Source organism: Thermobia domestica, chromosome 10 (assembly GCF_964235325.1).
Source record: "Thermobia domestica chromosome 10, izTheDome1.hap1.1, whole genome shotgun sequence".
Lineage (NCBI taxonomy): Eukaryota > Metazoa > Arthropoda > Insecta > Zygentoma > Lepismatidae > Thermobia > Thermobia domestica.
The window spans coordinates 55511415-55655593 of record NC_137463.1 but is presented as its reverse complement, the minus strand read 5'-3'; positions in this window follow the sequence as shown (position 1 = coordinate 55655593).

Sequence of the window (144179 nt, the reverse complement as noted above, 5' to 3'; positions counted from 1 at the left end):
GTGGGTCAACAAAAGCGTGACCCACGGCTCACAATGACTCACCACCCACCGGGACCCACTGTAACCCACCATGATCCTCTGATCCACCACCCATCATGGACCACTCCAACCCATCATGGACCACTCTCATCCACTGTGACACACTCTGACGCTGACCTACCAAAAAAATCGTCATCAACTCTGATACATTTTTCACGGCCTCTTCTCTACTGACTAAAGACTTTGGTCAGTATCTCCAATAAAATCAGGCTGTGGAATTCTAACTAATCGGATTTTGAGTTTCTATGGTCAATCGCTCAAACACCGCTCTTTTACAATAACAGTGGATCTGGTCTTTACGATATAAAATGGTCGAATGTTTGTCATGGGCCAAATTACGATGAATTTCAATTAAATTATAATTAATTCCTTGTTGAATTATTGATACTTTTCAGTGGAAAAAGGATGAAAATCCCAAATCAAGGTAAGTAGACCAACGTAAAGGAGAAAAAAAGTCAAATTTTCCACATAATTATGCGTACAGTCCAAACTTAAAGTTTTCTTGTAATTAAGCTTACAGTACACATTTAATGACTATCTTTCTCACAACTTTATGGGTTGATTCTGCTGTGCTCTAAGCGTTCCATATAATATACATAAGTTTCAACAATTATTATAATAGAAAGCAATAGATATGTGAAGCGAAGCACTGTAGTTTTTATTTCCCACTTAAATAATTATTTCTGAACTTGTTTCTCAACTAATACCAATCGTTTTCTGTTATTTTTACAAATCATCCCAGTACCAATTTTCCATATATAGAAAGCCCCCCCCCCCATAAAGGAGAATTTGAAAAAAAAATGCTGGAACATGTTCTGTTTATTTTCAATAAAGAGTTAATATACTGACTTTCAGCTCCGTAACGGCAGTTTAACAGCTTCCGAGATACTCACTTTTTTGGCAATAATTCGGATCCCCATTATCAACTTAGGATAGGTATTATAATGAAAGCGATATGATAACATCCCAGTTACGATTAAGGCCTAACTATATATCAAAATAATTTTATTTGTCTTTGCTATTTGGCTGTGATCATCAGAGACACATAGTTACATTCATTTTTTACATAATAATTTATATATTACAGTGATTCAAAAATGTATTTTTTCAGTAGTTAGCTCTTCAAGAAACTGTGGGCCTCGAAGCTAAATAGTAGTATAAGTCCTATTGCCATTATTATAATTAGAATTATCAATATCCACATGTCTCTGAAGTTCTTTTTTCACTGAGATATAATAATCTCAGGTAAGTAAACAGAAACAAATGAAAAAGAAAGGGAAATCGAGGCCTTGAAAGTAAAAAGTACACAAATCCATCAATGTTCAGAAGATGCTATCTACAATCCAGTGAGCAGAGTGAGTCGGAATGGGTCGCAACGGTGAGGGGTTGTAGTGGGTCACGGTGGATGCTGGGTCGCAGTGGGTTACATGCTGTTGACCCAGGACACACTCGGAAAACTTGATCCACCAACTCATTAAACCACTTCATCTCTGGTCCACATTTCATATAGGCTTGGTGCTGAAAGGACCCAAAACACAAACCAAACCAATTCAACAATAAAACAAAATATAAAACAACGGTATTATAGTTGAAAATTTGCCAACGGGTAGGGGTACTTTTACTGAAAACATGCAATATTTCAAGTAATTACATATAATTATTCAGAATGCATTAAATTGTCATAAATATCTACCTAATGTACACATTTCTTAACATCTCACCAAGTTTCTTATTAAGGTTATTTAAATATATAATGCACACAAAACTGTCATACTTAAGTAAAAACACTAAAATACAAGTTAGTAAGTTTTTGTTTTGTTTATTCTGTAAAGAAGAGTTTATATGTACAGAGTGGCAAAACGAGAAACTCATTTCACTTATATACGTATAATTTGCGTACTTTTAATCGTTTTTACAAGAAACTTGGCTTCAATAACATGATGTCTTGCTACCCCATTAACACATCAAAGAGAAAGGAAAGTATATTTACCCTTGAAGTCCTTTTGTGCTTTCTGTCGATGGATAAAAACTTGGATACACGACTATTTTTTAAAAAAATAGTTCTGTTTACTTTCCTCATTAAAAGGAGTGGAACTGAGTGAGATTCAAGAGTGCTTCCCATAAGCTTTTCTATCTAAATGAGAGGCTGAATAGACTGCCTTTGTATACCAATTCCTTCTTCAGTTTGAAGATATACTGTATATACAATTTGTATCTTCGAAATCAAGAAGAAAATGCTTTGTACATAGCCTATTTCATACCTCATAGTGTTGGAATTACAACGATGCAACATATTAAACGTGTTAAATAATTTCCTTAGGCGTCTGTTTCTCGTAGTGTTTGTTGCAAGAAGGGTTTTGCAAGAAGAGCTTTGGGGTTTGGCAACAACATAATTTACAAGAGATATTCATGCAGAATGAAAACCCTTGGTAATTTGCCATATTTCCAAATGTATCAATAACGTTATTTCAGATTTTGCTTGCAACAGAATATTCCCCTGATAATAAGAATTTTCAAACGATTACATCCCTCCGTTCGTCTCGGAGATCTAGAAGGTAATAGTAGGGGATGCAGTCAGAAACCAGACTGCTCACTTATATAATATATATATCATACGTTTGCTATAAACTTTCCTCGGTATTCTCCTGTTTCCTTCCACTTCCTTCATTCCACCATTTCATTCATTTATCATAATCACCGTCTTCTTTAGCCTAGCCGGCAAAACCATGGGACGTAAAACTTAAGATTTCATTTCAAAAATACATAAATAATACTTTCAATTATTTTTCAAAAGACTGGAGGCATAGCTCTCCCGGCAACTTTCTACATCCACCACTGGTTCGTCTCTTGATTGATATCCAAACAAAAACGGTAAAAGATAGTTATAAAACAGTTTTCTGATATAGATTTAACGTCTCAAAAATATATTCCATCTCCGTTTTGATTCCCAGATTCCAAACGCAAGTGGATGAAATCTGCAATTTTCGCGGTTTTAATGTTAACCGCAGTAGAGCAGAAGAGGATTGAAAATGTCGAGAAACAATACCTCAACAATTTCTTCGTTGCTCTTATCACTTCACTATAGTCAAAACTAGTTGAAAAATACTTAAAGTCCGGTTTTAACTTTCAAGAGCCCGTGTAAATGGCAATTATTATGCCTTCTCAACGAATCAGAGAAATAGATGTCTATCCCAATGCACTGGGTTAGATTATATGGATCATCAGTTTTCTCTATTAGTTAATAATAAAAAAGATTGCCGTAGCCTCATTGTTTTACCCGATGTTGAGTTTCTATATTTTCTAAAAATTTAATATCAGTGAAAATACAGCCACGCGAGCGCTCATGTAACTCCAACGAGGGTCTGAAGGTTACCCTTGATCCTCATGGATCGAAAGAGGTAGATAATTTCGATTAACGGGTTCTTCCTGGGAATGTAGTGTCCCAAAAATATGTTAAATATCGGCCGCCGAATATGTTGTATTCGACGTCCCACGTACAGATAGTATCTTATTTTTAAGACTCTACTCAATCAAAAGTTATAAATTTACGACTTCCGTTTTAAATAGGATCTCCAAAAATTCGAAAACGGTAATAGACATTTGAAGCGTTACTGCAGATGAATTTACTATTGCAAAAACAAGTTCAATCCAATCTCTTTAATTCCCCTATTAAACCACAAAGTGATATAAATACATAACTTCTACCCTCTCCACAAGTCTAATGGCTAGCATGTGTGCCTTTTGTGCACCTGGTCCCGCGTTTGATTCCCGGTGGGAAGACACAAACTATTTATTTTTCACAAGCATTCATTTTCATTAATCATCCATCTCCTTTAGCTTTGTGTGCTTTACCATGAGTCAATAAACTTGAAATTTTCATTTCAATTTAAATATTTATTTTACAGGATCAATTTTGTATTTTCAAAGAGCTAAACAGCAAAAGATAGCAGGATATTAATATTTTTTCGAAAATATTCATTATTTCAAGTGTACGCTCCATCTGCCTCGTTATCCGCTTATTGAAATCGGGATTTAAATGCTATTCCTTCTGCAGTGGTGCGCAACCCCCCCTTATGTCCATGACGCTCCCCCCAGTTATCTATCCGTAGGTGTTCTTTTATGAAAAAAATATTCTTTTCGATTAATTTTTACACTCCTTCAAACATATTTATATAGATTTTACCCCCCCAATATTTCAATGACGCAGTTTGCGTCATAGCCCCCCCTTGTGGGCATTGGCGTCTCTGGCATGTAAAATTTTTGGAGAGGGGACATCAAAGGAAATGATCTAACTGTTAGTATCTAAATAAATTAAAATAAAATATTGAATATTTCGCATTTCAAAATATTGCCCCCCCCCCGCCAGAGACGCCCATGCTTGTGGGCACCCCTGCCCTCTGGCTGGCAGAACCCTATAGTTTGGATTCTACTGCAGTCTCACAATTTGAAATGAAATTCACTTTGTTCGTTAAGAACTATAACAATCCAAGTTAGTTATTGATTCAATTCAAGCGACCCGCGACTTCTAAGTATTTTGTGAAGTATAATAATATTTCTAATTGAAGTTAATGTACTATTTCCCAAAATTTAGTACCTGTCTAGATAAAAAATTTAAGTACAAAAAACTTGATGCTGATCCTTCCATCAACAATATTGTTAGAGTTATGATCAAGAACTTAACTAAATTTGATCTAACAAGGGAACATTCCAATTTGGTGAATTCGATTGCTGAAAATGGTTACCAGCACTAGATTCAGCACTAAAAGAAATAGAAAGAGTGGGAGATAAGTGAGGGCAAAGTGCGAAGATAGAACAAAGGAAATGTCTAGAAATGTTGTGCTAATTTTGACAAGAGCACAAGGATTGAGGTCAAATGTTGGATATTAGGAATGCATGTAGATCTCCACTGAATAGATGTAATGTGAATGGTGTTGGATATATGAAAAGTCACCATTTTGGAATTGGCGCAAGAAGTACGGGAAAGGGGCCACGTAGAATATGGCTGTTGTTGCACAACGTCTATTAAAATGAATAGGGGCCAACACAGTTTGAGACATCTGTAACAGGAGGTGTTAAGCGCGTAACACATTACAACACTGTCGTAAAGGTATGTGAATGAGAAAGTATCACAAACGTGAATAAGGATACTTTCCAGCCAATAAACGTCCGATCTATCCAATATTCGTTCATATGCTGCTACCGGTAAAAGTGGAAATATGACCAAGGACAAACTGAATGAGTTCATGACTAACGTTTTCTGGCCTGATATGGAGCAGATAAAACTGCTGCTTCTCGTTGATTCATGTCGAAGCGTATATACAAATGAAGAGTTGGTGCAGAAACCGGACAATGTTGAACTTACCCGACTCCTTATCCCTGATGGTTGCACGTCGCTCATACAACCATTCGATATGGTCTTCTTCCGTCCGTATAAGAATTTAATAAAATATATAACTGACACCGTTTGTCTGTCATCTGACTTCAAAATACAACAACAGGACAACTTCATTAACTTGCAATCGCTTGCCTACTTCCAATTTACAGCATCAAGGTTCCAAGCCATGACTAGATATACTTTCTACAAAACTGGATATTTGCAAACAATGCCTGGCGCATACATCACACTTGTCGACTACTGCTTCAATTACAGTACCGGAGACAGCTGTGACGAGCCCGATTGCCCAGCTTTATTGTTTTTCAAATGTGCCCACTGTTGTCTCCATTTTGTATCAACCATACAATCATTGTTAAGATCCATGACAGTTGCAATTAAATAGAGGTCTGAAACTGTATTGGCCACTACTAATTTCAATAGATGGTGTGCGTCAAGAGCCATATGTCACATGACACCTTTCCCGTATATTCTTGTTGCGCTAATTCCAACATGCTGGCTTTTCAGATGTCCCCCATGGTCCACATTACGTCTATTCAGTGGATCTCTACATCCATTTCTCATGCCCAACATTTGAACCCAATCCCTCTACTCGTTTCAAAATTATCATGGCATTTCTAGACATTTTTTACGTTCTATCTTTGTACTTTGCCCTCACTTATTTCCCACCCTGCACACGGTTTGTCACTAAACATCCTCTGTTTTTTCTCTGTTCCTTTTAATGCTGAACCTAGTGATAGTAATTCTTTTCAGCAATTGAATTCACCAAATCGGAATGCTCCCTTGTAAGAAGTAACTTGATTATGGCACTGAATGTTTAGAAGTTAATTTGAAAGCCATAGTCGCAGGTACTGATGGCTTGATCCTATCCAGCGCTCTCTCACGTTAGATTGTGTGATGGAAGACGACTTATAATATGAAGGTTGGTCTTTCATGATGACATGTGTACTTATCAAATATACTTAATTCAAGTGTCAGTCGACATTTGGAGCCCAAGTTAACAGGAAATGAAGTCCGTCATAACAACGCTTTTCCATAAAGACGCAACACTGCAAAACTCAAGAATTTACAAATCAAATTATATGTTTCAGTTCTTTATACAATTATATTTTAATTTTCATTTCGTCTTCCTCTGCTTCTAGCTTTTATCATGGAAATGGACCACTTCTCCAGACGGCTTTTCGATATTTATTATATTACTGTGTTTATTCTTCGTAAGCCCAAAACGGATATGATAGGACTCGCAATGTACTGACCATCTACTCCTCCATTTTTATCTACACTCACATTATGAACGCCATTTGTCATTGTTAATGTATTCCTTTGTACTCGTCACTGGGGGCTCCAGGATTTTCGAACAAGTCTCTGCTTAGTTTCCTTCGTCGAAGCTTCACAACTTGGTATTTACGCAAATCATTAGAATTGTGCACAACAGTATATACTAAGTAAAGGTGAAGGCATGGAACAATCCTTGCATTGTACAAATAGAACTTGTTACGACTTTTGTTTGTAGGCCTATTCTTAATAGGTCAGCAGCTAAATTACAGTGAATGGTTCAGTAATTCAAATTCTTCTTGAGACTCGGGCATTTGCAATATAAATTCATTAGACGGGTTTGGATTCTGCATTAAACTGTAAATCCATTTCTCGTATAGCTTTTGGTGCTTAAAAACAACGATAAAAAGGAATATAACAAAAAGAATTATGTATGTGTTCATTATAACAAACATTTTCTTACAAGGGACATCACCCAATTGTCCGGCTCCGATTTCAATGAAATTTTTCTAGCTGATAGAGAACATATATGTATTATTTGTGATGACAAACATTTTTGCCATGGTGCATGTTTTCTATTTTTTACAATTTTTAAGAGTTGTGATGTAGTAATTAGAGATTACTGCAAAAGTCTCTTACTAACCTTTGTAAACGAAGCGTTAATGAAAGAACAAGCATGTAGATACATATAAGGCCTAGGGGGAAGTTGTATGGTAGGTATGACCTTGGCCGCAGCCATCTTGAAATCCGCCATTTTGAATTAAGGTCAAGTTTTTTAAATGAGAATAGGGTAATATGATACATAATTTCGGGGAAAGGTTACAGGCATTTAATTGGTCACTTACTACGTGCGGAAGTTCCTTACCTCCGCTTCTAATCCACGTATTAATGACAATAAGTAGAGAAAAGCTTCGGTAATACATATTATGCCTGAGGGATGTGATACGGTAAGGATATCCTTGACGGCAGCCATCTTGGAATCCGCCATTTTGAATTAAAGTGAAGTTTGAAAAATGAAAACCATAGCATGTGACATCTCATTTTAATAGTATTTTTTTTTCCAAAAAGCCAATGGTATGCTTATTTTTGATCTATAATTAACAAGTGTGAATTTAGGACTGCTTCTAATAAGCATCAAACGTCCATTATTCGATCTTTCAAATTGGCAATATTCCTAATTTTCACCGTATGTTTTAGGATTTCAACTGGACTCTGCAATTTTTGCCATGGCTCATGTTTTCAAAATTTATTACATTTTTTAAGAGTTGCGATTTGTCAGTTCGTGAATAGTGTTGGGATAAGCATCCAGCAATCTTTCTGAATTTTATATGACTGTTCCCACAACATTGTTTGTACCATGAACATAATATCAAAACAGGTAAATGGTTTATAAAGAGGTGTAACTTAATTGAGTGCCCGATCAATACTGATTATATATGTTACAATCATGAATCATCGACAACAATCGCTAAAAAACGAATGACTTTTTGTCTGACTAGCTGAAAAATTGATATAGAAAATAAATAAATAAATGTACAATAAAGAAATAAATATAAAACAAAACAAAGATTGATTTACACAACAATCATATTTCGTTTTCCTTTTTGAAGTGAATTTTCATTTGATTTTTCGTCTCATCTACTACACAAACTACGTCTTCGGTATTAACTGAATGCAAAGTTGGAGTTGTTTCATTGTGCGATGATTCATCTCAGTAAACGAGTTTTTGAAAGGCAGGTATAGGAAATAAATAATTACATGGCAAGTCTTCAAAATTCAGAAAGATACTGGATGCTTAATCCAACTATTCATGAACTGACAGATCGCAACTCTTAAAAAAAATGTAATAAATTTAAAAAACATGAGCCATTGCAACAACTGCAAAGTGCCAGTTGGAATCTTAAAACATGCGGTGAAAATTAGGAGTGTTGCCAATTTGAGAGATCGAATAATGGACGTTTGATGCTCATTAGAAGCAGTCCTAAATGCACACTGGTTAATTATAGAACAAAAATAAGCATACCATTGATTTTTTGGAAAAATTTGTGTCACATGCTATTAAAATGAGGTGTCACATGCTATGGTTTTCATTTTTCAAACTTCACTTAAATTCAAAATATCGGATTTCGAGATGGATGCTGTCAAGGATATCCTTACCGTAACACTTCCCTCTAGGCATAATATGTATTACCGAAGCTTTTCTCCACTTATTATCATTAATACGCGGGTTAGAAGCAGAGGTAAGGGACTTCCGCACGTAGTAAGTGAACAATTAAATGCTTGTAACTTTTCCCCAAATGAGTGTATCTCAAAACTAGCTTCACCATTGTCTTTCTGATTAAATTCTAGCCCGAAATTATGTATCATATTACCCTATTCCCATTTAAAAAATCTTGAGCTTAATTCAAAATGGCGGATTTCAAGATGGCTGCCGTCAACCATACAACTTCCCCCTAGGCCTTATATGTATCTTCATGGTTGTTCTTTCATTAACGCTCCGTTTACAAAGGTTAGTAAGGGACTTCTGCAGTAATATCTAATAACTACATCACAACTCTTAAAAATTATAATAAATAGAAAACATGCACCATGGCAAAAATTTCTGTCACCACAAATATACGAGGGCTATCCAGAAAGTAGATTACGTTTTCGTCTGTGTCCGCTAGGGGCGGGGCTAGCGCGGCCATCTTGGGGTCAGAGCGTTGCGCAGCTCAGTCGGCATCTAGCCGTGCTAGTGAGAGGTTCGTGCTGTGCTCCGTTAAGATACTGTGACGGTTTGAAATGTCTGCGTTAATTGAAAATCCCGCGAGCTGCGAGGTGCGTGCAGTAATAAGGTTTCTGACAGCAAAAAACTGTAAACCGATAGAAATCTATCGGCAGCTGTGTGAAGTGTATGGGGACAACATTATCACTGAAGGTGGAGTGCGACAGTGGGTCATAAGATTTAAAAATGGCCGAACCAATGTTCACGACGAAGATCGAAGTGGGAGACCCAGCAAAGTGACTGCCGAACTTGTCGAAAAAGTCGATGTTAAAGTCCGTGAAAATCGAAAGTTCACAATAACGGAACTTTCTTTGAGTTTTCCACAAATTTCGCGAAGTTTGTTGCACGAAATCATCAGCGAAAAGCTTGGTTACCACAAGTTTTGTGCAAGATGGATTCCAAAAATCTTGACAGAGGACCACAAAAATCAGCGAATGGCTGCAGCGTTGCACTTTTTGGACGCCTACAATAAGGATAATGGCTCTTTACTCGATCGCATCGTTACTGGTGACGAAACATGGGTGAAACACGTGAACTGTGAAACGAAATTGCAATCAATGCAGTGGGGGCACACAGGTTCTCCCCAAAAACCCAAGAAATGCATGCAAACAATGTCGGCAAGGAAGATGATGGCGACTGTTTTTTGGGACAGAAAAGGTGTGATTTTGGTGGACTTCCTGGAAAGAGGCACTACAATAAACGCTCAAAGGTATTGCCAAACTCTGCAAAACCTCAGAAGAGCAATTCAAAACAAGCGCAGAGGAATGTTGAGCTCTAAGATCTTGTTGATTCACGACAACGCCCGGCCCCACACGGCAAATGTCACGCGTGAAGTTCTTGAATCTTTTCAGTGGGAGTTGTTTCCTCATCCGCCGTACAGTCCCGACCTGGCACCGAGCGACTTCCACCTATTCCCAGCAATGAAGAAGTGGCTGGCTATGCAGCGTTTTGATGACGACGAACAGCTGCAAGAAGAGGTAACGAAGTGGTTGAAGTCGCAGGCGGCCGAATTTTTCGACGAAGGAATTTCCATGCTCGTACATCGCTACGATAAATGCCTTAATTTGAATGGTGACTATGTCGAAAAGTAGTATTTGTGTGTGGCTTTCATCTGTATATAATAAAATTTGTTTCCTATACTTTGTTGATTTTTTATTCCAAAACGTAATCTACTTTCTGGATAGCCCTCGTATATGTCCTCTATCAGCTAGAAAAATTTCATTGAAATCGGAGCCGGACAATTGGGTGATGTCCCTTGTTAGCTAAAGAGGCTTATCCACTCACATAGGCAAATGCCACTACATTGTAAGCAAGAGTAAGGCCAGTAACCTCAAACATAAACAGCCTACTGACTATATTTCAGATTTATTAACCATAGATTTCAAGATTTCAATGACAACAACTCTTCTGAACTCTTATCCAAAATTAAAGATATTTTGTCTCATTTGAAGGCTAATGTTCCGGTTCATCGTATTGTCTCTCTTAGTGCTACTTCATCGGTAGCTGATTCTCTATGCGACATAATTCGTAATATCAACAACACCAATAATGTTGACTCTTAGATGGACCTTTTAGTTTTCCCTTACCCAGTGCTTTGCATCCCACCGCTTTCTGAGAAAGTATATAATCTCGTCACTTGGATGAAGCTAAGAGTCAGAAATTGGAACAAAGCAGCATCGAGGGACCAACGAACCTCGCAAACAACAAAAATCCAGTTCACTCAACACCAAGAACATCGAACAAAAATTAGCAGATGGTGATATACTTGGCGCTATAAGACTACTGACATCCGATGACACTGTGGCTACGCCAGATACGTCAGTACTACATGCTCCCAGAGAAAAACATCCAGCTCACGCTCACTCATTCATCAGTCCCGAACCACCTAAGGACTCGCCCACATAACTGAAGTCTCTTCCATTGAGTTATTAAAGGCCATAAAATCCTTCCTCTCTGGTTCGGCAGGCGGAATGGTAAATCTCCGTCCCTCAACCTTAAAAGATCTACTTCTAAATCAAGACTTTGATTCAAAGGAAAGCTTAATCACATCCATCTGTGAATTCATCTGCTTCATTATATCTGGAAAAGTGCCGACCATTTTACGACAAATTTTGTTTGGAGCCTCACTTATAGCACTGAAGAAGAAAAGCGGTGGAATTCGCCCGATAGGCCTAGCTGTTGGCAATGTTTAGAGACGCTTATCAGCAAAAATTATCCTCTTCCGGATAAGAGATTCATTAATTAATATATTATCACCACACCAACTGTATACCATTCGGAGCAGAATCAGCCGTACATGCTGCCAGAATGTACTACTCATCTCCCCATACTAAAGTGAAAGTGTTTTTAAAAATTGACTTGAGCATCGCCTTTAATGAATTTAACCACGACTCAATGTTACAACCTGTTAAAATTAACTTTTCAATTTATTATCTTTACATCTACCAATGTTACTCAGGACCATGCAATCTGTTGTAAGTGATAACATAATTTACTCACAACGTAGAGTACAACAAGGAGACCCACTTGGACCAGCACTGTTCGCCCTAACCATCCATCACATTCTTAAGGATATTAACCATCTGGTACTTAGATGACGGTACCTTAGCTGGAAATATCGACGTAGTATTACGCTTTCAATAAAATTCATCTACAAGCTTCATCTATTAGATTTTCTTAACTTTTCCAAATATGAAGTGAGTTTTCTGAGCTTCAGAGACGATGAACTTTATGATTTTTATGAAAAATTTAACGAAGTAGCACCTGGTATCAAACTCTTATCACTATCAATACGGAATTTTTAGGACCTGCCATTTCTTCCGAATCAAAAATCAAAATTTTATTGAACAAGATATCAAAATTAGAATTCTTCTTTCCTCAATTATCAAAAATTTTGCAAACTCCGCTTATTATTTTGTACGAGCTTTACTCTCACTTTCAAGATTACTATATTTCCTCCGTTGCTCCCCTTCCTGGCAGGATGATAAATTACTTGACAAATTCGACCACATGCTTAGAACAGGACTGGCATCCATTCTAAACTGTTCTTTGAGAAGCAGCTCATGATTGCAAGCTTCCTTAACAGTTGACAATGGAGATCTTGGGATTCGTCGAGCCATGGATATCGCCATACCTTCTTTCCTCGCATCATTCTATGACTCACAAGAACTAATTGGATCTCTTCTTCAACAGGAGGTTGACTTAGACTCGATTCGAGATATACAAGAATGCACCGATAAATGGACTAGTCTGGTTGGAATGGATCCCCCACTTAACGACGAAAGACATGTCCAGCCTGTTTGGGATGAAGAACGGAGCATGGCTTCAAGCCCTATCTTCTCACACACTCGACCTACACTTTTCTGATGAGTGCTTTTGTATTACTACAGCTCTGCTCTTAGGTGGTAATATTTGTGAGTCTCATACTGTCTTGCTTGCAACGCATATGTTGATAATAAAGGATTATATAGTTATTATAGTAAACAAAAGTGGGGAAGACAAGCTCGACATCATAATGTAAACGCCATCATTTGTAGAGCCCTCATATCAGCGAGAGTTCCTTCAATAAAAGAACCAAATGGTTGTTGCCGCTGTGACGGTAAAAGGCCTGACGGCATGACCTTAGTACCGTGGAAAAAAGGAAAAGCACTAGCTTGGGATTTTACATGTTCCGATACGTTTGCTCCTTCCAACATACCTCATTCTTCAATTCAGGCAGGTCTCATCACCTCTCACTGAGAATCCGGCAAAAGACTTAATTACACAAATCTATGGACAATTATTTGTTTGTAGGAGTAGCAATAGAAACCAGCGGGTCTTCGGATCACGAAGGATCTAATTTCATTAATGAAGTTGGTTGGTCATCGAATAGCGATCAAAACTGATGATCCTCGAGCTATTGTATTCCTTTTCCAACGTATCAGCATCGCCATCCAACGCGGGAATGTGTCATAGATCTTAGGCACATTGCCTCCTGGTAAAGAATTGGACGAGAATTTTCTTCTTTAACCCGCAATAAGACGGAAGTACAGATATCCTACGAGGCTTACAACCACTTTGATGATGTTCTGAAGAATGTTTTGAATTCAGGAACGGAAAATGCTTGTCAAGAGACAAGCCAAGCCAAATGTTTCAGAATTTTAGTTTAAAATTTGTTGAACTTGAAGATTATAATTATTACCCATATCCTAGGTCATTGTTAGAAAAATCTAGAACTTGTAACCTGATAATTTTAAGTTTACTTATGTCATCGTCGCCATAACGTATTCTGAAGTTGATGGTACTTTTTTCTACGTCTATTTGACGAAAAAAGAACACCACGTACAATTTAACGTGGGAAGATAACCTATGAACTATGTAAGTTATTGTAAACTTTATAACTGAAAATTTTAAATTACACTTTTGACTAAAGAAATCGCCAAAATATATCATCACTAATATATATATGGATAGAGGGACCTCCTCTAGTCCCTCTATCCATATATATTACGTCATCTATCCAAAAATCCATGTTTCAAAATCCTGCGGTACTTCCGCACCTGTTTTTATAGAAGGAGTTTGGCTACAGGTTTACAATTTGAAGTACTCACCAACTACCTCTATAAAAACTGTTGCGGAAGTACTACACAATTCTGAAACATGGATATTTGGATAGGGCACATAGTAGTTCTTAAGTCAAGTCGTAACGCGATTACGGTAGGGTTCATAGTTTTGGGCCTATGGCCCTTTAAAGTTCAATTTTTCATGAATTTGGCAGCCTATAACTCTCGAAAGGAAACATTTGTCCACCCAAGTTGGTCTATACTTTTTGTCTTATCTTGGTGTCAGGAATCACCTCCCAAAAGTTGTCGGTGTTTTTTTTGAAACATCCTGTATATATTCCTTCTGGATCTACCACTGCTCTATTAGTGGATATCTTCGTGGTATTTATAACCATAGTTGGCATTTCTATTTGAATTGTAAACTATTATTTCAATAAAATCATATATTAACATGTTTCTTATGCGTAAAAGCTGATCTAAAAGAAATCCAGCGGAAAACCCAAGAAATAATTTTACCTTTGCTACCATATGAAGAGGAGATCATAATTTACGCCAGATCTGAACGTAACGGAGTTAAGAAATTGTGATATTATCCTCTTCCAAGTTGTTTTGTAATTCACGTGACAAGTGAATCTACTCTATATAAGTAATTTTACATGACTAAAATTATCAATTCTTTCAATTCTTTTCGGTCCAGTGTCACACCAGCCCCGACCGAAGAATTATTGAGACGATCTCGCCTATTGAATTGAATTGAATTGAAAATGCCTTTATTCATGAGGCGAGGTTCAGCCGTAGGCTGCTCTACCACCTAACCTAACAAAAGTACTATTAGGAATGTTACATTAGGAATGTTAAGAACATAATAGTTAATTGTTCAGATACAGTAGGCCTAGTATTTGTCCTCTATATTACAATATGCATACAAAATTGATTTATTTGCTGCAGTCTAAGGCGTAGGTACTCAAGCTAAGTTTCTGTTGTTGTAAAAGATGATCCTTTACCCTATGTTTGAAGCTCAAGAATGTATATATGTCACCAATAAGGAAACAGTCGTCCATAAGGCCACATTGCATATAAGTTTTGTTAATTTAGGTTATTTTGTACTTGCTTTAGACTTTATGGTGATTCTGCAGTCATTCTGATGCGAGATTAGAGCAATACTAAAGAGTTCGACTAACATGTTTCCTGCAGTAGTGAGGCCTTTAGTCTGACGCTAATCATACGTCAAAACGACTCTGCATATGGCCCTATGTATTTTGTCCTTTTGTGGCTAATATGTGGAATTACAAACGAATAGAAAACACAATTTAATTTATTTTATTATTCGGTAGCTAGTATACTTTGAAATTGTTGCCAGAGATCTCGGATTCGATTCCCGATGGCGATACTTGGTCACAAAAGTGTAAAAAGCTTTTTCAGGTCAACTAGCCTGAGTGATGTTTTCCTGGGTTTTCCTCATTCCCACCAGGCAAATACAGGGATTGTACCTAACATACAAGTTTCAGGTCGCTTAATTCCTTCCTCAATCATTTCTTTCTTTCCTTTCCTCGGATAGTGTGGTCGCCGAGGGCTGTCATCCCTCATTTGTATGGAATTAACGAGTTCCTTCTTGGCTAAGCGGTTAGTGTACACGCCTTTGGCGTGGAAGACCCGGGTTCGAATCCTGGCTGGAGCTCATGTGATTCGGATTCCACGTTAATCAGCAGATCTACATCTCATATAGCCTACTTACTGAAAGGGACTTTAAACACAACCCCTCTGTGATGGCTTAATAAGGCCATAGATGCCAATAGATCATAAATCTAATTCATAATTCCTTGAAATTACTATTTAAACTCTTGAGTTGTACAGCGGGGGACACTTCTAAATGGTACACCTTTGCCTTAAATCTCCATATGGCTGTACCATTTAGAAGTGTCCCCCACTGTACATAAACATGCATATTCACTACACAATTCTAGTAATTCTTTCTTTGATTATAAACTCTGATAACATTAAGGTATGTTGGGGAACGCAAAACACTACAAAACAATGAGAAACGTTCATTAAAGTCAGTCCTTTATTTCACAAGTCGATTCTTGATTGTAGTTTGGCAACCAAACGTCATGTGAGGTAATTATAATGCAAAATTAATGTCTGAAACAGACCTCGTAATTAAATGCTGTTACTCTATTACCAAAGCTTTTCAGCAGATGGTGCTGTCTTTCATCAATAATGAAGTAATGTAAAAGATGCAGAATTTATTTCTTTTCTCCCCTTTGTAGCAATAAAGCATTTTGTCAGATGGTAGTTATGAGAAGTAATTAAGTTATAAATGATAATATGTTGAAGATGTTAAAATGAAACATTCTTCTTTAGTATGTACCGCAAATAAAAAAATGGATAGCTCTCTACTTGAGGATTGCTCCTCTACGGAAGGGAATGAAGACTGGTTATTGTTTAAGTAACAGTAGTATCGTATACTTTCTTTTACACCTTACAATGTTCATTTTGTAAGTTCGTTTGTGTTTAGGATGTTTAATGGTTGGTACACATTTTGTAATGAATTTATTAATTCAGGATTCCTTTCAACACCAATGTCAAATGAAACGAAGACTTACAAATTAAGATGGAAGCTCCAGGCCCGCAATCACCCACAGAGGTTTAAGGAGGGCATGGATATGTTAGGGGGTGAAGTCATTAAACAGTCTCTTACCAATAGCTAAATTGTGTTTTCTTGTATTAATAATAGCATTGTGTGTTAAGGTTTGGAAGGGCCACGAAAAGTTTAGCGGGGGCAGGCCCCGCTCTGGTTGCGGGCCTGGGAGAGGCCACGAAAAGTTTAGAGGGCAGATAACCTCTACCCCCCACCTCTGGTTGCGGGCCAGGGAAACTCTCTCCGCGAACAGAACTGAACCCCGTTGCGGATCCAAGAGTGAAGCGACCGTCCTTCGAAACTATACTTTGATATCGAGTGATTTTGCAATACATAGACTCACTATTCTCATGCATCAGGCTAGAAGATTCAGGGCTACAGGTCGTCATGACAACTGAAAACACGATCCTGGCGCCTAGATAATTTAAGACAAAACGTGAAATAAAGAAAATAAAATTAAAAATATTGGGTAAAACTTCTAAGTAGAATTCCCAGAAGCTGAGAATGTTTATGTTATGAATTCCCTCTATAAAAATTCATAAATAATAGGAGTGAGGGCACCAAAGTCGAAAGACAAACAATGCGGACTACATCATGGCAAAGAAGCAGTTACACGGTCGAAGGCTGAAATATTCTGAATAGATCCAACACAGGGGTTAACAATCTAATAGTTTGGTGTAAAGTTCACAACTTAAGAATGAGAAAGTTGCTAGAGCGACACGAATGTATGTAGAAAGGCAGATTCTTCAAGAACAGCATAACGTATTTCAACTGGGACACGAAAACTTTTGTCACATACTGGGGGCCAGTTGCCCCCCGTAACTTGTGAGGAGCAAGGGACAACTGCTCCCAGAGAAGCTCCCCGCCGTTCGAGAGGAGACTATTTTAACACAAAATTGTCTTACTCCATATATGATAAGAACATGAAATTATAAAAGAAGCATCAAACAGGCTCACTAAACAAAATAGCACACAAAAAGGCAAATAAAACAAACATGAGTCGTGAGCCCATTTCAGTAAAAAAGTGTTTAGTATTAGGGGCCCTAGAAATATTATTTATTAGTATAGCTTTGAGATTTATCAATATTGTCCCCTTAATTAATTCGTCATGTACGGGAGGTCTCACAGGTTCCGGGAGCCTATAAAGAATAAGACAAAAATGGGGCCAAGAATTAGAAAAACTACTAGGGGCCCAAATACGCGTGTTAATGCCTTTCCCTCCTCCAGAAGTTATGGCGCTGTATGTGAACATTTCAAAAACTAATGCCATAGCATGCAACACTTATGGCATGTAGACTAATTTTAAGAATGGATGAAACGATGGATTTAAAAAAAAAAATAAAAGTGGAAGGAAACAGAAGAACCTCGAGAAAAACCTTACACATACGGTGCTTGTGTACTGGTAAGCCCAATTGTTGCATGTTGGGTTACAGCCAGGGACTCAATAAACCATTGGTAAACTATCAACCACCGAGCGCCTGCTGAACCTATTTGATAATTAATTTTACAGTGACAAGATAAGGTACAGCGACAACTATATGAAAATATTGTAATGTCATAGCGCTTACGTGTATCTGTACAAAATTTCAGAGGAAAATTAAAGTTGCACGATTTTATTCAAATAACTTCACATGAGAGTAGGAAAGAGAATACATAACAATACTAAAAGAAGAAGAGAAATATGTTAATACATTCTATATTTTGGGGAGAAATTCTGCTTCGGAAACTTGACATTTAATGTAATGGGTGATACTAAATGGGAAGGATGAAAAAAATAATGTGTTATTAAACTTAATATCTTTTAAATCACATGGCCTGATAACGTGATAACAGTGACGAATATTCATAACCAAAGATGGTTGTCACTTTTCTATTTAGCGAGATTCGTGTGATTGTTCAAATCATGTTACTGTTTCACTTCGAAGATAATGTGATTGGCTGATTGATGATGTATTTACATCTGTCTCTCTTTCTTTCCAGTGTTTCTTCATCTATCATTTCTTCATTTAAAATCATTTGCTGTTGTCTGTACTTATTTATGTCTTTCTCCCTCTCTCTCCCATTATCTTCTTTATCCTCCATTTTCTCTTTACATCTTTCTCGGTATTACATCCTCTCTTCTCTTGTCTTTTCTTTCTCTCTCTCTTTTCCCAATACCCTATCCTTGTTTTCCACTCCTTTTTTGACTATTTTCCTTTTCCTTTTTACATTTATTATATTACTGATTTTCCTCTGACTGGTATATGAAATAAAACATGTAAAAACAGATATTATATTTCTAAAAAAAATAATAAAAAATAACAAAAAAATGGCATTTCATAAAGCTAACTGGTTTTGAGTTTCGTTGTCCTAATCAACATTAATTACGCTTCCGTGAATCTTGAGTAATTAACGTCAAAAAGTAAAAAAAAAAAAGAAGAAGAAGAAGAAGAAAAAGAAAGAAGAAAAGGAAAACGTGTAATTTGGAACTTAATTAAGAGATGAAAACTTGAATCATTCTTTTTTTAAAAGAAAAAAAGAACGTATTTTAACGTACAGTTTATATACGTAAGTGCAAACTAAAGCGTAATGAACTAAACTCTATGGTTGTCAGCATTAGAATTTAAGGAAATATTATTATTGCCACCATTATAATGTATTGTATGTATGTATTTGTACTACAGAAGAGTGGGATAGAACCTTGTAAAGCTAAATATTTACATAGGTAAGTCTCTTCCGCCTTTACCCCCCTTTGAATGTTAACATTTACACTTGGTTGGCTGTAAAACAGTTCAACTTCTTTACAAAAAGTGAGGCAAGGAAAATCATACAGAAAAACAAGAAAAGGATAAAGAAGAAGAGATAATTCTTGTTATATATTTTCATACGCAAACTACGAAAATGACATAAAATCTTGTCGATTCAATTATCATACACTAGAAAGTTTCAGCGTCGTCTTTTAAGAAGATTATATACGGTAAGAACCCCGAATATGAGACCCTAAAAGTTAAGATGCTATATACTGGTTAATTATAGCATAAACAAGCCCTCTTCTTAGTTTAATATATTCTGTGCAATGTCTAAATTACGATACAAACTATCGGAATACATAAAAATATAACAATAAAAAATTATATAGAAAAATGTGACCCAAGTTGTTACACTATCATTTTTATGAGGGGTACCTAATAAGAGATCCCGGCTTTTTGTGTAATATTAAAAGATTTCATTTATTAATTTACCATTCAACAGTGTTTTTAACCCAAATCCTGTGATGCACAAACATATAAAACTTTACACTTTCAATCTAAGTCACTTTCGTCAATTTTAGAATATACGTACTGTAAAATTTTACATTTTTTATGCATATAAACTGCAACGATTTTTGATCAGTTTTTTTAATGTTCAGATATATATACCAAATGAGAAGTAATGTGTCCAAAATGACAGTACAATGCCAAAGAAATCACTGACTCTATGTACAGAATTAAGTCTAAGAGACTACTTTGTGAATACAGAAATGTTGATACAAATGAGCTCCTAATATAAGACCCAATATTAATATACGGGTCACATTATAAGACCGGTCTTATATACTGAACCCGTTAAGGGTCTTATAATAAGACATTCGACCGATAAACAAATGACTAACGCCATCTCAAATGTAAGTAAAAGAAAATCGGTAAGTCATTACATGTTGCAATACGCATATTCAGTGGTATAAAAGAAAGTAAAGATAGAATGAATATTAATTTACCTTCTCCATTTTCAGCGCCTGATCTGTGTACGTTAAGAAAACTTTGTTGGCGCGCAATTTCTTCCAGGTTCCACTATACTAACAACTCTCCACATAACGAGCTCACATGATTTCCGGTTCCGTGGTGGGCTATTTCCGTTTGTTTTAGCTCACTTCCACTAGATTGCAGCTCTTGCTTCACAAAATATGTAGGGGTCTCAATTTAGGTGCCTATCCTCATATTAGGGGTTCTTACTCTCTCTATATATAGGATGTCCAAATGAAACCTCCCTGATTACAAATATTAATTGCGTGAAAAGTATTAGCGCCAGAGAACAACGCTTTGTGCATCTTGAAGGGAAACTCAAATAGTTTTTGTTGTTGATTGCTAATTGTTGTTATTTATTGCCGGTTTTCAGTAACAATGTTTATATGAATTTTTTTTATTATTTGCAGGTGTTCATGAACAAAGATGACAATAGCACAAGATAGAGCGCACTGTGTGGTGTGATTGCCTGAAACTAAATCACCACAGCTACTTCCCTTGCAACCACACGTGATATTCCAACAGGATGGTGTCCCACCGCACTGATGTTTAGATGTTCGTAGGGCTTTAGGCCGAACGTTTCCACACCGATGATTGGAAGCGATGGACCGACCCCTTGGTTACCGCGATCTTCTGACATAACCCCTATGGATTTCTTCCTATGGTGCTATGTCAAAGATAAAGTCTACGCACACCTGTACGTGATATTCCTGCTCTTCGTCACAAAATTGAAGAAACCATCAATTTATATCACACCAGACATGCTACACAACACATGTCGGGAGATGGAATATCGACTGGACATTCTAAGAGCTACTAACGGGAACCTTATAGAAGTGCATATAGACAAAGAAAAACTGTTTGAGTTCCTCTTTAAGATGTCGCAAACCGTTATTCTCTGGCACTAATACGCGTAATTCCCACAAGATGCAATTAATATTTGTAATCAGTGAGGTCTTATGTGTAAACCCCATATATATATATATATATATATATATATATATATATATATATATATAAGTGTGTGTGTGTGTGTGTGTGTGTGATGGCCCTATATATGAAGCATTTAAAACTGTTTTTGGAAATATCTGGAAAACTACAAATCGGATTTTAAAAAAGTTGTAACAAAAGTTGTTCATCTCAAAAGGGGAAATCCAATTGTACCACATGCGACCCTCTCCTCCATCCCCCAGGGACGGGAGAGGAGTCAACTTTGAAATCTTAAATTGGAAACCTCAGTTTTTATTGCACATTCGGATTTTCCGGACAAAAATACGTAACTTTTGTATTGAACATTTGTTTCGTTGCGTGATAAATGGCGCTGTAATTGGCAAAAATCAATATGAGTTACACACAGTAGAAAAATGAGTCATTTAAAATTATTTTTGGAAATATCTGGAAAACTACAAATTGGATTTTAAAAACCTTGTACCAAAACTTGTTCGTCTCGAGGGGGAACGTCTAATGATACAACGGTTAACCCCTGCCCCAGCCCGGGTTGAGAGGGGGTCAAGCTTGAAATCTTAAATAGGAACGCGCATGCTTTACTACATATCCGGATTCTCCGGGCAAAAGTTCGTAACTTTGCCTTGAACATTTTTTCGTTACGCTCTAATCGACAAAAATCCGAATGGGTTACGAATAGAGATGCAAGGGCTCGGAAAAAAAAACCGGCTTTTTTGGGAAAAAACTCGGTTTTTTCTGCTTTGCTTTTTTGCTTGGGGAAATTTTGGGCTTTTTTCAAAATACTGCTTTAAATTGATAAAACAGACTTTGTATCGCTTCTCTATAACACAAAAAATCATTCAATTAGTGGTTGATGCTGATAATAATATAAAACATCGAAAATAAACTATGAATTTCGAAAAAATATTTCAAACAATTTTTCTTCAACATATTTACATTATGAATTCCACAGGATTAACCAATGTATATAATAAGAATTTTTTAACCTCCTATATACAAAAGTAAGCAGAGTTGGCAAGAACCGTGGTTGTTTTTGAAAATGCCAAAAACCCGTTTTTGGGGGGATGTTTAAACCAGGTTTTTTGGGTTTAAACCAGGCTTTTTTGACTTAGATTTTTTGCTTTATGTATTTATATTACATATTCACAGAAATAAGTTTGTTTCGCCTTGATGTTATTATGCAACAGCGGGGTTATACCGGAAGAACTCCCATAAGCTTAAAGAAGTGCGGTCAGTAAATTTCTTAAGTTGAGAATCTCCCGCCCTAGCCATTGGGAAAATCCCGTCATTACTTGAAATGTAAGACAATAACGGGAAAATCCTGTTATTGCTTTGCATGTAAAATTTAAAGGTCAACGTACCATAATCAGTACGCTAAAACTGAGGTATTAAATTAGAAATTTAGTACCGGTACGTAGATATCATTGAAAGTCTAATCCAAGCTAATGTTGGAAGCTACGTAGGCAATCGATAAATTTTGCCAATTTCTATCAATATATTTAAGCAATATTGGCTTCTTTATAAAACAACACGCATTTAGGCATGCAGAAATATACAATTTGGTTTGTTTCGTATATTTAGGCTTAACATCCTTATGAAATACCGAGGTTATCAAGGATAAGACTTTCGCTTAAACTGACATCCGAACCGCTACTTGGGTTACGCATGAAAGAAGGTTTGTGGTTCGACCGAGAATTGAACATGGGACACCTTGATTAAAAGGTGAAAGGGAAATAAAACTATTGCAGGTGGTTTGATATCTGGAAACGTTACCATGAAGTTCACACGATTCGCATTTTTCATTCTTTTTATTTTTGTGGTTTAAACCAGTTATTAAAAAAAAAAGTTGGTGTAAATCAGCCAACCATAAAAGTAAACACTTCTTTTTAAAGAATACACAAATAACTAGCAAAATAGTATGTAGTATTTTTACTTCAAAATATTCCATACCCTCTTTTTGAAACAAAATAAAATTAAAATAAAACATAAGAGAAATACTTAGATTTATATGATACACTTAAAGGCTGCACATCTAGAGCTTTTTATTCTGTATATTATTGAAATTCTACAGTTAAGTTTTATAGAACCACCATCACAGTTTACCCAATCCTCAAGTTTTCTGAATTTTTAACAAGAGGGATTCAACATATCATTACGGAACTCCCCCTCCCCAAAAAAAAAACTACGGAATATATTTAAGTTAAGCTAAATACAACTCCACAACAAACATGACTGAGTGATTAGCTTTTGCGCTTCTATCGGGAAGTCCGGGATTCAACCAGCATTCGACCATTCTGACAAAGCTTTTCTTCATTCCATCTCTGAATGTAGAAATAGTGCGTGTACTGTGAGTTGGGCGACTTCCTTTTTTATTGTTTTTAAATCGTTATTATTACTAATTACCAGCAGTGACGGTTTTGTGAAGGTTAGGGAGGCGGTCTTTCGGACTGAAGCCCGTTCCCCAAAGTTACGGAATGTCTGCAACAAACGAAATATCTATTATTTATGCCTTTACTCATAAACTTTAAGCTCCCGTCAAATAAAAATTACGAATGTTTAAAAAAAACTAAACATTAGTAAGAAACCCTTCCCAAAATACTTTTCTAAATCCGCCACTGATTCTCAATATAAAATGATTTTTAAAGTTGTATCCGGAAGATTATTGCTAAACATATAAACGAAACGAAATATTATGCCTGTACTCATAAACTTCAAGCACTTCCCAAATAAAATTAGGACTTTTTAGGAAACGAAACAATCAGAAAAAACCCTCCTAAAGTACTTTTCTAAATCCGCTACTGATTATTTGTATAAATTGGTATTCAAGGTTGTGTCCGGAAAATTATTGCTAAATCACTTCACAGCTACAGTATAACAAAAATATTGAAGTACGGCTTGACGGATATATTGAAAAACGTACGCTTTGACGGATAAATAGAAAAACGGACAAGTTTAACTTTTGCGCTAGAAGCTAGAGTACTAAAAGCTCTTAGAAATGAAACACGGATGACAAACTAGAGAAGAAAAGAGATGTCGATAACTCAAAAGTTAAAATAAAGTTAAATAGCCTCTAAAATTACCCTCAAATACTACATTCTTCATGTTAGCTTTAATTCGTAAAACACGTGCTCCATCTATCTTGATGGTGAATTTCAGAGCGAAATATCACATTCAGGTCATGGAATTCTTATCTAACTATAGAATATACTATAAAAAAGCTATTTAGATAGAAAAATCATGAAGTTGAAAAAAGCCAAAATTTCCAAAATTCTCGTTTTTTTCCCAAAAAAGCCGGCTTTTTATGTGAAAAAAACCATCGATTCAAAAAAGCCGGCTTTTTTGCATCTCTAGTTACGAACGGTTGAAGGATGAGTGATTTAGAACTGTTTTTGGAAACTGTTTTAGAATATCTGGGAAACTACAAATTGAATTTTAAAAAAGTTGTAACAAACCATGTTCGTCTCGAAGGAGGATACCCAATAATACTATACGCGACCTCCTGCTCCAGCCTCCGGGAGCAGGAAGGGGTCAACTTCTAAATCTTAAATAGAAACCAACATTTTTATTGCATATAGGATTTCCCGTGAAGACACGTAACTTTTGTACTGAACATTTTTTTCTTTGCTTGATAGTTGGCGCTATCATCGGTGAAAATGAAAATGGGTTACAAACAGTTCAAAAATAATATCTGGAGAACTACACATCACATTAGGAAAATCAATTTTGTTTTATATCTTCGCCAATGCTATCAAATGGCACCATAGTTGATCCCTACCGGCATCTAAGGAGGTTAGAAAGTTAGTTATTCTAAAAATTTTCAATGGGAAAGAGGTGTTTTATAGCAAAAACACCTGATTCTCCAGAAAATAATACATTATTTTTTCCACATTATCGCTGTAATTTCTGTCACAGTCACTGAAACGGAAACCAGTTGGAAACATTCATGGTTCGGACGTAAACGTAGTCATAGTTAGTTCCCTTCGGGATGCTTTTCTAATTTGAGTCCCCTTGCCTCTCACTATCGTGGTGCTTGTTTTAGGGGAGTCCCCTTACCTCTCACACATCTCCGTTATTTACTGAAATAAATGTTGGAGATGGTGCCAGTTTTCCGCAATACACGTAGCAAGTGTAACACACATAGCAAGAGTCTAACCACGAACTGTGACGCTGAATGGTAAAAAATGTATCACAGAAAGTACTCACCATTTCGAACATTTTCTGATCATTTATCTACGGTGTTTACCCATTTTGATTTTTGTTCTTTACAGTGCTATCTATCACGCAACAAAAATATCCAATACAAAAGTTACATTTTTTTTTCCATGGAGAATCCGAATTTAAACTAACAACATATGACTCCTATTTAAGGTTTCAATGTTGACCCCCTATCATCCCCAGGAGATGGAGAAGGGGCGAGTGTGGTTTATTGAATGTCCTCTTTCGAGACGAACAAGTTTTGCTACAACTTTTTAAAAATCGAATTTTTAGTTTTAAATGTGTTTCCAAAAACCTTTGAAAGACCCAAAAGCCTGAGTTTTAAATGCCTCATTTTTCAACTGTTTGTAACCCATTTTGATTTTTGTCGATTACAGAGCCATCTATCACGCAAGGAAAAAAAGATGTTAAATAAAAAGTTACTTGTTTTTGCCAGGAGAATTTGAATATGCAATAAAAAAATTGGGTTTTACATTTAAGATTTCAAAGTTGACTCCCCTCCCAACCCAGGGGGTGGGACAGGGAGTACAGTGTGGTACCATTGAATGTTCTCTTTCGAGACGAACAAGTTTTATTAGAAGTTTTTATAAAATCCAATTTGTAGGTTTTCACATGTTTCCAAAAAACAATTTCAAATGCCTCATTTTTCCACTATTTGTAACTCATTTTGATTTTTACTGATTACAGTGCAATCTATCGCGCAACGAAAAAATGTTCAACACAAAAGTTACGTATTTTTCTCCGGAGAATCCTAATATGGAATTAAAAAAATGGGGGTTCCCATTTAAGATTTCAAGATAACTTTTGTTACAACTTTTTTTTAATCCAATTTGTAGTTTTCCAGATATTTCCGGAAACATTTTTAAATCCCCACCCTATATATACTCTTACATTTTGAGTTATGATAGAATGATATGGCACTCTTCAAATGAGTTCAAATGTTTAACTGATGAATTTCTGTGTACATTGTGCGTGCAGTGTTGGATAGTCGATTCAGGATTTTAAAAAATAACAATGTTTTCACATATTACCTAAAAAAAAGGTCGGTCGCAAATTGACTGCAGTGTGGTATATGGCCAATCCGAAGCATGGATAGGCAGAGGAGACACGGAGAAACAGAATCAATTTATTGTTCGCATATTGAGGGCAGTCAATACGTAAATTGAGAAAAAAAAAACACATGTGCCGTACATAAAAATATAGGTTACATTTGTAAATTCTATAGTTTTAGTTAACGTACAGCTAACTATAACGACTCACCAAGGGTAGTCGTCAACCTGGTTCGATCGATGATATATGAATCTCGAGTGGTAGTAATAGTTTGCATGTAAAAATATCTTTCATAATTATACATATTATTATTATTCTCACCTTTTCTATCAAAATTATAAAGTCGATGAACGGTATCAAATGGTTTATTAGTTGATACACTTTTATGTATTTTCATTCAAATTGTCATGCACACATACAAGATGATTAGGTATCCATAAACAACAACGTAGCAACTAACTACATAATACTATCCCATAATATATTTTTTTACATATATTAAAAACATTCTTCTTTTGTTATTATTAAATTAACATTCTATTAAGTATAGTGCACATGTATGAGCACTTTCTGCCTAAGGTACAGGTAATTAATAATCTATCCAAAGTATTTCGTTATATAAAATGTCGCCCGACAATTGGACTGAATATAAAAGTCATAAGCGAGCTTGGCTTTTATCTTCAAGAACCACTGGTCCGTTTACAATAATGGTCTTACACTACTTATGCATTTCACATTTTGATCGCCCCTCGTATGTATCTTCATTACATATCATAGATATAGATACATTTATAACAAATCTTTCATTTCATTAATACTTATCTTTTATTACATTTATTATATTTACTTCATTATCATTCATTACATTATTATTATTATTATTAAAACGTCGTCGCCCATTTATTTAATCTTTGAAGGGTGCGAAGTCAAAATCGTAAGAAGCAATTACAGTTAAAACATGAGTTACCATTATCCAGGGCGCATTATATAATAATTATATTGGGTGATATTTTAAAATAAACATTGGATCAATAAGGCATCAAATTATAGAAGAATTTCATTCAAGATAGTCGTTGAATAATTAACTTAATAGAATGAATCTTATACTTAACATAATCTTTGGCAGTTAAGTTTTCAACACAAGTCAATCTAATATAAATAATCTTTGCTTTTAATCAATTATGAATCGAATTATGATTCTTCACATTAACAAGAAAAAAAATAAAAATCATTTGAAAATTAACTTTCCAGTCTATCTAAAACTATATTTAAGCACTTCAAGTATTCATAAGAGTCGTTTTCATTATCAACATTAACTCATAAAATTGAAAATAAAAGTTCACAAGAATCTATAACTGATATGGGTTTAACCTAATTTCATTAACGGTAATCAGCTTACATTCGTACTTGCATATGATTCTAATAAAGTACATTGTACTGCACAATCATGATTAGGTTCAACAATATGTTGTACATGTATTTCATCGTGATTCTGATTTTGATACGAAGTGCCATCTCTTGACCTCCAATTACGTCTATCCATGTAGCTTGTTGTATTCCTGTAATTTCGCCCTATATTCCAATTGTTTTTATGTCTACTTCTGTTGGGTGATTTGACATCAGGATTATCACGATTAATTAGGTTAGGCTGATTCCCTACATAACTTTGCCTATTTCGTTCGTTTTGATTGCTAGAATTTACTCGGCTTAGGTTATGTTCCGTATCGTTCACACTTCTGATATTCAGATTCCGAACAGGTACAAAATGATCTGAATTATTTTTACTTTTACCTACTCCTGCTTGTTGATTCAAAGCATGGTATTGAGTTTCATAGCATTGGACAAGCATTAATAAATGATTGAAACTCATACATTGTGTAGAAAACAAGATCTGTTGTAACTTAAATGGGAGCAAATTTCGAATCGATGCTATTATTCTAGATTCCGATTGCAATGGATTAACGACTTTTAATTCGTTGTATGTATTTACAACAAACTCAACAACAGATTTGTGCAAACGAGGATTGAAATGTTGATTTCTAATGGTGGCATCTCGATTTGCAAGCAAAAAGTCATTTTCACAATTCGCGATCAGTGCTGCCTTAAATTCCTCATATGTATTGATGTGATCACGTACTGCTTTGAACCATAAAGAACATGGTGGGAGTAATACATGAGGGATTAATTTCATATATTGTGATCTATCTATACACATTATATTGCATTCGTCCTGAAATTTTTCCAGGAAAGAAGTAGCGTTTTCATTACATTTACCACTGAATTTACTCATAGCCCGTATTTCACTCATCTTAACACTTAACTTTACCTTCCTTTTATCATTCCATGTACTTATTGGGTGACAATTCCTATCCATGACGTGATTTGTCGTTGCACCATCCCTTTTCCGCCCATCTGTCCTCTTCGGATGAATTTCTTCCAAAATAATATCCTCATCAGACACAGGTGAAGGCGAAGTCATCTCTGGTGAGTGGGGAAAATCCAAGCGATCACTACCCATATTATTGTGGTATGTGTTGTCCTTAACCTGTAGCGTTCTAATTTCTTCCTGTAGAGTAGCTATCAATTGCGTATTTGCACGTATGTTGTTAGAATTATTGATGACCTGAATCTTTTGCTGTTGAACAGAAGATTCTATTGCTTCTAAATCCTTTTTTACACCACTGATTTCTTGGATTTGGTGATTGTGCTTATCCTGACAATCCTCGGATATTCTTTTTAACCTTTCCTCGAACTGCGAGGTGATGTCATTCATCGCTTGGACAATTGACTGTTTCGTTTCATCTGACTTCTGTTCCATTCGTCTACTTAATTCCTCGTATTGCTTGTTGGATTTTTCAGACTTCTGTTCTATCTTCTGTTCTATCGTCTGCTTCAATTCCTCGTATTGCTTATTGGATTCTTCAGACTTATGTTCTATCGTCTGCTTTAACTCCTCGTATTGCTTGTTAGATTCTTCGGACTTTTGTTCTATCGTCTGCTTTAATTCGGTAGACATCTGAATCAATTGTCGCTGTAAGGCTAGCAAGATTCGGTCTTCTGATGTCATTCCTGGTGTTACACTATGTTCACCGTTGTCACTATTATTGGATTCTTTCTCAATTGCCTCACCGTTCATTTTTCTTATAATTATTCTACCACTTCTTAGTCTGGTGAAATTTGTATTCATTAACCTTATTACAAAAGTAAATTCACCCTTACTTTGCTTCGGGATATGAATTTATGAAAAGTCCCGGGTGAGGTAAACCAAAATTTTTAGCTAATCCCGGTGTGAAGGCACCAAAATTTTTATAACGACTCACCAAGGGTAGTCGTCAACCTGGTTCGATCGATGATATATGAATCTCGAGTGGTAGTAATAGTTTGCATGTAAAAATATCTTTAATAATTATACATATTATTATTATTCTCACCTTTTCTATCAAAATTATAAAGTCGATGAACGGTATCAAATGGTTTATTAGTTGATACACTTTTATGTATTTTCATTCAAATTGTCATGCACACATACAAGATGATTAGGTATCCATAAACAACAACGTAGCAACTAACTACATAATACTATCCCATAATATATTTTTTTCCATATATTAAAAACATTTTTCTTTTGTTATTATTAAATTAACATTCTATTAAGTATAGTGCACATGTATGAGCACTTTCTGCCCAAGGTACAGGTAATTAATAATCTATCCAAAGTATTTCGTTATATAACTTATATAGTCATTTGGAGCAATACCGACACTCTAAGGATATTTGCACTACCACAAGATTATAAGGAATTATTAAAGAAACGAATTATTGCCCATGGTTAAGTATACTGTTTTAACTACTTGAAAGATACAATACATGTTACACAAAAGCAATGTGTGTCTGCAAAGCGACAATTGAAAGCAACGAAGAAGAAGTGTCGGACTTACCCAACTCCATGGGGAAGACCGACAGGTTGTTGGGGTAATACCGACACCAACATTAAAACATTACGTACTATGATAATGTCACTAATAATTCCACAACGCACATTACTGTTCATAAAGTAGCTCATGTGATTTAAACAAACACGGGAATCTATAACTTTAGGAACGTAGAATACGAGGATCACTACGAAAGTTTTGAGATACGCATTATTGTGGCACAGTATTTGAATTCCAACAATTGCATTCGGTAGTGGTATCCAGAGCGAAGAAGCGAAGCAAGTTTCAACTCGCCTCGCTTATCGGCGTGGCCGTATCGCCTTCACTTGTTTGTTGATGTGAGCAGTATTCGGCTGTCTAGAATGGAGCTCGAAAGGGAACATTTTCCTGCAATGATCCTTTACGATTTCAAAGGTGGTTTGAACGAGACACAAAGCCTTGACCGTTTGCAGGGGGCATTTGAGGACCTTCTTCCTTCCCGTGCTACAATTTTTCGGTGGTTTGGTGAATTCAGAAGAGGCCGGACATAGCTTAAAGATGAAGAGAGAGCTGGACGTCCGGCAACAGCTGTGTCAGATGAAAACATTGCCGCTGTGGAACAAAAGATTCGAGAAAATCCTTGAAGAACTTTCAAGGACATTGAATCTACAGTGAACATTGGATCGCCAGCAGTAACAAAAATTCTTCATGATCATCTTCGGCTCAGGAAGGTTTCATCTCGTTGGATGCCTCACACTTTGACTGAACAGCAGAAGCGCATGCGTATGGAATGGTGTGAAGAAATGTTTGCAAGATTTGATGGAGGCAATTCTCGACGCGTCTCTGACATTGTTACTGGTGATGAGACTTGGGTCTATCAGTTTGACTCTGAAAATAAACGCCAGTCTACAGTTTGGATCTTTCTAGACGAAAATCCACCCACGAAAGTGAAGCGACCGCGAAGTATGGGGAAGAAGATGGTCGCAACTTTCTTTTCCAAATCTGGCCATGTTGCAACTGTTCCACTTGAAGAACAAAGGACTGTTACTTCTCAGTTGTACACCACTATTTGCCTAACAAAAGTGTTCCAGAAGCTTCGGGAACGGCGTCCAAGAACTGGATTGCGTGGGATCCTGCTTCATCATGACAACGCGTCCGCACACACGGCCAACATCACAATTCAGTTTTTAGAATCTACGGAGGTCAAACTTATGACTCATCCGCTGTATAGCCCTGACCTGGCCCCGTGTGATTTTTTTCTGTTCCCAGGATCAAACATCGTATGTGTGGGAAGAGATTTTGCAGCCCTGAAGAAGCTGTAGTGGCTTACGAGAATGAACTTTCAACACTTGAAGCAGAAGACTGGCAATACTGCTTGCAAAAGTGGTTTTCGTGGATGCAAAAGTGTGTACAGTGTAATGGTGAATACATTGAGAAAATGTAAGTGTTAAATTGATTTTAAGTACGTATTTAAGTTATTTCACATATCAAACCTATCGTAGTGACCCTCGTACCTTTATTTACAGCTACATAAATTTTTTTTAAAATGTCACTGACAAGGAGTTTTACGGAAGTATCACTCACCGATTTGAATGAAACTTTGCACACTTGTAGAACATCAAAAAATAATCGACACGTATTTTTTATTTTGGCAATGGTGAAGATTTAAGGGTGGAAGTCACCCTTTGAACGTTAGAGGTGGTCTCTACGCACAGACCGAAAACAATCATTTAATTTAGAATTGTACATACTGCCATGGGGTGGGGTGGGGGGGTCGGACAACTGATTCAGACTCTGACGTTAAAATTACAAAAATCAAAATGGCGGATCCAATATAGTGATTACAGTTACAAAATGTCTTCTGGTTTGAAATTCTCTGCAGTTAGCCGAGAGCAATTATAGTTGACAGGAAGAAGGTTGCAGACCAATTTGAAACCCCTTTCTGCGCTTATTTTAATGGGATGCTTGATTAAAGTGAGGTTATGCGCTTCTCACTATAGCGTTTACAGAGACACAAACAGTAGAAAGTGTGACACAGTCAATAAATCTCTGACTCATAGTTACACCGTACAGGATTTAATTTCTGAAAATCGTGTTGTTATTACCGTTGTTAATTATTTTGTAGGAAAAGAATGGAACATTTGATCCTATAGTCCAAAACAACCTCTTCATATCTAAATATGTCCTGTATGAAAGCATCAAATTCAAGAAAAGTAACATCAGGTCTTATGAGACCATGGTTTCAAGAGATTTTTCTCCCAATGTTTAATGTAAAGTCCATTTTGTTATTAGATTCGTGGCGTGGTCACAATTTATCAACTTTTCAACCTATTTTACGAACAAAAGAGAACCTCAAAATAGAAACCAATCTGCACTAACAGCTGGTAGGGTACAGCCTCTTGATGTGTTCGTCTTTAGGCGGTGGGAAAACTACTTGATACATTTTACTGATATTGTTCTCTACAACTATAACATAAATTTACATCTCCGTAATAATTTAATTTTGATTCAAACCACTGATTCATAATCAGTTTTCTTCTCCCAGATTTGCAAATCTTATTAAATTTGCGTGATACAAAAACAGTTATTTGGAAGATAATTGTGCTACATTTTGCGATTTTTCACAGTTATTCCTGTAATAAGGTGAGCTTGGTGTAAACAATGTTTAAGCATCACATACTTTTTTTAATGAAATATCATTAGTGTGAAGCGTTTTCTCAATAAATTCATAATTATAACAATCGGGGGTATATGAAGTTCTGACATAATGAGAGGCAAGGGTAATCACTATACATAAGTACCCTGAATAGGGAGAGGTGCAGACTCACTTTAGTAAAGCATTCCGTTAAAATAAAAGGGTTTCAAAACTATAGAATGGGGTTTGAAATCGGTCTGCAACCTTCCCGTAGTAACCACCACCAACTATAATTGTTCTTGGCTAACTGCAGAAAATTTTAAACCAGAAGACATTTTGTAATTGTAATCACTATATTGGGTCCGCCATTTTGACTTTTGTAATTTTGACGTCAGATTCTGAATCAGCTCTTCTACGTAGTTCAGCTCTCCGGCAGTATGTTTTCTTCTATATTAAATGCTTGTTTTCTGTCTATACTTGGGAGCTCCTCCATGGATAAGCGGTTAGCGTACGCACCTTTGGCGTGGGAGACCCGGGTTCGATTCCCAGCGGGAGCTCATCTGGTTCGATTCCCAGCGGGAGCTCATCTGGTTTGGATTCCACGTTAATCAGTAGGTCCCGTCCTAAATAGCCTCGCTGCTGCAAGGGACGTTAAACTCAAAATCAACTATTTATACTTGGAGACCACCCCTAACGTTCAAGGAGTGGTTTCTACCCATAAATCTTCACCACTGCCGAAACAAAAAAAAGTACGTGTCGATTATTTTTCGATGTTCTACAAGTGTGCAAAGTTTCATTCAAATCGGTGAATGACACTTCCGTAAGTCTTCTTGTGAGTTACAAATGAGGGAAGGAATAATAGCAAAATTTGTTCAGTTACAAGAAATATATGAAAGAAATATATGAAACAAGAATTTCTTTTAAAAAATAATATGTTAAATGTGAGCTAGTGCAGAGAGCTCAAAAATTCTGTACTTCATGAAAAAGTAGACCTATTTGTTAATTTATGTTAATCATATGTTATTAAAAGTATGGTTATAGATTAAAATATTAGTGTTAGCTTCATATACAGGAAAGAGAAAACATTATACTGATATATGTCTGAGATTTCACACTGAAGATACACAAAGAAGGGATCGTCTGGATGAAGAAACCAGTTCTTGTTAAACCGCTGAAAATATTTTGTACATCGAACCCAATCAGCGGAATTGTTTTCGCCTTTAAAAAAAATACAAATAGAGCTCCTCTGTGGCTAAGCGGTTAGCGTACGCGCCTTTGGCGTGGGAGACCCGGGTTCGATTCCCGGCGGGAGCTCATGTGGTTCGGATTCCACGTTAATCAGTAGGTCCACGTCTCACATAGCCTCGCTGCTGAACGGGACGCTAAACTAAAATCAACTCAACTCGAAATACAGATAACACAATAATTTTCTTTTTGAGATTTTTATTTTTTGTTACAGGTTTTGCAACATTTTTATGTATCTGTACAAAGTCGCGTAAATAAGAGCCCCGCAGACCCCGCATTGTGGGGGGACCCAAGCCATCAGGGGTCCCCAAATCGTGAAATGGGACATAGAGAAGGGGCTCCACTCCACGCTGTCTGTCTGCACTGTATCTACATAATTTTATGTGTCACTACCTTTTGTTTTTTTCTATTTTACTATTTTTCTGTGCAAATATTAGAAGTTTGACACTATTGTCCTTCGCTTTACATGAACACATCTTATGTTAATGGGTGAACCCATACGCGTCTAATATAATTAACTTTTCTTCTAGTGCATCTTCGTCTTCTTCGCCAAATGTTGTATGTTCACCAAATATTTCTTGCAGTTAACTGTGAATAACCTGTCACATAACGTACCCGAGGAACTTCAAAAGCTCTTGAAGCAGTAGCAAGTAGCACTGCATTCTTTACGGCCTCTATAGGTCCTGACATTTTGTCCAAATTCCAGGAGCATCTCATGCAACTGAAAAAGGATGCAGACATTCTATTATCTATATGTTAATACTAATAAGACTATCCATGGCTTTGGATTGATTATTTTAACAAAAGAAACACTGACCAAAGCTTAGAAAAACACTTTATTTTAAATTATAATAACGGTTTCGGATATCTAACATATCCTTCTTCAGACAATACCGATTTTTTTTTTATTTTTGATATTGTCTGAAGAAGTATATGTTTCTTTTGTTAAAATTAATACTAATGTAGTGTTTTTGATATATAATTATTAAAAATCACAGCGAAAGGGGGAAGAAAGCATCTGTCGAAAGTGCCCCAAATGTGAGTGTCGGAAGTACCCCGAATGCATATGTTGCACTTAAGTATATTTTATGCAAGTTAGAAACACTGCACACTGATGAGCCTACTACCTGTGATTGCACAACTTTCAGCTGTATGCTCTCCACCATGAGTACTGAACAATACAACTTTTACTTCCAAACAAGAGCTTAGCAAAATGTACTCAAATTTTAAAATGACCCTTACTTCTCACACCTAACCTCATAAATTTAGACGTTTCTGGTAAAATTATTCTACTTATTTTTAAACTTTTACAGATATATATTTCATACACCCCACAGGTTTACTTAGTACTGATTAGGTACGTCAACTCTTTTACGTCCAGGTAGAATTGAATTAAAGCTTAGAAGTGTCGGTATTTCCCAACTGTCGGTCATCCTCTGAATGACTAACAGAAGGACTATATTTTATACGTACTTTTCGTATGTGTTCCGTATAAACGTACTTTGTGAACGAACGAAAGGACTGTATGTACGCGGTCAGGATCTCACATATAGATGGACATACCTAACAGATAACTGACGACAGACAGATAACAGATAACAGATACGGAAGACAGTTAGATATCAGCAGGAGCAGCATCATGTGATATAGAAGTGAGAAAGATGACAGTATGTATGTTAAATATGAATAACACATGGTCCGTACTGATTTCTAGAGTAAATATAAGGTTTTCATATATTTGTACAACATAACGCTATCCAAGTAACGGACTTTCTTCAGTGCAATCCAGAAAAAAAAAAATGTCTCGCTTGTAAAGACGGATGATAAACGAAACCGCGGAAAGAAAAGTATTATTTGTTACAAAAGAAAAAAAAAGCCCACAGCAAGCTTGTAGTATAGTTAGGTGTTGATATCATGGTTGCCAACGATATGATAATTTATCGTGATATACTATAATTTAAGCTTTAATACGATATACGATAATGCCCTTGCGTAATAGGTTAATATACGATAAGTTTGGAACGCACACTTTTTTGGCAGTTTTTGAATGTGTAAATAAAATGTAAGCATGCATTAAATAATTATTAAACACATACACTGAGGTTTTTAACAGCCAATCTCGCTAAAATAAGTCAATAACGATTTGAGAATTGGCAAGTGACAACCCTGCAACTATTCTTTAAATTCAATTAGATTTACGTGGAGGTGGGAATATTGTTCTTATTCATGTCGAAAAAACAAGCTCTGTTAGATGTAAAAAAAAAAAAAAAAAAAAAAAAAAAAACAGAGAAATTAGAATCGGTGTGTGAACCTGGCTGTGGAAAGTAAAATTACGCAAAATGTAATTTGTTTTCCTAATTATCTATGTGGACACGTAAAATAGCTATGGAAAGTGATAGAGGTCCTGAAGGGTCGTCCACTTCACAAAAGAAACTAAAAGTACGGGGTGAGTTGAAACTTAAACATTTAATACAAAAATTCAGGAAAAGGTAATTAATTGATGCTGTGTTCAAGGACTGGTTAGATCCTATTAGTGATGATGTATATAAAGCCCGATGCAAAGTTTGTAGAACCGAATTTACCGGTGTCAACACAAATTTTCGTTTGTGCAACAATGAACAATGAACTTGAGGGGAAAAAGTCTCAGCTCTTAAAACGGTAGGCCCACACCTTATCAAAGTTGGTCGAAAATGGTGCCATTCGTTTGTGCATCTTTTGTGTAGAAACGCGCAGCACTAATTTTCGTTTGTACAGAAGTGAGCAACACAAATTTTACGTTCGTTCAACAATAAACAATGAGCTATAAGGAAACGTGAGGGCTGTCTAAACTCTAGCTTTTCATCTTGTCAAAATCAGTCGAAATTGGTGTCAATCGTTTGTGATTAGTTAGTGCTGAAATAAGCTCTCTTTTTCATGTTTGTGCAGTGATACTAACAACCAGGCCCGTAGTTACGGGGGGGCTAGGGCGGGCTCAGCTCCCCCTAATTTTTTTGCAGCCCCCCTAACTAAAATCATAGTTCGAATTAACGGGGGATGCCGGGGAAATTCCCCTTCGGTAAAAATTTATGTCCGGCTCGTATCACAGAAGTAACAAAAATTTTCGCCTTCTACATTTACAGCAACAATACATAAGCATAAGAAAGTTTAATTCGAACACAAACTGAAATGTTGGAAGAAATTGTATTTCCAAATGTATTCAAATTTACTTTTATTATCCTCATTTAAAGTATTGGCCTATTTATGCGCTACACTTCTTTTGAATTGCTAATATTTATTTGAGGGTGAGTCTGTTTATATAAAGGAATTTGCAACTGAAAACATCCTTTTGCTGTGAGTCATTGGCTTTCGGTTAATGTGCGAGAGATTGAAAAGACAGCATCCCTCAACAGGGGGTCGCAACTGCTTGGCTCTAATAATGACACAGGTGTATGGGTCTGTTTTGTGTATATTGGACATGGAGAGAGAGAGAGGAGTGGGGGATTTTGACTACGTTTTATGTCACGTGATAACGGAGTAAGAAAAGTTTCCTTTTCTGAATTGTATTTACTCTTGTTGTATTGTGAGTTGAACATGGTTGTAATTGAAAGTTGGTCGATGCTGGTTTCTGAAGATGCACCGAAGTTCACTTGAAGAATGAGAATTGTAGTGTAGCAGCAAGTTGACTATTTGTTAAATAACTTAGAATAATATATATTTAAACTAAAGATAAGTTCGATTTACTTAATCTTCATCGGGGGTAAATAATTAGATACTTATATTAAAATAATTTAATAATTGTTGCCAATTTTTGGTGCCAGAATCAAATGTTCAAGCAGATCATTAGACGTAAGCCTAATCATGCAAAGTTACTATTTTGTAAATGAATACCTTGCAATCTTCTGGTATCTTAACAAAAAATGCAGCGGACTAAACGGAGGTAGTAGTTGCACTTATAGGAAAAACAGAACGTTCAATTAAAAATTGAACCTTATTAGATGATAATATGTATAATGCTTTATAAATTTGAAATTTCACCTTTGAATTAAAACAGGGTGCGTTGGGGAGTTTAGCGTGTCTCTTCAGCAGGGAGACTATAAAGAAACGGGACCTATAGCTTAAAGTAACATCCAAATCACTATCGGTTTGAATCCGAGGACTCCCAGTACGGTTTGAACCCGAAACCAGACGCGCCGAAGGCGAGCGCTGTACCCATGAGGCTACGGGTTAGCCCACAAAAGTAACAATTTGTTAATATAGTTTCACTTTGAAGAAGAGATATCTTCAATAGAAATAAGTAAATAGCTCTTTAAATAATTAGTTCTTAACTTAAACATTTTAGTACCTACGGGAGCAACTGATCTCGAATTCTTATTTGTACAATGTAAAGAATAATTTCATGTATACTTTGATATGAATTGTACTATACAAAGAAAATTTAATGAACTGTTACTTCTCTTATCAATTTCGTTTCGAGAAAGAAGGTAACTACGCTAGAACAGGGAACTTTTTTGGAGTTATTTCTTATTTGAATGCTCGAGTACCAGATCATAACAGATTATTTTTACTTAAACATGACTTTAGTAGCAATTATCCTAAATGATTGTTGATAGTATGTTCCAAAGAGTCTAGAACAGTGGTTCTCAAACTGGAGTCCGCGGACCCCAGGGGTCCGCGTGACCTGGCTACGGGGTCCACGACGTCTAAAAATTGAAATGTGTTGTGATAAAATAGAACTCAACTGTTATGCAAAAAGTATTTTTTTCAGTTACTAAAAAGAAAGCAATTAGAAATTATAGTTTGTAAATTTGAATATTTTCTTTACTAAATTTCTGCCCTGAAGCCGGTCAACCTTTATATAGAACTACTTCAGGTGAGAGGAATTCCTTCTTTGTTAGGGCATTTTTTCAAAAGGAGTTGTACATTAACTGCACCGTGCCGATCTTGTTTTGCTGAGTTACAAGGACATCACCAGAAACCTCGATTTGGACACAATTGTTTTAAGATTGGCAGCATCCAAAACAAGGAGACTTATACTGTGATAGTGTTGTTAGTGATTGTTCAAATGTACAACTTGTTTCTATTATAGTGTGCCAACATGAGGAGTGTATATATGCGTGTTGTGTTTGTGTTTCCTAATCTTATGAAATTTATAAATTTGTAGATAGCAAAAACCCATAAACATATTATTATTTCGTTCGAACATCACCATAAAAAAAAGATCAAAAAATGTTTAGAAGTACAAGTGTAAAATAAAGCGCGTGATATTTAAAGAAATATAAAGTTTCATATCTAAGGAGATGTAAATAATAATACAGGTAAAATGTTAATTTCACTTTTCCAATATGCATATATTTGTTTAGGCCACATGTATTTGAAAATATTGATTTAAGATTCTGAGACCCTTCTCTGTAGAATCTCTTTGAAGATAGTATTAAATCTCATCACTCTCTAGATGTTTTCAAGTTTCACAAATATTTTTTCAGTCATCAAAAATTAAAAAAACGTATTTCCTGTACTAATTCTTTGGAAATTTTAATGATTGGTTCGTTCGGCCAACTATTTTTTTAACATTTTTTTTTATTTCCTTGAAGATGAGAAAACGGAAGAAATATTTTGTCGCCATAACAAATAAAATAAAAAGGAGACACATAGTATTCTAGCTTTCAGGTACATTTGTACTAACGCTATAGGGGAAAATTTTAATAATAATTCCTTCACGCTGTAGTTTTAGTTTTAAGAGCATAAGAAATTATTCATCATCACACACAGAGACAGACATTATATATATATATATATCTGTGTGTGTGCCCACCCTAATTTACATTTAGCCCCCCCTAAATTTGGAGGCTGGCTACGGGCCTGCTATCAACGTTATTTATATTTCAAAAAATTCCATTGCGTCCCGGCCAAGTTGGCCTTGACATTTTTCTAGTAAGTAAATTTTCATATTCTAATCATTTATGTGACGTTTGTGGAGGAAAGTTCTAATTTGCATTGCTATCGGAGTGAATTAAATGACGTTTCAAATGTCCCGGTCAACTTGGCGTTACTTTTCTCGCAACACTTTCCGAAAACAGTTTTCAATGTCAATCTATTCTTCAATGTTTGTGCTCGAAAGTGCTTGAATTTTGTCGTTTTTGTAGGGAAACTAACGGCGTTATTAGATACATAACGTCAAACAAAATGGTAACATTCATCATCTCAGGTACGTGAACTTGGTCCCAAGACTTGGAGCACAAACGATGAGATTAGTGTCATTGGTTAGTGCTTCGTTTGTGCACGAAAACCCATCGTTTCTGCTCTATTAGTCCCGGAGATATAAGTGAAAAACTGGTATGGGATCAATTTCATGCTGGCCCTCAAATTCAACCACAAACGAGGGAAATACTGTAATTCGTTAGTTAATCATTTAAACTCGTTTGTGTATAAATCCCTGTAGTTTGTGATTTATCAATTCTGGATATTAAAGCGAAATCTAGTAGGGGGTGAACTTCACACTTTATTAATCATTAACTGCATGGCCTAGATTGAAAGATAATAAGAATTAAAACACTCAAAGAAGCCATTTTTATGATGTTTTAATTTTGATAAACTTTGTAAGTAATCTAAAGCTGTACTAAATCTTTTAAACGGTGTGAAAAGACAAGTCACTAACTCCCTAGATTAAAAAGTTATGTTTAGGCATGGTGCATGGGATTCTGAGTTCGATTCATCGTGAGAGACCATTGAAATATTTATGCTGGTTCGGATTTCACCTCCTATGCTCTCGCAGCTGAGAAGAGATGCTAACTTTCAACAAACAAACTAACTATTTCATTGATGCACCCTTTGTGGTTTAGTATCCAGTACATATGACTTTGTAAAATTTGAAAAATGAAAAGAGAAAGATCCCGGTGGTGATCGCTTGTAGCGCCAGGTTTTGTAATAATAAAAAGAAAAAAATGAGATGGCGGGTTTTGGGTTCATATTCCGTCTGTCACTATTTATTCCCTGTGCACCACCGTTAAAGTCTCCGTTCCTCGAACTAAAATGGTTTGTGACTCGATAAGGATTGATCTCACGGTTAGGAAATCCTATCTCCCCGCGGTGTCCCAGGGCTTTAGGGAAATAAGATCCCTCTAAAACCGTGTAAGCAAATGAAACTTGATATTATTCGCATACGTATCCTGAATTCACATGCTGCAACGCTGAAAGAGAATTTTGCTCTAATGTTTGGTTTGTGTGAACGAACTAGACTGACTCTCACTTTCCAAGTGGACTGAACAATAATAGTAGTAATAAGAATAAAACCAGAAAATAAACGAATATCTAGAATTTAGAATTTAGTTGAAAATTCTGAAAATCAGTCTAATCCCCACCATAGTCGAGAAATGCTAATATTGCCTAATTTGCCTAACAGATCCTTTGGAAACCAATGATATGCTTGAGGTTTGGGATACAACTTGTTTATGAAAGAAAAAGCTTACGAATCTGATTAACAATGTAATAAAAGTTTTAATGAGCAAATGAAAACAATAACAAAAAAATGTTTTCTAAAAAAAAATTAAGCAAGCTGAAGGTTAATATTGAATTTTGGGTTTTCTGACAACAAATGTTCAGAATAAGGCATAAGGCCTTAACACAAAAAAAAATCAATTTAAGTAAATTACATTGAACTATGTAGTGAATGAATTGTTATCATTAACCTGATAATAATAAACAATCTGTGGAATTGATGTTTATAACCAGTGCTAGATGCAATCTTACATTGTTTACATTTTATATAGAGCTTTCCTGATTTACATAGATATCATACCAAACTGGTTAAATTACAATTTTGCATTTGAAAAATACCTAATTATTTGACATCATATGCTAAGTATATAGTTTACGTTGATCAGCTGATATGTTTTGACTATAACCTTTTTAATATTTACGAGATTAAGATATTACATAGCTAGACGGAATTTTGAATATAATAACCTGTATTTTATTCGGGTGAAAACTAAGTATTGAAATGATTTAAAATGAGTTAAACTAGTTGAAGTAAGTGGAAATGAGTTGAAGTAACTTGAACTAAAATAAAATAAATTGAGAAACAAGTCATGACTTTGATTTGAGATTTGTAGGAAGTATGAAAGAAACATAGAATGATCCAAAGGAGTTAAATAAACCTACTGCCTGACTGCTAACCATTTCTAATTATTTAAATTAATAACTGAGAATGAGAATAAGTGCACTAAATATGCACTTTGACATTTTACCTAACAAGCATACACTATCAAATACATAAAATCAATGAGCGTAGCATTACCATTTCGTTATGCATAAAGGCTACATATATATACTCATATTAACACAAGTAGAAAATCAATAGACACAAACATATATAGATATATATATATATATATAAAATCATAAGTAAATACATGCATACATACATAAAAATCAAGTAACATATGAATATTAATAATAAATGTCAAGACGTCTCTCGAGATTTTTAATCTGAATATATTGAGTTTTTCGTGATTTTTCTCTTTATCATTAATAGGATTGGTATACGGCCGGACATTTTCATGTATTCCTCTAGTTTGTTCGTCTAGTTTATGCGCATAAACGTCTGATCGCTCGATTGTTAGAGAATCAGACTGACGTAATAATTGCGGCTTTACTTAGCCTACTTCGTATTTTTCATCCGTATTCTACCTGACTGTACTAATGTCGGTTCCGCTTTATTTATGGATTACGTATCTCCAACCAAGAAAATGATTAATTGCGAGACTAGTCGCATATACATCATAGTTACTAATTAATCCTTTAGCTCTCTTACGTAACATACATTTGATGACTCATTACAATATTATTTATTAGAGTTTTACTAGTATATAGATCGAAATAGACTCATTTAGTACGTTCACTTCTATGCAAAATTACTTTACAAACACTATAATCTCTGGACAATTAAAGCAATGTCTTGAATATATTTTCTAGGAATATCTATTATGTCTTGTTCAAAATTATCTTAAAGTTCTCATATTACATGTACATAGCGCAGATGATGCATTTTTACTTCATACAAATTTCCATATGTTAAAGGAAATACTTCTTTCATCGTTAAAGGTCTACAACCTGCCATTCGATCTACTTTTAAATTAACTTTCTTTATATGTTATCAAAAAAAAATCTAAGCGACAAATAGAGAAATGACCTAAACTACTATCTCCTTAATAAAAACAACGACATATTCACTAAAGTCACAGAATATATATATATATAGAAGTATCATTTTAAAAAGTATCTCTATTTTTAATAAGCCTTGCTCAAAAAGAAAGAAAAAAAAAGAGTTCTAATTGTTTAGCAATTACAGTTCGAGTTGGAAAATCTTTTCTCCACGCGGTGTAAATACATTAACAGTTTTCAAATAGTTCCGACTTTATATCGCGAACGTCTTGCATTTTATTCAATGACGAAAATTTCCCTTTTGGAATCAACAAAAAATAATTTGGATGGGTCCTACCTTTCGTCGTACACACTGCTCTCACCACCAAGCTCACAACACACATACAGATGTCCCTGCGTTTACTGGCTTCCTTCTTTCGTGAGAAGTGTCCTGGATTCGGAGTTCCTCTCTTCGATTCCCGCTGCGTCCTCCTCTCAAACTGGAAGGGGCGTCGCTCTTGGGCGTCTCCTGATCCATCAAGGTGGGGCTTCTGTTGGTCCATTTCTGATAGGATGCACTCTCACTAAAAGCACTTTCAGACGTCACACTGCACCAACATCACTCTCGGTGTTAAAAGTGTAGTGTTACACGGATAAACAGTGTTTATTGTTTTTAAGCATTGTGTATAATACTTCAAAAACTGATTATGTATGATTAAAACTAGTTCAAGTGCTTTCGGTGCGTATGTAGGTTATTCTAATTGTCTGTAATAGCTCGTGATTACGTTTATAAGTACGAAACTCTGTCACTCAAAAACAATGTTTGTAGGCGTTTCGCGATCTATATATATATATATATATATATATATATTAGCAGCGTTACAAAGTTTATATATATATATGTTTATATATAAATATATTTTGAAGAAGATCAATGTGTAGGTTACTATGCTAAGGAAAGATTGTAATATCGTACACTCGGCTTCGGTAAGTTTAGCCGCACATTGTTATTGTGAACTTAACTTTTGATTATGAATGTAGTGTGTGTGTAAGTTCCGGGTATGTTTTTGGGTTGCGGTGGTACGCTGTTTCCCGGTGAAGAATTATTTTACGACTGACTTGGAGTTTTGAATTTTTAACCTCCCGAACTTTTTGGATACGCCTCTAACGGTGTCTTCGATTTCGTCTCTGCTCTCTTATTCGTTAACTTATTTTGGTGTCCTAAATTTTGATTCTCTTGGTCTCCGCCTATTTACGGTTTTCGGGCGTCGTTTCTCTAACGTACGTGCTTCCTTCAAATTTCACATGTTATATCGAAAATTTTTATGAGAGTTGATTTGGCTCCTAGTCGTCTCGTGCATGGTTTTGGACCATTTCACAGTTCTATGTTAAAATTTTATCTTGGTTCTGAGTGGCGACATATGGTCTATGCTGTGATTTTGACAAATTCGCAGAGATTATATTTCTACTTGGATTCTATTCAACGTGTTAGGACTTTATTATTTTTCTCAATTTCACAAAAAGATGCTAAAAGCTGTTTTGTTCTCCTTTCTTGCGTTCACGCCGGGAACTCTGCTGTGTGTGGTCTACGTATGTGGCTTAGGCAGTGGTATTGAGAGACAATGGAAGGGTCTTTCAACTGTCCTCGCCGCACGGACAGGTATACAGAAAAAAAATAAAACATCTTACTTCTCGGATAGTAAGGGAAAATAAAGAGAATGTTCTTTGGCTCTTTAAACAAACAAAAATGAAAATGAAAATTATATGCACTAATGTTCATAATTATACGCAAAATTGGGTTTAAAAGATTTATTTAAAAATTAAATAAAAATGGTAATGATGCAACTGTCACAGTTATCCCCCTCCTAAGATGGAGCAGATGATGCAACTTAGTTGAAGCAGATCTCCATCCTAAGAGAAACTTTGTAATTGACATTGCATCATGAATTCTAAGTACAAATTGAGCATTACATAAAAATCCGAACCCTAGTCAGAAATTTCAAAGTTCACAAAAATATTCTGAAGTACATGAAAATTCTATCCCTAATTTTGAAGTTCATAGAAAAGTTGAAGTACATAAAAATCCGAACCCTAATGGTTTTTACCTCGTGTGCTCTGATCTGCTAGTGGATGATAGGTCTCAGGTGTCGAGTTTGTGGTCAGTTCAAGCTGCTGGACACAAGCTTATGAGGCATGTTTTAAGTAATATGACTTTTATCTTAATTGTCTCTTGGAGTTCTTCTTTAATTTTCTTCCTTCTGGTCTGCATCATCGCAGGTGTAATACTTGGAACTCTTCGTTATTTTATCTGCGCGGGATACGACTTCTTATTTTTCTTCCAAAGTGCTGGCTGCCCTAGGTAACAAAACAACAAAACAATAATATTATATCATCTTCAGCGTCTGGGATCATCGGGAAAGAGAGCATTGGTTACAGAGGGTGGCATGGAGCTTCAATTCCTCCATGTGCGAGGGCAAAGCCACTGCTCGCACTTCTGCTTTTATCCTTCGGCCATGATTCTTCTTCAGTAACACAACTTTAAAATATAAGGAGAGTAAAATAATTAAAGCAAAGTTCCATGTCGCGAACATCCAATTGTGGGAACTTGCAAACATCTTGGTGGAATTGTCATCTGCTCGCAGCTCGTAGCTCACTATTCTTTGGCTCGGCGCGTTTTCGCTGGTATCATCACCAAGGGGAAGGGGTGCGTTGAGTCTCTGCTCTAAACGCAAAACTCCACTTCAGAGAGCTCAAATCGGGAATTCTTCTCTACCGATTGCTCTGTATATAGGCACTTCTTCGTGCATAACAAAAATTATATCTCCTGGGCCGGTTTTAATGCTGGGTTGCGCACATTGGTGAACGTCTTTTTCCAATCTTCCTCTGTAATTTTTATTGCCTCACATCCGGTATCTGAAATAAAGTTAAAGTAAATACGCTGGTAAACAATTTCACTTCTGGGCATTATGCGTCCATATAATTCATCTTCTTATTCTTTATGTTTATCTTCTAGGGTTAGCCACTTGGATAAGAGATGCAGGTATATTCAACTGAGCTGTGCAATAGACAAAATTCTCTTATATTTCTTTCATTATTTTCCTGCTAAGTTTTCTCCTCCGCGCTGATGTTTCAGTTTTCAATTCTTCTTTTCTTGCATTAACTTCTTGCAATTCTTCTTCTTTACTTCTTGCATGCAATCCTTGTATTTCTGGGCTTCCATTTCTTTTCATGCCATTGTGTATTTGAGGTTGTTTTCCAGCAAGCTGTTACGTAACCTTGACTCGAACCTGGACCGTTGCAAGTCAATTTTTAGTAAACAAATGTCATAGCCGGGCGAATGGTAACAATGCAGATACCATTCTTGTCATTTTCGGGGTTTTCCTCTTTATCTCCTGGGTACCTCCAATTGTCATTACTCACTTCTTGAGTTCTCACCACTTTGATAGGGACAATCATTGTATCGTCTCGGCCATCTTTACATCGTGCGTCTAACTTGTGTTCTCCTCTCCTGGTACCTTCATCCTGAGCGGTAATACATGGCGGATTTGCTTCATTCTCCCAGTTATCATCGCTCATCTCTTGTGTTTCATTTGGTCTGACTTGACTGTGAATCTCTTGTCGGTCACATGGACTTCTCTGGCCGTTGTAATTTATCCATGAATCTTGGTCTTCGACTTCAAGTATTCCTTTTCCTTCTACATTTCTGGAGTCTTCTGCCCATTTTCTCCATGGCTTCTGGTGATTATTCCTCCTGCAAAAGGTATGGCGGCGTTGCCATCCTGGACGTTTGTCGTGGAAACATTTCATTCTTGCATCCTTGTGCCGTATTGGCTGTATCCTTGTCTTCCCAGGGACCATTCTTCCACGCAGTTTGCGTTTAATCTTAAATTTCGGAGTGTTCAAAGCGTTGGAAACGCTTGTGCTTATCTCTGCAGGTGGGTCAGTCTGTTTGGCCTCCTGGTGTGTATCTTGCACAATTTCTTCTGATGGAAGTTCCTTCAGTATAGCTTCTTCCATCTGGCTCTTTTCTACTATTTGACTGTGCTGTTCTGGTTCCGGAATAACCTCAGCGTCTTGCATATTTTCCTCGTGAAGTGGTTCTTCTCGAATCTCATCTGTCTCCTGCTTCCCTCTGCGCTCTTCTCGTTCTCTTCTCATTTCTTGGATGTTTTCGTCAAGCTTCTTGTTTACTTCTTTTATTTCTTCTCGTAGTTTTCTTGATTCTTTTCTTCGTTCTTCTTTTTGTTCATTTAACGTCTTTTTGAGTTCTTCTTTTTGTTGATCTAACTTCTTGTTAATATCTTCTTTGTATACATCTAACTTCTTGTTCTGCTCGTCCAACTTCTTGTTGATGTCTTCTTTGAGTACATCTAACTTCTTGTTCTGCTCGTCCAACTTCTTGTTGATGTCTTCTTTTATTTCTTCCCGTAGTTTTCTTGATTCTTCCTTTTGGTCTTTTATCATCGTCTGCAATATGGCAAATATATCGGCAGTTGTGGGACTTCTGTTAGAGTCGTCTGGCTGCTCTTTCCTTGGTGTTTCTTCTGATGCCTGAAATCGCCTTTCCTCGGGCGATACCACTGGTGCGTGTAGGACGCCGCAGGTGACACATTCCAGATTGGAAGATGATGGGGTTATTTCTTGCTCCCAGACATCTCTGCCGCACTGGGCAAATCTGTTGCTCTCCCGTCAGCATCTTGGTCCTTATTTCTTCTGTCTGTGCCCGCAGTCTTGGCATCTGAAACTAAAAATATACGGCTTTGGTGCCAAATTATTTTTGCACATACACAAAATGTATTTAATAATTGCTAACTTAATTTTTAAAAACAGTATTCTTGCAGTATACTAATGAAATGTTAAGTTTCGTCGTTTATAATTGTTCACACACACAACACGTTTTACGTTATTTATTTATTTATTCATGAAATAAGCCTGAGTGTACGATCTTTTGCAATAATTCCAAAGCATAGTAATTCACACCTTAAATCATCTTCTCTTAAAATTTACTAAATGCTATACTTAACCTACATTGGTGTTGATACATTTCTAGCTTAATCCTATACATACTGAAAATTCAAATGATAAGCGAATATATGCACACTTTAAATATAAACTAATAAAAGAAAAGTTATTCCTATATAAATATATGAATGGATATCTTACAAATACATGAATGGTAGCAGGTTCGAATTGATTTTAGCAACTTGTAGTTATTATCCTTTCTCTATTTTCCTCACCTGGTTACCTTATTTTTCTTCTTTTTCTTCTTTTCCTTGTTCAATCACCCATTTTCAATACAAAGAAATTCTGCAAACTGAATATTCTCTATTGCTAGCTCAACGTAAACATAACTTACATTCTTCTGGCTGAAAAAGAAATGAAATTGGAGGGGAAAGGAACGTTGATCGTTCCTGGAAGTACTGTTCAACTTCCGTTGAATTTAGTTCGATTCCAAGGCTCATTATGTAGCTGATGATAATCTTAGCAAGTAGTTACTTTTTTTTTTTTATAATGAGTTCTTAAAAATAATGGAGTTCTTTGAAGCGTATTCGTCGAGACTGTAAAGTAATTATCGAGTAATTATCGTGCCTGAAAATAAATTGTCGAGTTCGAAAATTAATTATCGAGTCTGAAAAAATTAACTATCGAGTTTAAAAAAATTAACTATCGAGTCTAAAAATTAACTATCGAGTTCCTGTTCGGATGCGCCATATTTGTAAAATTTGAAAAATGAAAAGAGAAAGATCCCGGTGGTGATCGCTCGTAGCGCCAGGTTTTGTAATAATAAAAAGAAAAAAATGAGATGGCGGGTTTTGGGTTCATATTCCGTCTGTCACTATTTATTCCCTGTGCACCACCGTTAAAGTCTCCGTTCCTCGAACTAAAATGGTTTGTGACTCGATAAGGATTGATCTCACGGTTAGGAAATCCTATCTCCCCGCGGTGTCCCAGGGCTTTAGGGAAATAAGATCCCTCTAAAACCGTGTAAGCAAATGAAACTTGATATTATTCGCATACGTATCCTGAATTCACATGCTGCAACGCTGAAAGAGAATTTTGCTCTAATGTTTGGTTTGTGTGAACGAACTAGACTGACTCTCACTTTCCAAGTGGACTGAACAATAATAGTAGTAATAAGAATAAAACCAGAAAATAAACGAATATCTAGAATTTAGAATTTAGTTGAAAATTCTGAAAATCAGTCTAATCCCCACCATAGTCGAGAAATGCTAATATTGCCTAATTTGCCTAACAGATCCTTTGGAAACCAATGATATGCTTGAGGTTTGGGATACAACTTGTTTATGAAAGAAAAAGCTTACGAATCTGATTAACAATGTAATAAAAGTTTTAATGAGCAAATGAAAACAATAACAAAAAAATGTTTTCTAAAAAAAAATTAAGCAAGCTGAAGGTTAATATTGAATTTTGGGTTTTCTGACAACAAATGTTCAGAATAAGGCATAAGGCCTTAACACAAAAAAAAATCAATTTAAGTAAATTACATTGAACTATGTAGTGAATGAATTGTTATCATTAACCTGATAATAATAAACAATCTGTGGAATTGATGTTTATAACCAGTGCTAGATGCAATCTTACATTGTTTACATTTTATATAGAGCTTTCCTGATTTACATAGATATCATACCAAACTGGTTAAATTACAATTTTGCATTTGAAAAATACCTAATTATTTGACATCATATGCTAAGTATATAGTTTACGTTGATCAGCTGATATGTTTTGACTATAACCTTTTTAATATTTACGAGATTAAGATATTACATAGCTAGACGGAATTTTGAATATAATAACCTGTATTTTATTCGGGTGAAAACTAAGTATTGAAATGATTTAAAATGAGTTAAACTAGTTGAAGTAAGTGGAAATGAGTTGAAGTAACTTGAACTAAAATAAAATAAATTGAGAAACAAGTCATGACTTTGATTTGAGATTTGTAGGAAGTATGAAAGAAACATAGAATGATCCAAAGGAGTTAAATAAACCTACTGCCTGACTGCTAACCATTTCTAATTATTTAAATTAATAACTGAGAATGAGAATAAGTGCACTAAATATGCACTTTGACATTTTACCTAACAAGCATACACTATCAAATACATAAAATCAATGAGCGTAGCATTACCATTTCGTTATGCATAAAGGCTACATATATATACTCATATTAACACAAGTAGAAAATCAATAGACACAAACATATATAGATATATATATATATATATATAAAATCATAAGTAAATACATGCATACATACATAAAAATCAAGTAACATATGAATATTAATAATAAATGTCAAGACGTCTCTCGAGATTTTTAATCTGAATATATTGAGTTTTTCGTGATTTTTCTCTTTATCATTAATAGGATTGGTATACGGCCGGACATTTTCATGTATTCCTCTAGTTTGTTCGTCTAGTTTATGCGCATAAACGTCTGATCGCTCGATTGTTAGAGGATCAGACTGACGTAATAATTGCGGCTTTACTTAGCCTACTTCGTATTTTTCATCCGTATTCTACCTGACTGTACTAATGTCGGTTCCGCTTTATTTATGGATTACGTATCTCCAACCAAGAAAATGATTAATTGCGAGACTAGTCGCATATACATCATAGTTACTAATTAATCCTTTAGCTCTCTTACGTAACATACATTTGATGACTCATTACAATATTATTTATTAGAGTTTTACTAGTATATAGATCGAAATAGACTCATTTAGTACGTTCACTTCTATGCAAAATTACTTTACAAACACTATAATCTCTGGACAATTAAAGCAATGTCTTGAATATATTTTCTAGGAATATCTATTATGTCTTGTTCAAAATTATCTTAAAGTTCTCATATTACATGTACATAGCGCAGATGATGCATTTTTACTTCATACAAATTTCCATATGTTAAAGGAAATACTTCTTTCATCGTTAAAGGTCTACAACCTGCCATTCGATCTACTTTTAAATTAACTTTCTTTATATGTTATCAAAAAAAAATCTAAGCGACAAATAGAGAAATGACCTAAACTACTATCTCCTTAATAAAAACAACGACATATTCACTAAAGTCACAGAATATATATATATATAGAAGTATCATTTTAAAAAGTATCTCTATTTTTAATAAGCCTTGCTCAAAAAGAAAGAAAAAAAAAGAGTTCTAATTGTTTAGCAATTACAGTTCGAGTTGGAAAATCTTTTCTCCACGCGGTGTAAATACATTAACAGTTTTCAAATAGTTCCGACTTTATATCGCGAACGTCTTGCATTTTATTCAATGACGAAAATTTCCCTTTTGGAATCAACAAAAAATAATTTGGATGGGTCCTACCTTTCGTCGTACACACTGCTCTCACCACCAAGCTCACAACACACATACAGATGTCCCTGCGTTTACTGGCTTCCTTCTTTCGTGAGAAGTGTCCTGGATTCGGAGTTCCTCTCTTCGATTCCCGCTGCGTCCTCCTCTCAAACTGGAAGGGGCGTCGCTCTTGGGCGTCTCCTGATCCATCAAGGTGGGGCTTCTGTTGGTCCATTTCTGATAGGATGCACTCTCACTAAAAGCACTTTCAGACGTCACACTGCACCAACATCACTCTCGGTGTTAAAAGTGTAGTGTTACACGGATAAACAGTGTTTATTGTTTTTAAGCATTGTGTATAATACTTCAAAAACTGATTATGTATGATTAAAACTAGTTCAAGTGCTTTCGGTGCGTATGTAGGTTATTCTAATTGTCTGTAATAGCTCGTGATTACGTTTATAAGTACGAAACTCTGTCACTCAAAAACAATGTTTGTAGGCGTTTCGCGATCTATATATATATATATATATATATTAGCAGCGTTACAAAGTTTATATATATATATGTTTATATATAAATATATTTTGAAGAAGATCAATGTGTAGGTTACTATGCTAAGGAAAGATTGTAATATCGTACACTCGGCTTCGGTAAGTTTAGCCGCACATTGTTATTGTGAACTTAACTTTTGATTATGAATGTAGTGTGTGTGTAAGTTCCGGGTATGTTTTTGGGTTGCGGTGGTACGCTGTTTCCCGGTGAAGAATTATTTTACGACTGACTTGGAGTTTTGAATTTTTAACCTCCCGAACTTTTTGGATACGCCTCTAACGGTGTCTTCGATTTCGTCTCTGCTCTCTTATTCGTTAACTTATTTTGGTGTCCTAAATTTTGATTCTCTTGGTCTCCGCCTATTTACAGTTTTCGGGCGTCGTTTCTCTAACGTACGTGCTTCCTTCAAATTTCACATGTTATATCGAAAATTTTTATGAGAGTTGATTTGGCTCCTAGTCGTCTCGTGCATGGTTTTGGACCATTTCACAGTTCTATGTTAAAATTTTATCTTGGTTCTGAGTGGCGACATATGGTCTATGCTGTGATTTTGACAAATTCGCAGAGATTATATTTCTACTTGGATTCTATTCAACGTGTTAGGACTTTATTATTTTTCTCAATTTCACAAAAAGATGCTAAAAGCTGTTTTGTTCTCCTTTCTTGCGTTCACGCCGGGAACTCTGCTGTGTGTGGTCTACGTATGTGGCTTAGGCAGTGGTATTGAGAGACAATGGAAGGGTCTTTCAACTGTCCTCGCCGCACGGACAGGTATACAGAAAAAAAAATAAAACATCTTACTTCTCGGATAGTAAGGGAAAATAAAGAGAATGTTCTTTGGCTCTTTAAACAAACAAAAATGAAAATGAAAATTATATGCACTAATGTTCATAATTATACGCAAAATTGGGTTTAAAAGATTTATTTAAAAATTAAATAAAAATGGTAATGATGCAACTGTCACAACTTTGATGCAGGAGACCTTGACATCGATTCTCAGTGAGAGAGTATTGGACACGAGGCAGTGGTTTAGATTCCACTAACTGCAGATCTCGTCGTATATAGCACTGGTGGTGACAAAGAACCTAATATATAAAAGAATCCATCGTATGAACTATTTAATCGGCATGTTAAATTGCAAATGCGTCAGTAATTGAGTGCTCCAGTGATGGAATGAGTCACGAAAACCCGGTGACCCCGAAAACAATGCTCCAGAATGAACCAGCCTGATTCGTATTTACCTGGTTTAACTCGGGGATGAAATGTCATTCACATGAGAAGCATGTATGATGCTACTAAAGCAATTCTAACAAATTTGATTCTCTTCTTCAAGACTGCTTTTTTTTAACAAAATATAATTTTCTTTCTCTTTTGTTGTTTATGTCTTTAAGAATAAAACATTGCACTGAAGGATGACTACGGACTGTAAAATTTGTCAGAATCACAGAAAACATAAACTGCATATGAGGGATCGTCAAAGTTAATCGACCTGTAAAACTTGTCATTTAGACCATCAAAATGTAGCTAAATCCAAACAGTGCTGTGTAAATTCTTTCTGTTTAGGCTTTGTTCAAAATTCACGTATGGGGGAACGAATAAGCATAAAATTATACTTGGAACAATATAAAATATTCAAAACATGATAAATGGATTAAGAAATATCAAAGAAATGTACGCCATCAATCAACTATAAAATTTTGCGGTAATGCTATTCGGCTTATTCTAGGTCATTGGGTATGTCTGGTACTTTGGATTTGTTCGGATCAATAAGTCTATCTGACTGGGTAGCCGGGTATGTCTGGATCATAGGATCAAACTGGATCTGAGAAAGGAAATCAAGACAAAAGTCGTGACCCAACTGACCCGCTTACACAAGATCTATTCTTTCACTGAAGTGCCCCATGGTTCGATCCCAGCCTCCACCAAATGGGATTTGTAGTAGACAAACATCACGTGAGTTTCCTAGGGTTTTTTCCCCTTTCATCCTACTTTCATCCTGACTAATACTATTGTCATCAGTCTTATCATCACGGTCTCCTTTAATCTCGGTGGATAACCATGAGACGTTAAACTCAAAAAATCTAGGGGGCACGATGTCGAAGTAGTAGAGCGCTTACGGTCCCTGGTTTAATCCCGGGCCAAGTAAATTTGTTGTGGGCAATATCGTATTCGTGGTGTTTACTCAGGGTACTCCCATTTCCTCCCACATTTCATTCCACCAATTATTCCATCATCGTTCACTTGCTTTGATCACCGTCTCCCTTTGCATAAAGGACATAGAACGTTAATTTCAAAGATTTTCAAAAAAATCTTATATTGATTAAGATAACGTGATAAAATTAAAAAAGAAAGCTAGGTGAACTGCACACACTGTTTCGTAGTTTTTCTTAAAAAAAAATAAAGCAATATCTACATCATAACGACAAGATCAGAAAAAAATATATCGAGACGCACAAACGTAAGTGACGTTCACTATTAATAGTGTAAGACATTCTTATACGTACGTTGATGACATTCATTAACGTAATGCCTTCTTGTATGGGAGCCAAAAAGTATATCTTGTTATAGTCTCTAAAGAGTTTAAAAGCCATCCTTGGATACAGCAGAGGCAGTGGTGATTTTCAAGAGGATCTTTTCGCTGCTAATTGATGTTTTATTTCCTATTAAGGAAAGGAGACTCTACTGCCAATAAGGCTTAAACATGTATTTTTGATGTCTTTCGACAACTTCCTCATCGTCGAGGCATAACACAAGACCAAGTAAAGCGACATTTTCCTCCATGTGCTTGATTTTTCTACCCATCTTTGGCATCGAAAAGGAGAGCAAAGGCTTGTTCCCTTGTAACATCAGAGGAAGACTGCTTTGCTCTTTCATTATAGACGGTATTACATGACAGAGAAACAACGCTAATGAGTTTAGGTTTGTAGGGTAATGGCGGAAGTGGGTACGATCCAAAATAAACTGCCTCCTAAATAGTGGGCGGGGAGAAACATTTTCTAACGGAAGGAAACGCGAAACAAGTAGTAAAGCGGAATTTTCTGAAAACCCATCTCCTCTGTATGTTATCAGATATATCAAACACAACCCAGCAAAACTGCATACCTCTTTAAATATTAATTAACCTATAATTTATTGAAGTGAAGGGTATACGATTGATCAGTGGAATACTTTCTCATGGCCCAGTCTCACGTTCAAATTTTTGTACTCTTAGTATGGGGGTCTGGGCTACTTGCCTTATATACAAGGACGGGGAAGAAAGGAAAGGATGGGCAAGAAAAAAAAGCGACCTGGGATTTGTATGTTAGGCAATCTTCCCATCATTTGTTTCGTGTGAATGAGGAAAATCCAGGAATAACCTTACTGGCCTGAAAAAGATGTTAAATAACTTTCGTATCAATTCTACAAACCGAATATCGAATTCGGTACCGCTTGCACCAAAGAGCCATAGCTTGGGAACGGATGTCAGTTGGAAATCAAGTAAAAAAAAAATCGTAATGCTTTTTTGGAACATGAATTCGATTAACGTACGAGTGGTTATGGAACTGGGGCGGGAAAAGGTTAACCTCCAGAAATGAAAATTAATTAATCAGGAATTAATTGATCTGCCATGCATTGAACATCCACTAGCACATTAATTGGATCTAGGCGTACAATAACTATTTAAATAGCTTCACAGCAGATGACGCAGAATTTTCCTGTTTCTCTCTCTGCTACTTTTAATTCGTCTTCATAACGATGTAACTTTCATTTCTGATCACAATACTCATTTTAAAATATTTTTCCGATACTCTAGAAAGTCTAGTCCCGTGTTTCTTTCTTTCTTTCTTTCTTTCTTTCTTTCTTTCTTTCTTTCTTTCTTTTTCTTTTCTTTTTTTTTTTTTTTTTTCATTTTGTGTTCAGCTGTCAACAAACATGATATCAAGCGATAACCTAACTGTCAACTTTCCGAAAGCCTAACTTTGGAGTTACTTTTTACACTGCACTATCTCTTGTAGCAAATACTGCTGGAAATGTATCTATTCTATAGCAAATTCTTTCCATGTTGCGTTGCGTGGAATTACTTCGTAGGTGACCGCTCCGAAGCTGATCTTTGATATTCGTATTTTTATCTTTAAAATAATTTACCTACTTTTTAACAGTGCTAATACCAGTTCAAAAACTGTAATCTATTATGAATTTCAGCAGTAGGAATATCCTCTTTAACACGGAATTCAATCATAGCACGTTGTCAAAACGAGAAAATCACTGTCAACCATTTTGAAACAACTGCCAACGTTTATGTGATCGAAGCTGATGACATCATACGATTTTTACGCCTTCAGTGAAGCCTGTAATTTGCTTTTATTTTATATGTTTGTGTATATTTATAAATTAAGATATTTTACGTTACTCGTTCTTTCAGTGTTTCCCTGGTATTTTATGCTTTCTTGTAGTGTGTAAACTGATGTACTGAAATGTAAGATAAATTACTGGGGGATTACTGGGGGATAAATTACTGCTGTACGTTGGCAGGCTTCCTTGGAGGCAAACATATTGAGGAAAACCGAATAGTGTAGATCCGTGTGTTATGTAGTCTCGGTGCTGAAAATATAATAAAATGCATCCAAATCAATGTCCAAATCACAACACAAAACAAGACAGTTACCAAATCTTTTGTTTTTATTTATCATCATTTCTAAATTAAACATATACATATAAAGAGTTTACATTCCCGCAGAAGAACAATGCCTATTGTAATTTTTAAGGAAGTGGATGACACCATAGATATTTTCTGGAAATGGGGGAAATGCGTCCCCATGCGTTCCCCTTCTTTTTATCCCCTGCATTTATGCGAGACAATATTGTAAATGGCAGAAATTAAGTTAATGCCATCGTAATTTTACGTTTTCATAAGGTTAATAACTTTAAAGTTGTTGTATCATCAGAGATTTTTTTAAAAAAATCGTATATATTAAAATACAGAATTTTAAGCGCAATATGATTATTTTTTTTTCTATGGAGACAAAATTTAATCTTTAATTTCTCCTTTCACACACAAAAGTGGAAATGATCTGGTTTGGCTCTCAACATGATATATATAGTAGTAGTATTTTAAGTTGAAACATAAGTTTTATCATGCAGAACATACAAGAAAAATAACCAAAAAGTTTCTTTTTTTCTTTTTTCTTTTTTTTTTTTTTTTAAGGCCTACTATAAAATGTCGTATCGTATAAAACAGCACTAGACGCAAACATTATCTTCATTTCGTTCACACTCTTGCACTTCTCTGATGAAAGAAAAAAAGTTCAGAAGACTTTTGTGCGTTCGTCTTGTACGTTAAAAACAATAAGATCCATGTACAGACCTTGGCCTTCTCTTAAAATTCAATTCCACTGGTTCAATTCGCCGTTATCACCGTCGTTTTGTCGTCCAGCTTTTACATTTAAAGTCGTCATGCTTTCGCTGTTTATCGCTTCGTAACAAATACAGCTGACAGAGAAATGAGAACGAACGGAGGGGGAAGAGGAAAGGAAGAAAAAGAGGGTATGTGTGTGTAGGAAGGAGAAACAAGAAAATGAGATAGGAAGGTACCCCGGTAAGTTTCGAAAGAGAGGGAAGAACAAGAAGTAAAGGAAAAAAAAAATAATAATAAAACTAGTACGACGAGTGGTGAAGGAGGGAGAGGGAGACAGCGAAGAACAAAATGGCGTTTCCTTCAGGATGAAGATAGGCGGAAATAAGAAATACAAGAGAAGAGAAGTTTGAGTCTCAAGTTGAACTTATGCTAATGAGTCTGTTACATCCAATTTGCATTAATTTGAGTAGCAATGTACTCAACATTTTCCACAAACATGCCTCTAGACTTGTTGGATGGATAGGAAGGCACGGCGACGTCGTCTTTTGCTTTGCTCCGTGTTCGTAGGACTCTGTTGTGCTGTTGCTTCAACGGCTAAACTGAAACACGAAGAAGAGAAGTGAAAAAAAGGAAGTTAATGCCCAAAGACAAAGAATAAATATTCTCACATCTCCTGTACGTGTATGTGTGTTTCAGAGACAAACATGGACAAAACGAAAAAGAAAGGATAGGAAAAAACACTATTTAAGAATGCTGTTTGATTGTTATGATGTGCAAATAAAGGATACATTGCAGGAAAGAAAAAGATAGCACATTTAGTTAACACCATTACGTTGTAAAATTGTATAGCACTTTTTAGGTTATCAAAGTCTACCTTACCTTTCCTTACAGGTAAAACTTTTCTCTTGATATTGAATCTCCATTGTCCATTTAGCATTAAAAGTTATCTTACTAGTACAAAACATTTTATCTAAATTTCATCATGTAAATTATTTGTTTATTGAAATTTAGCACTCAGGTCATTAGAGCAAAGATTAAATTTGTTCTTTTGGGACAATGGAATTAAAGCCACTGCATGCTATCTGCTACTGTTTTTCCTCTAGATGTATGAATATTCAAACTAGAACTTTTAGAATTTAAGGTAAAGACAAGGGCGCCGATGCTGGGGGGACCGGGGGGCTCATGTGGGCCGCCTATTGTATTTATGAATTTTAATGCAATTTGTCTTAAAATCCTACCTTCCGCATCTGAATGCCCCCCCCCTAAATTTACAGAGAAATCGTCGCCCTTGGGTAAAGACAGGGGTGCCCACAAAGGGCATTGATTGAAATATTTGGGGAGAAGTTAAAAATATATATAAATATGTTTGAGGGGGTGTAAAAATTAATCGAAAAGTTTTTTTTTCATGGAAGAACACCTACGGATAGACAATTGAGGGGGGTGCGTCATGGACATGAGGGGGGGTGGGCACCACTGGTAAAGATGACATCTTGGAATGGAGAGTTCGTATCTTAAGTAAGATTTGAAAATCTTAGTCGTTTTTCCTGTATATTACAATGGATATTGAAACCGCATACGATAGATTTGTGTCACTGCAGGTAGAAACACAGAGATAATAACTAAGGAGAAATCTATTTAGAAACATTTAATCCCTTTTAGAAAACATTTTCTTGCTATTGCTTACCGTTTTTGTTCTACTAAAACTGTAAACAGACAGATGAATGCCTGGCTTCCATTATTTATCTTTAGGATAGTTTGAAGTCAAAATGAACTATGTACTGGATTGCTGAGAGCAAAACTATTCTAGTTGTTCTATTTTCAATGTCAGATTGTCAATTTCCAATGGTAATTTTACCAGTTCCAATAACCATTTACAGCATATTTTTTTATGATCTCTGCTCAGCGCAGTTTTCGAACGGCTTCTAACATTGCACAGAAATGAATTTTCGTTCAGTACTCATTCTCTCACTAAATCTTTCGAATTAAAACTTATAAATAAATTAAACAGGGACGGAGCAAATATATTATAACCAGAACTGGTCTGGAGTGGTCGGAAACTTGATGTGTATATAAATTGCTGTATCCAGAACAGAAAATATAATTGTATTTAACTGCTCGAGGAAATGTATTCCTTTTTGTTGATGCTTTTGTATTTTTGAGGTAGTTCGGTTGATATAAAGCACCGGATTAACGACTCTCGACGTATTGATATTCTCCCATATTTCTTTATTCTTGCAAGGGCAATCGTGGTTTCATCTGACATTAGATGGTTTTACTTAGTATATCCCTTTCGTTTTCTGATAACTCTTAAAATTTATCTCATTTGAACAAATTGAGCAAATACGTTCTTTCAGATTCTCCAAAAAGGAATCTTTCTTATGGTTATAATCAGTAATAAGCAGTCGTTCTTTCAGAAAAAGTGTTCCGGGGTGACACACTTAGCATTCCGGGGCGAGCACTATTTATCATTATATTATAAACGTACTATTTTGGTCTCCTCCGGGGGGCAGTGCCCATCCCCCCCAAAAAAAAAACATGCCTGGAAGAAATACTGGTAATAAGACTGGTAAAAGATTCAATTCCATCTTGAATGGTTACTTGAATGCATTATATGTTTAAAATAACCTCGATAACATGCGTACAACATTATTTACTTTCGGCTAAATGTACAGTTTATTTTAATTATTGCCTAACGATTTTCATCGTTGTATCGGATTAAAATAGATAAAAATCATGATGACTGAACTATATCTTTGAAATACAAATATGAATCAAAGGGTAACGTGAACTTAGCTGTACATCGCTGTGTTCTGCTTCTGTATAATTTTATTTTTTGCATTTTGTAATTGAGTCCCTTTCAACAGCAAGGACGGAACCTACTGATTAACGTGGACTCTGAACCCACGTGAGCTACCGCCGGGAATCGAACCCAGGTCTCCTACGAAAAATATTTTCTTAAGTGTTGAGGCTTTGTATAGCCCCCACAGAACAGTACGTTCTTTCTTCCACTAAGTCAGTTGAAACATGGTTCGTGAATTGAAACACTGAGGCGCACCTACGGAAGAGGACATACCAGGGGCGGATCCAGGAAGGGGGCGATCGGGGCGATCGCTCCCCCAAAAGAAGAAACTTTCTTATTTTATATATATAAATAAAACCCATCCCAAAGTTTGGAGCCCTTAAAAGTAGCAGTATGATAACCCACCGCCCCCCCAGAAGTCGGTTCTGGATCCACCCCTGGGTCATACGGATCCGGACTCCCCAAATCTTCGCATCTCTTTCTAATATTTGTGTTTTGTTTGCACAAGTGGAGTGCTCACGGGAGGTCGGCTTTTTTACTAACAATAAACAACAAAACACATTCTTGCTCAATTAAGTAAAATCAATATACTTTAAATTGAAAATAATTCGTCATGCTGTACGAACAGACAAGCACTATCAAATCTAAATTACTCGTGTTTTTGAAATCATGAAATTGAGAGAATACAGATTTTTTAGTTGCAATTACAACATAATAATAGTTCTAAGTCGGGAAATTGCCTATATGCTAGCGACAGGCTGGCAAGCAATAATGCAGATAGCGATATCTAATAGTACGGTTGTTTACTATTAGAAACTAGAACGATACATTAAGAAATTTGCCGTATAACTTTACTTAATTTTGGTTATCTTCTTAAATAGAGTGGCACACTATTTTACAAGTATTTGATCATCTTGATACAAGATTATTTTGAAGAAAGAATTTTTTTAAAAATCTGGAAAAGTATGATATGTTGGCATTACTCCATTTCCTTACTTTTTCACCATTAAAAACAAAAACATTTTATAGGCTAATTCATCCGCTTATTTCATCCACATTTTTCGCTCCGTTTTATTAACAAAGGTTTGCAAAGTACAAAAGCTGGAAAATATTGTAGGCGTGTTTGGATAAAAAAAATACGGAACAAACTGAGACCGCTTTGCGCTAGTTCAATTCAACTGGGATTACGATAATTCGAAACCATAGCCTCTGCTATTCCGTTTTCCTCCTTTCTCATCCCTCCACGAATTCCGATCTCTTCTATTCACATGACCATTTGGAATAAATGACCTCAACATGATTTGGCAAGCATCAATGAATAGATTCGAAAATGTCGATCCCTGTGTTTCTGTGCTCCCATGTTCTGTCCGTGACGCTTACCTATTTTTTTCCCTCTCGAGTTTTCCTCCTTTTTTTTCCTCTCGGTCTTTCCTATTTTCCTGTCTCCCATTCTCTTCTTTTCTCCCTCTCTTCTATTGTTTTGTCTTCCAGCTATTTTTTTGTTCTATTTTCCGCCCTTCGACATATGTTAGCGCAATTGAATTTGGTAGGATTAAATATTTAGCACGTACTGACCGTAGTTCATTCACAGTTTAACTTCTTTTCATCTATATTCATCGTCCTTTTCCCAATATGTAAACTCTAAATAAACTATTTATATTATAATAAACAAAGACGTATTTATATACACATTGCAGTATATATACTTACCAGAAAAAGAACATTATGACCATCAGCTACTTTCTGTACAAAATCGCTTGGCTAATGTAAGAGGCACAGGTCACAAAATGGAAAATACCAGTAATGTACCAGACTTTGATAGGGGACAAATCGTGATGGACAGATGACTAAGAACAAGCATTTCTCGCAATTTGTCGGATGTTTGCGGGCTTTCGTGGTTAGAGCCTTCCCAAGGGACGGTGAAATCAGCACCAAATATCATGACACGAGGCGACCACACATCACTGGACGTCGTACCAAATCGGAGTTGCTACAACATGAGAGAGCGCAAACTGTGGCACAATTAAAAATAGGCTTTAACAGTCTTTATTAATGGACAAAGCATGAGTGCTTCTTAGCACATAGTTCCCCGTTGAGTGTTAGATATTTATCTCCGCAGCCTTTATATCATATATGTACCACTGTCAACCGTGCAGTGCTGAAATGGACATATTTCCATCATAATTAATCCTCCAAGCAATGTCAAAACTCAGCATTCTCTGAGAAATTACGATACTGAATTCATAACGTCGAGGGCTGAGTCACAAACTGTGGTCTTTCACGGAAACAGCTGCTTGAGGATGATGATAGAAGGATGAAAACAGGCCGATAGCAGTTCCATCTGCTTTGAGGAACCTTTAGAGGCTATATATGAGTCTTGTAGTACATGTGGAGAGCATCGTGACGGCCTTTCACATGCACTACAGGATCTCCAAAAGGCACGTTTAAAACACGCGAAAATGAAATGAAATGAAATTTTCACCTCCCACGGTTATGCCGGATGGGCTAAAGGAGACGGAAATGATGAGAAATGGAGGAAATGGTGTAATGAAGGAAGTAGGAGGTAACGGGAGAACCCCGAGAAACCCACACATACGGTGCATGTCCACAACAAAGTGTGTGTCAGTATGTTTCTATATACACTAGAGGTGAACGCTCTACCACTGAGCCACCGTGGCCATCTAGAACACGTGAATCAATAGAGCAAATTGAAGGGTGTTCAAACATGCTGGAAGAAAATTTTGATGATATGCGTTTCTGTGACCTCGAGTTTTGGGGAAACAACAGTTCCAATATGACGCACATATTAAAAAATACCGACATCCAAACCAACTTTAACAGATTTTTTTCTCTCCTTCAGTATAATGGATTCTGGTAGCACTGCATTTGTATTTCTACTGATCAGACTATTTGCGTTGCCAAACAAAACGATGTATCATTTAACTGTTATTGCCCAGAGTGCAAGCCGCTCAGTTCCGTTGAAAAAGTGCTTGGTGTTAAATTGGAACAACACATCAATGTATTTTATTTTTCAAACTAAGGAAATACACAAGAATACTTACGATTTACTGATGGTAGTGTACGGAGACTGGTTACCATTTCCAAAAATTTTTGAGTGATGCAAAAGGTTGAAAGAGAGACGTCAAGTGATCACAGGTGACCCGATACTTTGGCGACCTTGCACGTCAAAATCGGACTTAAACATTCAATAAATCGGCGATGTGATTCGAAAAGATTGTGGTTTAAGCATTCAAGTGGCTGCTAAAATCACATAAATTGTCAATTTTTAATGTCAATTTTTACATGAAAGCTTTACAAAATGAATAATATGAGTTTAAAACTTGTGCCAAGGGAAACTAACGTTGGATCGATAGAAAATTCGGATGAACATTCGTAAAATTAAATTAAATCTTTAAGTTTTACGTCCCACATTATGCCGGTTAAGCTGAATCAGACGGTGATGATGACAAATGAATGAAATGGTGGAATGAAGAAAGCAGGGGCGTCATTTAGGGAAGGCAGGAGGGGGCAAATTCCCCCCCCCAAAGTTTGAGGAATGCATATACTTTAATCGATTGCGGGGCCGCGGTGGCTCAGTGGTAGAGCGTTCGCCTCTGGTGCTTGGGGTCCCGGGTTCGATCCCAGCCCCCGCCAAGTGAACTTTGTGGTGGACAAACACCGTGTGCGTGGGTTTTCTCGGGGTTCTCCCGTTTCCTCCCACTTTCTTCATTCCACCATTTCATTCATTACTCATTATCACCGCCTCCTTTAGCCTAACCGGCATAAGCGTGGGACGTAAAAATCATAGATTTCATTTTTTTTCAATCGATTGCCTACTAATATACTAGTACAAAACGTGAAATTCTTATGTCGGTAATGCTCTTGCCCCCCCAAGCAAAGTCTGAAATGACGCCCCTGGAAAAAAGTAGGAGGAAACGGGTGTATCCCGAGGAAACTCATGCACACCGTTTCTGTCCACCACAAAGTTCACTTGGCGGGAGCTTGGATCGAACCGGGGACCCTATGGATGAAAATTCGTGCTGACATTTTTACAATCATTGAAAGAGACCCTGCATTTTTAAAGAGAGTGATAACCTATGATGAATCATAAGTTTTTACGTTAGCTCCTGGAACCACGCGCAAATCATGCATTGGAAGAATTCATCACAAGAAAGCTCAAATGAGCAAGTCAAAAATCAAAGAAATGATGATCCTTTCTTTCAATGTTCGTGGGATTTAGTACACTCATTGGGTACCTGTTGATGAAAGCGTAAACGAACATTATTAACTTAATTTATTGACAATCCTTCGTGAGCGAATAAGAACACCTGTTTTGTGGACAAACAACTAATGAAAACTTCATCAAGATACTGCTTTTACTCACACGGCACTGTCTGTGACACCTTTTTGGCCAACCATGGAGTCCCGTGCCGCAACTTAGATTTTTTCTGGGGGAGGGGGGAACAAGCATTAATACGCGTATTTGGGTCCCTAGAAAAATGTGTTTTTCTAATTCTTGGGCACCCTCTTTCTATCTTTCTCTTACTATTTATGGGCACCACAGAGCCTGTGGGCCCTCCCGCACGGCAAGTCTGCGGGGACGTTAGTACGCCGCTGGCCCGTCTATACATGGCAAATTAATTAAGGGGACAATATTGACATATTTCAAAGTCACATGAATAAATATTATTTCTAGGGGCCCTACTTTTTGACATTTTTTACTGAAATGGTGCCACGACTCATTTTTGTTTTATTTACCTTTTGTGTACTGTTTTGTTTATGTAATGTAGTAAACCTGTTTGATGCTTCATTTACAATTTCATGTTCGTATCGTACATGGAGTAAGAAAAATTTGTCTTAAAATGGGACCCCCTCGAACGGCGGGGTCTGTTGTCTGTCCGTCTGTTGAGAGATATATGATCAAAAATAGATTCTATACCTCTCAGAAATAGACAGAAGAGGATTTTTATACTGACTCAATGTTTCAAGAGAACATCTCATCACCACCCTTACTTCTATAATATCGGAATTAGAGAGGTAAAGAACTATGAAGAGAGTTCCCAAACTTTAGAGTTCTGCTTTGTGCACATAAAATAGGAAATGAAATGAAATATTTCAGTTTTACGTCCCACAGTTATGCCGGTTATGCTAAAGGAGACGGTGATGATGAGTAATGAATGCAATGGTGGAATGAAGAAAGTGGGAGAAACGGGAGAACCCCGAGAAAACCCACGCACACGGTGTTTGTCCACCACAAAGTTCACTTGGCGGAGGCTGGGATCGAACCCGGGATCCCAAGAATCAGGGGTGAACGCTCTACCACTGAGCCACCGCGTCTAGGGTCTATAGCCAACTTGATATACGAGATTATATACAGCTGAAAGGTGGAAAAACCACCGTTAAAATCACCGTTACCTACCAACATGATAAAGAATTGACCTCATTAACGAACTTGGTGGAGATAATTGCTCTAGTTATTTATAAATAAAAAATTAATTATGCCTTCGTTCAAGAGTTATCGTGTGGAGTAATACTAATATTATGTTCTTATAGAGCCTAAATAGTGTAATTCTAATAAAAAATATATATATTTCAAAAATTTTCAAATGCCTCCTTTCTCTTAAAATAGCATTCAAAATACAAACACAGTTTCAAACTTAGAACACCAGTTTCTTAACCACTTCTGAAGTTAAGAAAAGTTGATTTTGTCAAAATTTTACATAATATAGCAAAGTTAACTTGAATTCTCTATTAAATAGATAAATATTCAACATCCATGGCAGATCCAAAATAGTCTATTTGGATCGAAAGTCATTCATTTTCAAATGGTATTTGATATTTATTTATTTAAATCGACCTTGAAATCTTTACGTAACATTTACGTTGATCTACAACATATGAGTAGCTATATCGTATTTCCGTTTCAAGATACTATATGTAGCAACAATCCGGTTTAAAGATGACAGTACAAAATTAAATTATCTATAACATTGATTTATCAAAACATTGGAAACACCTGTTATTTGCAACACGTAAAATGTCTGATTTGGTAACATTGGATATTGCCATACATGATTTTCGTCTCTTGTACATCAAAAAGGGTATGACGGAAGTGGACAAACAATGATATTGGAAAACGGAAAGTTCAATTTCAAAAAAGGTCTGCTTCGATGCCTAATGGCCTAACCTCCGAAGAAAGAAGAAGAAAAACTGGATTAATGCTTTCATTCACTACTTTAGATGGGTACCTTCTTGTGAAAGATTTTTGCAAACGGTAAATTTTAAAACCATATAATAGCTGTAGCTTTGGTTGCCAAAATAACAGAAACATAAATTGCTCATAAGATATTGAATTTCAAATATCACTGATAGAAAATTTCGATTTTGCTGTTATTCTACTTAGCATCTAATCGGTGCAATGTGGGTGCAGTTAAAAAAAAAAAAAAAAAAACACGTGTCAATCTAAAGTAGTGCGATAGTCTCTAATGTGATTTCGACCCACTGGGAAAATTAGGCGGAGAAAAAGCATCAGGGATTTTCGAGCACTAAAAAATTACCAGGGACTATAAAGTGAATATTCTCAAAGAGAACTCAAGTCAGCATCTGGAACGACTTATTCTGACTATTATAGTCCCATGCGGATAGCATAGCTTGAGCACTCGCAAATGGCTTGCAATTTAAAATATATTGTCAGTGACTGGGAACTCTTCAGTGCGAAGAAAATGACAACAATAGCGAGGTAGATTGTTGATGATTGAAACGATTATTATGATATAATGAATCACCTTATTTTGTAACACCAGATTATGTTTATGTATGACGAATAACCAAAGGAACTTATACTGTTAGCTGTCTCCTTCATTTTGAAACTCAGCGTTTGCTCTGTGACACTTGCGGGCTTTAAGTGAACTAAATTAAGTTTAAATTAATACTACAACTGGAAAGATAACAATATCATTTTTATTAGTACTAGCTGAACCTGCGCTCTTTACACAGCGCATCATTCATATATAAGCATGAATCTCCTTGTTATTCCTCACATCTGTAAATGTCCCTTTGCAGATACAAGTGAAAGAAGTCTTGGTAAAAATCGGCAAGAGATACCGTAAAAGGGAGATTTTTTTTTTCGATTACTTTTTCAATATCTCGTACCGTTTGCAAGATTTGAGCCTACTTCCGGTTGCAGTTTTTAATTCATGTATGTTCTGTGTTTTCTTTCTTCTTGCATGTAGTATGTAATAAGCAAATACATAAACTAAGTAACTCTATGACCTATGGAACCCGGAGGTTCAATGCCGCGTTCACAAAAGTACTCCACTGACTTCTATCCTTAGACAATTGGATCCAGTTTCTACTTTGTATTCCTATTTCTGTGAGATCCGTCTTAATATTGTCCTCCCATCTGCGCCTACGTCTTCCTAATGGTCGTTTTCCAGCTGGTCTTCCAGTTAAGATTTTGAAAGCGTTCGTTCTTTCTTCCAGCCTGGATACATGACCTGCACACCTGAGCCTCCTAAATTTGATAACCCTAACAATGTTGGATAAACCGTATAAATTATGTAGTTCATCGTTATGAAGATTCCGCCATTCCCTATTCCCGTTTCTCTTGGGTCCGAATATTCGCCTCAGGATCTTGTTCTCAGATACTTTGAATCTATGTTCTTCGTTCCGAGTAAGAGATCATATTTCGCAACCATACAGAACAACAGGGCTTTATAGATTTTAAAATAAGTTAATACATTACACATACAATCAATTATAATGTCAGTGATATAGGGTGTTAATGGGGTAAAACACTCCAAACAATAAAGATTCAACTTACAAGGGAAGGGAGGGAGATTATATATAGAAGTGGAAGATGGTTTATACACCAATCGAAAGCACGAATGACGCCTATTACGAAACTGTAATAAAAAAAATTCCGAATGCATATACTGTGCGAGTTATATGAATATACAGGTTTTCCAGAAAATCCGTTGCCACTCCTAAAAATCGCAAACGGTGAGACAGATGCCAAAACAGGAAAACACGTGTTTTTTCATTTTAAAAGTACTACGTATAAAAGCAAAAATTGTTGTCCCGGGGCCACCCGCAGAGTCCCAGGTTGGGTCCAACTTAAAAATTGCAAATCGTAAGGGGATCAAGTAACATATCGGACATAACAGGGAATTGAAAAGCTGTTGGGCAATGAAAGAAGACGGAACAAGTCTCGACTCTCTAAAATTACCCTGTGCAAAAAGGCTGCCGGTCAAAATTTCTGCAAAAACATCATTGTAAAGTCTATGGCCACCCAAAAACAAAACAAAAAAACTGAAACGGTGAGTCAGATGTCAAAACAGGAGAACACCTGTGTTGTCATTTTAACAGTACAATGATTGAAAGTAAAAATATTTGTCCAAGGTCCTCCGCAGGGTCCCAGACGGGGTCCTCCTCAAAATTTTCAAATGGCAAGGGGGATCATATAGCATACCGTTTGAAAACAGTTATTATATGAAAGCAGATGGAACAAGTCTGGACGCACTACGATAACACTGTGCAAACATCTTGCTTTTTAGTTCTTCTGTCTGTAGTCAGGTTTTAGTTTGTTTTCACTTTAATTATTGTACTCAACTGAAAGAAAGGAAATCCCCCTAATGCGAGATTCTGCTCTTTGGGCCCAGTAATATCTAAAGAAATAAAAAAAAATAATAAAAGAAATTAAGAAATAAAGAAAAGAAAAGAAATAATTTTGACATCTTTAAGTAGGGAACTGACTAGTGAATATATAATGTACTATAGTGCTACGTATGCTCGTTGTATGGATTATCAAGTATAACATGATTCAAACAAAAATTTTCTTGCACCAGGAACAGCGAGTACGTGCAAGTGTCTCACAGTGACAAGTGCCGATTGTAAAATGGAAAGCGAATGCGCTCGGAGAACTAAATGAGGATGTACATTTTGAATGGCCGCCATTTTGCACAGGGTAATTTTAGAGAGTCAAGACTTGTTCTATCTTCTTTCATTTCCCAACAGCTTTCTAACGATATGCTACTTGATCCCCTTTACCATTTGAACATTTTGAGGATGGCCCCGTCTGGGACCCTAGGGAGGACCTTGGGACAAATATTTTTACTTTAAGTCATTGTACTTTTGAAATGATGACAAACATGGTTTGCTGTTCTGACATCTGTCTTATCGTTTCAGTCTTCTTGGAGTGGCCATAGACTTTACCATGACGTTTTTGCTGACATTTTGACCAGCCACCATTTTGCACAGGGTAATTTTAGAGAATCAAGACTTGTTTCATCTTCTTTCATTTTCCAACAGCTTTCCAACGATATGCTACTTGATCATCTTACCATTTGTAATTTTTGAGTTGGACCCCGCTGGGACTCTGTGTGAGACCCTGGGAGAACACTTTTTACTTTAATGCGTTGTACTTTTGAAATGATGACAAACGTATTTTCCTGTTTTGGCATTTGTCTCACCGTTTGCGATTTCTAGGGGTGGCAACGGACTTTCTGGACACCCTGTATATTCATATAACTCGTACTGTATATGCATTCGGAAAATTTTTATTACAGTTTCATAATAGGTGCCATTAGTGCTTTCGATTGGTATATGAACCATCTTCCACTTCGATATATAATCTCCCTCTCTTCCCTTGTTAGACTGGAGAAATGGTTATCCTTCGTTTTTCATTATAATTTGGTCATGAAACAAACACCTGAGAGATATGCAGCCCCTATATACAATTATATGGTGATGGAATGTATAATAGGTAGGATATGATGCTTTAGTTTTTTTTTTATTTCAACACTTCCAGTGTACCCGTAAAAATGTAATAAATAAATAATGGCCATGTTTTTTAAATATTGAGGTAGAACTGGACATTCTATGCAAAATTTGCAATAGATCAGTGAAAACGTCATCTTTCTAGAGGGTGTAGTTTCCGAGATCTCACTGTCGAAAGGATTTGCCAAAAAAAACATATAAATGTACTCAAACGTATAGTTTATAAAACTCCAGAGATAGCAGCACAATTCATTTGCATGTATTACGGAGAAGGCTTATTAACATGCAAAAGCTTTGAACAATAATTTAAAAGAAAGGATTTTGAGAAAAATATCTGTTTAAGTAATGTATTTAAAGTACACCTTTCTAAAAATATTTGTCTTTGTTATAAACGTGAAATAACAAATAACCATAAACCAAAGAATGGAAAGCTAAACTTATAGGTTGGAACTCAGTTACTCTGCATTTGCAATCCCTAATATCCTAATTTCCAATCCTAAAAGATTTATTTTTAACTTTCTGACTGGCCGTCTTGCATACGTTTCCATAAGCGATCACCTATCACATCCAATCTTTATACTTTCTGGTGTCCCTCTAGGTTCTGCGTTATCGCCTCTTTCATATCTCCTCTTTGTTACGGATATGCCGCAACTTCCAGACAAAGTGCACATGTTTCAGTGCGCTGATGACACTGCCTTCCTTGCCCTTTGCAATACAGTCCAGGAAATCAATACACTTTTACACTTTTAATTTCTATCACTGGTGCAAAAAATGGCATTTATTAATTAATGCTTCTAAAACTCAGGCCATCGTCTTCCTACCGCCGAAAAAGTCAACCAAAGTACGCCGTAATCCCAACCGCTTAACGCTTCAGGTAGACGACGTTCCAATACAAGCCAGTAAGGTAGCAACATACCTAGGTGTAACATTCGATCGGCATCTTATGTGGAAGAGACACCTTACTACGATTACTAGTAAAGCCTACAATCGCCTAATTCTTCTGAAACGTTTAACTGGCACAACCTGAGGCTTGAAACCTGCCACTGTATTCAATACTTACAAAGCCTTCTTGCGTCCGACCCTTACACATGGCCATACAGCTTGGGTATCTGCTCCAGACAGTTTTTACCACAAGCTACTCGTATTTGAAAGACATGCCTTCCGAATTGCTTACCGGATTAAATTACCCAGTCGTACACAATACTTATACAGTCTCATTACATTTCCTACCTTACAATACCACATCGAGAAACTCAGGGTAAATTATATCACTCGGCATTACCAAAATCATCATCCTCTTTTGTTGGATACGATGCATTATTCAGCAGTACACCCCGCACCTTCTCGTTTTATGCACACACCCCTGTCACTATTATTCACTCTGTACTGCTACACACCTCCACCGAATCATCCTGATATTCATCTACTTGACGATTTTCATACTCACCTTCATCACCCTCTCATCTACCATCATATAGTGCTCAGTAACATTCCCTTTTAACTAACATGGGCTTCCATCTGTCTCCATTATAGCCTAGAGTAGCCCCTAGGCAAGAAGATAGGTTCATTTGTGTCCTTACATAACCTGCGTGTTGTGGCGTGATTTGCACCTCATCTCCATAAACACAAGACTTATTCCTATGTCGAAGCCTTTATCTTATATATCTACATATGCCGTTAGCATCATTTTCACATCACTATTATTTTCCTTTCATCGATCACCGTTGCTTAATCATATGAATAATACTTTGTTTCTTTCTCAATATGTATCTAATACGGCATATATTGTATTTATTTTGTTCGTTTGTTTCTTTCTTTTCTTTTCCTGTTTCATCCAATATGTTAAGGCCGCAAATGGCCTTAAGTCCACTGTTTTTGTTGATATGTTTAAATAAATAAAGATTTTCTCCTTCATAACATCCCTTAGACCAACCATTATCCTTGATCCGCTTATTGTTCCGCTTTCCCTTACCTAAAAGAGGGCGTAACCCTCTAACAGGGTGCTAGCCGTTGGCTAGCTTCTTTAAAAAACTACTCTGCATAGCTGTTGTAGCATTTTAATAGATAGATTAGTCCTTTAGTGCACATACAAGAAAGAACAATACAAAAGATCGTGTGGCATGGTGATACTATAGGATTAGGGATTAGATTTCTGGGCTTTCGGCATCTATGACAATGGTAGCTCTTCACATGTATAAGCGATGACGTTTCTCGGCGTTTTTCCTCAGGGAATTGGAGAGGAAAAAAGAAAGCGGTCTGAGACTATTATGTTAGGTACTATCCCAACATTTGCCTGGTGTAAATGAAGAAAACCCAGGAAAAATTTCACTCAGGATGGCTGGTCTGAAAAAGCTGTTACACGTTCTCGACCCCGTGTCTTCACCGGAAATCAAACCTGGTACCACAGAGTGCCACTCACTTAACCAAATCGAAGACAACCCATCTATTACAGCGGAAAATACCATACATTCATACGGTAATAAGGTCCAATAAACAATAAGTTTCTAGTGAAAGCGACCCTGAAATGTCTTTTGAGTATTAACTTAAGACAATAAGGAAATATTATGAATACAATATTTAATACGAACAAAAGAGGAAACTGCACTCAACATTTTTGGAATAAAAAAACCAAAAGTTTTGCCCTCATCAAAAGTTCTAGAGGAACGTTAACTTCTTATGCGTGGGACCCTGGTTCGATTCCATCTCTCTACAAATGATATTTGTCTTAAACAAATACTACGGTCATATGTTTTTCCGGTCACTCTCGTTTCCTGGAAATTTTATCGTTCCATCCTTACGTTCATTATAATCATCACTGTCTTCCTTAGCTTCAGAGCGTATTTGTGAGAAGTTAAACAAAAGAAAGTGAAAAATCGATGTTTGAAAATATCTCGAATTTCATATGCATTAAAAGGCATTATTATCCAGAAATTATTTTGGAATCACATACATTTTTAATGCAATGATTTGTGTTCTTTTGTGTTCTAACTTCCTGTTTCTCATGAAATCCAATGAAAAAGGTACAAAGTTACCATTGTGTTTCTCGGGATAAAAAAGTGCTAAGAACCTTCTGAGAAAAAGTTGAGGGGAAAAAGAAAAGAAGGAAAGATTAATTAAAAATGTCTTTTGACACTGTCAAACAAAAGAGTGACACGTTAATTGAAGGAGGTGTCACATAGAAAATGAACTCAACATATTAATTTTTCCCCGAGTTCCATTTTTAATAAGCTGTGGGAAAATTCTTGGTAATTGTAGGTGTCATTTGTAAATGACACATTTCACTTTTTTAAAAATCGTATTTGAGTTTTTATTTAATTTCCTTTTTTCCCACCTCGTTATTTTCCTTATACTCAATTCCTCCGTTTCGCCATTTCTTTTTCAATTTTGATCAGTTTCTTTTGTAAACGTTATCAATTCAGCTCCTAAGGGAAATTAATAGTTTTCTTTCCTTGTTATATTTTATCTTATTTTTCTATTTAGAACATGTATAGAAAGAAGGCACTTCTGAGAAAGCTAGAATTAACCTTGTATTTCCTTGCTTAAATAATACGCAATAATATTCCTTAAATTAATGATGGATAGTGATTTGCATTCTTGATTCGCGATTTACAGGTTCTAAAGTCAAACCCCTTGGTCGACCATCCTCACTGTAATTTTAGGCAGGTATTTCTCAGGGTTTCAGGGTTTTCATCTAATATGAGATATAGATTTCTAGTTTAGGCTACCTTCAAGTTTGTGGAGGATGAGATGTTAGAGATACATTTTGCTTCCCTTGGATTGACCCTAGTTCTTGCTGTGGTGGGTACTTTGTCACTAAGACTTGGATTTCTATGATATGGCATTTTTTTTATCTTTGAATCATTTCATAACTAACTAACTAACTCTATGGCCTATGTAATCCGCATTTTCTATGGATTTCTATGATATGGCATTTTTTTTATCTTTGAATCATTTCATAACTAACTAACTAACTCTATGGCCTATGTAATCCGCAGGTTCAATGCCGTGTTCACAAAACCTCTTCATTGACTTCTATCCTTAGCCAACTGGATTCAGGTTTTACTTTCTATTTCTATCTCTGCGAGATCTATCTTAATATTGTTTTCCAATCTGAACATAGGTCTTACTAATAGTCGTTGGATTTCCAGTTAAAACTTTGATCGCATTCCTAGTTTCTTCCATTCTAGCTACATGACCTGCCCACCTGAGCATCCTACATTTGATGACCATAACAATGTGGGGTAAACGGTATAAATTATGCAAGATACTCCTTATGAAGTTTCCGCCATTCTCCATTCTCGTTGTTCTTGAATCCGAGTATTCGTCTCATGACTTTTTCTCAAATAATTTCAATCTGTGTTCTTCCCTCAGATTAGAAAAAAATTAGCAACCATACAGTACATCAGGTATGATTATCGTTTTATATATATATTAAGCTTCAAATTCCTCGATAGAATTCGTGACGACAAAAAAAAAAAAAATGAACTGAATAATAACACGAATTCCCTGTTTTTAACCGTCTTGAATTTCTTCGTGGATATAGTTTTGAAGTCATTTTATATATCTAGTTAAATATAAACATATCTCTGATTTGTGAATGCGAAAATATGGACTGTTCCTGTATAAATGTACAGAGTGGCCCAAAAGTAGGTATACAGACCTGCATCGATCAAGTATAACGTTTTAATTGATTGAGTTAATGAATTTATTTTCTTTGATTTTTCAAAAGCTTAAGGTATAAGTGAAAATGAATTAAGAACATATAATGAAGAAATTAAGTTAACCCGTATGGATAGAAATAAGTAAATGATATAAAATGCCATGATTCAATCAGTACAGGTGTGTATACCTACTTTTGGGCCACCCTGTACATGTGTATCATATTGAACCATTTTAGCTTTTCACCATATTTAGGCCTGAAGTGATATGAAAACATATATCTACTCAGATTTCAGGGGAGTTTCAATTATTTCTTTCCAGTAATGACAACGAGATTATTTGGAATGTCTACCCTCAGAAAAATATGGTTTTGTGTAACGGAATTTGAAAGTAGACTATTAGACATTGTAGAGGGAAACGGTTCTTGACCTGACATAATATCTAACACTGCGAAAAGAGAAATCGTTACTTTAGCCTTTCTTTCTTTTTCCTTCCCTGCAGTGATAACTGCAGTCTAATTACTTTGCTGTATATTGCAGGGATTTCCCTCTGTTATAGGGTTTCCATCTAATGTCAGATATAGGATATTTCTACAGGGTGGTCCAGAAGTGGGCGTAACCCCCTTAATTTCAACATTATTATGGTAGAATGTCTATACGCAGTTACCTTGAAGTCTTAAGAGTCATAAACATCGGTATGATCACTATCCATGTCGTAACACAGCTGAATTCTGCGCCAAATTCTCGCAGATGTTTTGCGGAGATACTCCGGAGTCACGAGTGTGAAGGCGTGTTCCACATTTGCTCGTAATTCCTGCGTTGTGTGATATCAAGTGTTTTTTACTTATTGCTTTATGAAATCCCAAAATGCATTGTCCGGTGTCGTCAGATCGGGACTTCTTGCATCTTTGTTCAATGCTATATGTTATCACTGAACACCCATCTTTGATCACTTATTGTTGATTACTCCAAATTCACTGCAAATAATTCTTAACAAGCCGAAAACAAATGAACATGGATAGCAATGTTGCCAGACAAAGCCAAGCAATGTTACCAGACAATGAAAAGCAATGTTGCCAAACAAATGTGGGTACAATCTAAAACCGTCAGAAAACACCAATTAGGGGTACGCCCACTTCCGGACCACAATATAGTTTAGGTTACCTTCAGCTTTGGTGAGGTTGAGGTGATGGAGATCCATTGCACTTCCCCTGGATTAAATCCAGTTCTTTCTATATTGGATACTTCGTTACTAAGGTTTGGATTTCTATAATATGTCATATTATTGTCTTTGCATCATTTTATAACTAACTCTATATTCTATTCAATCCGGAGGTTCAATGCCGCGTTCACAAAAGCACTCCATTGACTTCTATCCTTACCAAGTTGCATACGGTTGCTACTTCGAATTCCTGTTTTTGTGAGATCCATCTTAATATTGTCCTTCCATCTGCGCCTAGGTCTTCTTAATGATCGTTTTCAGGTTGAACTTCAGTTAAAACTTTGAAAGCGTTTCTACTTTCTTCCATTCTACCTACATGACCTGTCCCCCTGAGCCTCCTAGACTTATGACTCTAACTACGTTTGGTAAACTGTATAGATTCTGTAGTTCCTCGTTATGAAGTTTCTGCATTTCCGATTTCCGTTCCTCTTGGGTCCGAAAATTCGTCTCGGAATCTTATACTCAAATGCTTTCAGTTTACGTTCTTCCCTCAGAATAAGCGACCATGTTTCGCAACCAAACAGAGAACAACATACATTATTATTGTTTTATATATTTTAAGCTTCAAATTCCTCGACAGAATTCAAGACGACAAAAAATTTTGAACTGAATAATAACACAAATTTCCTGTTTTCAGTCGATATTTAGTTTTCTCGTGGATATGGTTTGACTGCCCACTGTCACAACGATCTACTGACTTTTATTATATTCAGATATTTAACACATGTTTAAGAAAAACATGGTACAGGAGGTAAACAAAGTAGAGTCATTATCATCTGTCGAGTGCAAACGCTATTAAAATGGTAAATTTATCGCATAATTATCCCAAGAAATAATCAGGTAAAGATAGCTTTGCTCCTGTAGGACCTGGCTCTCTGCTTTGCAACTAAGTTGCATCAATGGTAAGGAAGTTCTCACTAGAAGTTCTACTTACGAAAGTATCCTAATTACACCAATACCTCGGGATGAAATGTGTGATTGCCACAAGCGAGCAAATTTGACACACGTAAATGTGCACAATATACTGTGATTGCAATATAAGTGCAAATGTTTATTGTTAATACTAAATATAAGGTTAGTTTAAGGGCTATTTGTTATTGAAAATCAACAAATGGTTAACGTCAACCATAACTATTTTATCATATTTTATATATTATATTTTACTATATTCTTCACAACTTGGATAGGCTTTTGATGCAAAATAAACAATATACGAAGTATGTAGATAACAATGAAGTTGAAGTGTTTTCTGCAGTCACAAGAAACAAAATGCATATATACATACATGGGGAGGTTCGTTTCTGTCTAATAGCAATACATTATCTCCCATGTCTTCCTCTAATAGCTGCTGAACACATTCAAGGACATCCAATCTTCGTTTTACAACTATTATGCGATTGTCCAATACGATTTACACTGTAGATAGTAAGGGGATTTCCCCTTGCCCTCTTCAGTTGTACTAGTAGAAAATGAGGGAAAGGCGAAGTCATGTGAGTGAGTGTATATGTCTATTTATGTGTATGTGTGTGTGTGTGTGTGGACTGAACGACAGAAAAGGAAGGATGGTGGTTTGTGAGCGAGATCAGAGCAGAGAGAAAGGAAAAGGGATTTAAAATAAACGAAAAAAGAAAGAACCAGGGGACTCAACATCATTAAATCAAGTGACAAAGTTGTTGGTGGGCCGCATAAAACGAGATAAATTCATTTCTCTTTCCCGTTTGGTCTTTGTGTCCCCCTCTTTCTCTTTTGACCGTTTCTCATAAGAATTCCAACGGCGATACAAACACAGAACTTGCGAGACAGGACATGGCCATTCGCATAAGTCAGTCCGAAAAGAAACCAAGCGTGTTTGCTCGATTTGGCAACATCTTATAAGAGGCGGGGTTAAGTTGAGTAGTGGTACGGGGAATATAGTGGATGGATTAAAGAATGGACAAAAAAGAAGCGAAACGAAAAGCAGAAAGGCGGACTTTTGAACCAAAGAAAGAGACGAAGAAGGAGAAACAAGTAAACGTTTTCAGAAAACGTGGAAAAGAAAGTAAAAAAAAAAAAAAAAGAAATAATGCTTCAGCTGGAAACAACAACCGACAACGAGGCGCTGACGTAAATCACGTCACAACAGACCTTGATGACATTGTTATGTTCTAAACCTCCGGAAACTGCTAAGATGAAGAGTACTAAATATGGCGCTCAGCAAGACATAAAGAACAGAAAAGAAAGATTACACACTTGAACAATTTTTAAGTCACTTTATTTCTTGACAGTTTTTCGACTCTGGAAGGCACTACTACTACCTCTACTTTCTCCTCATATAAAATATAGATCTAACTTCATAAATCTTAAACTACCAAAATGTTTATGAAGAAGGGTTTAAATACAAACACCTCTCACTGTACCTCTGTTATATCTTGTTTTAAGATTTCTAATCTATGCTATGAGCATAATTTTGATGTGGACCAAGCTCAAGCTTGTTCGAACATGAGTCATACAAAATTCTCTCCAATATATATATATATATATATATATATATATATATATATAAATAATTTTGCTTGACCATAAAATTCTATCAATTTCCTCTGCTACGATTACTTCCTTTTAAGACGCTGGATTAGGAAACAGGAATAGAAAACACGACAGCGTTCTCTAAGTATTACAGAATTGTTATGTCCATCCCTCCACCTTTCCAGAGGCATCAGACAAAGAAACTACAATAATTAATGTATTTACTTATTCAGATTTACACTCCCAAGATCCTTAAGATCCCAAGATTTAAAGACACTTTATTTGCCCTGAACACTCTAATAAAACAGGAAAATGCAGGGTGTTTCAAATAACACCGACAATGTTTGGAGGTGATTCCTGAAGCCAAGATAAGAAAAAAATTATAGAGCAACCTGGGTCCACAAATACTTCCTTTTGGAGTTATAAGCTGCCGAAAACATGAAAAAAATGAACTTTAAAGGTCCATAGCTCCAAAACTGTGGAACCTACCGTAGTCGAGTCAAAATTTCACTTAGGAACTAATATGTGCCGTGTCCAAAAATCCATGTTTCAGAATCCTAAAGTACTCATGTAAAGTTTTCTTTTTATAGAGGGCCTTTGACTAAGGGCATATAATTTGAATTACTCACCAACTACCTCTGTAAAAATTGTTGGGGAAAGACCGGTGTCCAACAATACTTTGGGAAATCCCTCACACACATCTTGCGGAGGTTTGAAACATACATTTTTCAATTGAGTATGTATGACTTCCAGTGTCCTAAAACTACACTCTCTACGTATCGTTGTTTTAGAATTACAGCAACTTGAAGTTCATTTTCCCACGCTTTCGGTACCTTATACGTATCGCCGAAACTATCGCTCACTGATCAAATTTCCACAGGACTTTTTTGCTGGTTTCCGTGTCAACAATTATCTCCCGAAGTTTTTTCAAATAGTTTCTTACCACCCTGTATACTAAAAGATCATATAAAAGCTACTTTTTGATATAGCCGTAGAAATCTCTCAAAACACTTCGAGATACATTTTTCAAAATACCATGTTTATAGAAGTATAACCATCTATACACAAGCGATTTGACTTCATCATCGAAATCGAAACGTTGCCAGCCAAAATTTCTTCTTCGAGTAATAAAAGATGATCGTTTGAAGGTGCCAGGTCAGGGCCATACAACATGTGTTGAAGAAAATTCTCACAAGCATATGACGAGTTTCTCACAAACAGAAGCCGGAACATGGTGTGTACATTAACATGAAGAAGTTTGATACTTGTAGCATTAACGTTAGGGCATTTGACAAGTTTACGGTATAATTTTCCCAGTAAGATACGAGTTGTTTAATAAGTTTCAAAGTGGCTCTATGAGTTAGAATCTTCACCAGTAAAACCCTTTCATGTACCAGAATACAATCACTAGCACGTTTTGCTGGTTGAATCAGCTCGAATTTCGATTTTTGCTGGGAAATCATTCCGTCTTCATTTTATTAATGCTCGCTTTGTTTCAGAAGTGTAGTTTAAGCCCTTCACTCGTCAACTGTAACGATACCTTCATGAAAAGCATATCGTTCTTTTGTGTACCGTATCAAGTTGATCAAATATGTCATTATTCGCTTCCACTTAAGGGCATCTGTGAGGATTTTTGACACCCATCGTCCACTTACTATACGAAATTTTAGTTTGTCAGGTATTAGATCATGAACTGTATCGTATGAAATATTGAACATATTTGACAATGTTCGAAGAACGATTCACCGTTCATTATTAATTGCCTCTTCACTGGTGGTGATAGTTTGTTTCCAAGTTTCTGTTCAGTTATTGGACGCCCTGTGTAGGTTGTAAACACTCAAAGTTCACACAGACCTCTTTAAAGAATTAGCACTATTTAGAGTTGTTGTTACAGTCCACATAGTCTTCCCCAAATACGCACACATACACACACACACAGGCACACACTGTGAATTTCATTAAGGGGTTTGTCATTTTAACCACAAAAAAGAGGAAATAGAAAAAGAAAGAGAGGTAAAAAAAAGAACTACTCTGTGCTTTACTCTTTAAAGTAGATGATTTTAACTCATACGCCAACTTTGTTCATTAGTTCATATTTCTACCGCTAGACGTACACCTGTTTGAATAACTGCAGACTATAGTCAGTGTTTATAGTTTGAGGGAAATTTCTCCCAATCTTGGGATATTTGGTAGGGAAATATAACAAAAGGGAGAAAAAAGAGGTTTTTTTCGATTAAACGTGAAAATCCAGGGAAATTCTCGAGCTAATTGATTAATATATAGGCTTAAATTTTTCTTTGTTCTTCAGAAATAAACCAATAAAATATCAATAGTTTGTGTGTATGTGTCTGTTGAAAGTAGCATAATTTGCATCCATTAATAGGTTAGCAGACCTATATTTTTGTGTATTTTTGTGAAAAAAAGTGAAGGGAAAAGTAAAAAGATAGCAATAAAAAGGAAATGAATATAACAACTGTTTTCACTTCTTATGATAAAGCTAAATTAATCTTATCACATAACTTCTGTCATAGGAATTGGACAGTCAACAAAATAGGGAAAATTTGATAAGAAAAGGGAAAATTTTGTGTCAGTCGAGGGATGTTTTGTTAAAGAGACCTACGAAGACTGGCTACATTATGAATTTCAAAGTAAATTGCTTGTCTTTCATTACCACACCTGTCGTCAGCAATGCTTCTTCCAAACACATTCTTTGGGAGGCACTGCCTCCCCTGGAGCTCTCAGAGGAGACCAAAATAATACGTCTCTAACCGATCTTTCATATGCAGTCACTGAGTGGCGCAACTCGGTGGCGCAACTGCTTGTGAAGCATTGCTTTAAAGTGTTGCGTTCGTACGAGGTAACTGCAGTTGCCGTCACTAAAACGGTTGCCGTCACCGACCCCTCTAGCGCAACTGTCTCGAGCAACTCACAGTGTCCGTCACTCGAGGGAAAGCATTGCTTTAAATTATAATCTTCCTATGGGGACACAGCAGTGACCGTCACCGGACAATGTTGCCAGTGTATCTTGATGCCAATGTATGTATATGCTTAAATAAAAGTGCTGATCAGACGAAACATGCAGACTTGATCTTTCCGTACCTGCCCTAGTCGCGGGTTTTCTACCACATCCCGATGGGTGAAATTTTTAACACAATAGAAAATAATAATGAAAAACTTATTTTATGCATAAGGGTCTACCTTTATTTCGTTTTAGTATAAATTTTAATGAATTTTCATTTTACAAATGCTGTGAAGATAGACTTTAATTACTGCAAATTCACGATCTTGTCTTGTTGTTTGAAATAGTTACAGAGAATGATGAGTTTGAGTTTTACAATAGGCATCGTTTTAGTATAAATTTTAATGAATTTTCATTTTACAAATGCTGTGAAGAAAGACTTTAATTACTACAAATTCACGATCTTGTCTTGTTGTTTGAAATAGTTACAGAGAATGATGAGTTTGAGTTTTACAATAGGCGTTGGTGCAATAATGAAATAAATTCGTTTTGAATTTTCGTCCGTAATAGTTTGAATATTCCAACACCAAGAATTTCATTAAAAGGAATAAAATAATCGGATTGTTGAAATTTATCTAGATTTATATTGTGACAAGGTGTTGAGAAGCACATGCACAGGAGGATTGCGAGTAAAGTGCAGTATACCATAATTACCCGCCTCTTCGCTACTGTCTACTGCAAGTACAACGTTAAAATTCTATTTAGCTTCGACGACCAATGATTAAAGCCAATAGACTTGCTAAATCAATTATTATTTGGAGACTGTTTAATTTGACTTCTGTTATTATTATTATTATTATTATTATTATTATTATTATTATTATTATTATTATTATTATTATTATTATTATTATTATTATTATCACGTAACGGGACTTAAATATTGTATTCTTTTTACGTCCGTCCGTTACTCCCACGATAACTCTTGGACAAACCTTTATATTATGTTTTTGCAATAGATATGTGGAGCGATTATGGTATCTCGTCCGAGTTCGTTAATAGAGACGATTAATCAATCGGACATGGTAAAAATCAACCATTTCCGGTTTTAATGTTGCCATTATAGAGCGAAACCTGTAATAGATAGCGAGAAGGGGTTTTCTCAAATCGATTAAGGGTTCCAAGAATAACTAAAATGTACATCCTTAATACAGTATTAAAACCGTAAGTGGTACAAATCCAGTACGACTTCCGGTTTTAATATTGATCTATATAGAGAAATATCGATAAGAGAGCAAGTCCGATTTCCTGGGAATCGACTTAGCTTTCTAAGAATATTTCGCATCTTCTCTGTTAACACTTTATTCAAATCGATAATGGCAGATATCAAACATTTCCGGTTTCAGTAATGATCACCATAGAATAAAAACCGTAATAGATAGCGAAAAGTGTATTTGTAATCAATTTAGCATTCCAAAAATGTGTACTATCTCCTCTCTTAACCCTCTATTCAAACCAGAAATGGCATAAATCAACTACTTCCGGTTTAAACGTTGATTACTATAAGGTTAAAACGGTAATAGAGAGAAGCGGTTTTCTGTAATCAATTCTGTACCAAGAATAATATTCCATCTCGACTCTAATCTCTGTACTAAAACCAAACGTGGTATACATCTATCATTTTTGATTTCCATACTAATTTAAAAATATATATACGGTATGTTGGCGCTCTCCTCTTTATTGTCTTTACCAGAATTATGTATTATTATTATTATTATTATTATTATTATTATTATTATTATTATTATTATTATTATTATTATTATTATTATTATTATTATTATTATTATTATTAAATCATTGAGGAAAGAAGTAAAGGACGGAAGTATGTTGTTGACAAAACCAAACATATATTGATCGGATTCTTTGTGGCTAAGTGCTTAGAACTTTGCTGCCCTTGCATGAGTAGGGTTCGATTTCCTGTGGCAGATTCTGTGGTTTGTATGTGTTGAAAGGAAGTTGAGCTCTAAGTAATAAAAATATATAAACAAAAATATTGGTAAGTGTAAGAGTATTACCTGCGTCTAACAAAAGAATATAAATTGAGAAATTAGTTACAAAGTTCATGTTGACATTGGAGCTGCAATACCTCAAAAAATGTATGGAAATAATATGCTTATGCATATATAGTCCTAATGACAGGATTCCTTTCATGCAAAATCCTTTTCTAAGGCACATCTCTTGAGAGAAAGAGATCTGTCCTGCGAATCCTCACGAACATCATTCAAGCTGGTTCAGGCCAACTGTCATCCGGGGAACCTAAAATATCCCCCTTCATGTCAGCATATTCGGAACCTAGAGAACTCAATCAATTAAAAGAATTCAGTTCTAAATACACAGATCACAATACAAATACACAGTCTGCACACAGATCACGATACAAAATATGATACAGGCCAGACTTGTTGATAGCATAGCATGCACAGACATTCTTTTTTTCCCCTCTACGTTTCTTCTCTTTAAACAGTAAAATAAGAAGTGCTTGCTTACTATTAACAGCGGTTTCTCAAAGTGGAATAACTTGAGGCGGTGGAAATACTTCTACGGACTATATGAACTGGATAGTATCCGAATGGACACTGAAATCTCGAACTATGGATGGCTATATGTGGATTTCTGCTTGTTCCATGTATTTCTATGTGTCCTGGCAACACCATTCATAACATGGGCAATAAAAGTGGGGGGGAAACAGAAAAGAACCTCGGTACCTGCTTTCGGTTGCCTGTCTTTTCACAAGCAGTGACGCAACTAAGTCACGTCACTCAGTGATTGTATGAGAAGGGACAGTAACATTAATAGAATTGTACCAGCAGTGCCCCCTGGAATAGTAAGTGTGTCCCACGGAACATTGTTTCTGAAAGAAACACTGGCACCAGTATAATATGACGTGCATAAATTGTGCGTCGTCATTTAAAAAGTAATTTTAGAGATGAAACTATACTTTTATCATTTTACCATTTAATCATTTTACCTAAGAAATAGTTGTAAAGTATTCCAGGATATGTTCCATTACTCACGTTACAATTCCAATAATCTCATAGACAAAAGTCCTAGGGAAATGAATGCTACTCAAGAGATTGATGCACTCTTGTTGTACTAGTAGCTTGCACGCTCGCTTTTGATGTACGTGGTTTCAGGTTCGATTGATGCCACCTTAAGCTGTAAGTAAACGTCTCATGCAGCCTCAGTGCTGAAAATGGATGCTAAATTTGAAAAAAAAAACACCAAAGAAGTGATATTCTAATCCGGGAAACGAAAAGGAAAACGAGTGTATGATTGTACGATAAATAAAAATAAGAAATACATACATACATAAAAGTATAACCTTGTAAAACTTTGTACTGGCAAATCGAATTGTTCTGTAAATAAGTAGGAGATAACCAAAAAGAACATATGTTAACACTTAATTGTTGTCGATATCTTCTTCCATATATTTATAACATATGTACATTGGAACACACACTCACTGTAACAAGCGTACACAAATGAACCTTATCTCTTACTTGTGCATAAATTTTAGAAAATTGACCACATTTCGAAGAAAGAGAGAGAGAGAGAGAGAAAAGAAAGAAGATAGAGAAATAGAGTTAAGGAAGAGGAAGAAGAAGAAGTTGCACAGGTTATCATGCAGGGTAATTGATTGCCTCCTTGTAATTGGATTTTCCACCTCCGTCTATTATTTCATTCGTCTTTCTTTCCACTTCACCTTCCTCGGAGAAATAGGTCTGTGTTTTGCCGAGGCCTAAAATTCGATAAAACTTGATGGTGGAAATCTATTCTCAGGACGAGATTCCTTCCTTTTCGTTCTCCAACCAACTCACCTCTCCTCTTTTCTTTACCTCCAACGCCCCTGCTCTCATCTCATTTCGTCTGCCTCTTCCTTCCACTTTCAGTGATATTAAAACCAAGACAGGTTCTTCTTTGCAAGGGGGAAAAAAAGAGAAAGAAAGAAGGTATTTTCAAAGATGCGAAGAAGGCATTTGTTACTTAATACTTTTAAATCACATAAGTAAAAACAGAAGACGAAAAGGCTTCCGTCGAAACGTATTATTATTATTATTATTATTACACTTATATTCTGTTAAGAAAGGCGAGAAAGGAGCAAAGAAATAGTATTAGTCACAAAATACCTCGAAACAATTTGATACAGCCATTTGCTAAAATTGAATTATCTTTCTTCTTTTACATCTCTTTTATCAAGTAATTTTCATTTTCTTCTTTTTGTTTTTTCAAAAATCTCCGAAAATTTTTTCAATCACAACTAATTCAATTTCATTCTTTTCCGTATTTCTTTGTAAAAGAAAATATTGAACCGAGTAAGAGAAATACAGTAGAAGATAAAAGGAAATTTCAATTGCCTATTACTTCATAAAGATGTGCGAAAAAAAAAAAAAAAAAGATGGCCAAATTAGCTCAAGAATCATCATTTTCGTTTCGTGAAATACTGTTATGGGTTGTTGTACAAAAGTGTTTTAAAAAGAAACAAAAAAGAACGCAAATATACATGAAAATAATAAAAGAAAAGATATGAATAAGAAAACCTCTGTAACAAACTATCAGAGATAAGGTTCTTCGAGAGATTCTTATTCACTTCCTTTTAACAGTCTTTCCTTACAAAACTTGCTAAAAACGAAAAACGTCATGAATTTTAATACCGTTTCCGAAAAGAAGTGCTTGAATCTAAAAGTATGATAGAAAAGAAAGATCAAAATGGACGATGATTGAAATGTTCTCTCGTTTGTTCAATAGAAATAACTGCAGAAAAGGAAAGAAGAGGAAAAAAAAGCAAAAAAAACGAAATCGAAATTTGTCAGGAAAGTAGAAATCTTTTAGTATAATAAATCAGTACATTTCTTATTCCATTTTTCCCCCTTTCTCATGCCAATGTTTGGATTAAGAACATTTGCTATATCTCTATCATCGCCAAGCATACAGAACGGGAACGAAAAACTTGATCATTTTTCTATTAGTGATTAATGCGAAAGATTACCTGAGCTGCATTACCATACAAATTATTCGATTATCTTCTTTCTTTCATTTCTCTAACCCCCTTTTAGCTTTCTCTCTAGAGTTCAGATTTCTCTAAAGCATTCTTTCGTTAGGGTAGATATTTCAGAGGTATTATAAAGTCAGAGAAACAGACGTAGTGCAATCTCTATATAAAGCTAGCCAATAAAACGGACACGAGAAATGATAGTGACAATGATGATGATGAAGATGATGGTAAAGATAGTGATAGAGAAATAATGAGATGAGGTCAAAATGGTAAAATTTTCTACATTTCGACAGTTTAAAACTACTACTCATTTGCAGCGTTCTTGAACTTCGATTTCTGATCGGCATTTTCACTGTCACTCTTCTTTATAACATAGTTCCTTAACTTTTTTTTTTAACAATTTCACCTTTTATTCTTTGCATTTATCTAATTCTTCTCCATATATCTTATTTTTATCTTTTTCAGCTTCAGGATTTTTTTATTTGAAGACGGAGAAGTGAAACAAAAGCAAAAATGAACATCGTTTGATTGAATCAGCGATTAGAAGAATCCTACATTAGTCATTTCAGTATTATAAAGAAAAGAGTAATAATAATTAAATGTTTTAACGTACATACGCTTTATACATATTAATGCTCTAGTTACAAGCATTCACACACTTTATACATACTAATTCCCTAGTTCCAAGCATTCTATAACACCATTGTTGATGGTTAACGTACACTTTTTGGTGCCCGGGACCTTGGTTTGATTACTAGCAGGAGCTCACGTGGTTCAGATCTTACGTTAGACTGTAGGCAGGGCCACGTCTCATATAGCCTCCCTTCTATACGAAACGGACGCTAAAGCCGAATCAACCAACAAACACAAGCCATACGCTCATCTGCAAGCTGTCTGAACACTACCGACAAGGATTGGTATCAGCTACTGAAATTTATTATACTTACTGTTAACTATTAGGAGTGTGACTGATGGACTGAAATGCCTTGGTTTTAAGATAAGAACACAAAACTATTACATAATTCGTTCATCTGTGAGTTATTATATGTCAGAAGCTGCGGGATCAAGATTTGTTTACCTCAGTTAAAATTAAATGAAATGCTTCAAAAATGAAACCACAATGAAATGAAAAACGTAACATTTAAATATTTATACGATTATTCAAGAAATTCCGGTGCTTGGGGTCCCTGGTTCGATCACAGCTCGCGCCGTGTAGACTTTGTGGTGGACAAACACCGTGCTCGTGGGTTTTCTCGGGGTTCTCCCGTTTCTTCCCACTTTCTTCATTCCACCATTTCATTCATTTTTTTATCATCATCGTCTCCTTTAGCCTAACCGGCATAAGCGTGGGACGTAAAACTTAAAGATTTCATTTCATTTTCATTATTCGAGAACCTTTCGTGAGAAAATTCCGTTATCCGGACAGCCGTATATCGTACAAATATACAGGGTGCACTGAAATTGTGTAAACGTTCATTCCCTTACTGTTGACACAGACAAACTCTTAATGAGGATGCAAAAAAATTGGAAATTGCGCAAAAGTATTGTGCAACGTTGCCATCATTACTATAAGCATTTCAACTAATATAAAGAGTAACCAAACTGTTTTTAGGGAGAAAAAATGAAAAATTATAAATGACAATAGCATTTTCACTTATCGCTATTATATCGCTGTGCACGGGTGTCGTTAGAGAAGATGACGGGGAACATACCCCAGTCAATTAGAAGGATTCAAGCCGACAGTGATCTGCGACAAGCTTACTGTATATGGATGCTCAATCTGAACTAGGTATTATTTATATTATTATGGTATATTATTCTTTCTTATTAATTTAATAATACCATGTATATGTTGTTATTGGTATAGATTAATATAGAACACACTTGAAAATAGAATCTTATTCTATTTGACTGAAGAATTTTAATTCATTCACCATTCTTAAAAGGAACACATGAACCACTCTTCTAATAATATCCAGAATGAAGAAATTATATATATATATATATACATTAGATTCCATCAATTGCACTACTCTCATAATGCTTAATTATTCTAAATGACGTCGGATGACAAGGGACATACATTATCCTATCACATCCCAGAAAACTACGTAGAACATGATTGGAAGTAAGTATCTTTCTTTTAAATTTCATCTACAGTAGCACATACTTGGATAATTCATAATAGACTGCTGCGAAAACTGTTGTCCTAGTTTGAACATAACATTAAGGGACGTGATAATACTGTATTTCCTTGCAATGCGACGTGTCTTGTTCAAGTGTTTTAGTGTTTTATATAAATTGCCAATAATTGTGTGCATGAACTAAGCTTCTTCTTCTTTCATATTTATTTCGGGTATCCACCTGTCATGTAGGCGTCTATAACATCCGCGCTGCGTCGGACAACAAAAGCACCAGAAACTTTTCATCGACACTAAAATATTCAATTTTACTTCCCTGTTTCTGATGTTCATACGGTGATTTCTGTTTTGTTACAGATCCAAACTAAAACTGCAATGAAAATGAAGTCGATAGTGAAAGGAATTTCAAAGGTCCAAAGACCAGCAGAAGTGAAAAGGAACAAGTTCGTCATGAGGAAATACACAGAATATAGGAATTCACAGATAAACCTTGTGAAGGCACGTATGACATTCTTAAAAGCTATCGGATTTAAAGCCCATGATTTCAAGCTGTATACGTTAAATGTTATATGTATCCTATAGATATAGATTTAGATATATATAGATATAGATATATATTTCTTTCTAATTATTATAATGCAATACAAGTATATCTCACAAAGGAACTGTGTTTGTACATTTTATTTCGGTGCAAAATTTCACACAATTTCCTGAATCTTGTTGTTGGCAACGTCCCTTTAGAAATTTCAGAACTTTCTGCTACTCGTTAGTAAGTCATAAATTACAGAGACTATCAACGATATAATATTTAGAAAGAAAAGTGGGGTAATGCCGTTGTACCGAACATAGAGAATCCAAAATATTTACTACGGAAGTCTGTACGAAGCATACGTTATCCGTATACTAGATATGCACTGCAGTTTTCCCGTTTAGATGCTACATCATATCATGCTTATGCCGTTGCAGAATGTCTAACATCTAATAATCTTCTCCATATTACTTACGTATACGTATGTTATATATGTCAATTATATGTTATATACTTCCATCTGTATGTGAGATCCTAACCACCTATATACAATTTCTTCTTTCGTATGGAAAGTACGTTTATACGGAAAGCACGTACAAAACATGCTATTCTAATTATACTTTTGCACTGATTTTTATAATCCATCAATTATTTTTTGAGATTGTGTATCTCCCGGTTGAGCGAACAGACACACGGACAGGATAAACATGTAAAATAGTGTTGTTAAACTAAGCGCATTAAAAATTAAATATTACTAGTAATTGCAAATATTTACCAGTTGTATATGAGTCATTTTTACAAATATGTGAGTCACTGTTAGAATTATCAGTGTCACTGTTAAGAGTATTGTGTCGCTAATAGGATAAGACAAAGAAGACTAGATACAATCTACTACTTGAAGCATCAGAGGCTCGGGGGAGAATAATAATAAACGCCACTTCTAGTGAAAATTGAATTATTAAATGGAATGTACGGAACAGTATGTACAACGGAACAGAATGTAGATAGTAAATAAACTTTCGAAAGTATAGCTGCAGATGTCAGGGGATGATAGGTATGTATCATTGCGTTAAATTGCAAGGCAATGTTGAACATCCTTTTCCCAGTTTATTCGAAAGTTACAAGATGTGATATACCATCATGTTTCTCCGAGTCGCTGATGTATTAAGGCTCCCAGACATCCCGTTCAGCAGAGAGAGAGAGTGTGTACAAGATTTACATCGTCAGCCTTTCACCTACCCAAAAATTTTCCAAACTCCAAATACCCCAGATTTCTCCAAAATATAAATTAATATATTTCTTGCAATATTTAAAAAAATGGTGATTTTTATTAGTCATCGATACTCAACTGAGAGGAATAATCAACTCTTTTATTAGTCATCGATACTCAACTGATAAGAATAATCAATTTTTTTATTAGTCATTGATAATCTACTGATAGAAATAATCAATTCTTTTATTAGTCATCGATATCGATACTCAACCGATAGGAATAATCTATCCTTTTATTAGTCATTGATACTGAACTGATAGGAATAATCTATCCTTTTATTAGTCATCGATACTCAACTGATAAAATAATCTATCCTTTCATTAGTAATCGATACTCAACTTATAGGAATAATCAATTCTTTTATTAGTCATTGATACTCAACTGACAGGGATAACCTATCCTTTTATTACTCATTGATATTCAACTAATAGAAATAATCAACTCTTTTATTACTCATTGATACCCAACTGACATGAATAATCAACTCTTTTATTAGTCACCGATACTCAACTGATAGGAATAATCAATTTTTTTATTAGTCATTGATAATCTACTGATAGAAATAATCAATTATTTTATTAGTCATCGATATCGATACTCAACCGATAGGAATAATCTATCCTTTTATTAGTCATTGATACTGAACTGATAGGAATAATCTATCCTTTTATTAGTCATCGATACTCAACTGATAAAATAATCTATCCTTTCATTAGTAATCGATACTCAACTTATAGGAATAATCAATTCTTTTATTTGTCATCGATACTGAACGAACAGGAATAATTTACTCATTTATTAGTCACTGATACTAAACAAATATGAATAATCTCTCAAATAATCTTAAGAATTTTGATGCTCAGGTTTGGTGAACGTTGACTATTGTTTAATTAATTCTAATATTTCACCAAACAACAGATGCACCAACTATGACTATACTGTAAATTTTCATTGGGTGTCCAGCATTTTAGGCTAAATACCCGTTAGACCTTATATATATTTATACATAGTTTCAAAACAACATCAATAATGTTTGGGAGGTAGTTCCTTACACCAAGATAAGGCCAAAGTATAGACCAACCTGGGTACAGAAATCCGTCATTTCGGAGTTATAGGTTGCGGAAAACATGAAAAAATGAACCTTGAAAATTTGTAGTTTCAATACTACGGAACTTACCATAGTCGGGTCAAGACTTCACATAGGAATTAGTACGTACCCTATCCAAATATGCATGTTTTAGAATCCTGTGGTGCTTCTGGAACACTTTTAATAGAGAGTTGGTGTAGTTGGTGAGTACTTAAAATTATATGACTGTAGCCAAACTGACTCGATAAAAATTTTTGTATGAGTATCGCAGGATTCTAAAATTTTCTTCTTATTTTGGATAGCGCACATATTAGTTCCTCAGTGAAATCTTGACCTGACTTCGGTAGCTCCCATGATACTAGAGTTATGGACATGTAAAGTTCATTTTTTTTTTTTTTTTTTTTTTAGTGTTTTCTGCAGCCTATAACTTCCAAATGGCAAACTTCTGCACCCAGATTGATCTATACTTTTTGTCTTATCTTGATGTTAAGAATCACCTCCCAAACGTAGTATGGCTTTGAAACACCTTATATAAATTCTTGGACAATGTTATAATTATACGAAACTTTAAGATTGGGAGTTAATCATAATTTAACCTATAGTCCATTATCGTTAACTATATTGAGTCCTGTCAACTTGGTAGCGTCATAATACTAAGATTAGTTTAGTTATACTTCAGTATGAATTTAATCTTAATTAATAACATAATTATGTCACAACATTTGTTTCTTGGGTTACATATTTGTGTTAATTTTCTGAAAAAAAAAAAACTACGCATGGGTACTGACACTTACCGTGTCATCTTGTTGAACTCGATAATATCAAATGATTGGTTTATGTCTCACTTTTGAACACTTTTGTTACGTTAATCTTTAATAATATTGTATAATTTATTCTCTGTAGTTCATAAATAAACGCCATTAATTAGTTAGACATAAACAGTCTTCATGAAACAGGTAGACACTAATTGGAAGTTTATTTCCATTAAAATTACAGTCTCCCTAATTTTACTTTTCATCCTTCACTAGCGCTATAAAAATAGAAGTTCTTAGTATTCACCGTTGATATTAATGAGTAATAACATTGCGAAATTCTTACGATAAAAAGAATTCACAAACTAGAAGGAATTCTTTTTCTCGTGTGACTTGAGAACCTATTCCCGAAATATTACCCTTGTAACAACCTGAGGGCACCAGTCATCACGGAAACGTAAAAGGAAAAAAGAAAAAAGGACGTATTTTTTCATTAAATTAATTATCAGACACACCCTACTTGTCATCAATTTTCACAAAACGACATTTCCTATTCCCTTATTAAATTTCTCCTTTAAATTCCAAACATTGTTCTTCAAAAGAAATTTTCTCTTCTAACATTTCTGATACATTTTTTTCCCACTCTCCTTGTTAGTTCTCCTTTTGCTTCTTGTAACAAAGGAAAACCCACCTTTTTATTTTTTTCTTTTACTTTCTTCAAGAGCACGCAAGATGATTCTTATAAATCTCACCAGATGGCACTCTTTGTGTCCATGTGCCACGTTTCTAACCTTTCTTTCACTTACGTCCACGCTCATTGCCTCTTCTTCTTTTTCTTCTAAGTTATTCTCTTTTTTTAATGCCCATCTTTCCTATTTTTTCTTTTTAAAACATGATGCTCCAAGATGTGTTACACACACAAAAAAGTAAAGAATTTTTATGTAATTCCCAAATTTTATTCTTCCTTCCTTCGGAAATTATGGCTCCATTTTGTACGTGAGCTATGTGAAGATCCGGTAGCTCTTTCGTACTTCTAGCATGGTTTCCATATTTCAAACCACAACTATCATCAGATGACTCCTGACGTAACGCCTATAAAATGGCCGTTTTTTCTAGTGTGATCACATGTTCTTGTCATGTGAAATTTTTGTAGTGTGCAAAATGATGTATTTTTATTTTGTTTGATCTTCAAAATATATCTTGTGTAATATCGTGTCTCATATTTTTAAAGATAAAATTTCATATAATAATCGCATATTTTAATTTGTTCATCAGAAGTGTTATTTACACAGATCCGACCGATAATTTTATATTTTAGGTTTATTTCTGATAACAAAATGCTTCTCTCTATAATCTCAAGAATAGTTCTTTTTCCCCGGAAAGGTAGAATATTCTCTGATAAAATTATTCCTGCCCTTTCCTTCCGTAGATTATTTAAAGATATCTTCACTATGCCTCTCTGTTTGATGATAAGGGTGATTTTAATGTCTTCACTCAAGCTCTTATCGTCTCAAAGCATTTTGTACGCAATAATTGATAGCCTTTGGTGATTAATTCATTCTGTACGTAAAAGAGACACTGAGGTTTATACTGTACAGGGTGGCCCAAAAGTAGTTAGCCTTTAGAGTCCCGTACTGACCGGCTCATGGCATTTTATATATTTACTTATTGTTATCCATACAAAAAATGACTTACAGTTTGTTTATTACCGGTATTTGTTTTAATCTACTTTTCACTTATAATTTAAGCTTGGAACAAATAGAAGCAAATAAACTAATTATCATAATAAACTAAAATGTTATACTTTCTAGGACTGTATAACCTACTACTACCTACTTTTGGAAAACCCTGTATTTCCTCCTCCATATGTTTTTATTATTATTATTATTATTTCAACCTAGAATATCATCTTTAGTGTCTTACTACAGTACTTTATTGGAAGAGAATTTCCATTCTCGACATTTGGTTGACTATTGATCAAATAATTTCTTTAACTTTAGCAACAAAATTATTTTTTCAACCCCTACATACATACATACATAAATATCTTAACCCCACCACGGAGAAGTAAGGATCATCTTTGTGATAATATCTAGAGGAGAAGAAAGTTGGAGCATCGGTTTTCGTATGCGACAGAAATGTGTTACGTTTCATGGCAGAACAATTTCCTAAAATCAGAGGAGCATCGGTTTTCGTATGCGACAGAAATGTGTTACGTTTCATGGCAGAACAATTTCCTAAAATCAGCCTATCTCATGGCTGAAATAAGGCACATATCTATTAGAAAACGATTGTTACAATTTTACATATTTGGAAATTCGAAAGAGAAACAAGTTAATCGTTTGTTTATATAGACAATCTCAGTAGCTTCGAATTTGAATGAAAGCCGTCATTTTGATGCTAACTTCGAAATTAGATTTCTTGTGAAATGTAAGGTAGATGGGAGCGTTAAAAGGCTGAGATTCATACGAACCATCGACGGGAATTTCATAGACTGGGTGAATTGTAACGATTGTTTATATACACTTATAGTATTTTGGTACTTTTAAAGACCTTCAAGCCACGTTGCCTTTTATTCTCCTTTTTTTTCTTTTCTATTAGAGGGAAAGGAGACTTCATCATATTTCCTGTATTGTTTCTTTCTTCCTTTTAATATAGTGAGGGCCAGATGGCTTATCAGACTTCGTGTAGGTATGATCACCTCATTCAATGTAAACAATACATATACGTTAATCATTTTATTTCTTCAAGCAAAAATTGTTTCAGCGAATACGCATTGTTTGGTTGCTGCCACTTCATAATGTACACTTTTGGTGACGAAAGCCTACATTGGCTTCCAGGGATTAACGAAATTCCAAAAAAAAAATTACCCTAAATCCTTAGGAATACCCTTTAGGTCTGGATAATTTTCCCTACATGTTTGTCACAGTCAAGGGTGAAAATTGAACGATAGTATGCAGTATGTATACGAAAATGTTATTGTAGACAAACAAAAAGAGCTACAATAAAAGACATTATGGTAATTTTAAATCCCAAATTTGATAAATTATTTATATTTTTTAAAATGAAATGATTTAGAAAGTGATGGAAATGGGGAAAATATAATAACTATACAAGTCGATTACAGTGATTACCCATATGTTCCTCGAGTTTTGCTAATTGTTTCAGTGCCAATTTGGGTATAATTAAAACATACCTTTGTCTGTTTACTTTCCTTGCAACGAAAACTAAGCAATAATTTATAAAAAAAAAAAAGCATCGAAATCAGCAGGATAAAAGTGAGGATATTTGAGAACATTCTACTGTTTTCCGTTATAAGATGTGATTCATTTGACTCACCATTTATATTGGAGGTTAAGAGAACACCAGCTTTTGTTTCTAAAAGAAAAGAAAAAAAAAATGGTTGAAAATTTTAAAAAAAAGTAAACTTATATTTTCCTGTAATATCAGTATTACAAACCACACAAACCACACTCCGGGTAGCGGTATATTGTACAAATATACGGAATCGTCTTGCTTATTACAGAAATTAGTACGGAGCATACGCTATCCGTATGCTATATAGGCACTGCTCTTAGATGTTACATCATGTCGTTGCAGGATATCTGATATCTAACAGTCTTCCTTATATTATCTACATATATGTATGTTACCTTCTTCAGCTATAGGTTATATACGTCATAGCCCTCAGTCCGTATATTTATATAATATATGTTACTGTTTTATCGGAGGGCGCGGGGGCTCAGTGGTAGAGCGTTCACCTCTGGTGCTTGGGATCCCGGGTTCGATCCCAGCCCCCGCCAAGTGAACTTTGAGGTGGACAAACACCGTGCTCGTGGGTTTTCTTGGGGTTCTCCAGTTTCCTCCTACATTCTTCATTTCACACATCTCTCACCAACACCGTCTCCTTTAGCCTAACCGGCATTAGCGTGGGACGTAAAACTCAAAGATTTTATTTCATTTTATTTACTGTTTTATCAAAATCCATCTAAACACTTAATTTCGATATTTCCCTCTTTTATTGTAGTACGTAATAAGTTAAACATTTACATACTTTTAAATATTATACATGTATATATCACAAGATGGATTCTTTATATATTATATATTTTTTCGTTGCTACGACGACTTACAAAACATATCATATCACTATCACAACAGAATATCAATCATAACAACAGAAAAGAAATTACATATATTTCTCTTTATATTTTCTTCTTCTTCCCTTTGAACAGCTTGTGCCTATTTTAAAAGCATATTTTGAACATAAATACAAGTAATTATATAAAACTTACACAATGCCGTTACATAATGTCGCCCGAAAAATTGAATTTCTTTGTTTAAAAATAAAAAAAAGAAAACCCTGGACCGTTGGAGACCACATGTTAGTTATTTGAGGTTTCCCTTGTATATTCAATAATTACAATTCGTATAATCATATATCATATTTTACTTTTATATCAATAATATTTTCATATTTATCTTAATTCTTATAACTAATTTCATTTTCTACAATTCAACATTGACAATAGAAGGTACATTCAAATAACGTTATAAAAGTTGTTTAATTTTAAGTCCTTTCGAGGCCATCGATACGTGTTACAAGTTGGAATTTAACAAAATCTATGTCATTTTCTTGGGCAAAACTTAGACGATTGCGTAAAGGATATTATAATGATGTTTGTATGATTGTTTTCTTAAATGAGAAAGGATCAAATATATTATATATTCAAACAAAATGCAATTTATAAATGAAATATCGACAATATCGAAAAAACACTATAATCAACATCTTCAAAGATTAATATGTCATTCATATTAACTTAGGTTATAACTTCCGAAGGAACTATTGTTTTAAATAATTGCATCCATTTACTTTTAGTACTTCGAAGGACGCCATAACTTAAGTTCATCAATACTGCGTAAGCCCAAAATTCGAAAACTTTAGGATTAATTTATTTGATACCTAAATGTGTTACGATTATTCATATTATATTCATAGAATTCAAATAAAGTACAAATAACAAACAAAATCATAACGATATTTAAAGTGAAATAGAGCAAGAAACAATTGAATATATTTTTTCGGACGCCACAACATTAGCTTAAGTTACATAACCAACAAATTCATTTAAGTTGCGTTGAAAGTCATAAACCTGAACACAGTCTTGCGCGTTATTTAGTTCCGCTATTCTTTGTTTCTTATTTTGAGAATATTTGCTTTCTATGAAATTTCTACGAAATCCAGCTCGAGGGAAATTAGATCTAATATTTACATGCTTCGTAAGTATAGTACAATTACTATTACTGTTGCTACGGAGGTTATGTTCGGTTACCTTACCGGTAAAATTGAAAATGCAATGCTTCGTGTTCGTGTCCGATAAGTGTTCTTCATCAATCCAGTGGGAAGAATTGCTTCTGAAATTAGGTTCAGTTCTGTTACCGGTAAAATTAGATTCAGTTCTCATTCGCTTTACTGGTGGCGAAATGTCGTATCTCCTAACAGAGCTGTACTTGTTCCTTACACAATATTCATGGTAATTTATCCTAGCATGGTTTCTGTTCCATGAAGACTTCCTCTGATCAGCCGATGTGTCTTTGTCCTGCTTCTTAGAAGTAGCCTCATCGCGGTCAGGCGGATAATTTCTATTTGACTTCTTTCCTTTTCTGTCAACCCACTCTTCTCTTCGCCCATCGTTTCGACTTCCATTTCTATACTTCGTTCTCTTTCCTCGGAACTTATCTCTCCGCTTGCGATCATATTCATCGGCGTTGCCTTCCATGATTAGCCTTGCAACATTATCAGAAATAAGCTCTTTGTTTCCATTTGCTTCAAGAATTTGCAAAACAGGAACAGAATCAAAGCACTGTGAGTCGCTGTTTGTCTGTGAACTATCACTGGATGGAAAATTGAGACTAATTCTGGAATCGTGCTGATTGTCTTGGGAACAACCCTTGTTCTCCGCATTCTCGTTGTTTTGATCCATTGCACTTTGCTCTACATGTTCATTAACTATAGTTTCCGCAACTTCTGTAGAATTTTGCAGTATTTGTTCTGTAGTATTTGTTCCATTTTGTGATCACTCCGTTCAATTCGCTGGTTTGTATTCTCAATTTGTTGTGATAAATGTTGACTATTATTGTCGAGTTGTGGCTCCAATTGTCATATCTGCTGACTAAAATCTTGCTTCAATTGTCCTATCTGCTGTTTAATGATATCAGCTAGGTCAGAGGAAGTGTACATTTCCCTATTACCAGTTGCATCAGGTGTATTTTCACTACCAGGAAGACTCATTTTAGTATTTCTGAAAATTTTTCTTCCACTCCTTAATAAGGTATATTCCGTTTTGATGTTTTTAATAAAATTACTACGAAACCTTAAAATCAATCTGCAGTTATTTATTTAGGAAATTGTTTACTTATCTTCTCATAAATCTCCTGAATTCCTGACGCGGCAAACCACCAATTTATAACGATCACTAAATATATATTACTATGAATAACACAAATTTGTACTGAGCTTAATGCTTCTTTTGTATATTTTATATGTCGTTATAGCCTTCTGTTCGTATATTTATATAATATATGTTACTGTTTTATCAAAATCCATCTAAATACTTCATTTCGATATTACCTTTTTTTATTGTAGTACGTAATACATTAAACATTTACATACTTTTAAATATTGTACATGTATATATCACAAGATGGATTCTCTATATATTATATATTTTTTTTCGTTGCTATGACGACTTACAAAACATACCATATCACTATCACAACAGAACATCAATCATAATAACAGAAAATAAATTACATATATTTCTCTTTATATTTTCTTCTTCTTCCTTTTGAACAGCTTGTGCATATTTTAAAAGCACATTTTGCCCGTAAATACAGGTTATTATACAGAAATTACAGAAGTTTCCAACTTAATTCTTTCCCGATGTGACTATTACGGCTAAATTGGACGTTGACATTGTGGACTTCAAGTATTGTTTTATACATTGCATATCAAAAAATTGCACATATATATAAACTGTTGTTCAAAATCTAGTGGTAACACATCTGGAGTACTGTGACACCGCCTTAACTGACGCTGATATACATTCACAAAACCGTTTGCAGCGAGTACAAAATGCTTGCATACGTTTTGATTTTACCTTAAAATTCTGCAATAATGTAACGCCATTCTTTGAAAAGCCACAATGGCTGAAGATGCAGCTACGGCGTAAATTGCACTCGTTGGTACTGTTCTATAAATCACATACTTTTACAGAACTTTCTTACCTTCTAAAAGACCTTAATTTTTAAAACGATTTCCATGTCAGGGGCACAAGATCACGTTTTAATAGCCAGTTTGCAATTCCTGTTCATATATCTATTTATTTTTCGAAGTCATACATTATTTCAACCTGTCGTTATTGGAATGCTTTGCAAACCTCGATACGTGGGTCAAACGTTCCAGCATCTTTCGAAAGAGCACTTTGCAATTTATTGTTAGCGAAGCAGGATTGAATGGACACACGAGGTAGACGAGCTAATAGAGAAGCTTGTCATAAGGATATAAAACTTAACATTTATTTCATATTGTAACCCGTATGTATTCTAGTGTACAACTATAATATTTGTGTGTGTTATGTGCGTGTCTGTATGTGTAAGTGAGCGTCTGTTTCTTGTATTTTCTTTTACTTTCTAACTTTTTTGCTGTTGTGAACAATAGTCTTTTAATATTGAATTTTGTATCATGTTTAGGTGATAGGTAAGGCTTCATATAGCCTTAACCTCGGCATGTAAAACAAGTCGAAATAAATAAATGAATATATAAAAAATTTTCAATAAAAAATAAAATGCAACGCTTACTATAAACTTTCAAAAATATATAAATAATAGCTTCAATTATTTTTTTCGCTCAATAAACTGACGCGCGATTATTTTTGTAGTGTTAGGTCCCGGCCCCGGATCATGACCGCCACTGGCTTTCTGTTATTTTGAAAAAGCCAGTAATCCTAACAGTGTGTTGTGAGGGAAGAGTGTTAGATAACATTTTTAAATAAAAATAGGACACAAGGGTGCCTGGGAATAGTTCGCAATGAAACACTTAAAAAACTTGGGGCTGAAAAGCGTCCCGAAAGTTTTCCCAGGGACTTCTTAACATAGAGCAAAGTGCCGGGACAATCCATTAAAATTCCTGGATATTTAGGGAACATAATATAAAATGCAGTTAAGAAATCTAAAAATTAATGTCATCCAAGCAGGACCATGCCGTGGGGGGAAGGGGGGCAAGCGGGGCGACGGCCCCGGGCGCCGAAGTAGGAGGGGCGAGAAAATCGAAAGAAAAAGGTGCAAAAGAAAGGAAAAATTACCTTAAATATATGTATGGGGGCGCCGTCGTATACTCTCGCCCCAGGTGCTGATTTTCCACGGCACGGCACTGCATCCAAGGGTTCTCACGTTTTTTTATCTTTTGTAGAGAGGCATTACATTTAAGGAAACATCAGCGAGATTTAAGATACCTTTATTAAGGTCAGTTAATGGGCATATTAGTATAGAACATGTAAGAAATTAAATAATGTGTTTTTACCAATGCAATAAACAATTTTCATCGACAGAATTAAAAGTGAAAAAAAAAAAAACAGTTTACTATTGATGAAACTTGTTTATTGTAACGCAAACCAGATTCAATTTGTTAGTGTAGTAAAAATGTATATATTTAACCATAAATATTTTTAAAAGGGAGAGAAAAAAAACAATTCAACCTTCAGTGAAGTGATTTCTGTAGCATAAAATTGCCGCACTGCTCATAGAAAGCTTTAAACAACGCTCTCCACTCATTTCGGAGAGAACCCCCATGAGCCCCTCTGTCAAGCACCAAGTGTAATGAAGACAAATGACTGCACAGGTGTGACGTAGCGTTTGCAATGGCTGCAAAATGTTTTTATTTGAACGCTAACGGAAGAGAAAGAGGTTATTTCTAATTTGTTAGCACAATATCATACACATGTATAATATCTTTCTCTATTATCTTAAAAAAAGAGTACGCTAACGTTAAAACCTAAGAGAATCTCTAATCCTGGAATATGTGTATATGTAAGTCCTAACATACACAACGGTTGTATATAACTAACAAGTCAGATATGTTTTATTAACTCATACAATTTTATTTTTTACTATTTTGTTTGTTATTTTGTATCTCAAACTAATAAAAAATGGAGCACTTTGAAAAATATATTACTCTACCCCAGGGCTTCTCAACCTGGGGTTCGCGAAGATAAGCGGAAGATATATATATATATATATATATATATATATATATATATATATATATATATATATATATATATATATATATATATATATATATATTAGATTGTAATACCGGAAAATATTTTTAAATATTGTTTTAAATTTTGTTCTGATAGACATATTTTTATTTTTATATATACTGTTAAGTTGTTAAGGTCCAAAAATTGGTCTTCTAAACATTTTCAACAGGTGCAAAGTTGTTTAAAAATAAACTTAAATGAAAGAGGTGCGATATGAAACTGATTATAATCACATATAGAAATCCGAGAAAGATACAAATGCAACAAAGTTGCATATTGAAATACAATTAAAATTAAAATCTAATGAGATATCTAAGTATGGTATGATTTCACTAATATGTCAGTGTCCGGTTCAAACTTTGTGACGGATTTGTCAAGTCATTTTCAAGTGATAAGCGATTTGTTGCCTTTCTTTTAATTCTTAATATGAAAGAAATACCACTTTCGCGTATTTACGATATAGCAAATGGAATTATTACTTTTAAAGCAGCAGATAAGAGGCCAGGATATTCTTCTCTCCTCCTCTGCCAGAAGTTCTCCAAGTCTTTGATACAGGAAACCAATTGCAAAGAGTTGTCGATTTTAATTCATTCCCTTTTAGAGAAGTTACGGTATCCACTATATACAAGAAATGGACTCTACTGTTATAGAAATAGTTGGATATTGTGAGATCTCCACAAAACGAATGTTAAAAATCCCACACAAGCTTACTACAAACAAGAAACTATAAGGGGGTCTCTGGAAAGAGGACTAATAAAATGGGATCGTGATAGGAATTAGGTTTAGAACCACTCCGCTACACTAAGAATAATTAACATTTTACAACATAAATTAATAAAACATGGATTCATATCAGGAAAATCGTTGCATATTTCCAATATATAAAAGGGTGAGCCTTGCCGAAAATGTTTATACTTTCGATAGAAGTTCATTCTTTGTGTGAGTTCTTTGAAATTTCCCTTGCACTATTCTGTCTTACGCTAAAAGCAACCTTAAACAAGTGAGTAGCTATTGTTTCACACTGTGAAACGGTCTCCCAAGCTATACGAAATCGAACTTGAAATAGTACTATAAGTAGTAGTAACTCCCAGGTTACAAGAGAGTGATAAGATCAAACATGGAACCTATTCCTTGGACGCTGAATTTATATCAAAAAGCCTTAACTCGCCATTCCTTACTGCTTTTGTTCTGTGCCTAGGTTGAAATAAAAAAAAAAAAGTTTATTTCATCTACTTACGGTTTGAAGAGAGGGCTAAGGGAAGGTAGAACCTATTCCCGGGATACTGAATTGATCACAAAGAACCACTTCTTGACATCTTTTACCGCTTTTACCGTTTTCTCTCTACGGAAATCAGTATTAAAACCGAAATACAAGTAATTTTGAACGACATATATTGCACGGCCATAACTTGTGGGGGGAAGGAGGCAACTCCCCCCAGGAAAGCTTCCTGCCGTACGAAGGGGGCCCACTTTAAGACAAAATTTTCTTACTCCATTTACGATACAAGTATGAAATTATAAATAAAGCATCAAATAGGTTTACTATATTGCATTAACAAAACAGCAGCAAAAAGTAAATAAAAAAGTGAGTTGTGGGCCCATTTCAGTAAAAAAAAGTACTATTAGGGGCCCTAGGAATAATGTTTATTCGTATGGCTTTGAGATTTGTCAATATTGTTCCCTTAATTAATTTGTCATGTATGGAAGGGGCACAGCGGCGTAACTAACGGACCCACAGACCTTCCCGTGCAGGAGGGGAGCTGTGGTAGAGCGTTCACCTACGGTGTTTGGTGTCCCTGGTTCGATCCCTGCTCGCGCCGTGCGGACTGTGTGGTGGACAAACACCGTGCTCGTGGGTTTTCTCGGTGTTCTCCCGTTTCCTCCAACTTTCTTCATTCCACCATTTCATTCATTTCTCATTATCACCGTCTCCTTTAGCCTAACCGACATAATCGTGGGACGTAAAACTTAAAGATTTCATTTCATTTTTCATTTCTTTCCGCACGGGAGGGCCCCAGGCTCCGGGGGCAAGCGAAAGATGGAAAGAGCGAGCCCAAGAATTAGAAAAATGCCTTTTTGTGGTGGGCCCAAATACGCACATATTAATGCCTGATCCCTACAGAAAAAATCTAAGTTACGGCGTTGATCTATTGTTATGTTTCTTATCTGGTAAAAAGCTTTAAAACCGGAAATTACTAATTCTAATCACTTGTGGTTTGAACAGAGCTAAGGAGATAAAATATATATTCTTAGAACGCTAAGTTGATTTCGAAAAGAAATCGCAACTTGATAGCATATATAGTTTTTGCTTTGCGGAAATCAGTATCGAAACCGGAAATAATGGAAAATTTGAACCATTTTCAGTGTTGATAGAATGTGTTTGGACAGTCATGATATATCGCCTTCAGACAGTAAATCGCTTGCAGATAGCCGCTTCTCGCTATCTGTTACCGTTGTGTTCCATGGTGATAACCACTAATATTGGAAATGATTAATTTTAACCACTTCCGGTTTGAATAGAAGATTAACAAATGGAACCTGTTATTGGAACGCTGAATCAACTGTGAGAAAAGAATCGTGATAGTATTTAGTGCTTTGCTTCACGGAAATTAGTATTGGAACTGGAAGTATTTGTAAATTTCAATCATTTCCGCTTTCGGTATTATATTATGGATAGTAATAATATGGAGTCTGAAGACGCAGAATCGTTTGCAAAAACTTGCTCCTTGCGATCTGTTACTATTTTCGTACTATAGTGATAACGTTAAAACTGATATTGAAACCGGAAGTAATAGTAAATTTGAAGCACTTCTGGTTTTTGGTATATCACTGGGGATAGTCATGATATGTCGTCTTGAGACACTAAATCGTTCTCAAGAAACTGCTTCTCACTATCTGTCACCGTTTTCGTTCCTTGGCGATAAACATTGAAAGTAAAAACGGCTAAATTGAACAAGTTTCGGTTTCAGTCGAGAGTTAATGGAGGAAATGGAACATATCCTTGGGCTGCTGAATTAATGTCCAAATGACACACCTCGTTACTTTTTTAAACCAGTCTTCCTCTGATTTTTGTGGACAGACAAACAAAGTGGTGGACAAAGCCGTTCTATAAGACTTCCGACCGTGTGTATAGCATAGTTTGCTACTCTAAAATATGGGGCTGACGGTGGTTTCAGTGGTATAGCTCCAACTTTTCCTGCGAGGGATTCAAGGTCGTTCCTAGATCATGTGACACAGTGGTAGTCACATCGTGTCCGTGACTTTTATTGAGATTCTATTGTTCCCTCCCCACATTATCATGCTACCATTTCCTTTAAAATCATGGGACCCCGTGTGACGTAGTCGCTAACGCTCTCGTCTTCGGTGCGAGTGGTCCCAGGTTCGATTCCTGGTGGGGACACTCGAACGATAAAGTGTAAAAGCTTTTTAATGCCTGCCATCTTGAGTGAGGTTTTTCGTGGTTTTCCCTCAGTCACATCAGGCAAATGCCGGGATGGTATCTAACATAATGGTCCCATTCTGCTTCCTTCCCTTTCATCGGATAGTGTGCTCGCCGAGGGACATAATCCTTCATCTACGTGAAGGGCTAAATGGCCTTAGATGCCAACAGCCCCGAAAACTAATTCCTAATCTATGAACCTTTGAAATCATTTATTTTCATCAATCACCGGTTTCCCTTAGTCTAAAGGCATAATCATGATGAAACATTAACTAGGAAATTCATTTCGTTTTTATTATGTGTCAGCAGTGACGATGCCACCTTTAATTTCTTGCAGGAGAAGCGGAAAGACAGAGACTTTTTTTGGGAGGTGCAGTTATTACTTATTCATTTATTTATTTTTGTATACCGAAAGCAAAAGTTTATATTACTTAACCTACATTACAATTCAACATGGCTGGGTAATACTCGTAGCTACTGGAAGGCACACGAGAGCAGCTCCTCTTCCCAAATTTAGTTGTACCCCTTATGTGAAGGATCGACACAAATTGTTTGATATAATTTATAATTATCAGTTAGTTTAGCAATATCATTCATCGATCAGTGCTAGTTTTTGTCATATCGAGGTGGAAGTCCTGGAGGAGTAGTGATGAGAAAAGGACCAAAATCTAAATAATAAGTACTTTTTTACCTAATTTCAACATTATTCACTGATATGGATGACCTGACTAGTTGTTTCAACTGAAATTTCAGCAGAACCCTATTATTTGCAGATGACTGCAAAATCTTCAGAGAAGCGTACAGTACAGAAGACTTTGAACTACTCCAAACGAAATAGATAATTTTTCCTCCCGGTGTAACACATGGCTCCTAAACGTTAATCCCGATAAGAGTAAATTCGTGACATTTTCCCTAAAGAAAAATATTGTACATAATTAATACAACATAAATGGTTTGCCCATTACGAGAGTCATAAGGATCTCTGAGTTACTTTTGACACAAAACTAACTTTCACATAACATATAAACACAATCACTAAGCAATCGATGCGTCTTCTAGGACATCTGTACAAATTAGCAGAAATACGGAACATCTCTTCCTTAGTAACGTTCTACAAAACAATAATTTCTCCTAAATTGGAATATTGTTCACCTATCTGCACAATGGCAGCTCCTACAAACCTATCCCGGCTAAACTCAGTTCTAAACTTCTTTCTTGCAATAGTACGCCTTACAGTACTTCGCACAAGTGTGATAACAAGATGACAAAACATGAACTGTTACAAACACTAAATATTTAACTACCTGACATTGATCATAAAATTAGTGTCCTAAAATATCTGTATAAACTTACACATGGTCAACTCAGGTCCGAAACGCTACTCGGATTCCCTTCAGACAAACACGCAACACTGTTCATACAATACATACTTTTCATACAATACTATCTACACTTTCAATAGTGCAACGTTTTCTGCTTTCTAAATTATACAACGAAATGTCACATACACCCATAGATTTATTTAATTCTGAAGCTGCATACAACTCGGCGTTACGACGTCATTTTGGCGGATAAACTTTAGTCAGCTATTGTCAATCTTCTTGTTATCACTTACATATTGCTATTTTGTTGCGTTTGCTATTATTGCTACTGTCATTACTATTATTATCAACGGCGCCGACTTTCTAAAATTTATGTGGATGCATATCAAAGGCGGGGACGTGTTATTTGTTTTCAGGCAAGTTTCGATATTTTTTTAATTGATTTTCTTTCAGTTAAAATCTTTTATGATCACTGTCATAAAGGGCTGTGTTCGATTCTATTCACAATATAGTTCCATTTTATTATGGGGACTGCCTTTGACTAGGCCAGGAACAGGCAAGAGATGAAGGAATGTGTTGCTTGGTTGTCTTCACACAAACACATTTGAAACAAACAATTATGTTTTAAAGGTTTAGAAATTTTAACTTTCATCTCAGTGTTTTAATTGCTTATATTTTTTATAATGGCAAGTGAGAAATATTTATTTTATTTTGTTTCTATCAAACTAATAGTCTTGTGGAAATTATTTTGTGTGAATGCTGGAGCTCTGGAGGACCCGCGTAGTCGGCGCACATTATTATTATTATTATTATTATTATTATTATTATTATTATTATTATTATTATTATTATTATTATTATTATTATTATTATTATTATTATTATTATTATTATTATTATTATTATTATTATTATTATTATTATTACATTATACTTTATTCCTTAGATTGGTTAGATATTCAAGTATAAACCGGCGTTCAGCTGTATCTGGAATTATGTTCGTAAATAAATAAATAAATAAGTATTTATACTAGGAGTGATTTGACTAACAAAACCTTCCAGAATTAATTCTATGATATATTACATCCGAACAGTATATATTCTGAATTAAATCATTGTATATCTTGTTTAACAGTTCTTTTGAATCTTACTAGGTTACACTGAACATGTAAAACATACTTTTGATGAGAGCGATCATACTAATAAATAATATACAACTTTTCACAGTCACTGTTTAAAATACTATTCTTAGATTCATGCCTAGATTAATGCAGGCATAACACTCAGAAATTTTCATAGGAAGAAGTCCTAGTTTTGGGGAAGGGACTCTAATCTAGGGTGACCAAATCGTCAACTAGAAAAAACGGGACAACTTTCTACTTTTGGATAGGTTGCTCCCCTAAATATATATTTTTGCCTCTCCGTTCTCTATCTTTCTCTCTCTGTATCTCTCACAAAAAAAAAGAACAAATTTACAAATTTTCGTTTTAAAACCTATTGAAAAGGTTGTGGAATTAATTAAATAACAAGTAACTATCAGCAACTAACAAAAAATGAAATTTTGAAAACATTACTAAAAATATATGAAACATTTATCAATATCTGATCAATATCTGTCAATCAACAAAATATGTCACCGGCAGAATTTAAACAAACTACTCTCAGCATCTCATTCCAACTCCCTTTATTTTCTTTTTCTTACTTTTAAACATTATTTCACTTACAGTTAGTTTTCTTTTTACTTTCAGTTTTATAGTTACTTTTTACTTTTGTTCCCCTTTCGTAAATGAAAGTACGTTATATCTTAATCAAATCACGGAAACAGTGTACTGTACTGATGACAGCGCCTCAATCTTCCACCGCCCAAAACAGAGAGTAAAAATAGCTTACATTTGTTCTTGATAAGACTTTCAGCCCCTTGCACTGTCGTTTGCGGAGAGGGTAGGCCTAGGAGGGAAAACAGTGCAGCCACCACATCCAATATCGCAAATGTCGTAATGACATTGCTCAATAATTAGACATATCCCAATATAATCACATAGCTTAGGAAATAATAATATAAATTAGAAAATTTTAGATTGGGAATTTTTTTGTACCCAATGTACGTAAATACGGGACATTTTGGCGTCCCGGGAAATTTTTTCGGGACACCGGGAACGGTAGTAAAAAAACGGGACAATCCCGTTTTTACGGGACAGTTGGTCACCCTACTCTAATCATGCAAGCCACTACATCTATGTGGTATTCAAAGGGTATTGTTTTACGTTTGGCAGGATAGCCCCCCGCCCTTAGCAAATTGAAACAATGACTAGGTCATTCGTTTGTACTATGTTTGTACCGTTTGTACCGAAAATATTTTCGTTTGAACCATTTTTCTTATAGGGTTACTTGAGAGGTCAACTGGGGGGCTATCTTGGCGCCAAAATAACCCCCCATATCACAGTACAAAAAATTGAAATACACCATTCGAAAGGAAATCGTTTGTACCGTTTGTACCGAAAAAAAAGTTTTGTTTGTACCCTGATAGTTTTCGAGAAAGAAGGGATGACATTTGGGGGGCTATCTTGTACGTACGATAGGCCCCGTAATGTGTAATTTTTCCATGCCCATTGATAAGTATTATATGTTTATTCATGTGTATTTAGAACTCTGGTTGTGCATATCCAAATTTAAAAAAAAAAAAAAAAACTTTTTGGAATAACTCAACGTTAAAATTGAATCGGTGAGTGGGAAAACAGAGTGAGTCCAAAATAAGCCATTTTGAGGTAAAGTCAAAAATATCAGTAAAGATTTAGAACTACGCCGGTTGTAATGAAGAGCAGTACAATTTGCAAGACCTCGGACGCTATAGCAGAATGCTATAATGTCGACTGTACATTTGTGACATTAACAAACGAAAGTTCTTTCTTCAAATATCTCAAAATGTGTTTTGTGGACTAGTAGCGTTTTTCCACTCACCGATTCAATTAAATTTTCTCAATTTCTGCCCTTTTCCGTAAGTAAATACCGCAAAAAGAATATCAAAGTGTGTACAAATTCAGAAAGAAACTAGATTGACAGAAATAATCTTAAGCAAAGAAAAATAAAAAATGAAATGTTTACTCACCTAAACTGAGTCCTTCCACGTTTCAGCTTTACACCAACTGAAGAAATCAACGGTTTATATGTCACATTAGCGGCTCGAGAAGATCACTGTCTCATAGACAAAACTCGAAACCAAGTAGGCCATTGTTGAATAATACGGTATTTACTTAAGGAAAAAGGCAGAAATAGAGAAAAGTTAATTAAATCGGTGAGTGGAAAAACACTGCTAGTCCACAAAACGCATTTTGAGATATTTGAAGAAAGAACTTTCGTTTGTTAATGCCACAAATGTACAGTCGACATTATAGCATTCTGTTATAGCGTGCGAGGTCTTGCAAATTGTACTGCTCTTCATTACAACTTCTACATCTTTAGTGTTATTTTGTCTTTAATTCAAAATGGATTATTTTGGACTCACACTGTTTTCTCACTCACCGATTCATTTTAACGTTGAGTTACTTCCGAAGAGTTCTTTTTTTATTTGGATATGCACAACCAGAACTGTAAATACACATAAACTGAAATAAAACAAAAATAGTACTTATTAATGGGCATGGAAAAAGTACACATTACGGTGCCTATCTTGCATACAAGAGAGCCCCCAAATGTCATCCCCTCTTTTAGAAAACTATCAGCATACAAACAAAACTTTTTTCGGTACAAACGGTACAAACGATTTGCTTTCGAATGGTGTATTCCAATTTTTTGTGCTGTGATACGGGGGGGGGGGGCTATCTCGGTGCCAAGATAGTTCCCCCAGTTGACCTCTCAAGTAACCCTATAAGGAAAATGGTACAAACGAAAATATTTTCAGTACAAACGGTACAAACGTAGTACAAACGAATGACCTAGTCATTGTTTCAATTTTCTGAAGTCGGGGTGCTATCTTGCCATACGTATTATTTTGCACCTGAAAATACAATAAGTAATTACTTGTAAAATACCTCCACCTAAATTTTCAGAAAAAAATGATAGAAGTAGATTGTTTTTATAAGAGAAAGAGTACAGCTGAAAAATGTCTAAGTTTACATTTTAATGCTACATCAATCGTTCTTCTGTTAAATAAGTAGAGCCTATAATTTTATTGCTGATGTCCAAATGTATATTGAGATACAAAACTTTGCTGGGTTCTCAACCAGTTGGAGCACTGATGAGTAAGCACCTGGACTATCGATTTTTTAAAATTTCAGTTTTAACTCGATACTCCACATTTTTTTCACTAAAAAGGTAAGGTAACGAACATTATAAATAACTTCTGTTAAATAGTTTCATTGGATGGTATTAGATGGCAAAGAATTTAAGCTTTGAATTCGAACGTTTGAGTATTATAAATTCCCTTCGAAAATCACATTTTCGAATTAAAAGATATCATCTACAATAAATTAGTGAATAAATGTAGAAAGCTCTCAATTTTGAACGAACTAGTGTTATCGAAGGAACAATTTTCTAAAATTCTCAACGTGTGTAATATTACGTTTGCATAAATATTGCTAATAAAAAACTTGTTCAATATATAATGGGAATTTCTCCTTATTTTTAAACGGCAATTAAAAATATAATTTTGCGTATAATACGAAGTTATGTAAAGCATCGATCATAGTGGGAATTATAATCTGAGGAAATAGTTCTGGATGTCCGCGAATACAACACCCGCACCCCAATTTCACATACACCACCTCTGCAAGATACCACAGCTCTAACAAGGAGAAGGTAGACTTTGATAAGTGAATTTCGGAGCCGTGTTTTGCAAGGTGGTAGTGCACATTTAAAGAATGAATATTACAAACTGGGAGAGCGCAATGGCGAAAAATAACGATGAAAAATCGTCGTAAAGTTTTTTACTCGACGCATATATCATACGACGCGCAAATTTAGCAAGTGACGGCTTGGTAGAGTAAGTAGAACATGCGACTCGTGCAAAGAGTCCCTCGTTCGAGTCTAGCTTCTTTTTGTTTTTTGTTTCAACCAATAAGTTAGCCATTTGTAACTATAAGTGAAATATTAATTCACCATATGTTTATATCACTTGTAAAGCCGTTCAATGTTCGATGTTAACTAGGAACAAAATTTAATCTATTCCGTAAATATTATTGTTACCATAGTCGTTGTGTAAAAATGTTCTTGATGCTTCGTGTCTACATCTGTAGAAATTGTGGGAATTACAAGGGGAATGAGGGGAAATCTCCTTTGGTTAAAGCAACATCCAGTATTAGCAAAGGGAACTTCCCCCCTCAATTCCTTTGTAATTCGCACACTGTCAACAAATGTAGACACGAAACGTCAAGAACATTAATAACACAATGACTGTCATGACCATAATATAAATTGTGATATCAGTATATTTACGGAATAGATTACATTTTGTTTGCTAGTTAACGTGAAACATTGAAAGATTTCGTAAGTGATTTGAAACTTTCTATTGTTTTATTCATTATAAACATATGGTGAATTAATATTTTATTTATAGTTATAAATGGCTACTTCATTAGTTGAAGCAAAAAACAAAAAAAGTTCGACGTGAACGGGGATCGAACCCGGGAGCCTTTGCACATGTGTCGCAGATTTTCCTCACTCCGTCACTTGATACATTTTGAGATATCGTATGATATATGCGGCGAGTAGAAAACTTTAAGACGGTTTCTCTCCGTTATTTTTGGCGATTGCCCTCTCCCAGTTGATACTATTAATTCTTTATTTGTGTACTACCACCTCGCAAAAAATAGCTCCGAAGTTCGCTTACCAAAGTCTTCCTTCTCCTTGTAAGACCTGAGCCTACAATATCACGTACAATCGCAGCTACAACACCGAGGATGTCCCCTGATGATAATTCATCCTCTGAAGACATCATCCAAACTATTAAAGAATTTCTTAAACTTCTCAAGGATTTAAACCTGACCAACATAATACACATGCTACGAAACTACACGTCAAAACTGAAAGCCGCCCCAGATCTGCTCAACAAATTTACCATCCTCATGGACTTCTTCTCTGAACCATGACCATGAAGTCAAGAAACCTCAGCATTTCAGGACTTTACCTGTTATGAGATGCATTTTTCTTGTTTTATTTTGTATTGTTCTGTATTTTTGTATTTTGTAATTTTGTATTGTATCCAGCCAAACACATAAATAAATTAATAAATCCTGTTATCCATCTCCAAAAAAAACTACAAATAAATGAATACTCATGGCCCAAAAGAAGAAGTTACTTCCTGTTGTCCGCCCATCTACGGATGGGAATGAAATAGCACTTAAAAGAATTGCACTGTCATTCAGCATGACAGTATCTCACCCTACATTCCTTTTCTCTGGCGTCTCCCATGGATTTTCACTCTCTTCTCTGCTTTATACGAGAGTGAGTATTTTTTATGTAGCCGATTTATCACCATTGTCTACGCATGTCAATGTTTTCCAATATGCAGTTGATACTGGCTTTTTAGTACTCGGTAAAACTGTTCACCAACTGTTCACCAACAAGGATTCAATGCAGTCCTTGTTAAATGGTGTGAACAATACCGTCTAAAGTTTAATACTCTGAAGACTCAGACTATTGTTTTCTTATTTCACAAAAAGCGCATGAAGACACAATGAAACCATAACCTCCTTCATCTCACATTCGCGAATACCCGTCTTCAACTCAATAAATCTGTCAAATACTTCAGGAGACCATATTTACAGGACATCATCGTCAAAGATTCCAATCATATCAACTGATTAAAACGTCACAGTCTATTACTTAGGTGTCAATTCTACTACTGTGCTAAACAATTATGTTTTAATTTCTTTTTGCATCCAGTTCTAACGTAACCTAGTTTTGCTTGGATCACTGCACCTTCGCCCTTCTACAACGAATTACAGATATTGGATACACTCTTCATTGCGTATAGGATAAAATGCCCAATCCGACATACGAATTGTACGAAAGAACACCCTTTTCCACATATTATCATTCAACTTGAGTGTATCAATCTTATATATAAAAGAGAACGCACAAATCCTTTGTTCCCTCATCACGCTAATACGGCTGAACCAATTTCTTTCATTTTTGGGGGGTTATTAGGATTTGGACCCTAGATGGTTTTTATCATATCACTTTAATTTTTAATTACCAGTGTCTTGAGATAATTGACCATTCAAGTGTCCATAACGTACAAATCCTTTGTTAGTTCATCATAGGTAAAAATAAACGTATTTATATGCAACCCGCATGACCGTGTCACTCGGCGGGTTAACATAAATGACAGGCGATATAATGTTAACATTTACTGCAATCTACTATGGTTTTTATCATATCACTTGAAAGCGAAAAAGTAAAAATTATCTAATTAACAAGGTTTATTGCGTTCCGGGGTGACCCCAGCGAAGCGGGGTGAACGCTGCTAGTCTCAAATATATCTATTAACACCTGAATGAACGCCATCGTCCTTATAGACACCATGAATATATCTTCCTACTTCAGCTCCTGTTATACATATCCCATTATCTCATCTCTTCAAGATTTACCACTACACTCTACTCCGAAACCACAAATATCTTCTCTTAGCAGAATATTTGAAGACCGCCGATCCCCAACTACTCATCTGTCCATAATGCGATCTTTGTCACTAATATGAGCTTTTCTATGTCTTCCATCAATACTTGGGGTATATCTTAAGGAAGAAGACTAACCACCATCAATCAATTAACATAACCTAGTTTTGTGTCGTGTTTTACACTTTCTCACATTATAATATGGCTTCTCATCTTCACCTCATGATCGTGATCTAAAGATCACGATGTTCACCTCAACAATGCTTGAAATAAAGAAATAACGAAATCAATCAAATTGTCTTCTCCATAATTATCATTTTTACCCATCTCCTAACTCACTATGACATTATCCCACTACTTCAGCTTCAAGTACCCCTTTGTCTTCCTATTACGCTGCCACCCACCTCCCCATACAGGAAGTAACCCTCTACATTTCAAAACGTAAGCTCTTCTGGCTGACGTAAATTACAGTGCCGCAGCTCAAAACCAACATTTTCGTGACTTTGTTTTCACAACAGGTGTCCCTTTTACCCAAACCCAAGAGCCAACACGCCCCGAAAGTGGAACCACTGCAAATGTAGTTACATTCTCAAATAATCTCTTGACTTCTTCCAAACGTATCAAGTTGGTTGAAACTTGGTACGTAGGTTTCTTCCGTTTTGATTCAGGAATTTTTATTCATTCAACCCGGTACTTGCAGTTTTTAAGAGGTCTAATTAGAGCAGAGATGTTCACCCTCGCGAGAGTGGCCCTCTCGAGGGCATCCTCACCCTCAAGTTCCCTCGCCCACAGTGACGCGAGGGCGAGGACAAGTTTTGTCCGCGAGGGCGAGGGTGCGCGAGGGCGAGGACAAGCTTCGATGGCGAGGGTGAGGGTGCGCGAGGACGAGGAAAAGCTTCGACGAAGAGGGTGAGGGTGCACGAGGGCGAGGACAAGTTTCGGCAGCGAGGGCGAGGACAAGCTTCGATGGCGAGGGTGAAGGGTGCGCGAGGGCGAGGAAAAGCTTCGACGAAGAGGGCGAGGGTGCGCGAGGGCGAGGACAAGTTTCGGCAGCGAGGGCAATGGTGCGCGAGGGCGAGGACAAGCTTCGATGGCGAGGGTGAGGGTGCGCGAGGGCGAGGAAAAGCTTCGACGAAGAGGGCGAAGACAAGTTTCGGCAGCGAGGGAGAGGATGCGCGAGGGCGAGGACAATGTCAATTTTGTAAATAAAATCTCATTCTAAGATAATTACGTTAAGTGTAGATCGCAACTATCTAGGCCAGCCCACAAACTGTTTTTAATTGAAATCCTATCCGTTTTTTAAGTACCCAGTTACAAAACTATTAAGTCAATACTAAAAACTAAAAACGAAAATATTTATTGCAATTAAACGATTAGCACGATTGGTATTATTGGACGGGAGCAAGTTGGCTCAGTGCTACAGCCAATCTCTGGTTTCAGGGGTCACTCGTTCGATCCCAGGCCAAGTGAGTTCGTGGAGGGCGATAGCGTATACTTGGTTTTCTCGGGATTTTCCCGTTTTCTCATTCCACCTATTCTTTCATCATCATTCACTTCCAATTCTATCAGTCTCCTTTAGCCATCGATGGCATAACTGTTGGATGTTAAACTAAAGATTTATTTATTTTATTTTATTTTATTTTATTTTATTTTAAGATTGGTATCTTTGAAAGCGTTTTTAATATAGTGTAAGAATATGCAGCGCACAGTCTTGAAAAGATAGACTATTTTGGGCGTCCAGTAGGCTTCTTCCTGTGATCTGTTACCCTTCATTATCGACGTTTTTATTATTTTTTTTCGCTAAATAGGATATTAAAATAGAATGATTTGGTTCTATATCGCAAGTTTTAAAGCTTCCTGACAACTGATATTTAGTCAGCAAAGCATAGGAAAACTTAGAAATAAAGAAGCAAAACTACCTGAAGTATTCGGCTATGGTTCATCTAATCATGGGCGTCGTAACGAGGGGCTTGGGTGGTCGCGTTCCTACCAGATTTTCGTCACACGTATGTAAGCAAACTAAGAAAATAAAAGCATATATTCAGGGGTGTAGTCGAGAGTATACGAAGGTGTATTGCTCAATCTTAGTCATTTGCGCATACTTTCTGCTTCAAGGCGTGTAGTACTATATTCAAAACTAGCATATATAACCTGTGAAATTTTAAAGACTAGCGTATACTCTGTGAAAATTTTAAGACTATGATGTACGCCGTGTGAAATTTTAGGACTTGAGCAGGAAGTTTTTGATAGTATATTATTGCAACACAGCCCCTGCCCGCTGCAGCCCCTAGTTATTCACCTCTACTTTCTAAACATTTTCTATATATTTTACATCCCTGGAGTTGGTGGCCCCGCATCGTGGAGGTTGTGGGGACATTATCTAAGCCTTTGGTAAAGTGACCTTACATTTGGACCTGTCAAGTGATCTTACATTTACATAGATTACTATTGAAATAAGTGGGTAAAACTGCATTCAGGTTTACCCCTATAATTTCATGATTCTTAGTGTTCATCCTCCCGAAGGGAAACTTTCGAAGATGTCCTCAATTCTAACTATAGAGAAACATTCTCACACAACAGAATAAACATAATTTCAAACCGTGCTTAGAACAAAATAGCACTCTACTAACGTAATTTGCTGTTTTGGAAAATATAAGTTTTACTTATGAATATCTGGGAATCAGTCGATCAGTCTGTATCCTGACGTATTAGAGTTAATGTCCCTTTATAATTCATCACCGATGCCGATGCTAAATGGTACGTGAATCTATAGTTTATGGTAGGATCCGAACCACCTTAATGCGTTCAAACTTCACTCAAGGGAATCGAACCTGAGACTTGCTGCAAAGCAGACATGCTTGCTAGACACTATATTAACTTCCTTTGTATATTTCAATATCATTAACTTTCAGTAATCACCGGTAATCGACCTATAACCAGAGTCGAAGTCTAAGAGGGAGTTATTGAGAATGTTTAATTATCCTAATTTTTATGTAAAGGGATATTTATTTCCACACGGTGGAAGTGAAATTTCATATATGGCCACAACACATACAGTATTATACAAATAGTACAACATATTTGGTCTTATGAATATATATACATTTGTGGTCACCTGTTTGTATTTACATTTAAATTCACATTAAATTCTTATTAAATCTAATTTTAAATAATGTATCCGTCTTTCACGTAGTAATTGTTAACATTCAAAAAATGTTTATATTCATTTTAGATAAAAAATTTCATCCAGCTTGGGTGAAGATGGGAAGGAGTTTAATATGCTAATGGCATTGCCTCTTTGTATGACTTATGTAAATATTTCACTTTAGAATATTAGCGTTTAAATACTCCTCTCCCCCACAACCATTACACACGCTAATACTATGTAACAAGCAGTAACGACTACATATTATCAGGTGCAACATTTAATCAATCAAGATACAACCTATAAAGCTTATAAAATTTTAATTAGTCAGCTGGATTACATCTTATGAAAAAAGTTGAATAATTTCCACCTTATATGTTAGTTGTTTGACGTAACGTAAGCATGAAGGTAAGCTTAGATCTTTGTTCGAAATTCACATTGAAATGATATTCGCAAAGAATCTTCAGTGGGCTGAATCTCTTTCGTTCCAGGTTGGCTACAAGACTGCGATAATCGTAGGACGTAAAAATGAAGATTTTATTCCCCAGTCAGAATTTTTAAACTATCCTATCACTTCAAGTCAATAATTGTCTGTTTTGCATTATTACTTTTCAACCACGGAGCAAAATAATTCAATCACTCTACTCCTGTTTTAATGATGTATGACAGCGTGTAACTAATTGTTGCGAGGTCCTGGTCAAGAAAAGTTTGTGATCGCCCTTTCAGTTTTTAATTGCTAATTATAATAAAATTTCTGGAAATCAATTAATCTACACATTTAATTATTTGTGCAAAAGAAAATAAAGATTTGTTCTCTCTTTCCCGTTCCACCATTTCTTTCATCATCATTCACTTGTAATTTCATCTCCTTTAGCAGTTACATAACTCTGGGGCGCTAAACTAAAGATTTCATCTTTTCTTTCATTACTACAATCTTAAAGTTTGCACGTATTAAAGTTTGCACGACATTATTAATTGTTGAATTGGTGGATTTATAAAAGTCAGTGCTAAATCATTTTAGGCTCAATAATCTTTCCAAGGCCCCTGGAGGCGCTAAGCTCTGAGTGTGCCATTTAGGGAGGAACGTTGGCTCAGCGATAGAGAAATTACCTTTGTTCGAAGGGTCGCATGTTCGATTCCCGTCCAAGTAAGTTCGTGGTGGAGGACATCGTGTTGGTGGGTTTTCTGGGGATTCTCCAGTTTCCTACCACATTCTCATTCAACTATTTCTTTCATCATTCACTTCTGTCTCCTTTAGCATTTAGCTTGCATAATCGTGGGATCTTAAACTAAAGATTTCAATCTTCATTTGCCTTTACGTATTTGTAGTGTAAGGAATCCTTGAGACAACGTTTGAAAGATATCATTTCATAATTGTGGGAATTACTGAAAATAAACTTTCCAACAATGATAGCTGCCAAAAATGAACCAAGACCAAAGTAATAAAGTGCACAAATTGGCCCCTAGGGTAGTTTCTTAAGACAAAGTTTCATATTTATGGCAATTATTGAAAAAAATTAAAAATTTTAACATTGTTAAGGTAGGACAAATGTATCTCTATTAGTGGTGAATATTAACAATATTTGAGCGTAAATTCCTCAGTTACGCTACATACATCAGGGATGGCCAACGTGTTGACTGTCAAATTCTGACAGATAGTCCGCGACAGTCACTCTACCGACACTCATCAAACCTTGATTTCACCTTCACCCTCATGAGAGCCGCCCTTGTGTGGCTGAATACTTATGCTTGCATCGTCGTTCAAGGAACATTTTGAAGTAAAGGCATTGGATACTGTTGATAAATGACGTAAACGTCACTATCGACCGAGATCTCCATTGTAACAGTTGTTCCATTTTAGGTGTTCCACAGTAAGTTATACGATGATATGTTGTTTAGTTTCCTTTCTTTAGGACGTATGTTAAGCAAGGGCGGATCCAGGACGGACTTCTGGTGAGGGTGGTGGGTTGTAATACTACTACTTAGAGCTACTTTTAAGAGCTCCAAACTCTGGGATGCGTTTTATTTGTATATATAAAATAGTTTCCTCTTCTGGGGGGAGCGATCGCCCCGATCGCCTCCCCTGGATCCGCCACTGACGATAAGGAAATAATTCAACAAACTGGTTGAATAATTGATGCTCTGATCCTCACGAAGGAGGCCCTCTCGAGGCCTCCTCACCCTCAATTACCCTCGCCCTCAATGATATGAGGGCGAGGGTGCGCGAGGGCGAGGAAAAGTTTTGAGCACGAAGGCGAGGGCGAGCGAGGATAATGGACAACTCCTATCGCGAGGGCGAGGAAAAGCTTAGACGAAAAGGGTGAGGGTGTGCGGGGGCGAGCAGAAGCTTCGACAGCGAGGGTGAGGGTGCGCGAGGGCGAGGACAAGCTTCGATGGCGAGGGTGAGGGTGCGAGAGGACGAGGAAAAGCTTCGATGGCGACGGCGAGGGTGTGCGAGGGCAAGGACAAGTTTCGGCAGCGAGGGCGAGGGCGCGCGAGGACGAGGACAAGCTTCGATGGCGAGGGTGAGGGTGCGCGAGGGCGAGGACAAGCTTCGATGGCGAGGGTGAGGGTGCGCGAGGGCGAGGACAAGCTTCGATGGCGAGGGTGAGGACAAGTTTTGGCCGCGAGGGCGAGGACAACCTTCGACGGCGAGGGCGAGGACAAGTTTCGACAGCGAGGGTGAGGGCGCGCGAGGGCGATGGACAATTCCATTCGCGAGGGGAGGGTGAACGAGGGCGAGGGCCAACTGCTACTGCGAGGGCGAGGATGAGTGAGGTCGAAGTAAAATGAACATCTATGAATTAGAGTGGCTTTGTTAAGAAATATTTTTGCCAATTAATTCGTAAACTAGTATCCCTGAAATACGTTAAAAGACCAAACTGTGGCTAAACCGAGTACCGCTCGGTTACTAGTAACCGACAGAATTTCTTCAAAAGAAGTAGTTTTACTAGAAATTTGTGTATTATCAACCGAGTTTTCACTCAGCAAGCGAACAATTTCCTCACTGTATAATAGTTCACTAAGCTCAAGAGATTTGAACGCAATCTTGTAAAACTCATTGTTAAAGCAACTAGTTCGCAACCTTGTTTATCTGACGCCCCTCTTTATCAATTATGTAGTATTCACGACACTTCCTTCCTGCTCGTCGATCATAATGTTTTCTATCTGATCCAGTGGCGTATTTACGATTTTGTTTCGGGAGGGGCTTTGATAACTTTCGCGGGGGCTTTGCCCGGAAATGTGAAAATTCTGCAAGATATTTCATTTACTTTACTATAATAAGTAAGATTTCGGGGAGGGGGCTTAAGCCCGGAAGCCACCCCCCCCCTAAATACGCCACTGATCTGATCCCTTCAGTTACTTCCGAAGTAGCATCACATTCTCAAATCTCCAATACTACTATTACTATTATTATTGTTGTTACTAATACTACTATAGTTACAATATTAATGACTGGAGAACAAAAAAGTTGTCAAAAAGGAACACATTGATGCAAAGTAATAATGAAGTTGCCAATCTTTTCTTAGGTAGCCAAGTAAAGATGTAACCTACATTAAGCTTTGGACACTATACCTGAAAATCTTTCATACAATCTCACATAGGCGGTTAATTGGTGTATTGGAAACATAAAATACAAAAAAAAAAAAAAAAAAAAAAATGAGACAATACTAAAAGCACGCTAACAAACATAACATTAAGGACCGAAAGTAACTATCATCACTGGAGAAACAAACATACGACGAAGTATATACCAAGGAGAGTGACTTACTATCTTTTTGTTCTACCTAGCACTAAAATCTTTGTGGAAATGCAGCAAAAAACATGTGAATGGAACTGGACAAAGCCGAATATAAAACTTTCAATATCAAAGAAAAAACTCTTAGCCCACATATATTAAAGAACCAAGAATAGCTACATTGCGTGGCCGAAGAGGAAAGATACACATATATCTGTGCATATCAAGAAGCAGAAGCATCCTCCACATGGAAAATAAATGAAAGAACTGAAACGTATTCAAAAAGATTAGAAATTATGCTTCAAACTTGCCTAAATGCAAAGGATAAAATCAAAGCAATCAATACGTACGTTATTCTAGCTCTCACATACAATTTGGTACAATAATCTGATAGACAGATCCTGACAACCTCAATAGGCTAATGTGAGCAACATATAGAGAACAATAATCTACACAGTATTACATAAACATTAACTATTTCAAGAGTAAAGAGAGAAGGCGAATAATAGACCTTAAGAAACTATACTCTTAGCCTCAGATTCACTAAGCAAATACTAGTTCTATCGCAAGAAAACTCAAACTGTAATGCACAATGTGTCGTTTGAAACGAAAATAGCAACACTGTACTCAATTTTAAATTACGACAATTCGAAATACATACAAACAGTTGAACATAAAGTATCAGATGTCATGTAAAAGCCAATGTAAAAGCCTGATCGTGTAAAAAGGGAATCCACAAACAAATATAGTTAATCAACAACAACCTGTTTATTGAAACAGAAGAACATATAATAGCAATCAAAGGCAAAGGTTTACCAACACTATACTTTAGGAAACACAATCTAAAAGTTACAATGACAAAAACAGTCAAATGCAACTAGACAGAAAGATAAAAATAAAGCAATAGAACATAATGATAAATTGTAATATCCGAGCACGAACTAGATATACAGAAAAACACAACAATGAAGCAAAACTTGTACTTTAAACCATGAGAACGAAATGTAAACCAGTATCAGAAACCCTACCACATACCAAACATACATACGTAAGTTCCACCCCGTCAAAGGAAAACAAAAGCTTCAAACTATACAGGACAGTTCCATAACCACAGATAAATCTATAGCATTGAACACACAAGAACGAAAAAAAAAAAAACAACTTTTATAAGGGATATTCCAATTCTATAGAATAACAATCTACAAAAGAAATTCACAGACCGAAAGGAAAGTTCACTAAACAAGCATCGAAATTAAATAAATTTGAAAACAAGAAACAGTAACCACATGACTTATACTAATCACTTTGAAACCAGAACTCGGCAAACTAAAACCGAAAATATCTGTACAGTCCGCGGCATAAAATTTGTTACAAAAATTCTAAGTCCAAATTAACAACAAACTCTTGCCCAGTTTTCTTATGCATTCCCGCAATACATGTATCAATCGATTAGTTGCTTCTAGTATTTATTCCAACTCCTCCCCGTCCTCCACCTCTCCTTGTCTAAAGCAGTGTGTGTGTGACGTAGTACACTCTTTCCATTCAGCTGAAAAAGAAACAGGAATCAAGTTTACAACGTTATAGCTTTAAAACAGTCTTTTCCATTCGTTTGTTCTGACATATTTTTAAGAGCCTAAATTAAAGGAAAGTCACACAATCTTCCCAGAGCTTCATAAATATATTTAGTTTCATTCTTTTCTTTCTTTAAAGAGTGCAAGCTAGTAAGATGCTCCCTAAGAAATCTATGGAAATTGCCAAGAGCTCTAAAATATCTACGGACAGAAACGAGTTTTATTCAATGATTCATTGAATTTCTTTTCAGTAAGTGCAAGCAAATGTTTCAGGGGCGTCATTTGGGCAGGACAGGAGGGTGTAATTCCCCCTCTCTTGAGCTTCATAAATACGTATTTTTTGATCAAATGTATAGTAATACACTAATAAAAAGTGAACATCTTATGTCGCCGGAGAATCTCTTCCCCCCCCCCCCCCGAATAAAGTCTAAAAGACACTGGTTGTAACAACAAACCTATAGAGCTACGATAGCACATTGCTAAAGAGCTTACATTTGGTTTCAAGAGTCGAAGGTTTGATCTCAAGCCATATGACTCCCTGGGTGACATTGAGAGAGAGAGAGAGAGAGATAGAGAGAGGGATTCAAGTATGGAGACAGAGAGGGATGATTTGGATACACAGATTTAGAATTGGGGAAAAAATGATCGGACAGCATTCGTATTATGACGAAAATTCTGATTTTGTGAAAGATAAGAAGGGAAGTTTTCGAACTGCAAGGATCACATCAGGCAGTTGTCGAATTAATGTGGGTAACTCTTTTTTAGAGCATCAGATGATTACGAAAGGAGAGAAAGATCTTCAGAACTGAGGAATTAAGATTTTAAAAAATCTGATTTCGGCGACGGCTTTCGAACCACGAACCTTGTGGTTATCGAACCATGAATTTATCCATTCTGCTACGGAGGATTCTATTACTTGTTCACATACGTTTCCCTTAGCTGCGTTGAAAGCTACCTTAAGGGGATATTCCAAAAGTTGACTCGGTAGATGTGCCGTTCAGTTAGAACGTAAACCTCTTGTAACTTAGTTACAATGTGCAAAATGAACTTCTTCTTCTTCAGGACACTTTTTAAAGCTTTAAAATTTGTTACTATTGTTTTAATTAAGTTACATTTGATAGAACCATCTGATAAAGTAGTGCCAAGCCATGTGCGTCATTGTCTGTTAGGTGAATGGTTAAAGTAAGTTACTTTTACGTGGATGGTCCGAGCTTCCAATCAAGACCATTCTTATTGATTATTTTATTTGAGCTACGCTCATACTGTATATTCCAGAAGTTCAAGTTTGAAGTAATGTAGTCACAGCTAGTTTAATTCGAAATAATTTTCCAATATTATATTTGTTACTAAATTTACATGTTTGTAGCCCTGCATAAATGCAAAATTGTTTTAAAAGTATATTTTACTTTCAAGTATTATTGATTTTTTTAAAATTGTCCTTCAACTTTATTTTATAATTATTTTCTATTTCTTAATTATAACCTATTTTCTATTTATATTGTATTCAATGTTACACGTTTATTATTTACATTTTATGTCTTACCTTTGAAGAGGAGCTTTTGACAATTCAGAGCAGCAGGGACATACACAGGATGCAGGCCTTGGCAATCCAGAGCTTTTGCTCCCACGAAATCACTACTTTTTTGTTTGTATATATATCTAATTTTATAGATGGTGATAGCAGAGGCGGATCCAGGGGAGTGTGTTTGGGGTGATCGCATCCCCCAGAATAGGGAACATTTTATACTTTTTATTTTAAAAATAAAACATATCCTAAGTATTTTTCATCTTTGTATTATAAACGTAAATTAAAACCTAAAGTAGATAGGCCTTACTTTCTTAAGAAAGTTAATTCTACAGAAGAGCTCTTTCTCATTTTATATTTTTTTTGTTTTGTTTCTTTTCTTTTCTTTCTTTCTTTCTTTCTTTTTTCTATTCTTTTTTTGCAATCCGCTCTTACCTTGATTTGACTTCGAACGACATCCCAAACAATCATCCTGGATCCGCCCCTGGATGATAGACATTTTAGTAAAATATGCCCTCAATCGCTGAAATAAATTCCTGTCAAGCTTTCGATCGCTGAAATAAATTTCTGTCTACGGCCCTGCAAAATAGTGACAATTTTAGGGAGTAATCAGTTAGTAATGCCTCCCTGGAGCAACCACACTTCCCCAGAAGTCATATCTCCGATAATTCAGAATGTGATGTGTGCATTATCACTTTTCACTCTCAGTGTCTTGAAACGCACCAAAAAGGAACTGTTCTGAAGTATTTACTGGTTCTCCCTATGACCCCATTTCAATATGGCCAACCTTGGACATATACACATCTGAAATATCATCTTTGATGTCAATGATCCCGAAAACTATCCATTCGACACAAATATAGGATATTTTCGATTCTTTATTCCTGTCACCCTTTTATTGTGAACTCGAAGCCAACCAAGGCTTATGTTGGACTTGCGCAGCATCCACAGTGTCACTTTTCATCTTTGCACATGAATTCGACACTAATTTCGTTCGTATTTGACTACTTTTACATGTCACCTTCACCTCTTGGTAGGGATTTTTTCAGTATCTCGCCCCCACAACTATGGAGAAATTTCAAACAACTAAGTATAATTATAAATTATCATCTGAAACACAACAATACGGGTGATCTTTTTCGCAGAGGAATTCGTTAACTACTATTTCAATATCAATGTATTGGCTTTTTTTGCTGTCCATGCTGAAGATTGCCAAAGGGCTAAACTTCATCTGCACTATTGTGCAATGAATATAGGTTTTAGTGTTTTAATTTACTGAATACTCGCTTAGATGATCCTCTCGTCACAGAAAAAGTGATATACAGTTATAAAAGAAAAATGAAATGAAATATCTAATTTTTACGTCCCATGATTATGCCGACTATGCTAATGGGGAGAGTAATGGTGAGAAATAAATGAAATTGTTTAATGAAAAAAGTGGGAGGAAACGGGAGAAACCCGAGAAAACTCATGCACACGGTGTTTGTCCATAATAAAGTTCATTCGGCGTGAGCTGGGATCGAACCAAGGACCCCATGCACCATAGGTAAAGTTATAAAAGAATAGGCGTCTAAACAAATACGGTACACTATTATCAATGAGAGTTATATAAGATTAGATTTTTAGTTATTTCATTCTAAGTTAAAATTTCGATAAATCTTGTTCTTATTACTGTTCGAAAACTTAAAGTTGTTGCTGCAAGGACGTGATAAATCTTTTCAGTAGACTTCGCAGTCCCCTCCACAGCTTCTTTTTGATGTAAGGCTAAAGTAGTCTCATTTTAGACATCGAGGAAAAATAGTGGAATTACGAATTTTCAATAGGCCCCTTTTACTCTGGGCTCCCTCAACGCACTGCCGTTAGTTACGTCACTGTTCAGGGTGCATGATGCAGCTTCTGCTTTTAGGAATACTTTCTAAGGCAGTACGAGTTTTCTTTTTAACTGCTGTGTGAATTAAGTTGTATTTGCTAGAAGTGTCGGTTAAAGGAAACTAAAGATCCTACGCTCAAACACAAATAATCTCTTTCGAAACTCTAATGGAAAACGAAACGAATCGTCCTAAACATGTTACGCTTTTGAAGAGAAAAGAGCAAAGCAGTAGTTGCACATACGCTTAATGGTGTTTCTTGGATACAAATTTATAATTTACAAAAGTCATGTTCACGTCATGGTTTGATAGATGAAGGGTTAGTAAAAGGAATTCTTACGCTGGTGGTCGTGGGTTCGAATCTCTGCTCTTCTTGTTACTTTTTTCTCTTAGCTACACTTAGTTTGTGCATTCCAAACCTCGAAGTTTGGTTTGGATTATTTATGAAAGCAGGTAGAGAATTAATTGTAGTCGAAATTAGTTTCAAATATGAGATTATAATTACATATTTTGTCTTTAACTTATTACGTATCAATTTTTGTATCAAATTTTCCAGTCTTTATTTAATTCATCTTCCGGTGTAATACAATGGCCATTTGCAGAGCGACGTTAGTCGGACGAAAGTACTATATTCCATTGTTACTCTAATATACCTAGGTATTTGTTCATATATTTATAAATTGTTTACTAAGTAAAAACTTATGGCGGTCCACATTAGGTGTCATATAATAGACCGTACGAAGGCGGACATAGCAGAAGGCGTATTGCAAATATCCCTGGTGATAAAAGGTAGGGATATTCTTCACTAGATTCGAACCACTGTTACAGGCGGTTTTGGTTTACATACCAAGCATAATACCACTCGAGAAGAAAGAGCCGGATCTCGTTCTAAATAACTGCCCTCCAATAAGAGTTCTTTTAAATAAGAGACCGATGGGAGTAAGTTACCTATATTTAACGGTGCAAGTATACCGACTCTTTCATACCAGAATAAGGTCCACTCTTTAGTGAAGGAAGGAGATTACTGATACAGTTTACAATACCATTTTGTAAAATACAGAACATAACACTTTAAACGGATATTGATCAAATTAAGACCTCCACTCTCCTTCCTTTTACATAATATTGAATAAGGCACACGAAAGATTTGCCCTTGCCAAATATACCAAAGACTCAAAGATTGAATTTGGCGGAGACTATCCTTCGGAGCAGGCAAAATTTGGGCAACATGCCATAATTTTGCATAAATATAGCTATGACAAATCCAGAATCGTTGTTCCAAATTAAATGGTCGAAAACTCGGCCAACAAGTCTCGCACGTTAGCCTCTTTATTAATGCAGAACATACTGAGACACTTACATTCACTGGTGTCGCGTAATGTATTTCATAAAATTTTGTTAATAAGTGGGTCGAATTAGGTAGCCCTAGAGAGGGCTGATGGTGTTGTGGGCGAGCATTTATTAATAGTGTGTATAGTCCCCTTGGGACTCGATTACAGCTGCCATATGCCGTGGCATTGAATCCACCAGGCGAGAGATATAGCGTTGGGTGCAACAGATGGACCACACATCTTCAACACGCTCCCAAAGATCATTAGATGTTCGTGGAGGATTGTTCGACCAGGTTTCCCGCAATGTTCTTGCAACAGAGGCCCACATATTTTCAATAGGGTTCAGATCTGCTCCATGAGGAACCCAGTCAACTATTTCGACATCAGGTTGCCTCTGCAACCATGTCTGAACCACATTTGAATTATGTATCGAGCTATTGTCCTGTTGCAAATATAATATGCCGTCACCTACATGAGCTTTTATTTCCGGAAGCGTTTCATCCATATGTTCCACATACTTGTGGGCGTTTAGGCGACCAGGAATCCTGTAGATTCCTCCGAAATTTGCAGCCTTGCATATCCATGCAGAACAGTGGACAGTTACATGTCCCATTCGACCAGAACGGGAAACGTATTCAGAGGCATACCTTTTTCCAGGGGGGCGGTAAACACGCTTCGGCCCGAAGTTTGCACTGGAAAATATTTTTTCGTCTGTGAAAACGACCTCGTCCCATACACGTGCAATTTTTAAATGTGCAAACGCCAGACGGTCAACCATGTGGTCTTCTGTTAGTCGCTCCTTAACAGCTGCCTTGTATGATCTCGAACTAGAGGAGGATTTGAGTCTACGACGGACAGTCGTAACATCGCCTGGGAAATTGGTTTCCTCTCGTAACTGTCGGGCAGACATGAAAGGGTGCTCACGGCATTGGGCAATTACACTCTGGTCTTCTTCGGCAGAGGAAACTCTTTGTCGCCCACTTCCTCTTTTACGTCTTACATCTCCTGTTTCCTCATATCTCCTCCACCACCTCCGTGCTGTAGCACGGTTAACACGATATCTCGCGCCTGCCTCGCTGTAGTTCATGCCCGCATGCTCAATTAAAGCAATCACGCTGCTTTTAACAGAAGCTTCGTAGTGAGCCATTTTCACACCAGAAACAAAATGATAGCTTTGCTTAGGTGTTTGAACGGAACGTGCTTCATGTGACGTCACGTAACAAGGCGGAGTTTCCTCTCATTGCTGTAGACGATATCGTACGCCCTCTGCTGGGTGTTTCGTGACGGAAAAAGTGCTTTTAAGCAGTTCATGGCGATCGCTTTGAAATCAAATGTAAAGTATGAGAATTAAATTTGTCATATCTGTAGTTTGGTGTAGAGACAAAACAAAATTGGAAACCAAAGGTTTAAGAACAACTCAGATTATAAATATAAAACAAGTCAAAGATTATTAACTTGTATTATCATACAAGAAATGCGAGAATTTTGAAACAAAGAAAAATAACTTAAAAATGTGCAACTGAAGACAAAAAAAAAAAAACTAACTTAAACACACTAAAGGGTATGAGTAGGGGGATTAATGGGGACGTCAACAATGAGGCTATATGTCCCCGTCTCGATTAACGCGAGGGGTGGATTTTACCATTTCACTTTGACGGAATAACGTAGAGGATGGAGAGGAGGGGGAAGATACATAACAGCTATAAATATAAAAATAAAAGTGACAATATTCGGTGATAAATAACTCTTGAACTACCCGTTCGTTCTCAATCACATTTTGAACATAGATGAAATTCCAACCTGGGAAGCTTTTTTTTATTTCATTTTGATTTTAGAACTTGCGGAAGAGGAGGGGAGGGTAAATATATGAAAATGAATAAAACTTAATAACTCTTGAACAATCCGAACAACGCTGAAAAACCTTCCCGAGGCGTATTTGTATTTGTTTCAACACGTGTATAACTGATTAATTGTGGCAAAAGAACTGACAAACACTACGACAAGAAGAAGAATCTTGTATTGTAGCACTGCAATTTGTGAGAAAAGCTTAAAAGTGGAAAAATATTTTTATGTACTTATTCCCTTTTTCCAATCAGTGGTTCAATTATGAGCCTATATTTTTGAGGTGTTAAAAATAATACTAAGAAGAAGAAAACGTATTAACTGGTAGGTTACGCTGGACTCTTAATTGTGTATATGGAATAATAGAACGTGGGGTTATACAGAGGATTTTGGATTTATGTTGGCGATCAATTAATCTTTACCATAGTAGGGAATACTGGTTGGTCCGGATTTCGAACAGTAATGAAGATCAAGATGGATTGAAATTTCAACTTAGAATGAAATAAATAAAAATTTAATCTTATACAACTCTCATTGATAATAGTGTACCGTATTTGTTTAGACGCCTATTCTTTTATAACTTTACCTATGGTGCATGGAGTTGTTGGTTAGATCCCAGCTCGCGCTGAATGAACTTTATTATGGACAAACACCGTGTGCATGAGTTTTCTCGGGTTTCTCCCGTTTCCTCCCACTTTCTTCATTAAACAATTTCATTTATTTCTCACCATTACTCTCCCCATTAGCATAGTCGGCATAATCATGGGACGTAAAAATTAGATATTTCATTTCATTTTTCTTTTATAACTGTATATCACTTTTTCTGTGACGAGAGGATCATCTAAGCGAGTATTCAGTAAATTAAAACACTAAAACCTATATTCATTGCACAATAGTGCAGATGAAGTTTAGCCCTTTGGCAATCTTCAGCATGGACAGCAAAAAAAGCCAATACATTGATATTGAAATAGTAGTTAACGAATTCCTCTGCGAAAAAGATCACCCGTATTGTTGTGTTTCAGATGATAATTTATAATTATACTTAGTTGTTTGAAATTTCTCCATAGTTGTGGGGGCGAGATACTGAAAAAATCCCTACCAAGAGGTGAAGGTGACATGTAAAAGTAGTCAAATACGAACGAAATTAGTGTCGAATTCATGTGCAAAAATGAAAAGTGACACTGTGGATGCTGCGTAAGTCCAACATAAGCCTTGGTTGGCTTCGAGTTCACAATAAAAGGGTGACAGGAATAAAGAATCGAAAATATCCTATATTTGTGTCGAATGGATAGTTTTCGGGATCATTGACATCAAAGATGATATTTCAGATGTGTATATGTCCAAGGTTGGCCATATTGAAATGGGGTCATAGGGAGAACCAGTAAATACTTCAGAACAGTTCCTTTTTGGTGCGTTTCAAGACACTGAGAGTGAAAAGTGATAATGCACACATCACATTCTGAATTATCGGAGATATGACTTCTGGGGAAGTGTGGTTGCTCCAGGGAGGCATTACTAACTGATTACTCCCTAAAATTGTCACTATTTTGCAGGGCCGTAGACAGAAATTTATTTCAGCGATCGAAAGCTTGACAGGAATTTATTTCAGCGATTGAGGGCATATTTTACTAAAATGTCTATCATCCAGGGGCGGGTCCAGGATGATTGTTTGGGATGTCGTTCGAAGTCAAATCAAGGTAAGAGCGGATTGCAAAAAAAAAAAAAAAAAAAAAGAAAAGAAAGAAAAGAAAGAAAGAAAGAAAGAAAGAAAAGGAAAGAAAAAAACAAATTTAGAAAAGGAGAAGTAGCTCTTCTGCAGAATTAAGTTTCTTAAGAAAGTAAGGCCTATCTACTTTAGGTTTTAATTTACGTTTATAATACAAAGATGAAAAATACTTAGGATATGTTTTATTTTTAAAATAAAAAGTATAAAAAGTTCCGTATTCTGGAGGATGCGATCACCCCAAACACACTCCCCTGGATTCGCCCCTGCTATCACCATCTATAAAATTAGATATATATACAAACAAAAAAGTAGTGATTTCGTGGGGGCAATAGCTCTGGATTGCCAAGGCCTGTATCCTGTGTATGTCCCTGCTGCTCTGAATTGTCAAAAGCTCCTCTTCAAAGGTAAGACATAAAATGTAAATAATAAACGTGTAACATAGAATAAAATATAAATAGAAAATAGGTTATAATTAAGAAATAGAAAATAATTATAAAATAAAGTTGAAGGACAATTAAAAAAACAATAAAACTTGAAAGTAAAATATACTTTTAAAACAATTTTGCATTTATGCAGGGCTACAAACAGTGAGGTGTTGCATGTAAATTTAGTAACAAATATAATATTGGAAAATTATTTCGAATTAAACTAGCTGTGACTACATTACTTCAAACTTGAACTTGTGGAATATACAGTATGAGCGTAGCTCAAATAAAATAATCAATAAGAATGGTCTTGATTGGAAGCTCGGACCATCCACGTAAAAGAAACTTACATTAACCATTCACCTAATAGACAATGACGCACAGGGTTTGGCACTTCTTTATCAGATGGTTCTATCAAATGTAACTTAATTAAAACAATAGTAACAAATTTTAAAGCTTTAAAAAGTGTCCTGAAGAAGAGGAAGTTCATTTTGCACATTGTAACTAAGTTACAAGAGGTTTACGTCCTATCTGAACGGCGCATCCACCGACTCAACTTTTGGAATATCCCCTTAAGGTAGCTTTCAACGCAGCTAAGGGAAACGTATGTGATCGAGCAATAGAATTCTCAGTAGCAGAATGGATATATACGTTCGTGAGACTTCGTGCTATTCACATCGTCTCTCGCTCGCTGTTAGTGTTGTAACACACGACGAGTCGATTTAAGTTTGTGTACTGTGCGATTATCTTAGTGGGATATTGAATTTATTAGTGTCTTCTAGCTCTTCATATCTTAATTTCTTCGAGTGATTTTGTGGTCGTTCTACGACGAAATTTCGACATGAGTTGTTTACGTGAAAATACCTTACGCATAAATTTTGGTCAAGTAAGTCAAAAGCCTTCTACAATTTTTGTCCATGAATGGATCCGAAACACGTTTAAATTAACCATAGATCAAATCCACAGCATTGAACTGGACTATATTAAGAAACAACTGTATATTAAGCTAGTCAACAAGGTTCTGTGTGAACGAATTCTATCTTCTACTCGTGGTGAAGTCAAATTTACCGATAGTGACAAGGAATATTTACTTCCTATTGATCTCGCTGCCAACAGTATTACCGTCGTTAAGGTGTCTTTGTGCCCCATGGAACTTAGTAATCAACAGTTAACACGAGTGTTTTCTCAGTATGGTGAAATACAGTCAATCCTAGACGAACAGTATTCTGCGGATCATGTCTATGTCACCCGTACTGGACGTAAATTAATTAAAATGAAGGTTAAACAAAATATTCCTTCATTTATTACTGTGTGTGGTTTGCGCCTCTTCTGTAGTTATTCCGGTCAAATCCAAACTTGCGCGTTGTGCAATTCACAGGACCATTTTGTTCAAGAGTGCCCCCGAAAAAAAGGTGCGCCCTTCAAAGTTCACCCTCCAGTTCGCAGCTCTCCACTGCCACCGCTTCGTACCCCTTATAATCTCCCACATGAAAAGGTGTCTCTGCATACTGATAACTATACGGAATTTCCTCTGCTCACTTCTGCTCACCCTGGTATTTCTTCAAGTCCTGACGTTCCAGCACCTGAAACATCCCACGATCCCGTCATTCGCCCCGACCTACAAATGGAAGAAGATCGTACTACTGACCCGGAAGTTATTGCCCCTCTGGAATCTACTGCAGTACCTCAGTCTACTCCTGAATGTAAGGCCCAAGAAATTCTCAAGGAAGGACAACTAGCTCAGGTAGGTGACCAACAGTCAGTAAAGGACTTACAAATGGATTCTAGTGCTCCCTTGGACCACGATAATCAGTCTGTTGTGCCATTGGTAGCCGAATCGAATACCACCCGTGACCGGAATGTGCAATCACTCACAAGTGATTCCGCCAGTGAATCCGATCTTAGTGCCCCTGTATATGAAAAACGTAAACTTTCCAAATTAAAGGCAACTGTTACTGGAGTTTCAAAAACTTCTAAAGGAGGTCGTTCTTCAGATGTTACACCTGTTTCAGGTGCACGAACACGGGCCACCTTGAAAAAGTTGAAAGCTGGTACCCCTGTTGGGGAAGATTTATAATTATTTTCTTTGTATTATTGTGGTCTCATTTTCAGCCCTTTATGCAGTGTTTACCACTTCGTTTCACTTTATTTTTGTTTATGTATAGTTTTAGTTTTGCCACCATTAACCTAAATGGATTTACTTCTCCTGTTAAACAAGAAGCGTTAAGAGATTTTATTTGCAAAGCAGATATTGATGTGTTGTTCGCTCAAGAAGTGGCCCTTCCAGAATATGGTTCTCTTTCCAATCATACATGCTATTCTCGTTTTACAGAGAATGGGCTAGGTACAGCAATTCTCTATCGTAGTGATCTAGCTTTTAAGACAATTAATGATTACCCAAATGAACGAATCTCCCTTGGTATGCTTGAAAGCATCAAATTATGCAATATTTATGTCCCCTCTGGATCTCATAACAAGAGAGAGCGCCAAGATTTCTTCAATACTGACCTTGCTCAGGCTCTATTTAATGGTACTCACCCTTGTATATTAGGTGGAGATTTTAATTCCGTTTTACAACCCATTGACCAGACTCCGAACTTTAACTTTTCTCCCGAACTCCAGCGCATAGTAAATACGTATGATTTAGTGGATGTGTGGCGTCATTTTCGACCCGCTGACCCGGGTCACTCATTTCATACTTCACAATCATCTAGTCGCTTGGACCGTTTTTACATAAGCCGCTCACTTGTTGCACAAGTGCGCAATATTAAGCTCGAACCTGTTTGTTTCAGTGATCACTATGCTCTAATTATGAGAATAACCCTACCAGTATCCAAATTTTTGAGAAGTAGTCCCCTTTGGTATTTTAACACCTCTATCCTTATGGACCCTGAGTATCAGCATTTAATTCGAGAGGAATGGCGGATCTTGTTTCCGTTAATATCACGCTATCAGGGCAAACTTATGTATTTTTGGGACAAGAGAATTAAACCTAGATTTCGATCCATAAGTAAACAATATTGTATTCAACGGACCCAGGCATACAATACTCAATACAACTATTACTCTAGTCTTCTCAAAGAATACATGCAAGAACAATTACGAGGCCGTCCGGTCAGGCCTCAAATTCAAGAAATCAAAGCGCATTTATTGTCGTTGCATAAACAACGCATGCGCGGTTTTTTTGTTAGAAGCAAACTTGTCCAGGCCGATGACACGGAACAAGCTAACATCGTGCAAATTCACAAAGAACGACTCAGAGGCAAACAAAAGCTAATTTCTTCTATTAAGGGCAAGGATGGCCAACTTTATGAAGGTTCGCAGGTCCTTCCCCAATTTGTTCAGTATTATAAACAATTGTATACAAAACCTATTGTACATAATGAAGATGAATCTCTTTTGGACTTTATTCCTCTAAAATTAGATGTAAATGCTCAAGAGTATCTCAACAGTCCCTTCACACTTGATGAAGTCAAGAGATCAATTCAATTAGGGAAACGTGGTAAATCTACTGGTATTGACTCTTTACCATTAGAATTTTATATTACTTTCATTGATATTCTTGCCCCGTTTCTTACGGATCTCTTCAATGAATATCGAGATACCTGTATCTTAGGGGAATCTCTATCCACGTTTATTACTGTATTAATCCCTAAACTGCCTAACTCTAACTTCATAGACAATTATCGTCCTATCAGCCTTTTAAGTGCAGACTTAAAAATTTTAACACGATGTCTCGCGCTTCGTATGAAACAATATGTGGGAGAGTTATTAAGTTCCTGTCAATATGGACATGGGCAACAAGCTTTAATTCATGAAGCCTTAGCTAACATAAGAGATTTTATAGCCTATCATGAGACTGCCTCTCCTACGCCCGTTGCTATTTTATCTACCGATTTCTCGAAAGCTTTTGATAGGGTATCACACGAGTATCTTTTTAAAGTTCTACAAAAATTTGGTTTCAATGGCGCCTTTTTGTCCATGCTCCAAGGAGTATATCATAACAGGACAACTAAATTAAAACTCAATGGTAGTCTCAGTTGTGTCATTCCTTTCTGCAATGGTATTCTTCAAGGTGATAGCATGTCGAGCCTTTTATTCAGTTTCTCGGTTGCACCTCTCATATACGCGGCACAAACCAGACTCACTGGCATACAAGTTTATCAAGCTTCCATTTCTGTCGCAAGTTATCTTGATGACGTTCATTTCTATGTTAACAGTATTTCTACCTTAGAAGATATTCAGAGCCTTTTACACAGGTATCAACAAATTTCTGGAGCGATTTTAAATAAAGACAAAACAAAACTACTATGTATACACCCCGAATACCGGACTACATACAGTTCGCACTATACGATTGCTGACTCAGTTAAAATCCTAGGTATTGAATGGTTCAATAACACCAAACAAACAATTCACTACAATTCTGACATAATTGCAAACAAAATACGTGGTCTTTTAATACAGCATAAGCCTCGCAATATGAACATGATCAGTAGGAATTCATTTCTCAAACAAAAAGCATTGAGTCTTTTGTGGTATTTCTGTCAGATTTTCCCTCTTCCCACAAAAACATACAACTTCCTCAACAGTCACGCTTTGTTCTTTCTGTGGAAACACAAGCTGTTGAGAATTGCACGTGATCAGCTTGAGCTTTTACCAGCTCAGGGTGGCGTAGCTTATGTAAACATAGCCCTCCAGGCAAAATCACTACTGCTGAAAAGAAGCATTGATTTGTTTACGAACGATAGGGTCAGTGTGTCGTCATCTGTTCTCTCCGCATGTTTAGGTTGCATCGACCTTGAAGCTCCGATTCATATTTTTCCTTGGGGAATTAAATTCCCACACTTATGTGAACCCGTCTTAGATATCGCTTATGCATTAATTGAACGAGCACAAATTGAGTTAATGCCTGTCAAAGCACTCTACCGACATTATCTCCGAACGCAACATATCGTCACGCCCCACATTCAATTGAAAGAACCACAACTTCATTGGAATTATATTTGGCAAAATATTAATGCTCCCTTTTTAACTACCCAGCAACGATCTCTTTGGTATTTTATCGTTAATAATAAATACGAAACGCGAGACAGACTATATCAGCTCGGTATAGTGTCTTGTAATCTGTGCGACTACTGTCATAATATAGATACTCTTGAGCATCGCTTCCAATACTGTACAGAGATTCAACATATATGGACCAAATTTAGTACACTCATAAGTAAGATTTGTCATTCTTCACCATCTCATATTACTGCTACTGATGTTCTGATATATCCAGATTTTCACTATTTTCCTAAAGCAAAAAATAACAGCGTAATCTGGCTCGCTGCATATACGCTTCTTTATGTGCTTACCACACATCGACCATATCATGTCGATGTGTATTTGTCTTATTTAAGGTACCATTTGCAGCAAATGAATGTGCAGTATAAACAACACTTCGCAAATTATTTTGTTGTCTTAGCTCCATAACAATTCTGTAAACTTTTCAGATTTATAACCAGTTTTTTTTTTTTTTTTTTAATCAACTAGCTCTTGTATTGCTTTTATAACTGTCTAATGTACATGTAATAGAACTGTTAATAAAGATTAAAAAAAAAAAAAGTAGCAGAATGGATAAACTCATGGTTCGATAACCACGAGGTTCGTGGTTCGAAACCCGTCGCCGAAATCAGATTTTTTAAAATCTTAATTCCTCAGTTCTGAAGATCTTTCTCTCCTTTCGTAATCATCTGATGCTCTAAAAAGAGTGCTCCACATTAATTCGACAACTGCCTGATGCGATCCTTGCAGTTCGAAAACTTCCCTTCTTATCTTTCACAAAATCAGAATTTTCGTCATAATACGAATGCTGTCCGATCATTTTTTCCCCAATTCTAAATCTGTGTATCCAAATCATCCCTCTCTGTCTCCATACTTGAATCCCTCTCTCTATCTCTCTCTCTCTCTCTCTCAATGTCACCCAGGGAGTCATATGGCTTGAGATCAAACCTTCGACTCTTGAAACCAAATGTAAGCTCTTTAGCAATGTGCTATCGTAGCTCTATAGGTTTGTTGTTACAACCAGTGTCTTTTAGACTTTATTCGGGGGGGGGGAAGAGATTCTCCGGCGACATAAGATGTTCACTTTTTATTAGTGTATTACTATACATTTGATCAAAAAATACGTATTTATGATGCTCAAGAGAGGGGGAATTACACCCTCCTGTCCTGCCCAAATGACGCCCCTGAAACATTTGCTTGCACTTACTGAAAAGAAATTCAATGAATCATTGAATAAAACTCGTTTCTGTCCGTAGATATTTTAGAGCTCTTGGCAATTTCCATAGATTTCTTAGGGAGCATCTTACTAGCTTGCACTCTTTAAAGAAAGAAAAGAATGAAACTAAAGATATTTATGAAACTCTGGGAAGATTGTGTGACTTTCCTTTAATTTAGGCTCTTAAAAATATGTCAGAACAAACGAATGGAAAAGACTGTTTTAAAGCTATAACGTTGAAAACTTGATTCCTGTTTCTTTTTCAGCTGAATGGAAAGAGTGTACTACGTCACACACACTGCTTTAGACAAGGAGAGGTGGAGGACGGGGAGGAGTTGGAATAAATACTAGAAGCAACTAATCGATTGATACATGTATTGCGGGAATGCATAAGAAAACTGGGTGAGAGTTTGTTGTTAATTTGGACTTAGAATTTTTGTAACAAATTTTATGCCGCGGACTGTACTACTATCACCAAGCAGGATATTAAGAAAGCTTCTCACGAACAGAACAGACAGTAGAGAAAAAATGGTGTTCAGGGGCGTCATTTTAGACTTCGCTTGATAGGGGCAAGAGCACCACCGACATAAGACTTTCACGTTTCGTACTAGTATATTAGTAGACGATAGGTTAAAGTAAATGTATTTCTCAAACTCTTGGGGGGGGCAATTGCCCCCTCCTGCCTTTCCTAAATGACGCCCCTGGTGGTTTTGACTAAGTCTGATTACAAGAAAACAAGTGGGAATCTGAGATAGAGAAAAAATTAATAATAATAATAATAATAGGAGTGGCAAAGACAATTTTGAACATGTAAGGTATGTGAAGTTTGCAAAAGGCAAAATTGTAAATAGTCATTCCAAGACGTCTTTCATTCATAATTTCAGAGCTTTGTGGCGGAATCTTTGCCCACCGTTGCTCACTCTTCACACCCTTCAAGTTAGGAAATGCTTATTAAAGCATAATACGTATTTAACCTCCTCAGGGAATTTGGCACATATGTTGCCATTAATTTGAATACTATTTTGACGGCTAAGAAAATGGTCCCCATCTGCTAAACTCTCACATTTGTTGCCTTTAACAATATATTTTCTGAATGCATTTGTTTTATTTCCCAGCATACTGGATTTGCTGTTACAAACAATATACCACGAGATACAGTGGAGAGTTTCTGAATAAAAGTTGCTTATTCTTTCTGTTGTATAAGGCTCACCTGTGATGTGAAGAATTCCTGATTGGATCCCAAGTCCTGTGTGGTGTTCAAAATTGTATTAATGTGTTTCTTCGATGTTCCCTAATTTCTGCCCATATTCTCACCCAATTGTTCCATTATCAATCACTCCCAATAGAGCATAGATAATCTTCTTTAGCCTATAAGCTTTATCATTTCACTTCTCATTGCGCCCTAAAAAGCTGGGGATATTGAAGTACTTTTACTTAAAATAAGCGGTGGATTTTAAATATTGTTTGCTTTATTACTATTTTTAGGGGTGTTAGTTTTTACCTTACCTTGACAAAAAGTATTTTGGTTAAGAAGAAAAATGATAACTTATTTTGTTAACTAGTTATTATTTAATTACAAATATGCCAGTCTCCTACTTATAAGAAACTACAGTACAAACATTTATTAAAACAGTATAAGAAACTACAAAAGAGCCATCTTCTGTAGTAGTTTTTGTTAGCGCAACTCAAGTACGTAGGAAAGGCTACCTCAAAACCACCTTTATTTGGCCACACTGATGACAGCTTTGTCATGGGTAGCGTGAAATATGGGGTAAGCCATGATGCGCTGGCAGTCCAGCCTCGAATTCATTGTCTCTCGTTTTTTTTTTCTTTCTTTCTTTTTTTATATATCTCTCTTTCTCTCTATTCTGTCTACAATGCAGCGAAGTCAGGCTTCTGCCCTCATCTCAATTCCCTTGTTGGCAGAGCTGGCTGTGATAATTAGCCATGCAACACTCTCTGCGGACTACATACACACACATTCACGGGATACACCTATACACTTTCTAGTATTCTGTAGAGGAACTGTGTTGCTACTGGGATACAAAGAACACGTTTTACCTTTTCCTCTTTCTTTTTCAATAATTGAATAAGAGGGACATAAGTGAACATAAACCCAATAGAAAAAATAATTTAACTGTTGTTACAATGGAGTAAATAAAGTAAAATTCTATTTTGTATATTGTATATTGATTTTGAAGCAGGAGCGTCATTTCAGATTTTGCTTTGGAGGGGAGGGGGAAAGATCCCTTGATATAGGTAAAATTTCGCAGTTTTCACTGAATTTCTACTATTTTATTGATAACATCCGTATAAATCTCAAACGCAGGGGTGGCAATTGCCCCTCCCTTCTCCTCCCTAAATGACGCCCCTGTTTTGAAGGAGGTAATAACAATATTGTTGAAGTTGAAAAAACGACTACTATATGTTTGGATAGATTTTATTATTTACATAATGTTAATGATAATTGAAGCGTGGGGGGGGGGCACAAAGATAGTCATTCGTACCAACAATTAAACTATGAAAGTAAAACAGTTTGCAGTATGGTTCAATCGAAACCTCTGGTGCTACAAACCTGGGTTCATTGCCACATTCGCGGGTGGGATCTCAAACAGTTCAGATCCTTCGTTAAAGATTTTGAGTACCTTTCTTTCATTTTCACTTTATTACTTTAAACAGCTAACTATTTAACTTAACAAGAAGTACAGTCACCAAATGAGAGAGTTTGGTTTGAATGACGTGATATTTTTCAATCAATATTTAAACCGGAAGTGATAATACATATCTACAACTTCCGGGTTTACCTAAAGATTAGAGTGGAGTGGAGTATATTGTAATCGTTATTTTGCGTCGTGGTTCGGATTAATTTCTCAGTCTCATACTGCGCCCTTTTCTTCTCTTATTTTCCAGCTACTTTACGACGTATACGATCACTTGCCCATGCCTACAGTTTCGTTATGCGGTAGCTGGAAACGCAATAAACGAAAAATGTAGACAACGTAAATAAATTTGTTAGGCTACAAGTACAATAGGATTTGATATTAACTATACAAATGATAAAATTACTTTTCGATAAAAGAAATATAATGTTACTATAAAAGCACAAATATTACATACGTTTGTATTTGCAATATATTCACCATGAGCAATCTAACACTGTTTTTACGCTAGTGGCTTGATTTTAATAATAGACGACGAGGTGGCATTAAATGTTAATTAACTCACGTGTTTCTTCGGCTAGCCTGTCGATGTCGCTCCTCCGCTGTCCTGTGTTCGATGATGTGTACTGGTTTTGGCGTTAAGGTCCGAAAATTAATTTACTGCTTCTTCAGTGATGGTTCCCCATAGGATCTACAAATGTAGGTTTTGCTCCAGGAGTTCGTTACCGCTGTATTATCAAATAAGTGCACTTATAGAAAAATCACTATGAAAAATATGAACTGTCACTTTGTATATAGAAAACTAGGCAGCCTGAATGCTGCTTTTAGGTAAATGTAATTCGGGCGAGCGAACGTCAACACGTTCCTCTTGAACTGGTCCACGGCGACTGCCCCTTTGTCCAGTCAACTATTGTGTATATGTTCTCCGCGCTAGAGCACCCAGATGATGACGTATACTACCAAGTTCGCACTCTTTGGCTAAAGAAGTGCGGGCATTTTAACTAGTCAAATCAGCGTTAAGCAATGACAAGGAGTATAGTGTTTCTGCGACTTTCCCGTTACTTTCGGGACTGAGAGCGTTCACAAAGGAAATCACTGTCTCTGCAACGGATGCCCATATATGGTTACGAAATCTGACGGAAGTCTACTAACACAGATGAACAAACATTCCAAAGCGTTGACAAAGAGTTTCTAGAACACTTGGGTTTATACGAGGGTTGGTTAATAAAGTTCAAAATAAACCTATCCTTTTTTAATGTTTCTTTCAAATCGCAAAAATGAGCTGTAGGACGGTGACATCCTATTGGGGCCCGAGCAGTGTCCGAGCAAATTGTTTCAATTTGTGAAGAGAACCCTGGCCGTTGAAGGGTTAATAGTCCATACTGGAATGTCACTTAATGGTCATTGTATTTTGGGAACGTCCTGTATATAAATCAACCGTCACCGAGAGTTCACTATAAAGATTCAGTATATCGGGACTACACTGTGCACAATAAGCTTCACTGGTTCACGAAGTGTTAATAGAAAATCACTATATTATGGAACACTCTGTATATAAATTGAAAATCGTTGGGGACTCACTATGAAAATTCGACATATTGGGACTGCACTGTATATTTTGCACTTCACTTATTAACTGTGAGATTGTTCACCCTGTATGACAACAAGCCACCTTTGCTAAAGCCACCTATTACGTTCTTTAAAGCCACCTTTTATTTATACGAAGCCACCTTTAAGTCCGAATTAAGCCACTTTTAAGTTTTAATTAAGCCACCTTTTGTTCAAACAAAGCCACTTTTATGCCACCATTAGTAAATTGTTCATAATTTTCAGTTTATAGTTCCTTTTATTTGTTTATTCATTTTTTTTTTGAATATTGGTTTCTCACTATAATTCAATGTACTTTAATTTACCTTTTCAATTATTTTTCACTAAACACATAATATATTCAAATATATTAAGCCAAATAAATATACAAATAAACATTAATACAGAAAATACTTAACTACTAAACAATAGCAAAATGTGTATACCAATTTCGAAAGTGTAGCCTAACAACGTAACGAACGGTAATATCGAAATTCCTAATATGTAGCTTGTGTAGTGTAATGTGTGTATATATGCACCTTTTACAACAAACTTAATTAATACTTAACTTTTCTAAAATAATATCAAAATAACTATATCAATATCAATAACTGTATATATTCATAAATGCAAAATATTAATAATTCCAAAAGAAATTTCAAAACAGAAATTTGTAAAATAAGTATACCATAATTCACATACTAATTATTCAAAATACTATATTTCAGCTTATTAAACATCAAAAGTACTAAAAGAATGCAAAATCAATTATACTATCAAGTCTCAATAATCGTATTGCTCAAACAACAAACAAGAGATTCATCGAATTGTTTCAAATAAATTTTGATTCACATGTCAACTCTTTTTTTTTTTTAATTATCAGCATTACTCACAACTCAGCATTACTTTTATTTTACTTGTTTATTTATTACAATAAGTATGTGAGCATCAACACTAATGCACGAAATTTGTATAACATTGGCGAACATATAACTTTTGGCTGATACAATCATTTTCTACTCTCATTTTCAACAAACATCTTATTGGCAAAGGCATATTACAACTCTATTTTACGGGCATTAAACGCAAACGCATATCACATAATAAGAGGGATTTACAATCCACCTCTAAACACATTAAACACTTGGAAAAGACATTCCCTACTCGTCTAGGAACTAGCTAGGTATTCGGGAAATAATAAGGAGTATCCATCTCCGAACTTGAGTCGCCCTTTAATGACCTTTGACATCACGTCAAAAATACGCGTACATAATACCAATAAACTCATACAAGGATGCCGCTCTATACAGCCTTTGGCATCTCAAAAATAGCCCTAGCTTATTTGTAATGCTCTATTGCCATTCAGTTGAACTCGAACGTATACAGCTCAAATACTTCACACACAATGATTATGTTCGCTCGATGACCATTATCAATATCGACGTGCCAAATAGATTTAAATCTGATTGCCTCAACATATTATAAGCGATGGACTCTATCCATTACTGTTAAATTGTACAACAAACCAAATTCTTTCCATTATTATTATTTATTCAAATTTTCAACTCTCAAAATTTTCAAATTCAATCTAAATTTTCATTACAACCGTGTTTGACAAGTGCTGATTCGAAACGATATTTTCTCCTTTTAAACTTTCGAACACAAAAAATAATCGGATAAACAACAAAATACTTCGTTAATCACAATCGTTCTGTTCAAATGAACCATGTAGCGAAAGTTCCAACTAATACATTTCTCGTATTGAAATGAATGAAGCTCTAATAAAGTGAATTAAATGAAATTTTTTACCTGTATGAATTATTTAAGACAAAACGAAACTAAATTAGGTATTCTCTCCTTTATGTGAGTCGTTGAGCAATAGATAAACTTGTAAAAACTACAAAAGTAAAACCTTTTTTTTTTTTAATATGTTTTCCACATTAAAACTACTTCTTCATTTTTAAATGTCTGTTTTCCAGAATAATAATTGGAATATGCGAACATAATATATAAATGTAATATGATATATGAACGAAATTCAAATTGTGATTACATTTGTTCACTAAATATGCAAAATCTATTCATAAACTAGTAAAGTTCAAAACTAAACAAAATTTGCCTATATACTGACATTTTTTACGTATTATATCATAATATGCAAAACAGTTAAAATATTAATCTATATATTTGCATTACCTAACATAACTAGTAAACTTTTAAAACATTTTAATATATACATAAGTTAAACGGCGGTTAGGCCTTTCGAAGCGCC